At 39.9% G+C, this 118,398-nt stretch overlaps 3 protein-coding genes and 1 pseudogene across 7 annotated transcripts in view; 3 read left to right on the top strand and 1 right to left on the bottom strand.

Moving 5' to 3' along the window:
* The window catches only part of PNN (pinin, desmosome associated protein), an 8,633-nt gene extending 3,111 nt beyond the window's left edge, over positions 1-5,522 (top strand). Inside the window, exons 6-9 of the mRNA XM_075193168.1 lie at positions 802-877; positions 2,204-2,359; positions 2,443-2,581; positions 3,399-5,522. Of these exons, the coding sequence (XP_075049269.1) occupies positions 802-877; positions 2,204-2,359; positions 2,443-2,581; positions 3,399-4,681 (1,654 nt within the window). The 3' untranslated portion in view covers positions 4,682-5,522. The remainder of the gene's footprint in view (positions 1-801; positions 878-2,203; positions 2,360-2,442; positions 2,582-3,398) is intronic.
* Positions 5,523-15,910: 10,388 nt separating this feature from the next.
* Positions 15,911-35,055, top strand: DNAL1 (dynein axonemal light chain 1). 3 transcript variants are annotated; one of them, XM_075191850.1, is made up of 8 exons: positions 15,911-15,995; positions 17,695-17,733; positions 18,467-18,576; positions 22,045-22,100; positions 24,208-24,263; positions 27,801-27,927; positions 29,574-29,714; positions 34,065-35,055. In XM_075191850.1, the coding sequence occupies exons 1-8, from the start codon at positions 15,993-15,995 to the stop codon at positions 34,109-34,111; spliced, it is 579 nt and encodes a 192-aa protein (XP_075047951.1). In that variant the 5' UTR covers positions 15,911-15,992; the 3' UTR covers positions 34,112-35,055. The 3 variants fall into 3 exon arrangements, with proteins under 3 accessions (XP_075047951.1, XP_075047952.1, XP_075047950.1); XM_075191851.1 differs by lacking the exon at positions 15,911-15,995 and adding an exon at positions 16,015-16,033; XM_075191849.1 differs by lacking the exon at positions 15,911-15,995 and adding an exon at positions 16,074-16,273.
* Positions 35,056-41,328: 6,273 nt separating this feature from the next.
* On the bottom strand, positions 41,329-116,764 carry MIDEAS (mitotic deacetylase associated SANT domain protein). Of its 3 annotated transcripts, none has more exons than XM_075192476.1 (13): positions 116,439-116,764; positions 68,247-69,805; positions 61,751-62,029; positions 60,820-61,159; positions 58,651-58,717; positions 54,301-54,428; positions 53,271-53,374; positions 52,008-52,083; positions 50,162-50,250; positions 48,502-48,654; positions 46,570-46,764; positions 45,272-45,450; positions 41,329-43,832 (listed from the first exon to the last, which is right to left on the bottom strand). In XM_075192476.1, the coding sequence occupies exons 2-13, from the start codon at positions 69,645-69,647 to the stop codon at positions 43,601-43,603; spliced, it is 3,243 nt and encodes a 1,080-aa protein (XP_075048577.1). In that variant the 5' UTR covers positions 69,648-69,805; positions 116,439-116,764; the 3' UTR covers positions 41,329-43,600. The 3 variants fall into 3 exon arrangements, with proteins under 3 accessions (XP_075048577.1, XP_075048579.1, XP_075048580.1); XM_075192478.1 differs by lacking the exon at positions 116,439-116,764 and adding an exon at positions 90,884-91,202; XM_075192479.1 differs by lacking the exon at positions 116,439-116,764 and adding an exon at positions 83,682-83,705.
* Positions 48,948-49,066, top strand: LOC142109460 (5S ribosomal RNA; annotated as a pseudogene).
* Positions 116,765-118,398: the final 1,634 nt, after the last annotated feature.

Here is a 118,398-nt window from a genome sequence, read left to right as displayed (position 1 = left end):
TTCACTAAATATTTTTCCATTAAATTTGTTTGACTAGATTCTGTAATCAAAATCATTGTGTTTAAACGCGGATGTAATAACAAATGTAACTTTCTTTTTTTTGTTTCTGTATTTTATGTAGTTTATAAAATCACCCCCTTAAATCATCATACCCTTTGGCTTATTTCCTGACTGAGCTGCTGTCACTTATTTCTATTGGCAGTTCTCCTCTTGTGATTCTAGCAGCCCTTTACATAGTACAAAGTACAGACCACCTCTCCCGTTTTGTTTAATGTGTCTATTGAGGAAGTAATAAACATATAGCTTGTGCATCAGATTTGAAACAAAATGTTATCAAAAAACTAAAACGGAAGGGCCGGGGGAGTCCTCGGGGCATGTGTTGTCTTCGAGACCACCTCTCCCATTTTAGTGTTCCTTTTTCTATTCTATACTGCTCTATCATTGTATTAGCGAGGTATTGCAATAATGGGGCTTTGTGTTTAAGTTTTATTTGGCTTTTAACACCCTCCCCGTAATGACAGTTGATGATGAATGCTTTTCTGCATCCAAATTTCATTAGCATTGATGCAGTATGTATAGTGTATCAGTATTTGTGTAATGGTGTGCCATTATAGATCTGCTTTATACGCTGTCTTTTTAGAAAGACCAAGGTCCACACTAAATGTATCAGACCATGGGTATGTATTCCTTCTTGCATTAGAGGCAAAACTATCAACACTTCTCTATTTTGTATGCATTGTTTATTATGTCACTAAAACGTATTGATCAACACTTTTTTTTTTTTTTTCCCCTTCACTGTAGAAATCGGCGAATATTTGGTCTGTTGATGGGTACCCTTCAGAAGTTTAAGCAGGAATCAAATGTTGCTACAGAAAGAGTAAGTTATTTAAAATATCTAATGCCTGAGTTTTCATTATATACACCATGGGCAGCACAGTGGCTTAGTGGTTAGCACTTCTGCCTCACAGCACTGGGGTCATGAGTTCGATTCCCGGCCATGGCCTTATCTGTGTGGAGTTTGTATGTTCTTCCTGTGTTTGCGTGGGTTTGCTCCCACATTCCAAAAACATACTGGTAGGTTAATTGGCTGCTATTAAATTGCCCTTAGTCTCTCAGTCTTTATTTGTATGTTAGGGGATTTAGATTGTAAGCTCCAATAGGGGAAGGACTGATGTGAATGAGTTCTCTGTATGGCGCTGCAGAATTAGTGGCGCTATATAAATAAACAGATGATTATGATACTTGGGAAATGCCTAAAATAGGGGCACATTAGACATGTTGCTCTTAAAGGCACACTATTCCTTTATTTTTGCTTTGTATTTGGCAAGTGGAAATATTCTAATACAATTTGCTCTTCCAAACATGTAGCTTCTGTAAATGTGCTATGAAGTCTGCTTTCAGTATTTATCAGACCCTTCATTATTCAGGCCTCTGTCTGGAGGGTAAATGTTTACAGTGACATTATTCAAGATATCTTTGTTCTTTGGTTGGCCCCAAAAATGTTTAATCTAAAAATTAAATTTATAAGCATTTGTAAAGAAAAGCATTCCGGTTTTAATGTAAATTGTGCATCAAAGGCAGTGAATGGGGTTAAGGAAAGTTCATCATGCAGTTATCCTTCCCTTCAGTAGTTTACTTCAAGTTTAAATGATAATTCTATATCCAGAGTTAAACCTGTTTCAAAAAGTCACCCATCGTTCAGGCTGTACGGTGGGGCTCTACATGTATTGCTGCTTTATTCATGGGTTGACGAGAGTGAGGAGAATGCTGGGGTATATGTAGCACTCTCCTTGCCCCTGCAATACAGTGTGTTTATTTCACAAGTTGTCCATTAACGGCACACTGCCAGTGCAAGCGTGCATGAGCAAACAGCGGTGGGCGTGCGCAAGAAGGACGCTTGCAATGCCGAGTAACCCTACCACTGCAGTGCCTGCGGCAGCTTGTGTTACAAGTCGCTTGATAGGTTCAAGTACACATTCTACCACATTATATGGTAATTTAGTCCCTGTTCTATCGGCTCTGTCCCATTAAGTTCTAATATGTTTTTAATGTGATTAGAACGCACTGTTTACTCTTTATCGATGTATTGTTACTATGAACCATAATGTCATGATGACATGGTTAATTGTATGTTCATATTTTCTGCTGTCGCAAAGGTGTTCCATTACAATGATTACTACAACCAGAAATATTTATCTTTCAGCTAAAGAGAAGACAAGAAATTGAACAGAAGCTTGAAGTGCAGGCAGAAGAAGAGAAGAAACAGGTGGAAAATGAGCGTCGAGAATTATTTGAGGAAAGACGTTCCAAACAGACAGAGCTGCGACTGTTGGAGCAGAAAGTTGAGCTGGCACACTTGGTAAGTAGCTAGCTCTGTCTAAACTTGTAAAATGTAACTTAGGCCATATGGCATTTCTAATATATTGTCTCTCTCCATTTTAGCAAGAAGAGTGGAATGAACACAATGTCAAAATTATCAAGTATATAAGAACCAAAACAAAACCCCACCTGTTTTACATACCTGGCAGGTTGAGCCCACCAACTCAAAAGTTATTAGATGACTCGCAAAAAAAGATGAATGGTAAGTGATATGTTTATTCAGCATTTTCTACAGGTCTCACAAGATGCATAGTTATAAATGTCAGTTTCTATTTAGATGCAATCCCTTATTTCCACACTAGTATACTAAAACAAGGATTTCAGGTTTGGTCTTGTTGGCCTTGCACTCTTTTAAGCATAAATGTTGATCAGTAATTAGGAACTAACACTCTGCAATCTGGATTGAAGACCAAAAACTAATCTAAAGTGTGGCTGCCAATGCTCTAGAATAAAGATGTCAATTTACGCAGATTTTCTCTAGAACAACCAGTGATGGCCGCATTTAGCATTTGGGGTCATTCCAATGGTGCAATTATGCCCTATAGCAAAACCATTTTAGCACTGCAGAGAGGACAAAATGAAAATGTGCAGGCAGACTTGGAGTTGGGAGCTTAACACGTCCTAGCTAAATGCCAAATTGCAGTGTAAAACTAAAAGTACCCAGTATTTGTGTGCAATAAGTAGTATTTATTTTTTTTTCTCCATGCAAAAAGATTGCATTTCCATCCCTTGCATTGCATCAAGGTCTTATCCAGATGCAAATTTGCACCATTTAGCAGGATTTTGTCCTAACCCTAACTGAGGCTTAGAGTTCTATATGCAAATCTTAGAGGCCCAGCTTGTTGTGAGCTTGTAACAACTGTGACTGTTATCTTTCATGCTTCATATTTTCTAGATGTGTATTGGCTCACCGTGAGAAGTCTGGTTTCTTTGTTTACATTTTACCTGAATATATAAGTAATTTATTTTTTTTTTAATTGTAAACCACTAGTTTATCTAACTTTACTTTTTCGTTTCAGCCATATTTGAAAGTAGACGTGTTGAATTTGCTGAACAATTAAATAAAATGGAAGTTAGGCCTAGGCGCCATTCCATGAAAGACAGAGATCAAGAAAAGAAGCACGACGATGAAAATGAAGAACAGAAGGAGGATCGAGAAGATGGTAAGGTGGCTCGGCATGAGAGAGAGGAGGAGACAGGTAACCTGCCTAATGACATAGAGATGGAGGACACCTTTGAGGAAGAGAAAGATGTGAGTGTTAGTTTAACAGACCTAGAAATAGTACAGGAGAGCAGACTTATAGAAGATGTTGAAGACTCTAAGGCTGAGGAAAAGATTGAGGAAGAGGGTAGAGTTGAGGTGGAGGAACCCCAGGTTAGTAAGTGGGAAGAACAGGAAGCAGAGGTTGAGGAGGATGTAAAGGAAGAGGGAGAAAGTAAAGATAATTTGGATGAGGATCAGCAGCAGGCAATGGATACCAGTCAGCTTAGTGTCTTGGAATTGGTAGAGGACCTTAACCATAGTAGGGAGGTGGAGAGTGAGGAGAGAGCTGATGAGTCTGAAAATAAACTTAACGATGAGGCAGACATGGATAAAAAAAGTGAACCAGAACCTGACACAGAAACTGATTCCACAGAAAGGCTAGAAAAGGAAAGATTGACGGAACTAATGTTCCATCCACCAACTAATTACGAGCCTCAGACAAGGCTGGAAACACACTATCGTGTGGAAGAGGAGCAGGTGAGGGAAAAAGAGGAAGCTGTAGTAGTAGCTGTAAATTCTTCAGAGCCCCAAATAGAGCAGGTCCAGATTACATCCTCAGAACATCCAGTAAAAATGAGCAAGAGTAGAGGAAGAGCGAAGAACAAAGTGGGGAAGAGCAGAAGCCGTAGTAGTAGTAGTAGCAGTAGTTCTAGCAGTAGTTCAAGCTCAAGCAGTAGTGGAAGTAGTTCTAGCAGCAGCAGTTCAAGCAGTAGCAGCAGTAGTAGTGGGAGCAGCAGCAGAGACAGCAGTAGCAGCAGTAGTAGTAGCAGTGAAAGTCGAAGCCGGAGTAGAGGTAGAGGGCATGTCCGAGATGAAAAACGCAGGAGAAGTGTGGAGCGAAAGCGAAGAGAGGTGTCGGGCGTAGAAAGGAGTCACAAGTCTTCAAAAGTCAGTAGCAGAGACTCCAAAGCATCAAAGGACAAAGGCTCATCAAGGTCTGACCGGAAGAGAACCATTTCGGAAGGTAGCCGGTCAGGCAAAAGACCATCAAGAAATGAGCGAGATCGTAAATCAGACAGGAAAGATAAAAGGCGTTGAGAAATAAATTGTCTATGGACTGTAGAGAAACATGGTGCTGCCTTAACAATAGTGTGGTACTAATTGTTTTGGAAAGCACAATTATTATTTTTTATTTTCATTTTTGCATAATTTTCTAACTTGGTGGTTTAACAGAGATGTAAGCTCAATGATCTTCAAATAAAACCATAAAGGATTTTTTCCCTTATCTTTGCCTCGTTTATTTGCTAGCCTGTTCTTTAATATAGCCATCCCATATTCATTTTTTTTGGAGAAAAAGAACTTGTTAAAGTATCCGTTTAAAAAAGTACAGTTTTAAACCCCAGTTGAAGTAACATTTCTGCATAAAGTATTAGCTATAAATACAAGTTCTAGCATTTTGGCTGTATCCTTACATTTTGCTGGTTTAAATTTCTAAACGAAAGCCATCCTTTTACTAGATACCTCTTCTGAAATGCTGTAGTATTCAATCCTTCTCGTAATAGAGTACAGTTTAAATTTATTTCATAAATATTTCCCTTTAGCCACAATTATTTTAAATGTTTGCATATAAAATAATCTAAATATTGAGCATGTGCTCAATATCTGATTCTCTTCTTCATGTCTCACATTCTGTAAATACTGTGTTACTGGATTTGGTTTGAGCAGCATCTCGGGGTGACACTGTACCTACTACCAAAAAAAACAGTGAAAGGTGTATGTACAGATCTCATGTTAGTAAAGCCTGTTTGGAATATGGTAAATCGGTCTCAAGTCCTTGGTATAGCCAAATTATTTTGTCAGCATTGTATGTTTCAAATTTTGTAAGACCAATTACAACTGTTGAGCTGTTATGTGCAAATAAATCATTTTTTGACTAGCATTGGGCTATTTCCATCTGTTATCAGAGACATGCTTGGTAAAGTGTTAATTTAACTAGTATGGATGTTAAAATGTACAATAATGCAACCATTACACTATGGAGATTTGAATTTCCTCTACATTTGCACTTTGAAATATTGAAATTTGTGTAACTGCAATGGAGACTATTAGTCTATACACTACTTATGCAATAGACTTCAGGTGAAATACATATAGTGTAATATACACTGGTCAGCCATGACTAATAACACTGACAAGTGAAGTGGATAACATTGATTATCTTGTTACAATGGGGTGGGATATATTAGGCATGAAGTGAAGTCAGTTCTTGAAGTTGATGTGTTGGAAGCAGGAAAAATGGGCAATCATAAGGATCTGAGCAACTTTGACAAGGGCCAAATTGTGATGTCTAGATAACTGAGTCAGAGCATCTCCAAAATAGCAAGATTTATGTGGCCCACATCCCTGGGATGTCTGTGGGCACATCCCAGGGATGTGCCCACAGACACATCCCTGTATGCAGTGGTTAGTACCTACCAAATGTGGTTCAATGAAGGACAAATGGTGAACCAGCGACAGTGTCGTAGGTGCCCAAGGCTCACTTATGCACGTGAGGGGCGAAGGCTAGCCCATCTGATCCAATCCCACAGAAGAACTACTGTAGCACAAATTGCTTAAAAAGTTAATGCGAACTATGATAGAAAGGTGTCAGAACACAGTGCATCACAGCTTGCTGCGTATGGGGCAGCGTAGACAGACTGGTCAGAGTTCCCATGCTGACCCCTGTCCTCCACTAAAAAAGCCTACAATGGGAAAGTGCGCACCAGAACTGGACCATGGCGCAATGGAAGATAGTGGCCTGGTCTGATGAATTATGTTTTCTTTTACATTATGTGGACGACCGGTTGTGCATTTGTCGTTTACCTGGGTAAGAGATGGCACCATGATGCACTATGGGAAGAAGGCCAGCCAGCAGAGGTCGTGTGATCCTCTGGGCAATGTTCTGCTGTGAAACCTTGGGTCTTGGCATTCATGTGAAAGTTACTTTGACACATGCCACCTACCTAAACGTTTCATACAAAGTACACCTCTTCATGGCAACAGCATTCACTTGTACCAGTGGCCTCTTTCAGCAGGATAATTCGTTCTGCCACGCTGCATTGTTGAGGAACATGGTAAAGCGTTCCAGGTGTTGACTTGGCCTCTGAATTCCCCAGATCTCAATACGATCAAGCATCCGAGAGATGTGCTGGAAAAACAAGTCCGAGCCATGGAGGCCCTGCCTCGCAACTTACAGGACTTTAAGCAGGCCTGTCCAGCCTGTCGCCCTCCAGATGTTGTTAAACTACAAGTCCCAGCATGCCCTTCCAGCTATCAACTGGTTGTCTACCGGCAAAGCCTTCTGGGGCTTGTAGTTTAACACCATCTGGAGGGCCGCAGGTTGGACAGGCCTGACTTAAAGGATCTGCTGGTAACTTGTTGGTGCTGATATCGCAAGACGCCTTATAAGGTGATGTGGAGTCCATTCCTCGAAGGAACAGCTGTTTTAGCGGCACGAGTGTGACCTACACCAATATTAGGCAGGTGGTTTTAATGGTTTAGCTGTTTGGTATATCTTAATGAGGTGGCCAACTACCACCTATAGACTAGCTTGTATGAGTTTTGTCTTCTATATAGACATATATGGATCTTTTGGCTGTTATCTACCTAATTCAGTTCTGTTGGGTTGTTAGATCTCCCCCATTTCATCTTGTGTGTATTTTTCAGTGGTTTGCTATGGAGCAGATAAAAGAAATTAGACATTTTAACATTTTGTTCCTGGCAAGGCAGAAGGTTCCCAATGGTGAGTAATGACTTGGTGTACACATGGTCACTATTGTATTATATAAATGCTTAATTTGCAGATATTTATAAAATCTGCTTGGTAGGATCTGGAAGAGATCCTGAATACCACCAAACTCTGGAAAGCACCTCAGTGATGCAATGTCTGTTACAAATTGTTTCAGATGTAAATCTCAATGGGCGGAAGTTGGAGTCAGAACAGTGTTTGCAGAGAGTGAAATCATTTATATAGTGCCGCTAATGCCGCAGCGCTGTCCAGACAATTCGCATCAGCCCCTGCCCCAATAGAGAATTAGTCTAAATTCCCTAACATGCACACAGACTAGGGTCAAATTGATAGCAGCTAATTGACCTATTAGTACGTTTTTGGTTGTGTGAGGAAACCCACGCAAACGTTAGAACATACAAACTCCACACAGATAAGGTCATGGTTGGGAATCAAATTCATGACCCCAGCGCTGTGAGGCAGAAATGCTAAACACAAAGGCATTATACTGCCCATAAATCCTAGCAGATCCACCTGTATGTTAACCCATAGTATGGGAATGCGCTGTGTACAGCCTGAATTATTATGATAATAATGTGTACAAGGAAAGCCTAAATCACCATCTCTTGTATTTCTGAAGGACATGGAAGCTTATGCTGGGTCTTTGATCTGACAAAACAAATCTGGATATATTTTTTTGAGTTCATTCAACTGTGAAGGTGTCCGCATTGGGAGCATCTGGAAGAAGTATAGAAGTCTTGGAAAAGGAGTTTATTTGAACTGCTGTGATTCTTAAATAGATATAATTTGTCCTAGCCTGATAATCATTTCAAATGTGACCTTGTTTTTTGGCAAGTGTAGCAGTGACAGTATCTGTAAATTTTAAGATATTTAATTTTCAACTCAATAATGTAGTCTTCATCAGCATATCCTCTTCTGTTTCTCAATGTCTCTTGATTTGTTATAACCCCAGTCCCTGAAATAGACACAAGGCTGGGCTATGGCTAAACAGTGATTGGAAAACACTTATTTCGTGAAACATAACAAATGAACACTAATGAGCCTCTCCTTACTTACCATATTTCTTAGTTTCCAAGGTGAGCCACATCTGCACTTAGCTGCTTATCCTTCAGGGAATTCTGAGGCCCCCAAAACATGCTTAAAAAACCCCAGATAGGGAGCCAATGAAGGGATTTAAACAGAGAAGTAGTGGAAGAAGAGCAATTGGAGAAAGATGAGCCTAGCCACAGCATTGTGGATTAATACATAGGCCCCTAAGAACTAAGGACAATGTCAAATAATACATAAGTTAAAAATAGAATTCTTTAAATATAATACATTTTATCAAATTATATTTAAACTTGCAAAACAGAATCTTGATGATTGTCTTCTTTTAATAGTCTACAACAGGTTGCCATTTTACTATATAGCCACAAATTACACCCCATGCCACCGTATAGCAGTAACCTATAATCTACACATGTCACAAATACACTCACTGGTCAGATATTGCTAAACTCTAGAATCCATTTCCTACTGCTGCAGGTCAAGCACCAATTAATCTGGTAGGAATCAACATTCATAGTATCACTGCTTATAGAGCTTAGGTTGTGCTTTCTAGTTAACTGAATTTACTGGATATCAATAAAGGAATTACAACTTTTGTATTGTATCCAACAGCAACACTAATTTTGCTTCTGATTAGTATTTGACACTTCTGTGTAATTTATTCTTGCTGTTGAAGGAGCTCATTGTGTGGTGAATTCCCCTAATGTATGATCAAACTGTGCCACATGGTGAAACCTTCTGAGCTAGCAGGGAATAAACAATCATGACATATGCAATGTATGGCAGTTGTAATGGTATGACTTTAATCCTATAATTACAATACAGACACTACAATCATTTTCAAAACAATCTTTGTTTTGAAAATGACCTTTTCCAACTAATCTAATCAGATCATCATGGATTTGGCATTTGTATTTGATTGAATTTGTCACCCACACACGTGTCAATTTGTTAACCATTCCATAAAAGATGATTGGATTGAAAGATTAGACTGTAACATGTATGGCCAGCTTTACCAGATTACCACCAATTTGTTATTCACTTCACCCAGTTTGATTTAGAAATTATTGTTATTAGTTTTTCTACTGCCTTAGCATTGAAATGGTTGTATATGGTTGGCATGGGATGTAGTACATATGCCGAACATTAGGTTGTATATTGGTGCAGCACAGTGGCCTAGTGGTTAGCACCTCTGCCCCACAGCACTGGGGTCATGAGTTTGATTCCCTACCATGCCCTTATCTGTGAGGAGTTTTTATGTTCTCCTTGTGTTTGCTTGGGTTTCCTCTGGGTGCTCTGGTTTCCTCCCACACTCCAAAAACATACTGTCTGTCTGTGTGTGAGCGTTTGTCTATATTAGGGAATGTAGACTGTAAGCTCCAATGGGGGCAGGGACTGATGTGAATGAGTACAGCGCTGCGGAATTAGTGGCGCTATATAAATAAATGATGATATATTGATGTTGACAGTTGAATCTTTTAATATTTGCTTACCCATTATTTCAGACATGTTCAATCTTTACATTTTCACTGTAGCACATATGTGTATAGTTTACCATAGCATGCATACTGTGTACAGAGTCGCCCAGCAATAAGTACAGTGCTCTTTATACCAATGCCACCCGTGACAAGTAAATTTTCACAAAAAAAATGTATTAAGCTACATTATCCCAAAACCAGAACCTATATTGTCTTTCAAATCTATTAACACTTCAATTATCACAATATATGTAACCCCCTGTCACTGTGTGTGGTTCTGGGGTGTCTGGGCAGGTAATGCACTGCCTTACTTGTGCTTTCCTCTGCCCTGGCTAGCTCTTGGATGGGGGCATACATGAGCAGATGGGCTCGACAAATGCAGGATTTACAGCAATGTCTGTTAAGTGGGGATACAAATGTTCTTGCGTGGTGGGGCAGTGCAATAGTTGTCACAGTAAGTTGGGTGCCAGACAATCTCTATATTTTGAAGTGTACTCTTTATTTACTCCCCATTGAGCCTCCTGTCTGTTTGCCCTCTCTTTAGGATGTAAGCTCTCACGTGCAGGGCCCTCTTCCCTCCAGTCTCTCTACCTATTCTTCTGTTCCATCGTTAATGTGTATTCTATGTTTGGAGCTTTGAAGTCCTGGTATTTTTTGTTTATTGTTCTGTATGGTTCTACCCTGTACGGTCCACTCTATGTATTCTGTACAGTGCTGCGGAAACCATGTGGCACCCTATAGATAAAGATTAATAATAATTATGGATTGAAGGTCGGAAAAGTGAGAGACAGGAAGTGCAGTGAGAAGCAGGTTACAATTGTCGAGACGAGAAATGATGAGTGAATGGACCAGTCAAGGATAACTCCAAGGCAGCGGGCTTGAGTGATAGGAGAAAGAGTTATGTTGTCAACCAAGAGGGAGATATTGGGGGGGGGATAGCAACATTGGCAGGAGGAAAGATGATCGCATTTGGAGATGTTGAGTTTGATGAAGTGCTGAGACATCCAAGTAGTTACAGCCAAAAGGAAGCTAGATACTTGGGTTAGGAAGGTGGAAATGAGGTCAGGGCAGGAAAGATAGATTTGCTTGGGGACTGGGAGAGTAAGAATGTCCAAGGGTCTTTAGGAATTAATAATTTTGATATTGTGTTGATAATAGAATATACTTTATTCCAGAAGGGAATAATGCATGGGCAAGTCCACCAACTGTGCAAATAAGTTCCGCTGTGGCCATAATTCCGCCAACAATACGGATTGGAAGTTGGGAACTTTTTGTATAATTTTTCAGGGTTGTAATTCCATCGGTAATAAATCTTATAAGTGGTTTATTTTATCTTTGTTGAAAGAGAGGAAATGTCTTTCCTGACCTCTTCCCAGCAAGCCAAGGGCAACCTCTAATTAGATTATAGATCATAAAAATCATCCCTTAACTCGTTGGAGATTTCAGATAAAGTTGGTCAAATGGGGTTAGGTCTCTAATGGTATGAGTTGGAGGAAGAGATGAAAGGAAATGTCTAACCTGAAAAAAGTCAAAGAACAGGGGTCTGAAAGGGGTAAATTTTCGATAGATGTCATCTGGTGATGCCCAGTTGTTTTGTACTTTAAGATCGTGGACCACTCTTATGCTGGCTTGCATTCAAAGTTTCAACTGAGGGGTTGAGAATCCCAGGAGAGGGGGTTATCCCAAATTGGAATGATGGGGGAGACTGTAGTAGACAGTCTAGATTTCAGATTGTACATGTCCCAGACCAGTAAACAAAATTTAAACAAGGGGGGTGAATTTTTTTGGGACAGTCTGTGCATTTTAGGTATTCCGCAGATAGAGGCAAGAAAATTTGATCTGCTAAGTTTTTAGATTCAATATCTACCCATGCTATAGTGTTGGGTGGGACAAATGTTGGGTGGCCTTGGCTTAGATGAGAAGCTAAATAATGCAGTCTGGCATCTGGAAAGCTTCTTTCACCCCTGTTCCTTGACTTCTTGTGTATAGACTTCTGGGGGCTTATCATTTCAGAAAAGTTTAAGAAAAGCAGGTTACAATTCTTTAAATATCAGACTTAGAACTCTAACCTGCACTATCTGAAATAAGTACAGTAGCGTTGGGGATTAGGTTCAACTTTAGTGCGATTAATGTATTTTCTCCAGATAATAAGATCTGATTTGATTTTGACAATTAGTTGAGGAAACTTTTTCTGATATAAGTGTTCATAAGAGGAAGTAATAAATATTCCCAGATATTGTATGTTATGTTACTGCCAATGAATGTTTGCTTTTAATATGCGGTGGGGTATGCATCAACGTGGCCTCTGATTTGGAAACGTTAGTCTTGTAGCTAGAAAGGCCATAGTATACACCTCTATCAAATCATATAGGACAGGGATATTGGGAATGGGTGAGAGACAGGAGAATATCATCCACAAACAATGAAATTGTAAACTGCTGGTCACTCACCTGCACCCCCTAAGTCAACAGAGCTTCTGACCAATGCTGCAAGACTTCTATTGCCAAGGCGAAGACCAAAGGTGACAAGGACCAACCTTGCCTTGTCACATTAGAATGTATCAGATCGCATGCTAATGACCATTACCATAGCAGTAGGAAAGGCACAGAGAACTGGAACATAATTTTCCAAGATATTCTAATCAAATGCCTTCTCTGCAAACAGGAATGGAATAACCGCTGGTGTTTTCATCCTGTTAATAATCTGTATGATGTCTATAGCTCTCCTTGTGTTTTCTCCTGCCGAACAAATCCTACTTGGCCATAATGACTCAGTTCTGGGAGGACTCTATTTAAGTGGTTAGCCAGGATCTTAGTGTAAAGCAGGGGTTCCTAAACTTTTTCAGTATGCGGCACTCTTAGGGTCTCCGTAATTTTTTCAAGGCACCCCTCCAAAATAATTACTGAGCAGTCCCGTTTTATGAGCAGTTGGGTCAAAATAACTTTAAGTATTTAGGTCAGGACAATAAATACTTAGTAAGTTGCTTGCAAAAATAATAAAAATAAATCCAAGGGAAAATAATATTTTTATATATTCTTTCAAATTATATTTCTGTCAAAGAACAATTTACAGCTATCATTAAGAGGAATAAGATCAAACAAAATAAAACAACAATATGTACAAAAATCATCACACTGTGCCCCTTCATGAACACACTGTCCTTTCACTCTCACACTGTGCCCCCTCACCATTACACCGTGCTCCTTCACGATCACACTGTGCTCCTTCATGCTCACACTGCCCCTTCACTATTATACTGCGCCTTCCTTCTATTTATTGCCCCTTCATCGCTGTTTCCTATCACTATTTCCCCTGTTCCTTTACTTACCTTACTTGGCCTTCTTTCTTTTTTATCTTCTGTATTCAGGCTCCTCTCTGCGCCACTACTCACTGAATATGTCAGTCGTGATGACGTCACGCCTGACATTCAATGAGAAGGGAACAGGGAGGAGGATGCTGAATCCCAGGGCACCGCCGGATTGGTATTTTGTGCCCTGGCCGTGGCACCCCAGGGAGTCATGGTGCTCACTTTGGGAACCGCTGGTGTAAAGTTTAATGACAGTGTTGAGCAATGAGATGGGTCTATAACTCCCAGAATCATGCGGGTCCTTTCCATCCTTATGTATAACCACTATCCTGGCTTCCAACATGGATTTGGGGAAAGAGTATTCTTGAAGCACAGCGCTAACCATGGAGTGAAAGTGAAGGACCAAAATGTCTGCAGTTTTTTTTTTTATAGTAGGCTCCAGAGAAGCCCTCTGGGCCTAGGGACTTAGCTGTTTTTTGATCTTTAATAACTTGATCTCTTCCACAGAGATTTCATCATTAAGTTGTTGGGCGAGACCTGCTTTATTGAGGAAAAAGTATTAATGATGTTTTCTGAGGGTGCAGTTCTTGTTTGGGAGTTTCATTCTAAGTTGAATAGCTTGGTATGATATGAATTAAATTCTTGTCTGATCACTATATGATTATAATAAAGTTCACCTTTGGAGTTTCTAACTGCCAATATGTTATTTTGAGAGTTTTTGGCCCTTAGCCTGGAAGCCAGAATCTTGTCCGCCTTCTCCCCTTTTTCATAGAAGACTTAGTTTAGACATTTTAACATTTTGGATGTTTGTTCGGCGAGAAGGAGGTTCAGTTATTTCCTAACCCTACTAAGATTCTCGAGAATTGTTGGGTCTAGAGATTATGTTTAATTTTACTTTTTAACATTTGTCATGAAGTGAATTATATGAAGGAGGAGGTTTCTTTTCTTTTCTTGTCTCTCGTTAATTCTGTTTATTTTTTGTTGATTGTACGGCACTGCTGATTCTGTGGCACCATATAAATAAATTATATGTGCCCTTAGAACTCACTTCTTTCAACCTTTTCTGCCCTCCTTTCGTCTTTGCCTTGGCTTTAACCTCCTCCCCCTCACTCGGTACCACCCTATTTGTGTCTTCCTTTTCCCTTTAGGATGTAAACTCTCACAAGCAGGGCCCTCTTACTTCATGTTCTCTTACTATTCCATCACCCTCTGAAGCTACATCCTTAGCCTTGATTTATTTAGTAGACCTGACCTACCAATTTCCAGTCCTACTACTCGTTGAACATTACCATCACTCTAACTCACTGTCCCGTAAATAACTTGATCTGCATTACTATCACGATTCTAGTGGATTCTCTTTTGCCAACCTGACTTAGCATTGGCAGTAACAGAGGCGTGGAATCTAACAATCCCACTTTTTTTTCACCAGGAACCCCCACAAGGAGGTTGGTTTGCCGGTCACGGCCCTCTGTGTTGCCTCCAGGCATGATGAGCTGGTATCAAATTGCAACAAGAGTCTAGTCAACGTAGCCGAGACTGGTACACAAACGGTTTGCAGAATGCCAAATCAGAAAATGAAAGAAATGTCAGAACAGGCCGGGTTAGCAACAATCAGGAGAATAACAATACCAAACGACAGACAGAAGAGATGTCAAGAACGGTCCGGGTCAGAATTCACAGGGATAAGCCACAAGAAGTACAGGACCGCTGAAGTAAAGGTTTGGAGCCTTATACTCTGGCACAGTCCTGTGCACAACGCAGGTTTAAATAGCTGAGCTGATGAAATAGGGCAGCACACAAGACCACAGGTTTGGAGCTCTTAAAGGTCTATGTGCCTTCTGTTGTACAGAGTAGGATTGTGGCATCGGGTTCTGCACCTGGAGCGGAGGGAAGAGTAGAGGGAGTGTGCTGGATAGAGGTTAGAAAACTAACAGCTGGACTCCGACTTATCAGTCTTTAATTTGTTTAATCAGTATGACTGGTCTTTGTATTCTTTTGTTTTTCATGTATTATGTAATGCGTTATGGATTGTTGCTGTCTATTGTATACTACTGTAAATGTCTTGTAGGGTGCTGCGGACCTTTTGTAGAAGCATATACAAGATAATAATAATAATTATATAATTTTGATGACCATGACCCTTGTTTTAAGCCATTTCTTTAAAATTTTACCATGACTGGGCCCCTTTCTTGGACACTTATGAAACTAGACGGTCCTTAACCACATCTCATTTTTTCTGTCCAGGGAAAAATTTCTGGTTGATGACATGTATATTTCATAGTTGGCATCTGGACATGTGCCCAGTAAGGCAAGGGAACTATAGAAAAAGAGCTTCCCTACATTTTCAGGAGGAGGAATGAGGCTTGTACCTTATGTGAATTTAAGTAAACATTGATGTAATCAGCCCTCTGAGTTATTGGTTACCTGGTCATGATACTAAAAGCTACTTAGAATTGCATAAATCCTCTCAGAAACAGAAAGTTCTAGGTAGTAGTAATTTTTATGTATTTTTAAATAATAAAAATACATAAAATATAAAAAAAAAACATTATATACAATAGGGAATCTTTCATTGTCTGACAACTGAGTTGAATTATGTAGTGTTAGTGTAGTTGGTTGCTAACAACAATATTTAAATCCAGCTGGCCATATTTTGGTTGACTCTTTCCGGTATCTATTGTCCCCTACTCTATGGTTACTTCCGGTTGGCGGTGCTCACAGAGCAGCGCGCATGCGCTGTTAGGTCGTCCGTCTCCTAGCAACCAGAAGAGCGACCGTAGCAACTGAAACATGGTAGGAGCCGGTGACGCCGGTGCTGCTCCGTTGTGTCGGTAAAATGTCTGCGTGAGGAGGAATGGCGGAAAGCTGGGGCTTATATATAGCGCAGATAGCTCGGACATTGATGGGGGTCGGCTCTGGGAGAGGAGGCTGTATACAAGAGACTTTAACTTCATCTTACCATATTAAGGCTTGCTGGCAGCGCAGGGTTATGTATCATGTGTGGTTTGTCTCGAATCTTGTACTACAGGAAACTACATACTATTGCAATGAGCAAAATATTAAATGATCAGGTAATTGCATGTGTTGTTTGGTGTGCATAAGTGTACATGACACTTATGCACATGTGACATAAGACAGTGTCATTAAATAATACTTATTTGCAGTCTAATTTTCGTGTCAAACACTTGTATTTGTCTAATTAGGATGCTGCACCTAATACACTGTCAATGCAATTAAGCACAAAATTACATGGGGCAAATTATTCTTGTAAGACATCAGATATATTATAAAAATATTTTGAGCTATATGTTAATCCACAGCATATTATAGAGGTATCTTAGCTTCTATAGTGTCTCTGTTCTTATTTGAGAGTTTTGAGGCCAAACCTGCTTCGTATATATACATTATTGTGATTTGGAACTGTTTAGTTGTCAAAATTTCATTTATAAGTATAAATCAAAAGTCACTCGTTTCATAATATCTTGTTGTGACCATTTTGTTAGGTCCATTCTTTGTGAATGGACTGGCTGGTGAATTCAGTAGGACCACTTACCTACTTTGCCATCTACATTGTTGGAGGTTTGATGATCCTCCTTCAGACTGTTTTTACCTTGAACGTATGTATGCATTGAATAATTGGGAAAATTTAGACTGTGTTTGTCGAGACAAACTAAATATATTTCCATCTTTTTTTCCCTATCTGTTTTTTTTACATTTTTTTTATTTTTATTTGAGAATAAACAGACTGGTTCAGACACACTTTATAATACAGTCTGTATATTGCATTTGGAGTTCAGATCTGTATGATTGTATATCATCGGTGATCCGTATTTTAAAAGTAACATATCAGTGCACTGATCAGGAGATTAAATTAACATTCAGAGTTTATTATTGTTTTGTAATACTCACTGTATAGTGTTTTGTGCAATAAATGTTTTATTATATTATCTCCATTTCACAGATTTAATTTCTTGAGTGAATGCCATTCTCCGCACTATGCTTTCCTTGACTTTGTTTCCATTAATCAGGATCTCGCAAATCTTTCACAGCTGCGACTGTTTCATTTACCGGATACGTTCTAGATACATAGTTTATCAGCGCTGATATTTGTTTTTGTTATACATTCCAGTGTAGCTGATACTTTTATGGGGTTGATGTTCGGCTTCATCATTACATATAGAACTGTCTTGAAACAGTCATAGCCGCTGGGGGACATCCCTATGCATGTGTCTAGGCCATGATTGATGTCCCCTGGCACGCCCGCCCCTGGCTCTTAAGGAGCATGATGCCATGAAACATGTACCGTGTAAGGGACTGAATACATTTTCTTGCATTTTTGTTAAGACAATAGTTCAGTGTTATTATGAAGACTGGTATAAAGAGGGAGCACTGTTTTTTAAATGGCAAACTAAAAGGCCTCTCTACAGCTGTGTATTTGAAAAAGAAGTTGAAATAAAATATTGTCAGCCTGATTTTCCTTTTCTTGTTTTAGGCCAAATCAACAACTATTAAAGATGCTTTAGCCAAATGGGTAAGTTTCAATCCCTTTTTTAAAAAAAAGCTAAGCTATTTTATATGCACTTTACTCACAATAAGTATAGGATGAATGGCGGTTGTCCTGGCTGTAGACTATCAATAGACTGTGGTAGTACACTCACTTGATATTACAAAGCAAAAGTGTTTTAAAAAAATAAATAATCTTAAGTATAGGAATAACGGTCATTTTATAGAAGTTCAAAAATGCATCTCCTGCAGTGCAAATTTAATTTACTTCTGTTTTTGCACAAATGTGCCCAGTATTATGCAGGTGAAAATAGTGGCTTTGTAGGTGTGCAAAATGTTGATGATATGAAGTGGGCAGATTGGTTTGCTTCCTGCTGAGCGTAAGCTGGACACTTGGACCCAAGTCATAATTAATTTTTCTTTTTATTAATAATTTAAATTTTTTATTTACTTCCAATTAGGGTTAAACAATATCACAAGGAACAAAACTACTTTATTAGTTTGGTAGTACATAGTACTGTAGATTTTCAAAACAAGGAATGACAAGGATCCTCTCTGAATGGCCTGGTCCATTGGTTTAGAACCCAGACTTGCTCTTCTTTTGAATTGGAAATCCTATTTTGAGCCTGCACTCATCTGACACCTCTTGAGTAGAATTAAAATAGTTGTTTGCACTCAGCAATCACAAGTAAAAGCAGTTTAAAATATTGCAAATTTCCTCAGTCACATATTAATACATGCATGTGTTGCCCTGTGTTTAGGAAGAAAAGTCTGGACAGAAAGCAGCTGAAGCTAAGGAAGTTAAGCTGTATGCGCAGATCCCACCCATTGAAAAGATGGATGCGTCTCTGTCCACATTGGTAAACTGCGAGTAAGTAATGGAAAGCCAACTCTTCCATTTTCCATTTATGGCTAAAACTCTTCGGAAACCTGTAAAGAGATGTTTTTTCAAATAGTTTGGCTTGGGTTTTGCTGACTAAGGACAAAGAATATTTAACTTAACTAAGGGAAAGGAACCCCGGAATTCATTTTCACATTACCAAATGATGTTTTGCTGATCACCACTTTAAAATGGCTGCAGGAAAAGATGTGAGCAGGAGTACCACTAAGAAGTCACGGTCTCAAAGATTGTGGCACAGTCAACCGGGGCTGTGAGCCAAACCACTGAGCCTTGGACAAAACAGCAGCATAGAGGGACCTTCAGGGCCCTGAGATTTTTTTCACCTTGCCTAAGAATGCTCCTTTAAGGCTGCAACATCCTGCAAAATAGGCAAAAGGTTTCTGTGGCTGATATACACTGGTGCACAAAGCGCAACTACCCAAAAGTTTGGAAGAGGCTGCTTGTGGCCGGGTTCCCGAGTTCTGGTCATTGCACGACTTCTGGTCCGGGTATTTACTCTCTCGGCACTGGAGTCCATTTAAAGATGGCCGCCGCACACAAGTTAAATTACCAGTGCTGAGTGCCGTGTGGCTAGCGTGAATGTTTAAAATTGTATTTAATAAAGAGTAGTCTGAAATGTGCGCTGCAGCGCTGAGTGAGAAATACCTGGCACCGCAGCAGCAAAATGGTTAAATCCCATCCGAGGAGAGTAAAACATGTTATGAGTATAGTTCAGTGTACAGTGCCGAACAGGTAAAAATGTGTGAATGTTTACTGTGTATTTGCTAAAAAGTACACTTACCGTCCATGGTGGTCTAGCTTGCAGTGGCTGCCGGAGGGCTTGGCAGAGCAGCCTCCTGGATTCAAAGAGTCCAGGAGGTTGTGTAGCACTCTCTGAGGGTTCCAGCAGACTGAGCCTTGTCCTGGAGCTCAGAGGGCGGCAGGCCAGGGGCTGCTACCCCGAGATCTGGTCGCTCTCCCTCTGGTACTATTTTCGGCCAGGGGGATTATTTTAGGCTGGAGATTTATCTTTTAAATCATAGACTTTCTGACACCAGGAAGAAAGGAGGCTGAGCCCCCCTCTTTCTGGCAGCTCTTGGACAGGGGGTGGGTGGGGGGATTTGGGAGTACAATCCCCCCTGCCACACGCTGCAGTGTTAAAGTGTTAACCTCTCCAGGCTGATTCTTATGCAGGCTGCTAAAGGGACATGAGGCTGGATTACATCCTGCCAAGTTAGGGCTGCAAAACTGTATAAAATGGTTTCCATCTGGAACTTCTGGAGATGACTAGTACCTCAAACTAGTATGTAACTGTCCTTGTAAGGACTACTTGAGATAATAAAACATTACTGCTTGAAGATCCTGCCTTGACCCCTACTTACCTGCTGTAATTCCTGTGACCTACAGATTAGACCACTCTTATCCATTATCCGACTATTCTGATGTTGGGACCCAGCATCTAATACCAACGTTCTGACTGCTACCCAGCAGCTCTGGCCAGTGTGATAGGCCAGGGGGAACCATCCACAGCAACCCTGATCTGAAAGCAAGAGATCAGGGGTACCAGTTCAGATGCCCAGCAAGGGGGAACACTATCGGCAAGAGTTACCCAAAAGAGGGACACGGTTCTTGGTGCCTTTGAAGAAGCCCAGTGGTGGAAGCAGGCCCCTCCTACTGCATTTAGAGGGGCGCAATTGGGATAAAGAAAGGGGCCCGTGGCAAGGCAAGCCCAACCGGTCCCCAGCAGCACGACATTGTGGCATAGAGGAAGTCCATCTTGTCACACTGCTCATCAGTCACTCCTAAATAGCATGCATGAAAAGCAAGATATGTACAATTTCTAACCGCCCGTCAACCTTTAAAGCTGTCTACCTTGGCATGTTTTGCTTCTGCAGATTCTCTTGTAAATTTCAATCAGTCTAAAATACTTTAAGGTTTCACCAAACAGAGTTAAAAATGACCTATTTACTGCACATGGGCAATACATCGTCATATGATAGTACTCATCTCTTCTTGCCTCTTCTGTCTATTAATAAACCAGTGCTTTTTGTCAATCCTGATGTCTGTGTTCTCACTGTATAGTTTGAGCTATGATTTTGTCATCATGCCCCTCTATACACAAGTTGGAGAGTAGTCCAAGTGTCTATAGAAGAAGGCGAGCCGAATTGCAGTTCAATCAAAACCTTGCTGCATTGCTTTCGCACAGCAAGGGGCAGTGAAAACACAGTGCCAGGAGGGTGAAATGGCATCTGCGTTTGAACAGCCGCTCCCTGCGCTCGGCCAATGACCGCCGCCTCTCCTCCACTCTGATCACCTCTTCCCATTCCAGAATCCAGGACTTTTCCCGTGCAGCCCCCCTTCACTGGAATGACCTCCCTCGCTCCATCCGCCTCTCTCCTACTCTGTGCTCCTTCAAACGTGCACTCAAAACTCACCTCTTTCTCAAAGCCTACCAACTATCCACTTAACCCCCATCTCCTCCACTCATTCTCCCCTCTCTCCCATTCCCTCAACTGGCTCCTCTTGTGCCTGGTCTGTTTAACCCTCCCTTAGGATGTAAGCTCGCTTGAGCAGGGCCCTCTTCCCTCCTGTCTCCTTACCTGTTCTTCTGCTCCGTGTCTATTGCATCTGCCTGCCTGGAGTTTCTGAAGTATTGGTACTTTTGTTTATTGTTCTGTACTATTATACCCTGTATAGTCTACTGTTTGTACTATGTGCGGCGCTGCGGAAACCTTGTGGCGCCTAACAAATAAATGATGATGATAATAATAATAATAACAGATGGCAGAGGCAACATGGGGGGGAGTATTATCAATTTACTACTCTGTGTGCAGAAACCATTAACTGTGTAGGGACAGATCGCCCAGGCCAGAGTATTAGTAGTAATTTGTTTTATTGACACACCAGGTAATGCAGCATTTGATGTAAGAAATGGAATGAATTAAAGGAGAACTCCATTTTCAGAGCATTCTATCTTCCATATAAGCTCTGGTCTGTGTACAAAGTACAATTATATCTACACAGCAGATCTGTTGTATCTAAATACATCTGCTTGGCAGATACACTTCTCTGAAGGTGTAGTTTCCCTTTTGTAATTGTTTCACACTAATTTAGAATTTCCACTACTAAAAAACTACCGAAATAAAGAAATCCATAAAATGCTGTGAACTAGTAAGAAATTTCTTAAGTAAAGAAAGCAATCCCTACCTTCCGCCTAGTACCATGTCCTTAATTGTCATAGAGAAATGAGAATTGCAACTCTGAAACAAGGCATTGTTGACAGAGACGTCTAAATTTCACTTTCAGACCTGAGTGCCTGTAAAATTCAATGAAGATCGATGAAGCATTGACTGCAACATACGTTTTAGAATACGTATAGAAACTGCTGATACCGCCTATAAATTGTTAACCTGTTTGTTTATAAAGCTCCTACATATCTATTTATTTTTCTTTTCTAAGGAAGCTATCCCTTTCCACCAACTGCATTGAAAAAATAGCCAACTTGAATGGATTGAGTAAGTACATTTTCTCTCCAAACAATATATTCCCGATTTATTTTTTATTTTTTTAGCACCTATAAGTGAGAGAGCTTGTACTAGTGTCATATGCATATTGCCATCTTAAGTATAGCTCAGCTTTCATCTAACAACATTTATTCATAAGTAAACTGATATACAGGGTGATTCAAAAGTCGCAGTACACCCTTTTTTTTCAAAAACTCTACAGGAAATTGGGAAACCTGAATACTCCAGTAAGGTATGGGTGACGTGGTCTATTTTTTACGGTATGTACCAAACATGGGCGCCATCTTGAAATCGGCCAATCGGCCCAATTCCAGTAGAGTTTTTGAAATTAAAGGGTGTACTGCGACTTTTGAATCACCCTGTATAAAGAGATACAATACACTATTTATATGTGTTTTTAAACAAAACTATTGTTCAGTAAATCATAGATTTGGTTTCTTTCATCAACTAGAAAAGTGCTTATGTTTAGTTATCATTCAAATGTGTTGTCAGCATTGTGGAGTAATTATTTAGCACATATATAGATCTTCAAGTATTCAAAGAGGTCAATGCAGAAATTGATATGTTGCCCATAGCAACCAATTCTATTAGAACTGTCATTTTTGTAGCAAACATCTGATTGGGTGTAATGGGATACATTTGTACAGTTGTCATAATTGCCTCCAATTATATTTTCATAAACTATTTTGTTTATATTCTTTGCTGTTTGGGTCTTTCTTAAGCAAATGTAGCCATGCTGTTCCTTTTTCCCTCTTTTCTTGTCACATGATTTTCTGCAGTCACTGGTTAGCAGGCTTTCACAATAAAGGCTATGCTCACATCTATGTGCTAAAAAAAATATTGTAAAAAACACATTTAGAGAAATTAATGGAAAATGTGTCCTAAAGGCTTCTTTACTCTAGGACTTTGCCTGAACTAGACTTAGAGATAATCAATTTCTATGATAACCCCTGTTCACACTAATGACCATCTCATTGGGAACACTTAAAAAATAAATAAATAAATAAACAAGAAGCTTTTCTTACACAGTGGTCCTTAATGTAAACAGCAGAGTTGCACTGGCACCTAAGGGATTAATGATCCTTATTCCAACACATCTCACCTGCTCGCACAACATATGGTCAGAAAGGACCACCATGCTGGGAACGGATATTGTGAACAGGGGTGACAGGGTGTCCATATAAATTGATGATCCTTAAGTGAACTTTACAAACTTCAGAGGGTCAGTATTCCCTGACTGTGCTGCTTGTAAAATGTAGTGTGAGCGAGCTCTAAAGTATTAAACTGTATAACTGATATAAAAGTGTGATTGTGAATTGGGGATTATAACAAAATGTTTTTTGTTTGATTTCCAGGGAGCTTAGAGCAGTGTATAGAAATGTAAACGTATAGAGCATGTAATCTAATTCTTAACAACAGAGACTTAAGAAGTCATCTGCAAAGTTGGCCATAATTACTGGTTGTCTGCATTCAACCAATGTGTGTGTTTTTGTGTCGTTTTCTGATAGCATCAAATGGCTTAGTTGTTAGAGGAAGGCAGTTGTCTTTATTGTACATGAAAATGGGATGACTGTAGGGCGTTACTAGGCTTGAGACACGGGCATTACTTGTGCTTTGTGCATATGTCTTTCAAATTCAGAGCACTGTTATGGGACAAAGTTGTAGACATGTTGGAGAGGTTTTCCTATAGGAAAGCTGCTGCAATCACTCAGTCTACCTAAATCTTCTTAATCCTCCAGTTATTTAGTAAATGATACAAACAGTGTACCTGTCATAGAAATTGAGAACTAGATATGACCTTATAACTGCTCGTTACAGTGGTAAACATGTTTGGCTTTGCAAAGTATAGAGTGCCTGCATCTTGGAATAGTTTTGTGTGTCTTGGGAGGACGTATTGTGTTGTGTGACCTTATGCTGTGTTATGTAAATGACCTTGACAGTGTATCTATGTATTATAAGACATGACAGCAATACTGGTTCTTAACTTAAATTTATGAGAACATATCCATTGGAAGAAAACATGTTTTCTAAGAGTATGATCATTAAATTCAAAAAGAAAAGGTCACACCGACATAAAGTGAAATACTTTTTCTTTCAGAGAATCTCCGAATATTGTCTTTAGGAAGGAATAACATAAAGAATTTAAATGGATTGGTAAGTCTATTTTTGTTTTCAATTTCATCCTCTTCTTGCATCAAATGTTTCACTGTTCTTGACATAACAATCCTGCTAAACCTTAGCTCTTAGCTGGCCTTATAGGGGAATAGATTCACGGTAAGGACTCTTCTACAAGACAAATTCTAATGGAATTTCATAGTTTATTTGCACCTTTTGTCATATATTGAAGTAAATGTTCTGTTGTGGGAGATGCTAGCTTTTAAACCAACAATGCTCATACCATTGTTGAACAGTTAACGCACCATTTCTAAATAGTAACATTTTGATAACATCAATGCAAAATAAAATCCATGGTACATATCCTCATCATCACCATTTATTTATATAGCGCCACTGATTCCGCAGCGCTGCACAGAGAACTCATTCACATCAGTCCCTGCCCCATTTGAGCTTACAGTCTAAATCCCCTAACATATACACACACAGACAGAGAGAGAGAGAGACTAGGGTCAATTTCGATAGCAGCCAATTAACCTACTAGTATGTTGTTGGAGAACATATTTGTTTTACCATGTTACCCTGTGCCTTTTTTATGGGCTTCTTCACCACTGTCACTGCAGGGGGTCTTTATAGATTCCGGTCTTCAGGGCAAATTTCACATAGGTTACAGCAGGACTAACTTTTATATTGCTTATTCTGCGCATGTATATTTTACGGATATTTTTTTCATGTCTATTTTGATCAGTTATGTTTTATATGTGTTTTCATGTGAGTTATCTGAATATTTTGGTTTACTTTTTTAACCTTAATAAGAGAGCAAATGTTTAATTCGATTTTGTATTGTTAGTAATGCAAGAGCATGTTTGACTTTAAATAACATAGCCTAATATGTCATTACATCCAGGATTGAGCTTGAGTATATAAGCGCTTGGTAACAGTAGATGAAGAGCTCTGCGGTAGAGCTGATCTAGGTCTTGTAAGATCTGGGGCTTCTTTCTGTTTTCTCTTTCACTCAAGCCTGTAAGTTGCTGTAATAGAGACGTAGTGCCTAATCCCTTATATGTGAGACAGATTCCTCACTGGTTCAATGAAGTTCATAGTCACTTGGTGCAAATAAGAATTGTAATCATGCATCCGCCTGTTGACGTTGTCCATCTAAGAGTAGGATGGTGCCGCCATTAAACCTACTTAAAGTATTGAGTGTCTTAGTTACTTTGCTTAAAGGAGACTGCCCCCACATAAAACCAGATTAGTCTCATTAATACATCAAATAAAGATTTCTCTGACATCAAATAAAAAAGAAAAAAGATATCACAGTGCAGACAGAGGGGCGTTCCAAGTCCTTGCAGCTCATCATGTGTCATGTGACTGTGGTTGCTATAGTAGTCCAGTATCTTAAATCATTAATAGCAGCCTGAAGTAAACAAAAAAAAAAAAAACAAGGGTAAATGACAACATTATTTTTAGATTCTGCCATAGTGATTTATGTCAAAACAGATTTTTGTATGGGCTTTTAAGGAGCTACAAAAAAAATATATTATATTTTTTAAATGTATTTATTTGTAATGTGACTATATTGTGATAAAGGTAGTTTTTTGCCACACCTCTCCTGCATATAGGAACAAGTGAGGTTAAATTCTTAGAGACTAAAACTCCTAGGTTGAACATAGACACAGGGAGTACAGGATCTAACGAGGTAATTAGACCAAAGGGAGGACTTAATTGTATTTAAACATGTATTGTTCCATTGTGCAGTGCGACCAATGCCAGCTAATTGGCTGGTGACTAGACAAGAAGACTGTGTCTAGCTAATATTAGGTTCACTTGGTGCCAACCTGACTAAAGAAAGCTGTGTTATTTGTGATATGAACAATAAAAAAAAACAACAGTTATCCAAGTAAGAAGTGGTTGTGTCTGTCATCTAGTGGGTGTCAGTATCACAATATTTATTGTTCCTAAAGCCTCTGTTTTAAGCAAAGTGCTTGTCCTGGCTTATCCTACTCATTCTGATAGTACCCCAAATTCTTTTAGCTCTTTCTCCTGACTTTTGATTTACTACAAGTCTTCCCCTACTTTAGTTTAGTTTAAACATACTGGCACTTGATGTGAGGCTCAAGGTGTGGATCATTGACTCCACTGCTTCTGTTTTGTGATTACATTTGTTGCGTAAGTGGGAGAAAGATCCTGCTTGCTTAACAAATATGCAGTCAGTGGCGGATCCAGGGGGGGGCGATCGCCCCCCCTAGCAGACACTTGCTGCCGACGGCTGCACACTATGTGCAGGTCCGTCCAGCCATGACAGGCAGGGACAGTGTGCTGCCCGGCTGCTCTGACTGTGTTTAAAACACAATCAGAGCAGCCGGGCAGCACACTGCCCCTGCCGGTCACGGCTGGACGGACCTGCACATAGTGTGCAGCCGTCAGCAGCCTAAGATGTTAGAAAGGGGTGGGGCCTAAATCGCCCCCCCCTATCTCGCCCCGGGTACAGCATTTTTCTAGATCCGCCCCTGTATGCAGTGTGCTTACATGTTGGGCTGTGCTAGAAAGTCCTTCACCTGTGTATGATTATTGTATAGAGTATATGTTACACCAAGAAGACTACTTAAAATGGGAAAGAGAAACAATTCTGACTGTCCTAAATTTGGGAATATGATCAGAAAATGATAACTCCCGGAATATGTATATTTGGACTATCCCTAGAAGTCTCACTGGGGTTAATTCTCTATTTCGATATGTATTCAGTTTGTTGGCATTAGCCAAGGTCATTATAACTAGAACATGGATGGCAGGAGAAATCCTTGTTTTCAGTAATGCTTTTGTCATTGACACTGAAGGGCATGAACGATTTGTTTACTCTAGCAGGAACTCCTATCCAAAAATATATTAAAACGTGGTTGAAATGGACAAGATCACGGTATGCATTACAGTCCTTACTGGATGAGACACTGTGATTGACCAACCAGGCAACCAGTCCATGCTGTGCTAATGCTTAGTTCATATTACGCTGCTTTAGTTAACTGCCAAAAGCATCTTACTGGTATCATGTATACATTATATATAATGTGGAGGGGCCTTCATTAGCTTTAATCACTTTAACAATATATCTGAATTGGTCATCATTATCCTTATTCTTAAATACACACTGAACTCAAGAGGACTATGTTTAGGAACTGTACAATAACCTTTTGCACATTCATATATTATACCATTGTATGTTTTGTATGTTCTAAACCTATAATAAAATTCTGTAATAGAATAATTGATTTAAATAAGTGAAATGGTAAACACTAAAATCCATCTGTTGATTTCCTTTTATCCACTGCCTCAACAGCCTCTAGGGAATTACACTACAACATCCATTTTTTATTTTACGTGTTCTATAAATGAGCTGAGGAGATCTCTTTATCCAATTATGCAATCACATCAATACATATTTCGTAATGATACACAGATACTGATTTTACTACATATTATATAACATTATCAAACCACATTTTACTACACTATTCTTACAAGTGTATTTACTTGCTTAGATTAACTCCCTTCATACATTAACATATTGTTCTTCTCCAGGAAGCAGTTGGTGAAACCCTAGAAGAGCTGTGGATCTCATACAATTTAATTGAGAAGTTGAGAGGAATGCATGTAATGAAGAAGTTAAAAGTTCTATATATGTCCAACAATGCGGTGAAAGACTGGGGTAAGTACACTCTCACTTACCTCTGTTTTGTTCTACGCTAAGCAAGAAAATTGATTGCATGGTCATGATTTATAGAACTGTGATTCCTGTAATTAATTGGATTGGATATGAAATGTTGACAGTCATAATGTCTACAAGTCCATAATGTCGACTTGTAAAATATGTACAGGGTTGTAATGTCGTGCCTCCTCTCCCCCAAACAGCTTAACCAACCCTAGTGCTGCCAGCCTAGGCTGATACTAGCAAAATCGTGGGGTTCCCCTGCCATAGCAGTGCAGAGGACTGGCCTTCCTAGGGAGATCGGGTCCGCAAACAAAAATGTGGACCCCCCTTCTCCCCATGTTTAACCTGCCCCGTGCTGAAAGCGCTGAGGCTTTTTCCACAACCTGGGGGCAGTGGGTGTGGGGTAATATTACTTGATTAAGTGTATAAATCAGTTTTGTCCCTGGTGCACTATAGGTCCCAGCATGCCCAGGCTGCCATTAAGTGTTTGGGTATGCTGATGCTTGTAGTACTACAAGAACCAGCTTACCCATAGCTGCCAGGGCATGCTGGCACTTGGGGAACCACAAGTGCCAGCATGCCCTGACACTCATTCAGTGCTTGAGTTCAAGCCTTATAAAATCCCCATGTTATATATATGACTGATCCGCCGGTTAGAATTCATATGCGGTGGAAGCTCTTAGGAGTGAGTATTGCGTCGCATGTGAGGGTTTTTTATTTAGCTAAGCCAAGGATCTATGGATTTATTACAGATGAAGAGCCTGGATCGAGCTGAGAAATAAAGACGGTGAATGAGAGATGTTTTGGGCTGTTTATTTTTTCTTATACAGTTATTTTTTCACTTGTGTCTGTGTTATATCTAAGGAGGAGTCCCCGTCCCAGATTGGCAAAGTCTAGTGCTGGTAATAGTAAAATAGACCCCGCGCTTTCTGTCCTCCACCCGCCCAAGTTTGCTAGTACCATCTGAAGATGGCAGCACTAGGGTTGGTTAAGCTGTTTGGGGCAAGGGGAGGTGCGCACAATGTTTTTTATTTACATGTTTTGCCGTTTTTAATGTTTTCATCTATTATTATATTGAATGTGTAGACATTGTCACTTTCAACATTGTAACAATGTCAACATTATGGTGTATATATTACGACTGTCAACATCTTGACTACATCCCAATTAATTAGAGGATTTTATGCCACCACATACCAATTAAAAGAACCCCAGGAGTGTTTTGATGTTTGGTTATATAAAATGCCTGTGTGTGTTTTTTTTATAGGTGACTAAATAATATATTCAAAACATTTCAGTGTCACATTAGGTACTAAATATATTTATTTGCTTTTCTCCCCACCCCACTTGGGTGTTGCCCATCCATGCTACTTACCTTGGCTTATGAAGGTTGGGTGCACATCTTAGTCTGCTCAGGCTTGGAGTGTGGCGCTTGTTTGTGACATCAGAGAGAGATTTTGAAAATGTGCTAGATCTCACCTTCCAATAATATGACTTTACATTGAAAATAAAGACTTTTAGATGTGCATAGTTACTGATCACTTGTATCAGGTTATGCCACTGTTATTGGCATGAATAATATAACTTTTCTTTTCTTTATGACTTACATGAAGGAATTACAGATTGCTTTTTGTTACTTTCAGCTGAGTTTGGGAAGCTGGCTGAGCTGCCATGCCTAGAGGATCTTGTGTTTGTGGGAAACCCTCTGGAGGAAAAGCAAACAGTAGAGGGAAATTGGGTAGAGGAGGCAACAAAACGTCTTCCTAAACTGAAGAAACTGGATGGTGAGTGTGTTACTACCACAAGGGGCATTGGTATTCATTGCAGTAGAAAACATCAGAACTTGCATGTCTGTAACAGCAGCTGAGGGACACAGACCATGAGGTTTAGCATCCTCTGTCTATTTTAATCTAAAAATTTGCCAAGGTGCGTATACAGGGGTGTCCTCTGTCAACCTGACACATTCTTCCATAGTAAACTAAATTGCTTGCTTAGTCTAAGGTTGCTGTGCCTTCAGCCACCCTCCCCACTCCAGTTACTGTACTGCTGGTATTAAGGGGAACATTTTTATTTTGCTATATCTGTGAGCTGCAGTAATAGGGAAATGGTGCCTGTACCTCACTCCAGTGAATTGCCCATAGCACTGTAGCCATGATAAGGGTGAAGCATTATTATTATTTATTAGCGCCAGACACAGAAGGACTTAGCAAATCGATGAGATAATACACATAAGTAGCATTGATGAGTGTGAGTAATGCTATGGGGACTCACAGAGTGCAGCAAAATACATGACAGGGTGTACAAGGGAGTCAGACTGTAGACAGACATGGGACAGTAGGTAGAGAGGACCCTGCCCGCGAGAGCTTACATTCTGGAGGGAGGGGTGGTAGAGAAAGTAGGACCAGGTGGGAGAAATTGGAGATGGCAGGCGAAGAAAGAGGTGGTAATAGATAAGGGGAGCCTGAAAATGAGTTTTAAGTGAGCTTTTGTAGGTTGGATGAGAGTCGAGGGAAGCGGGGTAAGGAGTTTCAAAGAATGGGGGCAGCACGGCACACGTCTTGGAGGCGAGCATGGGAAAGGTAATGAGAGGTGAATTGAGGGGGAAGGAAGTGGTCGGGTAGGTATGTACCACAAGACAAGGTCAGAAATGTAAGGGAGAGAAGTGTCTGTAAGGGCTTTGTATGTGAGAGTAAGGAGCTTGAACTGAATTCTGAAATTGATGGGGAACGAATGTAGGGATTTACTCAGAGGAGTAGTAGAAGAGGTGTGACAGGAGAGGAAGATGAGCCTAGCCGCAGCATTCTGTATGGATTGAAGTTCAAAAAAGTGAGCGTCAGAAAGGCCAGTGAGAAGGAGGTTGCCTTAGTCTAGACAGAAATGATGAGTGAATGGACCAGAGTTTTGGTTGCTTCCTGAGAGAGGAAGGAACAGATTTTCGTGATGTTACGGAGGAAGAAGTTGCAGGATTTGGTGAGGGACTGGATATGAGCGGTAAAGATAAGGGCAGAATCAAGTATGCCTCCAAGGCAGCAGGCTTAGGTGACAGGGGAGAGCGTTGTATTGTCAGCCGAGAGGGAGATATTGGGAAGGACAACACCATTAGCGGGAGGAAAGATGATGAGCTCGGATTTGGAGATGTTGAGTTTGAGGAAGCGCTGTGACATCCAGGTAGTTACAGCCGAGAGACAGCCAGATACTTGGGTTTGGAAGGCAGGAGAGAGGTCAGGGGAGGAAAGATAGATTTGCATGTCATCAGCATAGAGGTGGTTTTGGAGGCCAAATGATTGAATAAGTTCACCGAGAGAGGTGGTGCAGAGAAAGAAGAGCAGAAGGCCAAGGACAGAGCCTTGGGGGACTCCAATAGTAAGTGGAAGAGGGGGAAGGAAGATTCAGAAGCAAAGAGAGCTAAGAGTGGCGAGAGAGGTAGGAGGCAAAGCAGGAGAGAACCGTTTTGCAAAGACCTAGGGAGTGAAAGGGGGTGAGGAGAAAAGAATGATCGACAGTGTCAAAAGCAGCAGAGAGATTGAGTACGAGAAGGAAGAAGTGACCTTTGGACTTAGCTGTAAGTAAGTTGTTTGTTACTTTAGCGAGGGCAGTTTCAGTTGAGTGGAGAGGGTCAAAAAGAGAGTGGGAGCAGAGAAAGTGAGTCAGAAGAATGAAGACAAGTCGTTCGACAATTTTAGAAGCAAAGGGAAGCAGAGATACGGGGCGATAGTTGGAGAGAGAGGATGGGTCAAGGGAGGGTTTCTTGAGAATAGGGGAGATGAGTGCATGCTTGAAGGCCGAGGGTAAGATATCCGCAGAGAGAGGCAGGTTAAAGAGGTGAGCAAGGTGACAACAGGCATTGGAAGAGAGAGAGCGGAGGAACTTGGAGGGGACAGGATCGAGTGGACAGGTTGTAGAAAAAGAGGAGGAGAGAAGAGAGCGGATCTCAGACACAGTTACAGGAGGGTAGGAGCCAATGGTGGCAGAGTGAGTGATAGAGAGGACAGTTGAGGAGAGAGGAGTCTGGTGAGAGCAGATATCAATATGGATAGAGTCTTTTGAAGTAGGTGGCCAAGTCAAGAGTGGTGATGGAGGAGGTGGGGGAGGACACATTAAAGAATCAATAGTAACTAAGAGGCATTGGGGTTTATTTGACAGGGAGGAGATTAGGGATCTGAAATAGATTTGTTTAGCAAGAGAGAGGGCAAAGGAGTAGGAGGAAAGGATGAATTTAAAGTGGATGAAATCAGCAATGGAGCAGGTTTTCCTCCATTGGCTTTCAGAGGAGCGGAGCACTTTTGGAGCAGATGAGTAAGAGGGAAGTGCCAGGGGTTGGGGTTTAGATTGACGGAGACAGAGTGGGATGGCTGGGGCTGCAGTGTCAAGGAGTGAAGAGTTGTAAAGAGTGACCGCAGCATTGGGACATAATAGGGAGGAAATGGGAGCGAGGAGGGATTCGAAGGAAGATGCAAAGATGATGGGGAAAATGCTGTGGATAGAATGCTGCATGTGAGTGACTTTGGGTGGGAGAGGGGGGGCAAGTGATAAAGAGAGGGTAAAGGAAAGGAGATTATGGTCAGAGTGTCAAGACAGAATCGGACATGTCACTGGGATAGTAGTACACTATATAATTCTATTTACAACTATAGAAATAAGCAGATGGAGATCTACCATGGGCAGCACGGTGGCTAAGTGGTTAGCACTTCTGCCTCACAGCACTGGGGTCATGAGTTTAATTCCCAACCATGGCCTTATCTGTGAGGAGTTTTTAATGTTCTCCTCGTGTTTGCGTGGGTTTCCTCCAGGTGCTCTGGTTTCCTCCCACACTCCAAAAACATACTGGTAGGTTAATTGGCTGCTAACGAATTGACCCTAGTCAGTGTGAGTGTGTGTTAGGGAATTTAGACTGTAAGCACCAATGGGGCAGGGACTGATGTGAGTTCTCTGTACAGCGCTGCAGAATTAGTGGCGCTATATAAAAAAATTATGATGATGGGTGTTGGAAGTTGTCCATTGGAAGAGACCATAGAAAGAAGTGAGAATTAGAAAGATTAGAAGAGAGGAGATGCGAGATTATCAAGAAATTGGAAGTAAGGGCCAGGGGTACGGTAGATGACAGCAATACAAAGGTGGAGAGGGGAGAAGAGACGGATTGAAGGCGAGGAAGGGGAAGGGGACACTGAAGGTGTAGCCAGGAGACAGCCTATAGAGGGGAGAGCCTTGGGCATGTAGTTTGGAGTAATGATGTGGGGGAGTGGGTGGAAGTGTTCAATGGAGAGGAATAAGGCACAGGTGATGTAGTAACTGAGTTCTTGCAGAGTCATGAAATAGGAGAGTGAGCAAATCAGTTCAAACTCCGTTTCAACTCTTCATACTTGTGATGGCAGACAAAGCATTGAGTAGACTTGAAAGTACAAAGATGAGATTGAAGTCAGAAACAGCTGTAGCAGTGGGAGGATGTGGCTGAGAAAATAGTACAGCAGGCTGTTTTATCTGTCAGTTTATAACCCTGCAACATCCCCTGCTTAAATAAACTTTCATGAGCTGAGAAGGAAATAAGATCAGTCAAAACAGACTTCTAGTGGTATGATGCATGCAGCCAGGGAGAGATGGAAACATCAGGAGTAAGATATGAAGTTTTAATGGAATACTGACTGTTGTCCTTGTGTAGCTGTGGTAATGGGTAGAATGTTCTTCTCCTGTTTAACTCTGGTATAACTCTGAATTATGCTATTTAAATCTTAATACACTTGTAACTACCCACACCAGCTATGCAGCCATTCTACAATGATTATATATGGTTAACACATGGGATCAGTGTCTTCAATAAAACTCCCCCAGCAAAGACTAGCAATAAAAGTTGTAAGCAAACAAGCAGAGAAAGGACAGCGTACCATGGAATAAGAAATATAAATGTACTTAATACAGCTTTGTCACTGGTGCAGCTAAGGTAGGACTAAATACCAGGCTACATTGCTCAGAGGGATCAGCAGTGGGATGCTATCTGTCATGTGACAGACATTTGTTAATGCCTACATTCCAATGCCACTATATCAGGGCCAATATTTGTAGCATCTGTTTTTTGAACTCCTGGGGGGCAGGTTCATGTAAATTAGTCTTAACCTTCCCTTTCCATTCTTATTTCTCAGGAAATCCAGTCATTAAGCAAGAAGACGAGGAGGGAGAAGAAGCCTAAGCTTTTGGCGTGTCTTTGTCCTTTTAAATTATTTAAACCGTTTTAGGAAACAAAAATACTTTTTATAAATGTTCTTTGTATATAAATAATGTTTTGAAGCTGGTTTCCTTTTGTATATGTTAAAGTATCTTTGTGGATCAAAACATAATTGTAATGTAAGTATCAACTCTACATCTGTTTTCTTTATTTGCACAAAATGGAGAATGATTAAGGCGTTTCTCAGCTTCTCTGAGACCGAGCACAAGTTAACAGTATCATTTTACTATTAAAGGGTGTTGCAACACGTTGTAGAATTTATCCATTCCTTAGAGTGTTCTTGTCACCTACACACAGAGGAGGCAGCCACTTTGTGTCCTGAGCCAGTATTATCCATGCTGATTGAATAGGGAACTAGAATCCTGCATTCTCGGCAATATTTGTTCAGCCAACAAAGTTGCTGCCACCTCGTGGAGTCCGTGACTAATACACTTTAAATATATGTTCAAAGTGCACAAATAATTTTATATATGCTGTATACGTATATAAAGTGATATAGAATACTTTATAAAAGAGATCACAAAGGTTATTTTTTATGCTTATGTTGATACAGAAACTTTAAAAAAAGAAAGCATTCCCAGTCACGTGAGAGATGATGACACCAGTTTGTCATGTTAAGGTCTTTCCGCATGCAGTGGATAATACGGTTAAGTTGTTGGCCAAGACTTGCACTCGTTTTGTAAATTTGTCGTCTTCTTGAGCAGGTATATTTGTGCTATTGGGGGAAATAACGTCTGTCTGGAGGTGTCGTTCAAAGTTCAGTATATCTCCTCTCAACTGCATCATCCGGTCATTAAATACCCTTCAACTTTTTACACTTAGGTTACATTTTTCATGAAATGATCAGCAATGTGAAAATTGAGACTGTACGTGTGTTCAATAAAAGTTAAAATATTGAGTATTATAAATGCAACCAGACTGTTCCTTTGTTCCCTTCAAGTGTGTGTGTGTGTTTCTGCCTGTTCCAGCACTGGAAGCAGAGTGGGCTGACTAAAATACCAGGGTAAAGAGTATGTAGTAGGAATCATATTACTAAAAGGTTATCAAAATCTCATATTTAGTAGGGCACGTTGACTGTGTACATCAGTGTTTCCCTAACCTAGCCCTCAGGGCCCCCCCAACAGTGCTTGTTTAACATCTCCTTGCTGGAGCACAGGTGTATTCATTACTGACTGACACATTGTAACAGATCCACAGGTGGTCCTAATGATCTCAGGTATGACCTGGAAAACCTGCACTGTGGGTCCCTGAGGGCTGGGTTTGGGAAACACTGGGTAAGTAAACATAAGTAGATTTTATTTCTTCTTACTCTGGGACACATAACCACGTGTCTCTCTCTATGTACGGCGCCTGTTCCAGGTTGAATGAGGTTCTTTTGGTTACAAAGTTAATGACTCATGACTGCAAAAGTTACTGAAAAGTTTATCTTTGTTTTTACAACAAGCATAATATAAAAGTGAAAGTAATTAATACTTAGCTTCCAATATTAAATCCCATATGTTCAGGTAACAGTCCATTTCCAGGACCCCTCCTTTCACACAAAAGCTAGAAAAACAGCATCAACTCTGGCACCTTTCATCATACAGGTCCAGTCTGAGACAGGGTCTCTCTGTTCTCTGAGTATAAAAGCTGGAATGCAGCCAAAGGATCTTGGATTCAACTTTCATTTAAGGGTATCAAGATGATTTTCAAACTCTCTATTGGTACACTACTGATAAGATACATTCTTTGCACATGTGTAGAAAGCAGCTGAGACAGCTCCCTGGCAAAATATGTGGAGACATCTTGGCCCAGCCTTTGATCCTATAAGCATTTTACAATACACACAGAAAAGTATGAAAACAACAAAAAGGAGCTCAGTGGCCACTTTGATAAACCTGTCACAGTCAAGAGGACCCTTTATGGCGCTTTATAAATAAAAGATAATCTCTAATCAAGGAAACACAGCTAAGACTACACAACAGAAAGAGGATCATTTACAAAGTCCAACTTTATTTTGCAGATAGTTACTTATAAATACCAAGGGTGGATACGCCAGTGGTACGACTGGCATGACAACACTCACAGTTCTGGACACTGCCACCTTTCAGGATAGCGCAGAGCAGAATGTAAAAGGATTTTTTAAATCTATGTGGCTGCCGGAGCCTCCCTTTAGACCCATGGCCTTGGTTGCCAGAGCCATGGAATCTTGGGCAGACCAACTGGAAAAGGGATTACAGGACTCGAACTTGGACTTGTTCCACCTTTCTTTGCACCTGAAAGAGGCTTCAGGTTACCTGTATGAGGTGATTCAAAATGCAGCCTCAATGTCATCTTCCGTGCCTGCTTCTGCAGTGACAGCTAGAAGAACTCTTTTTGGCTTCTAATCTAAAAGATCCCTTGAGGAGCTTCCTTATTCTGGCTTTGTACTTTTTCAACCCAGAGTTAGAAAGCATAATTTGTCAGGCTACGGATGGTAAAAGTACATTCCTTCCTGTCAATGTGCCTAAACCTTGGACATAGAGGTTCAGGTCTTTCCGCCAGCCCTTTCGGGCAGCTTCTCCGCTAGAGGTCAGGCGAGCAGGGGCAGTCCTTCTAGATCCAGAGATCCCTCCCAAAGAGGAAGGTCTTCATTGACCAACAGCCATCCCGCTAGACCTCCAGAAAAACCGGCAGCCTGACTCACACCCTCCTCTTCTCACGGCCGCAAGGGGACTTGCGCAACCTCCTTTTCCCTCCCTAGAAGACAGGCGATGCTACAGTGCGTAGTTTCTCTTCTTTCATCGGGAGTCCCAGCAATTCAGAAACGCAGGGGTTCTACTCAAACCTGTTTTTGGTCCTCAAGTCAGATGGCTTATTGCAACCCATGTTGAACCTAAAGACTCTACATCTGCAGAGTGGACAGATTTCGGATGGAGTCACTTCGTTCAGTTATAAATGGGTTGGAAGAGGGAGAAGTCCTGGCATCTATAGACATTCGGGATGCCTACCTTCCCATCCCCATATGGTCAGGTCACCAACCATTGCTCAGCTTCACGGTGGGAGCTGCCCATTATTAGTTCAGGGTGCTCTCCTTTGGCCTCTACAAGGCGCCCAGACTATTCACAAAAATCATGGCAGTTATGGCTGCTCACCTTCGGTCCATGGGGGTGAGGATAGTGCCCTACCTGAACAATATGCTGATCAAAGCCCCCAGAGATCAGCTTCTGCAGTGCCACCTGGCCCTCACCATCAGGATTTTGGTTTTTCGGTTTAAACAAGGTGGGATTCCAGTTATACTGGTTGCTTCCAGTTGACCATGCGGTATATGGTACGCAGACATTCTCTTCATAGCTGTGGGCCAGGAGACTCTTCCGCCCCTTCGCGACAACCTCCTCCTTCAGGGCACTTTTCAGCATCAGGACCTGCCTCAGCTGGCTTTACCGGCGTGGATGAAGTCAGCTTCTGGCGGTCCAAGGGATTCTTCCCTATGGTTGTGAACACCCTATCACAGGATCTAACGTACCTACATTAAGTGGTGTAAAGGACAGGTCCGTCACAAAGGTATTGCCCACTTGCCACAGCTGCTGGCCTTTCTCCAAGATGGTCTGGATACCGGGCTCCGCTTGGTATCCTTGAAAGTTCAAGTCTTGTCTCTAACCATATACTTCCGAAAGTGTCTGGCGGACATGCTCCAGAACCCATACTTTGAATCTCTACTGTCAACAGACCTTAGGTTCTTGATATAGACGGTTGCGTTTCTGTTGGCCATTACGTCTGCTCGACGAGTGTCAGAGCTTGGGGCCCTTTCCTGCAGAGAAGCATTCCTCATCTTCCAGATAGGGCGGTGCTCCGTACTATACCCTCCTTCCAACAAAAGGTGGTTTCAGGATTCCACATCAAGCAGAATTGTGGTCCCGGTGTTCCAGGACGAACACTTGGGTTCCACTTTAGAGTATCTGGACATGGCCAAAGCTTTACGTGTTTATGTCCAGCAGACTTCACTCATTCGCTGTACAGACTCATTTTTTCGTCCTGTTTGATCCCCATAAACAGGATTGACCAGCTTCCAAGCAAACCATTGCCAGGTGGCTTACTTTTACAGTAAAACAAGCATACATCATCAGTGCCAACAGGACTGTGCCTACTAGCATTGCCGCGCATTCCGCAGTTGGTGGGGCTTCTGGGGCTGCACATAATGGGGCCACTGTGGACCAGCTCTGCTGGGTAGTCACCTGGCTCTCGGTCCACACTTTTAACAAATGTTATCAGTTCAACGTTTTTGCGTCCACATTGTCAGGGTATGCCTGCAGCCTTTGCATGCTGCTTTGCATTGACAGCTCCTGCCTTTTGGACCTTGGACTTGTTTATGTTATGTTTATCTGGCAGTACCTCTGTTCACCAGAGGTGCTGCTAATGTACCTTTTTCCTTTGTTATTAGTGTGTCACTAATTATCTCCTGCACCTGGGTGTTCCCTACTTATACCTGCCTCTCCCTCGCCTGTGCTGGTCATTGTTGTTTTGTTGCCTTCCCCTTTGGTTTGTCTCCTCACTGATTGTGTGGAAAGCATCGGTGACATGTCAGAGATGAACGGATGCTACATGGACTCTGCAAAGTTTCTGTTGAAACCCAGTTGTAGTGCAATGAGAGACATCTTTATGTGTACATGACCTTAAAACTGATATCCTGCACATGTAGCTCAATTAGTAAAACTAGCTGGATCATTATTTTGTTTCCTAGGATGATCACATTTTATTATATTCTGGTTTTAAAAGAATTAGGGATTATTAATTGGGATTACTATCTATAATCACAAGATATAATAAAGCTCACTTACCTTTTATATAAAAATCATTTTTAGCTCTACACATTGGTAAAGATATTATTTAAACACCCTATGTTTTCATAATTGCCACTGACCCACCGCAAAGATGACTGACCCTTTTAAAACGCCACTTACAAATTCATACAGTAGCCTATATACTCTTCTTGTGTGTCTAAGATTGATATCACAGAAGCATGCTTATACACTGGTCCGGTCCCATAGTGAGCTACCTTGGGATGGGTCACCTGCATTTGTTTTCCTTTTAAAATGTTTCTAATAGGCTGCTGAATCGTGTCTCACCCATCAACACCAACCCAGACTTATATTTGCCATCCAGTACTATAGTATGTTCTCCACCGTACTTGTACATCCAAACATTTCTGACTCATGGAAAAAAGGGTCTCACTGAATGTTAACGGGTTTTTCAGATGCAGAGGGAAGACAGACTTATTGTCAGACGCCGTCCCCGCTTCTCCTCTCTTGCCGGGAACAGACGCCGCTCTCCATCTCCGGTGAGCACCGTTCCTAGGCAACGGGACGCTTCCTCTGGCCAGGTCCTGGCTGCATGCGCGGCCGTTGCTACGGCAATGGGACGTGCTCCCCGATTCCCTGTCCACCAATGATAACACACCTACCACTATAAAAGGGAGACTCTGACACCATTAGGGTGTCAGAGTAACTAGGTCTCCCTATACTCCAACACTTCTGTGTACCAAACCGGCTTGTCCTGACTTCGCTTTGGATTCTCCTCTGGTCTGTTTCGTGCTTCCTGGTTTAGACCCCTGGCCTTCTGGCTTTGCTTTATCTACTCCATGGTACCTCGCTTGCCCACATGGATACAACTTCTGCCTGTAAGATTGCAATTGTTCACCACTCACCTCGCTGGTAGCTTCCTGGGAGGGCCGCGACCTGCACGCCACTTGCGGTGAAACCCAAACTCCCTTGCGGGGGTCCCTGGTGAAGACCAGTGGTGTGTTAGACTCCGCGCCTCCCTGTGTAGCAGCGCTAATACCTGCAGGTGACCTTCAGCTTGAAACATTCCGTGACACTTATACATTCTTAGACTGGTATTTGGATATGTCATGCAATATATTTTACAGTCAACAGGTAGGATTCATATTTAGGAGCAAGAGATACCATTTTTTGTGAGATGGATGTAGCAAGAATCCTGTTTATTTTGCATGAAATATAAAGTAAAATTTAAAAATAATTTTGAATGGTTAAGATTGCAGGAGAAACGGATTACATGCATTGTGCTAATTCAGCCAATTCAAAGTTATGTATTTAGAAAAGATGACATTAGTTAATGCAGTCTTTGGGGTTGACTAGTTTTAAATATTCAAATATAGGAAAAATCCCAAGCGCTGCGCCAACGGAGTTCCCTGTGCACGGGACAACACAGTCGGAGCGAGCTCTCGCTGCAGACACCAGAATGGATATCGTAAGGACCCATTGGACTCTGACTTAACCTCCCAAACTGTAAGTTTACACAAGAGTGTTTACCATTTGGGAATAAAGCCACAGACTTAGAACTTATAGACATTATTATATATATTTTAACAAAACCAAGCACCAATCAATGATAAGGAATACTTTTACTTCTATCAACGTGCACTATAGATTTTGTTGTGCAGGTCTATTTAGAAACCAAAGCACGAAGTGCATTATTTTATTTTACAATACATTCCAAGAGTGTTAGACTATTTTTAAAGTGGTGGAGCGCCAGGGAAATAATCTTGTGTTAAATATTCAAATAACCTGCTGAATTTACAATTTTGAAGAAGTCTGAGTAGAAACGTCAAGGATTCTCTAATATCTACAGAGCACAAAACAACAGCCCGCTTCCCCTCTCCTGTTCCTTACCGCGTATACAAGCATTGGGAAGAGGAGGGGTTGGTCCCTGGCCGGTGTAACACCCTATCCTGCTGCCCGGCATCACTGATTGGCAGAGAGCTGTGGTGACATCACTACTCTGCACATGTTCACTGCCTATGAATGAGCCAGAGCAGCAGCAGCAACGTGTGTGACAGCAGGGCCAGCTCAACCTGCTGAAGAAAAAAATATTGGGGGGTATAGGCAGGGATAGGAAAGGATTACAAATGATGGTGGTGCGATAAATAAGATAGATAGATGTAAGCCTGCCTTACATAACTGGGAAGCCACCCACACACATATTAAATGCCCTGACCATTGATCATACTGGGGGTTGGCTAGTGTCCCATGTTCTAAACATGTTATAGTTAGTGTATTGAAGATCATCTCTTAGCGCTACAGTGCCCATAACATTACTGTTTGGGAGTTGGCAAATATGAAGTGATTTTTAATTGAAGGACATTTGTACCCAACTGAAGAACACACTTGAATTTGTTAAAGTCTACAGAAGACAAAATACTCTGATTATGGTGATAATTAACAGACCTTTTATAATAGCCATAAAAAAATAATTATTAATATAACAAATATATTGTATTCAAGTAGCACACAGTATACAGGTTTGTAATCCAACATTCTTCAATGCACTCGACAAAATACATTTCTAAGAGATGTCCCTTAATGTGTTTTCATTCATACACCCCAAATGAAAATAAGCTGATTTGCAAACATTGTTATTCACAGTTCTGCTGACATCTGGTTGTAAATGAAGATTTATCTTAGCACTAAGGGTGGGGATGTGAGGGTTCATTCCAGACCTTCAGTTAGACACAACTTTTATTCCAGTTTAAGACAGCAGAAATGTTTTCAACAATAATTTGCTAATTATCTTATTACCAGTTGTGGGGATTTACATTTTGGGTGGAGATCCCTTTTTAACCTTTTATTTTCCTACTTATCGGTTGTAGGTCACTGGCAGTACAAATATTACATTACAGAGTAGTTAAATCTGCACGTTTGAACATGTTACAAAATATATGATGTAATGAGGAAACCTTCATTGTTTGTATTCGGTAGCAGGGAGAGCCTAACAAACCTACATTAATATTTTACCTCTAGATCTTGCCAGCAATCAGACTACAGAGAAATAGGACATTGCATCCACTGGTTGGAAACTTGGGGGCTGAATAGTGTAATATTAGGATTTTACATATGCCGTTTACCAATGGCGTGATTATTTTAGCATGGAGGATAGCACATTCTGTCTTATAGTAGCTGTATAAAGTGGGGCCCTAAATGTCAGATTCCCTAATCCCGATAAACTGGAAACTTCTAAACGTAGGTACAGCACGAGCATTATTGTAAACTTATTTTATTTTGTAACTGCATTTGGCACCCAAATCATATATAGACTGTCCCATTTACCATTTAAATATAAAAGCCCTTGTGCAGAACAGCAGACATGGGAGAAAGGTATGATTATTAGTATCACATATGCCGTGTGAAAATGTCCGAGCTTCTCTCGTGTATGTACAAATTATCCAGTGAAGGGAACATTGCTTTATGCTACAACAAAAAACAAAAAGTCAAATGGAAACGTCTGACTTCACAGATATATTATGAACATTTCATACTCTCTATTGCTTTGAACAGCTATAAAGCTTCTATAATTATTAGAATACTGTGTTTTATAGTCCGTCATTACCATCTATTACATCTTCGGGTCATGCATTTATAATGAGAAGACATTTAAAAAGAAAAAAAGAATACAAAAGAAATGAGGCAGTGAACATTAAGACAGGGTATCAGTCACTCTCTCCAAAACTATTAACATATTCAGATTGTCTGTTAAGCATATAAAGATTATTATTTTTACAAAACAAAGTATATGTAAGGTGTTTTACATATAGTCTATATACATTTGTTATTGTCTTTTTCCCTATTGTAGACAATTTTTTTTTAAAAATGTACAAAAAAAATAAAATAAAAATAATTACGACTTGTATGCAAGTCTGTGCTAGGAAGTGAATAGTTTCACACGATTATTCATTTTTTTTTTTACCAATAGTAATCTCTCAACATCACAAGATTATTTTCATCTCGCTGTATTAAAGAGCACATCACCTGCACTTTGTGGAGACAGACATAATATGGACATGAAAATGCCATCAGGAACTAGTGGCCTTTTTGGAGCATTTTATGACCAGTATAGATGAGTTTGTAGGCAATGGATGGGGTGCATTATTATGGCTACATTATGAAGGTTCCCACCTTGTGCGACAAGTGCCCTTTAAACTGCGGATGAAAATGATAGTTCCATTGGACAATCTTCAGTACTGCGTTCTTGCTGACCTCCAAGGTCTACAGTCCATGCAGGTCACCAACAACAAGAGTGCTAAATATTGGCAAATCTGTAGTATCGCACTCATGATTTGGTGCACAAATCCAGTGTACACGGTGATATTAAACCGAGCAAGGTCCACAAAATAGATGTTCGTTTTCGTTGGCATAAATTGTCCTTTTTGCGGCTTTCAAAGGAAAGGCGACAAGTGCTGTCTTTATGTAGGTTGTCTTTACAGGCACGTGTGTAGGATAAAAATACTTCTTTTCTCAAAAACACGATTCATTATAGATTTGTTTTCCCAATAAATAGTTAATTTAAAAAGATAAAAAGTTCCAAGTCTATTTTAAATCGTCAAATTTGATCCTTGCAGAAACTGTGAACGTTGGGGAAAAAAAAAAAAAAGGAGGGAATGGAGCGAGGGTCCAGCCTCACTGCAGCAGCTGAGTGCTCTACTTATATCTCTCCATCATCTGAACTGTCACAGCTCTCGCTGCTGCTGCTGCTACTACTACTGTCACTGCTGCTCCCGCTGTCACTGCTCTCCATCTGACGGGATCTGGCATGTAATGCGGCTCGTGCTGCTGCCGCCGCCGCTGCCTCGCTTTGTCTCTGAGCCGCTGCTTTCTTCTCCTGTTCCGCGTGGCTCTTCATGTGCGCGCTGCGACTTTTCACTTTGAGGAAGACCCTGGAGGGAAAAAAACAAAAAACAAAGTTTACTCTTAAATATTTTTGTTTTACTAAAATAAATGTATGGAAGAATCTCTAAGCTTTTATTTTCTAATTAAATCTGATGTTGTGACAATTCAGTATTACATTAGTAAATAAAATAAATGACAACATGGAGCTGTCAGTTCTACTCTGCAGTTAAACTTTATCAGCCCACCCATTGCAAAGCCTATTTCATGGTTTGTTTTCCTGTAGTTATATATTGTATTATTTTGTGGACTTTTTGTTGCTTTTGCATTTTTTTTTTTTTTTTAAAATACTTTGTTTACAATTTGAGCATATACAAATTACAAAATGCAAAATAAAACTTCACAAAAATATACCAATTGCACATAACATGGAGTAAACAAAAAAAAGTATGATTATAGAATTCAAACAGCCTTATGCACTGCTACAAATAACTCCAGGGTGTAAATGTATGATCCTCCGATTTTTTCAACTCGCCGGCAAGCTTGCCTTTACAAGCCATCGCCGCTTTAAATTTTACCTGCAAAGTCGCCGATTTCCGGCGAGTTGAAAAAAATCGGAGGATCATACATTTACCCCCAAGTCTGTAATTGAATTAACAGCACAGACGGATGGCCCATTCTCCGGCAGATTAGGTTGTGTAGTGATCTCTACGTGGGGAATAGTATCTCAGCCTCCATAACATGGTACACTGATCACATTTAAGCTTTTTACCTACTAACCACGGACAGACGAGAGGAGTTAAATACTCCTAACTGGGACCGCATTTTCTTTTGAAGGAACCATATGAAGTTCCTAATTAACAGGGTACAGACCAGGACATCTTCAGTACAGTAAGTTCAAAAGAAAGTATTAAATATACAACTATGGACTCTCTCCCCATCACTTAGTTCAGAGGTGTCCAAACTCAAAGCTCAGGACTTCTTTAATCATGCACTGGTGAACTAATCTATTTGGCTGGGTCAGTAGTTAGCGCACCTGTTTCTACAGACGGAAATCCTGAAAACATGAACTGTCGGTAGCCCTTGAGGACTGAGTTTGGACACCTCAAACTTAAACAGTTATTCACTTTCTTTTATTGAAGTGATTTTATTATTGTACTTACATTTTATGTTATTATTCAGTGTATCTGCATTTAACCCTATTACATCGCATATTTTAAATGTATTGAACTGTGAGCCAATAATATTGATTTTTCACAACAGCATTTGTATTGTTTTATGTGTTTTTTTATCATTGCATTTCAATTTACTTTATTGATATGACTAATAAATGACACACAATGATTGCACTATAGAGTTTTTCACAAACAATTTCTCTCTAGCTTGAGCCTGTTAAACACCTCTGAGAAATGCAGACACAAACTTTTCTTTTATTGAGCACCTTATTGTGAAAGGCATGCTCCAATGGGGGCACTGGTTGGTTACCTACCTGCCACATTTTTTACATGGGAAAGTGCCCTCTTGTTCAGGAGGCTTGTTTTGCACCTCTGTTTTTTGTGTGTCGTCTGGGGGAACTTTAGCCCGTGATCGCCGCCCCCTCGGCTTGGAATTCTTATCGGGCATCGACGTGTCGGGATCTTGGCTTCTTAAGATCAGTGTGTCATTTGGCTGAAGAAAAACACAGAAGTTAGTCATGCGGACAAAGACAGATAGGCTCCAAATTTAGACTAAAATGAAAAAAATAAATAAAAAAAAATAGACAATACTAATATTTTAAAATACTGTGTTTTATCTTTTAATAACTAACTATGCAGCCAGTACACTTTAATTTGTATTTAATCTGGCTTTTATTATATATAGGTATAGGATCTATTATCTGGAATGCTTGGGACCTGGGATAAGGGATTTTTATGTAATCTGGGGCATCATGCCTAATCTCTACTAAAAGCCATTAAAAAGCCACCCCCATCTTTTCCCACAATGCCGTTGATGTTCTGATCATTAAACTGTTTTGCAGAGCTCCTTATAGTTACTGTAGGAGGAGGCACCTGGTGAGCCTGTCTTTGTGTGTGACAAAACTCACAGAATTACAGCAATCATTGTCTTTTTTTCCTGCTACTGTGCCTGATTCTCACTAATCTGACCTATATAGATGCCAACCACATACATGGATTGGTCGCTGCCTGTCTGAGATGGTACTGCAGGCCCCTGTACCCTTAACATGTATGCAGTATAAAGTAGGTGCATTGCCATTCTAAAGGTCAGATTCAATTGTCCGCAATATTCCTAAGAACATTGCAGACGCGCTTTTTTTTGTGTGTTGTGCTTTATGGCCTGTCCCCCAGTATATGTTCAGAAAAAAAAAAGTTACATGTGAGCACAAAGTTTTCTGCGACACATTTATAGGGAGACACAGGTTTAATGGTAGATGCAAAAGTGTTCCATATGGGAAGTCCTGCAATTCTCTTTGTCTGACCCATAAGTCCTGGCGCTCCTGCACACCTAGTATCTGCATTAGTTTCACAGCTACCCTTTAAGACAATGGCGCCTTGGATAGTGGTCATCTTCTATCTGCAATTCCCAATACTAATCCGATTCATTTTAAATGGATTATCATCAAGCATCAGGCTTATGTTCAGGCCACACAACGCTGTGATATAATGCTTAATGGCCAATGTAAAACCTAGTGGCATCATAAGACATCCTGAGACCTCGCAGCAAAGTATATTCTGCCTGTGCCAGAGATTCATCAATAACGTGTCTATTGAAGCGCTCTGCGGTTCTCACCATTTCACTGGCCTGTAGGGTTTGTGTGACCTTTGCCTGGGAAAGCACCTTCCTCTTCTCATCATCATCTTCTTTTTCCAGTTTCACTTGCACTCTATTCTCCTCCGTCTTCTTGTCCATTTCAGGATCTTCTGTGGTGCCCTCTTTTGGCGACTCTTTTCGGGGCGGGATAGGCGGTGCAAGTCGCTGTGAGCTCTTTAATAGAAGAGTTATTATTAAAGCCAACTGAAAATACTGCAGATGGAATGTCAGTTCCCTGTAATCTGCCATCTCCTCAGTGTAGAGTAGGACAGTGGTATTAGGACTGATAGGAGTATCTAGATGCATCATTTATCACCTGTACCAGTGCAGGGGCTCCTGGACCCGCACTTTTTGGCTGCCCAAAATTCCAAACTGCTAAGACTGGCAACACAATGATACCCTCCAGTGTGCAAGGACCACCAGTCTTCTAGCCAGCATATACAAAACACTTATACTTGGAAAATTCTTATTTAACCAGAATTACACCAGTTCATAAACACAATTTGACAGATCTTTAAAACAAATATGATACATTCACAATTAACCAATAATCCAGATTCAGTTCAGTGTACTGCTGCATTCTGGGAATGAAGGAAGTGAAATTGCACTCTAGTTAGCAAACATGAGCCTGATGGGCCCAGACAGTACTACATGTGTGTCACTATAGTATTATTGTTTTGATGCGAATAATTGAAAGTTTAATTATTACTTTAACTCTTCAGAGCCACAGGTCCAATAAAATCTTCTATCAATTGTTACAACATGAACAGACGTTAGCACATGCAGTATCCAAATGTGCCAAGCTAATGCCGTTTTGCACAGGTTGGTGATGACAGGATGATACTGGCATTTCTCTGCTAAATATTTCTCGGGCATTAGCTGCTGAGCAATTACAGGAGTTACAGCTATTAACACCAGCTTGGCATTGACTTAAAAGCAACATGTGAGAGAGAGAGCAGATGTGAAATAAGAGCCTCTCCTACACAGGCTAATCTGGCCGACACTCCCCTCTCTCCTCTACGCTCCACATACAACAGCTGACATTTAAGGTCCCTGCCCCGCTGGAAGACGGCCAGAACACTTACTACACTTAATAGACTGAATATTTGGGTGTCTCTGATTCCTAGAACATCACGTGCCCCTGCACTGTTCAATCAAGCAAAGGGTTAAGACAGCCGTTAACGATAGGGTCATTACAACTCTACCGCTGGGGTAAGAGGTTATTATATATGAAGTGTTCTAATGAGCCCACGCTTATTACTACATGACATGTACAATACATGTGCTTAGTGTGGACACTCTTCTCCTACTGGGATTAATACCATAGTCATTCTTCGCCTTTTCCCTGGGAACAAGATTAAATATTTATAGATACGCCACTATTCCTGTGCTTTCTAAGTCTTCATTGAGTTCCTCTTTGTGTATACAATTTAAATGCAAAGATCATCATCATCATCATTTATTTATTTATATAGCGCCACTAATTCCGCATCGCTGTACAGAGAACTCATTCACATCGGTCACTGCCCCATTGGAGCTTACAGTCTAAATTCCCTAATATACACACACTCTCACACACACAGACAGACAGAGAGAGAGACTAGGGTCAATTTTTGATAGCAGCCAATTAACCTAGCAGTATGTTTTTGGAGTGTGGGAGGAAACCGGAGCACCCGGAGGAAACCCACGCAAACACAGGGAGAACATACAAACTCCACACAGATAAGGTTATGGTCGGGAATTGAACTCATGACCCCTGTGCTGTAAGGCAGAAGAATGACTGCCTGCTGATCCTGTGGCCAGTTATTAGCAGATGGTGACAAGGCGTTAAAGCAGTTAATATATCTTTATTGATGCAGCTCTCCATTGGGAAAAAAAATGATCTTTACAAGATATGGACTTTACAAATACCTTTATGTCAATCTCAGAGTCTTCTCTGGGGTTTTTCTCGTCTGCTGCGGCTTCAACATCACCGAAGATTAACATTCCATTGCGACCTATCTTCACCTGCTTCTTGTAGGTGTAGTAAAACTCCACACATTGAGACACCGATTTTGTTTTAATCTAGAATCAGCAGCAAGGGAAAGGGGGTTAGTACACCTGTATATAACGTTTGCACAGCAGTCAAGTTTAAATAGCTGGATCAAAACTTCGCTCTCTTATTTCCATGAGGAAACCACAAGTTACTGTGGGATAATTTGGAGGAACAAGCGCTCGTGCTCATTGTCTTTTTTTCGTGGAATAAGAGAGATACGCTTTGATCCAGCTATTTAAACTTGACTGCTGTGCCCTATTAAGATCAACTACTTATGCTATGGACATCTGACTGAGGCTTTCATCATATACCTTTTATTACCACCTACAGCCACACCACCCTGAACAATCCCTATCTCGTCTGATCTTGGAAGCTTATCAGGGCTGGGCCTGGTTAGTACTTGGATGGGAGACCACCTGGTAATACCAGGTGCTGTAGACCAAGGAAAGAATATAGCTAACCGCTGCCTCCCTTGGAGGTGAGCTCGGAGGATACGTCACTCACAGAGCTGGGTAATAAGACGGCTGTCTTAGTATAATTCTAAATAGGAGACAATCTGTGGACTGCTAATTCCGCCTGGTCGGCTCACGCGTTCAACTGTACGAGGGACTTATAGTTCCACAATTATTGGAAGCTATCGTTTTGTCCATGAGTTATAAATTGTTATACAGCACAGATTAAGAGTTAATCTCTATTGGACTGTTGATAAAGTTAAAGAAACCTCTTTACTATCCCTGGTTTACTGCTGTAATAGACTATTTTATCTCATGTGCACCATTGAGTTTTACAATCAGAGACGGTTATATTTAATACCTACTTTTATTTTTCTCTTGTGTATTTGAGTTCTGAATTCTATTACTGCTTGTTCCTCCATTATCCTAGGAGTTATCCATAATTTGATTTATGGTTATACATGATTGTTTTTTTAATAAAATGTTTTACTAGAATATTGTGTTGGTGGTTATATAATTGTCGAGGAGAATATATATTTTTTGCGCTTTTATTCTCTAGTTTATTTATTTTCCAATAAGATTGATTACACAACAATCTCTATAAGAAGCTGCATAAGTTCTTCTCCCCGGTAATATAATGGTGGCCACAAATTTTACATATTTTATATGATTTATGATACTATTATAAGGTTTAATTTTTGGTTGATTTAAATCAGCGCCCAGGGATATCTTCCTTTGTGTGGATATAGTATTGCTATAGTTTTTATTGAGTTGTAGAATTTATATTGATATTACTGGTCCTTTAAGAGAGTAAAAATAAAATATTTGTGAATGTGCTGGACAGCCTTCCAGAATACTACGATCATAAAACTTTGACACATATAACTTTTGGAAAGGATCTGTTAATCCAGCAGGATCTAAAGTTACAGAGAGCACTGGCAGCCTGGTCTCATGATAGCATATAATTAATGTGCTGTTTAATAATCCAGATTAATGGACTTCAAGCTGTCCAAGGTTAAAAAACAAAAAACAAAACTAACAACATAAATTATCTAGTGGAACGGACGTCCAAAATAATACATACCAATTTCTGAACCAGCAGAAAATCTTTCTTGTAGATGGCCATTCCCTTGTTGAAAAGTCTCTTCTCATTAAGAGACCATTTGTCTGACCCTGAAAAAGAAAGGGAGGATGTCTATATACGAGAATCTAAATGTTATGGGGACATACGGTCTATAGAACTTTACAAACAAGACATGGCTCATAAGAATTATCCAATACATTGTTTTTACAATTTTAAAATAAAACTTATCACCTACAGTTTCAAAATATATATCCCAGGAACTCTGTATATAAGCCCACTTCCTAGGGATGCTAACATACTTGTACTTATGAATGCTCTATTTTTCCAGCAAGGAAAAAATGGCATTCCTGTATCAAGGGGGAATGGAAATAGACACATCTGCTGAGATAATATGCAGCCCTTGCTGAAAACCACAGAAGACAGCCACATGTACATTACGTTGCAGGAGGGAGTGTATGAGATATTTGAATGAAATCGGACAACTTTAATATGGACACTTACATGTGGATAAACATGACATTTATGACCATGGGGCATTACCCTATAGAACACTAGGCTACAATAATATCCACTGTTTTAGCCTCACAAATGTATTGACTTACAAATAATCTAATAGAACTCAAGTATTACATCCAGCAAAATAAATAATTGAAATGCTCATAACAAATGTACATCTCATATAATATTATAAAAAAAAAAAAAAAAATTAAAGCTCTTCCTTCTGAACAGAACACAGGCAGCATGCTTGGACACATTACTAGTACAGAGGATAACACTGTTGGTGCTCATACAAACTAACCAGCTGTCATGTTTGTAGCAAAGGTAAAGCAATCACCTGATTGGTTGCTATGGGCAAGAGCACGGTTTTACTTAAATGCCCCACAATGTCTGAGTGATGCTCTGGGAGCGGCGAGCTGAAATTCCGCGAGTAATTACCGTATTAACGCTAAGATTTTTTGAGCGCTCGTTTAAGAGCGTTAACGCTAACAATTGAATACCCCCCTATGACTGATATCTCAAGCTAAATGGCAACTACTCATGTTTTAATATTTTTAGTGGACAGTTTTGGAAAAGAAAGTAAAAATAAACATTAGTTACGGACATATTGGGCCTGATTCATCTTGGAATGCAATTTGTGTTTTGTAAAATGGAACGTAAATTGCACGCATGTACACAAGTATTCAAGTATGAGCGGATCTCAAGAAATGTTTCCATTTGGATATGGGTATAAGTATGTCCTGGTTATACAGTACTTGCCGTATGGATACAGACAGAACAGACTGCAGGATACGCACAATGCATATGTGCGATATAAACTATATATTACATGCATTAACAACTCTGGTATTGTACATAAAATGCATTATTACAGTTTATCTTACTTGCAAACACTTGTGTCAGTCATCACTATCAGCCAGCACTTACAACTTACACCTGCCCAGGAGCTGGTGCAAGTGATACGGTTAGAAAACATGTACCTAAGAGATGACCAGATCTTGATTCGCACAAACGCGTGGGAGCTCAACTTCCGCAAACCCTACATTGCCTACGTGAGACAGCCCCTTCCCTCCCGTTACGCCCTTCAAGCCGGAAGTGTCATTTGCGTTTGGACATAAATGGCATGCAGTTGTGTTCATTGATGTAAAGTCCGTTTCTAAGCATGCGCATAGCAATTTCAAGTAAGATGCGGCACACAACGGGACTTGCGTCTGAAGATAAATCAGGCAGAGTATGTTTTTCCCTTTAATAATTTTGATAAAAGAATGTAGCAAGAGATCCTGTTATCTCGGTAAGGGACATACGGTTCAGTTCTAAATAAAACTGGAGTCAAATTATTAGTCCTTACCGGAGTAATGGTAGTTTGCCAACGGATGGCCTCTGTGTCGTTTAGGTTTTATCAATAGCAGCTTAGCGAGAGTAGCCTGGTCACAATAAGTAAAAGAACACACATTTAATACAATAATTTCACATTGTCATTTTAGGCAATATAAAACAACAATCCTGCTCATCTGAATGGCTGCTGTAATAATGAATGGTCCATAAGCCATTAGAGCAAAAATGCATATTTCATTATACCAAATAAAATACCATGAATAATTATTTGCCAGGAAAACAGGAATTGCCAATGTCAGGAGGCAATTCATACGAAAAATATTATACTACAAACATTCCCAGGGCTTCAGACTAATAACACTATTCTATAAAAGAGGAGGGAAGGAAATGTTGCCTTAACCCGCCTTAGAATGGTCTCTCTCTGCATTCCATATTATATAACATTATATTGCCATTCCCCACCCCCAGGGGGCGAGACTCCGCTCAGCTGCCTATCAATGCAGGTAGCCCAGTGACTCAGCCCAAGGTAGGTATGGGAATGGCCTGGGGGGCAAATGCCCCACTGCCCCTTCCCATCCACCCTTATGTTAATGAGTAACAAGTAGGCGTGATTTAGAGAACCACAACAAAACATCACATCCACAGATTACTTATAATGTATTTACTTTTAATGAGTTGTTTGCGACAGATTAGCACTCCCTATTAACCCATTCAGTGCCACTGATATAGGATTTACACTAATGCCTGTGTCAGGTCTTAGGACGCCATCTCTGTATATCTTATGCCACATGGCACTCGCTCCTCCAGAGTTCTAAGCTGCGGACTCCTGGCCACTGAACCTCCGATCTCTAATTAGACACATGGGGAAAGTGATCTCACAGAGATAAATATCTCCATGTATAATAATGACACGCTGGTTACATACAGGAAGCGCCGCTAACATAACCACCTCAGTACACTTAGAGGGAGATTCAATTCAGCGCAATGTGTCTCCGGAATGGCCACGGAGGCACATTGTGTCGATGTTATGGCTAGAATCTCCATTCATTTATTCCTACAGTATTATCTGGTGATATGCGCAGCCGGACATCGTGTTGATGTCCGTGCGGGACATCACCAGCAGTTGAATTTTCCCCCTAATGTTAGAGATCTCCATAGTATCTAGGCCTGAAGTTTAGGTTAAAAAGGAACAATAAAGCAGTATAAAAAATAAAGTTACAAAAAACCCCCGAACATACACATATTGAACTGGGACTATAACGGGGGACACACTTACCAGCATGTTCCCCTTTGACTCATGAAGATAATGAAGTGCCAGCTCTTGATTGGTGCCTCCACCTGGCATGATGCTGGAACACGCTGCCGTCAGCAACTCTTCCACTGTCATCCACAAACAAAGAGAGATCATCATCATCATCATCGTTAGTTTATATACAGAGTTACGAACACTTTTACCATTCTAAAAACTAACCTGCATTTTTATCAACACTTTATACACAATGAAAATCCTCACTGCTAACTTATGTATGTGGCACTGAGGAAAGATGTAAAGTCTATTTTTATTTGCCCCACAAATCCATATCATTTCACAAATGTGTGTGGATCCTCCTTCTTAAAGTGAAACTGTGGAACCCACTGTTCTATGTAGGGTCTAAACCTATTCCTTATAGATATACGTACTTCTCAGAAGACCTGGCGACATATATATTCTTTCTATCACTGTTGTTTTGCTGCATAGTACCTCGTGCACTAGGCTGTGGAGGTTGGAGGGAGCCCCAGGCCTCAGGTTGTCTTGCACAAGGCCAATATATAGTAAAGCAAAAAAATCTCACTATAGGACCTGGAGATGGGTCTGTTTTAATTCTTGCAAATTATAAATCCACTATAAGCCTAGAAAGAATGAAGTTAAGGCCCAGAGAAGATGTACTTTGTGACACCAGTAGAGCCGCCCGCTTGACCAAACCATTCCAGCAACTATATCTAAGTGTATAACTAAATCAAATGCTTTGCATCATGCAGAGACATTTAAAGGACTACACCTATAATAAAAGTTGAACATGGATTACACACGTCTTGTAAAACTTACAAATATATGTTTCAAATATCTAATGCTTTGTCAAAACTTGATGGTTGGCACTGTTTGTAGATTTGTTGTGTAGCTTATGATAGGTTACTGTTCTCTGTTATCAGTTATTACAGACTTGGAGAGGTCCATCCTCTTTGTCATGTGGACTTAATACAGCAGAAGTCTTATGCAAAGGAATATTTTAGATTAGTGATCTATGAAACAAGTGCTGCTTGCTCACCTTGCTTGTTCTCCAAATCCTCCAATGGAAAATAGACCAAATCAGCTTTGTGTTTATCAACAAATGCCAAACTCCTGTCCCTGAGATCAGGAATTTCCGCTTGGAAACGTGGTCCAATGTTAATACGTCTGTAGGCAGGAAAAATAAGACAAGACAAGGCTCAATTTAATGCAGAACACAGAAAGAAATTAACTCATTAGATCACCACCAGCCAGATGTGTAGTAGATTCTTCCAAGTACATTGCACAATGAATTGTTGCAATGTTCCATATTATGCTAAGTAGTGGAATCTGGAGCATGACCTCAGTTTTAGTATGTACTCTTATCCTATGTGATAATACAGGAAAGTCAATATAACATGTAGGGACATTAATCTTTCATTATCATCAGTTTATCCATCCCTTAAATCAGTCTTTAGCAAATTGTGACCGTCCAGCTGTTGTTGAATTAGAATCCCAGCAGGACCTGCTGGTCACATCACAGAGAAAATATATCCTATTGAATATCCATGAAAACATATAGGATAATACATTCTGCATAGAGAATTTATTTTTTGTGCATATTTGCTGATATAGCTGCAAGTGGGAGATGGATCCAGCAATAGAAGTGATAATATACATGCCAGAAAACAAAGCATCTCTGAGACATGGAAGTCTTACGTTGCTCCATATTTGCCAGCATTAAATAATAACAAATACATTTCCAGGTTCACTTTGCGGCTGAATCTAAGCATATCACGCAGAGTACTGTCTCCATATACCCTGGAGCAATACAGTCCCCATCATCACGTTTGTTGGTTTTGGTTATAATGTAATTATTATTTAGACATTAAATATGTGCATTTTTTTTTTATAGCTGGAATCCTTCCATCAAGGAAGTTCCAAACCACCCCTCAAAAATATTCTGCTGTATGATGACCTGTCATATGGTCATAAACTCTGACACAATAACCTGCTGTCTGCTGCTATACTTGCTGGGGGGAGCAATGTTCCTACTAAAGGTATGCAGCATTTTTATGGCACCTACACAAGTGTCCCCACACTATAGCGATAGTAGAAGCAATGGATGCATTCCGCTGTCCAAGTCTGCATTTGTTCCCAGTACTGAATGACAGAGAATTAAGATTAGAACACCCTCCCGGCTCCTCCATATGACATACATGCTGTCTGAAGGACGGGGTTATCCTACACTATGACCACCTCTATGCATTCAGATGAGCACTTGTAATGCTTACACCTGAAACCTCCAAAGTGCACGAATGGGATACATAGAACTGGCATGGGACTGGCAGTGGGAGTGCAGGACAGGTCCTATGCCACTCGGGGCAGGGGTAATCTTTTCATTGTATGACTGGTACAGGAAGATAACCTGTGCATTATAGAGATGGCAACTGAGGAGGATCATGGAGTAATATAATATATGGCAATAAGGGGATTTCTCGGTGCAATATATAATTACTAATATGGTAGTTGCTATTGAGCAATATATGACTTACAATAAGCCTTATCTGGAAATTGGGGATAAGCAATCTGTACGCAGAAATTATCTGGTGAATCATATTTCTAAACTAAGTATATACCTCTAATTTAGCCTAGGATTATAGCTATAAAAGTAGGCTAAAGATATGAGGATTCACAGCATAATAAATGTGTACAGAGGGTAAAACTTGCTAGGTATGATGATAGTGAGCTGCTGGATAGGAGAGTAGCGATGTTAGGTATGATGTGCTATGTGATGCTGTCCGCTATGTGTGTGTATTGTTTAAAAAAAAAATTACCCACACTAATTTGAATAGCCACACCCACTTCCATTTGTTTTCCCCATGTGGGGGAAACAAATTGATATTGACAATTTGCAAAGTGTCATTATTTATATTTTAGGTATGATGCTCTAAATTACAGAAACACGCCTTATCCAAAATTTACCATGTCCTAAACATTAATGATAATAGAACCTTTACTCCTCTTCAATCAATGTGAATATGAACTATGTTGCTAATCAAAAAGAAAAATACAAAATTAAATAAATGTCCCCTGCAAGGCTAGGCTGAGTGTCCTGTACAGAGAGCAGAGGTCTGCACAGCGTCTGTCTGCTTCCAACAGTTACAGATATATGTTACTGCAGCTAGTACTATAGAGTATTATAGTACCACAGATGAAACGCTGACTATCTCCTCAGGTATATTTTTCGTTCTTTATGTCCCACTGTGTAACTAGAAGAAGGAGGGATTTGTCACATTCTGGTACCCATGAACGGATCCAAAAGTATCCCAGCACTATGGTGACAGTAGAGGCAATGGGTGCAAGGGGACAAAAAAAATTATTCATGTGAATGGAGTTTTCTATTTGCTCTGTGCAAAATGCACTGTACGCTACATGACAAAATTGCTTAAGTCTTTCTAATAGTTATAATTATATAATAATACTATCAAAAAGGACTGCTAAATGATGTGTTGCCTTATAAAAAATAGATCTAAATTCAATTCACATAACATTAAAAAGGACATGGTATTTGTTGCCAAGCTTGGATAGTTTTCGAAACGTTACTGCTGCACATGTAATATATTACATATAGTCTTGACTGCCGTCTAATTAAATTATACGGTACGAAAAATGTTGAATTCTGTTATGGTAAATCATATATTTCTGAATGTAAGGATATAGTTTAGATTTTAGCCATATATTTAGGAATTATTGGTCCTATATGATAACAAAATAATCTACTGAATATAAAACGGTCTAGTACTATGCAACTACATTTGTATGAAAAAGGTTGGGTACCCTTGGTTAAATAATATATTTCACAGAATCTCTAAGTATAAATAAATTGTTACCAAGGTAAACACAACATATTTCTACACAATAACTAACTATACCTTGAATTTAATAGACTGATAACAAATAAAGCATGTGTAAATGTTTGGGCACCCTGTTAGTCGATTAAAGATTTTATTTTTTCAGGCCTCAAAACTTAATTCAAGAGTTAATTAAATACTCTGACCCTTCCAACCACTCAGGATGTTGGGTCTACTCTTAACGATGGGCTCTTGTAAGCAGCTGACTTAGGGCTTAAAAATAAAGACAATTGACTTTTACAAACCAAGGGAAAGCTATAAAAGGAAGTCTAAACGATTCCAGGTTAAAATTTCCACCGTTAGAAACATCATTAAGAAATGGAAGACGAGGGGAACTGTTAAAATCAAGGCAAGACCCAGAACAATCTATGTCGACCTACAGAAAGATTTAATGGACACCAGAGCACATAAATGATCTTTGTGGAATTTTTGTCAAGTGGAATATTTTTTTCCTACAACCTCATCAATAAAGTCAACATCTGAAGTCTGCAAAATAATATTTATAGCCCAACACTTTTTGTAACAAAGTGCTGTGGACTCCTGAAATAATAATTTAGCTTTTTGGCCATAATCACAAAAGAGTAGTTTGTAGAAAAACAGGTGGAACTTCAGAACTACTGTGAAATATTAAGCATGGTTTGTATTCTGCTTTGGGACTGTGTTGCAGCCAGTAGCACAGGAAACATTGTACCAAAGGAATGAAGAATGGATTCAGCTAAATATCAACAAATCCTAGGAACTAATATCCCAGAGTCAGCGAGGATATTGAAGCTGAAAAGAGCTTAGTTATATCAGGAAAGCTATGATCCAAAAATACATACAAAATTCAACTATGACAGAAATGAAATATTAAGATTTTGGAATGTCATAGTCCCCAGACTCAAATATTATTGAAAACCTATGGGCAGTCCTGAGTCATGCAGTATATGTAAGAAGGCATAAGAGTATTTATGAGCTAGAGCAATTCTTAAATCAAGAGACTCTTAGGTGGCAACAGGGAACTCTAGTAGTAGATTTCTGCCAAAGGGGGTGTTACTAAGTATTGATTTCCAGAGAGCCCAGACATGTACATTAAAATGCAGATATATTGACATATGAATCATGTCCATGTTGTTTTAACTTCTTTTCACTTGGAGATGCAGTGAAACATGCAATTTGACCAGGGGTGCTCAAATGTATATGCCTTTATGAGATATAGGGCTATATTTACTAAGCTGTGTGTTTGAAAAAGTGGGGATATTGCCTATAGCAACCAATCAGATTTTAGCAGTCATTTTGTAGAAAGTACTAAATAAATGAAAACTAGAATCTGATTGGCTGCTATAGGCAACATCCCCACTTTTTCAAACCCGCAGCTTAGTAAATCTAGCCCATAGAGTTGTGTGCAAAAGAATCCCTTTTATGACTCCGATTACTCATAAATCAGCACTAGCATACCAGGGCAAAGAGACAATGTTTTTAATAGGGAACAGAACAAGAATTCTCTATAGACTTACGGTTCAATGCTAACTGGAGTTGCTTCTCCCATTACTGTGAGCAAAGGAGGCATGTCATCTCCACTATCTGCAAACAAAATAGAATTATCATACCACAGACAAAGGTGCTCAATACAATTTCCAGGAAATCATTCAGCTAAACAAATAAGCAAAGACACAACTTTACAATGATAATGATTAATGGCATCAATCAAGAGTCAGTACATTATATTTGTTTATACACTAATTGGGGCAGATATAATAAATGGATCTGTCACCAGAAAAACAAAATAATTATTGTTTAATGAGAAAATGTTAATTATATTTGCTTTTGCTCTTTTTCTTTCCTTTATTCCTTCCTATGACAGTATTACTGATGTTATAGCCACAAGGACAAAATTGTGATTGAAAATTAACTATATATTAAATCTTGTATCATGGTTCAATAACTGACATTAATTGTTAAATCTTACAGATACTGTCAGTAAATTGTTTTTGATATTGGAGGGTTAAAGACCCTATTGCCTTCCAATTATTAATGGAAATGCTGTACATACAGAGGCAGCTTATAAACAGGGCAGGGGGGCACTGGTCCCCCACCTGGGTCTACCACAATTACTTAAAGGGCTGCTAAACTCCTGCGAGCTGCCTCTGATACCCGATATGGTTATGTCCAGGCCAGCCATACTTAGATCTGCATTGCAGTTACTTCTATCTCAGCAATGTCTGCCTATTGGAAGATACAGCAATTAAACTGAATTAATTGTATGTAAACTTTACGTTAGTGATGTTTCTTCTAATAGGCAGGCTTTACTGCAAACATGAGTGGCTTACATCCAATAAGGAGCATCCCAGTCCTGCCAAAATCACATTGTCATGGTGTAACAAGGTAAATGTGTCAGCATTAAGTGGAGCACAGCTAAGAATGGAGACTCATTATTGGTTATAATGCACACATGCCCATTTCTATGGGTGGGCCCCAGCCTATGCCCCGGTCGAAAGGACGGAGTCATGACCATCAGTGTACTTTTGGTTGAATATCCAACAGGCAGTTTGCAATAATCTACAGTATTCTGCTGCAGACAGCAGAGTTAGACAGTAAGGGACATTCAGTGATCGGCCAGTGGATATGAAGTACATAATGTGCATGACAGGGGGCCCCCTGTAACAGACAGTGAGGAGCAGAGCAAAGTCAGTATTACTGGTCATTTTTGGTCACACGCAAAAGGTGCCAAGAATAAGAGAGTACCTGGAAATTGAATAAAAATGTGCACAGGTGTGAATCTGGAAGAGCCCTCTACTGTGTTCATATGTTATAAATATATATTCATTGGCCAAATCGTATTAAATATATTCCATCATAGGCAGAAAGAGACAAGCACTGGTAGCTCTGCGCAAAGTATCAATGGACTTAACAATAAGTAAAACATAGTCAAATGTATTTTAAGAACAAAATGCAGAGGTCCTTATAAATCAGAAATTGTCCTGACATGGCAATATTAGTGTACCCATGACGGTACAAGTAAACCATTTTTGGACTTTGCAGCTTAATTACACTCTAAGGATCTGCTTCTCCTGTACCCTTCCTGTTCACAGAAATGTGGTAACGTAACTATGGCAGTAAAATATTGATGGTTTGTAAATATGTATAAACCTGTCTGTTTAGTTGTTTTACTAGGTTTGACTTGTTGTGTTTAAGAATAACAAGTTGTTCCCTATTTTATGAACCTAGATAAACAATCAGTCAATGCATTTATTCCTTGGAAAACCATTGGACAGTTATTGATTAGTGCATGTAAGAGGAAGAGAGGACACAATTCATGTAGTATAAGAAAGAAACATTAAATCCATCTTATGGAACATCAGAATATTGTTAGTGAAGGTAACCCTAGAAATAGGGATACACTATATTTAAAAACCAAATGGATACAGAGGTGGCATGAAGTTTGCCCAGTCCATAAAGCACCTGGCTTTGGTTTTTTTTAGCTACGTACATTGTAACAGTCATAGGATCCTATTCCCACTGTTTCTAAATGTACTTGTGCTAGTATGAATTATGGGGGGGAGGGGGGTAAAACATTACAAGTCATAGATAACCAAGGGTGTCCTGGAAACAAAGCCCTTGGAGACAAACTGACCGTCCAAGTCAACATTTTATCTTGTGAAAATAGAAATAAGAAAAGAGCTTACTAGATCTCAGCAGGGTTCTTGTGCTGCTTTTCGGGGTGATTGGTGGGGGCATTGAATGCGTGCTGGCAGACAAGATGGCATTGAAGTAGAGTCCAGACCCCTCCCGCACTGGGCTGAGGATAGGGGGCGGCGTGTAAGGAGGCAACTCAAAGTTTCTGTCGCTGAGGTCAGGAACGCGTACAGGTGAGCGCAGGTGGCTCTGGTAAGGAGTTATACTGGAATACACTGGGACAACAAATGTGCCAGGTTTGGGAGGGATAAACAGTGGTTCAGGTCTTGGTCTTTGCTTAGGCTTCCGGGACGGAGTTTCCCCTTCCGACAACGACGAGGTTTCACTGGCCTGCAGAGTTTTTGAAAACAAAAGTTGTCAAAATATATAAACACACCATAAACAAAAAGTAAATACTTTAAATTTATTAAAGGGGTTGTACAATAAAAACACAAAACAATACATACATAGTGCCAGTTGGCAGTAAATAAACAAATAGTATAACTTTCCAGAGGGTGTATGTACTCCTATGCTGTATTTACAGGTTTAGCTACAATTTGACTTTCTGCCCAACTGTACACAACTTGAACTGTATCATCCAAACTGTGTACAGATGGGCAGGACATCAAATCATAGTTCATCTTGCAGCTACTAACTGTGCTGGCTTCTGCAAAGCAACCTCAGAAAACTGCCAAGAGTGTAAAGACCGCCAGACATGTAAACGATTTTTCCGTTCTGCGTACAACCCCAGCCAAAAACCGAGGGTACTGCTTCTGATAAATCCTCTTGCCCTCCCCCCCAAACAAATAACATTTACGATTTAAGTTAAGACCAGAGCCCTCTTAAGATACTAGATGTTGCATTACTTTGTGTTCCTATATATTTGGTAAAGACAGTTCCACCTCCCATGTAGAGCCCTATAGAGTATTTAATGAATCTCACCGGCACTGAAGGTTCAGAGATCGATGTCTGTCCAGCTCTGTGTCGTGTGACTATCACAGACTGCATAGGTGCAGAGGGCTCCCTTTCCGGGGCTACTGTCTTTTGGATCCTTTCTTCATCTCCCCTTTCTCGCCCAGTATCCATTTTAACTGGTACCGATACCGGCATAACCAGCGGTTTCATGTCTCCTTCCGTTCTGGACTTCTTAGGAGAGGGAGCGCCCACAAAATCCACGTTGCTTTTTGAGGTCTCCTTCTTATCCCTTAATGCGTCACTATCCTGAGACACCAAAAAAACAACCAAATTAGCTGAATAAATTTTCATTACACCAACTGATAGATCTGTATATATTCTGACCTAATTAATTATAAACAGAATAAACTGAATTAAGACAAATACTACCAATGTCAGTAAACTCAATACTACAATCTGTAGTATGGGGAAAGTAGAGGATAGGGTCTTCTTATTGAAAACTGATTTTTACACTCTTTTAGCCACAAACTGTCCCTTGTGTGTGCCTGATGAATAAATGTGCCCATTAGAAACAATATCACAACTATAATAATATCAGTTTGACCATTACACTTATAATAGCATTTAAAGTGTATATCATTAGCTGTCAGTCACATCTACTGATATAGCGCCACTAATTCCGCAGCGCTGTACAGAGAACTCACTCACATCAGTCCCTGCCCCATTGAAGGTCACAGTCTAATTTCCCTAACACACACACAGACCAAGAGAGACGGAGAGAGACTAAGGTCAATTTTATAGCAGCCAATTAACCTACTAGTATGTTTTTTGATTGTGGGAGGAAAATCGGGCCACCCAGAGGAAACCCACGCAAACACATAGGACATACAAACAACACACAGAAGATGTGTTTAAGTATGTCCTTTGTAAGTATGTAGTAAGTTGTGGTTTCTGTCAGTTTCTATATTAAGAAAGCAACAAAAAGTTCACCCTCTGTATTATAAAGCTTAAGACCCTCTCTTAGTAAATTTTAAATGTATGGAGGTATAAGATCGTCGCCTATAATAATATAATTTGACAAGCTAAGGCAACAACCAATTGAAGATATGCAGACACCAACACAAAGATGTCCCAAGCACTTCCAAACATCAAATGCTGCCTAACACCTACCTACCACTCTCACAGTACAGATTCACAGATCAGTAAGGTGTGTACTGGCGCTATATACAGATGGGTAGAATGGTGGCTTAGTGGTTAGCACTTCTGCCTCACAGCACTGGGTTCATGAGTTCAATTCCTGACCATGGCCTTATCTGTGTGAAGTTTGTATGTTCTCCCCGTGTTTGCGTGGGTTTCCTCTGGGCGCTAGTCTGTGTGTGTGTGTTAGGGAATTTAGACTGTATGCTCCAATGTGGCAGGGACTGATGTGAGTGAGTTCTCTGTACAGCGCTGCGGAATTAGTGGTACTATATAAATAAATGATGATGATGATGTATAGCATGTTTTCAAATCTCTAAAAAAATAGATCGTTCTTATAATATCATTAATTATCTTCAACTGAGACAGTTCACATAGTGTTACTATAACTCAGAACAGAATGTCCTTATAATATGAAACTGTGTTGCCCATTTCCTAGGTTGTGTCCGCACTTACTCAGCCAGGCTGCCTTGGATTTTCTTTCCTTCATAGTAATTTTTTTTTTAATAAACATTTTATTGAATTTTACAGGTAAAAACAGAAAGTGGGAAGTTGAAATTGTATGAGTAACAGAGCAATTTATAACTTCCAAATAAAATAGGGATCATATTCCAAACAGTATATAAAGGCATGGGGGGGGCTAGAAAAAGAAGAGACAAAAGAGAAGGAGGAGAGGAGAGGGGGAGAAGGAGGAGAAGGAGAGAAGGAGGAGAGGAGAGGGAGAGAAGGAGGAGAGGAGAGGGAGAGAAGGAGGAGAGGAGAGGGAGAGAAGGAGGAGAGGAGAGAGAGAGAAGGAGGAGAGAAGGAGGAGAGGAGAGGGAGAGGAGGAGGAGAGGAGAGGGAGAGAAGGAGGAGAGGAGAGGGAGAGAAGGAGGAGAGGGAGAGAGGGGCCACTAGCTAACAAATTGAAAGAGTCTGAGTGAGTAATGTATTGATCCATGAGAGAGAGTGAGAGCTATAAGGCCTTAGAGAGCCAAAGGAGAAGCTCCATGGTAGTCAGTCCAAGGACTCCAGACCTTATTAAAAAGGGATGGGGGTGTGACGAAGAATACTTGTAATGTATTAACTGCGGTTATCTCCCACCATGTGCACTCAAAGAATTAAAAAATAAATTTTACCCTATAAATACTTTTACCAACCACACAGTACCCCTAGGGACTAGGGAGTTAGGCCTTATGCTAAAAATGCAGGCCCTCACCCTAGAACAAATCCAAACGATTCCATAACAAAATTCAAAAAAGCTTCAGGATTGGTTCTGTAGATAAAACGGGCAGAAAGAAATGCCAGAATCACAGCTGAAAACCAGATGAAACCCCATGCACCCATGGCTGGGCAAGTGTGGACACAAACTGGGAAAGAGAGAACACGGACTCACATACAAGGACATTCTATACAGAGTAAAAGGAACGTTATATGAAGTGGCTCAGCTGAAGATAACTAACAATAAATAATAAATAACTATATTGGTGAAAAATAATATTTTAGAAGTGTAAAAACGTGGTATACAGCTGTAAATAGCACCAGCATATGAATCCCATTTATCTGTATAGAATAAAACATATCAGACTTGGGAATTCCGTGGTTTGCCAGCTGTCATGGAGACGCTGACAGGCAGTGCATGCTGGGAATATGTTCTACCAATCGGTTTGTTCATCTCTGTAAAAAAACACTTTACATTAAGACAATAAATGGAACCCTAAAAGGTTATTGAGATGAAGTGGAGTGATTTACATCCTAGCCAACATGTAGGCACTGCAAATTGACATCCATCGTTTCCAAACACGCTGGAATATGCAGTGGCTGTATACATGGATATCATGTTTTAAGTGCACCTGCTGACGCCTCACAGTGGCATCAGCCATGTTGTGGGCTCAACTTACTGTCATGAGGAAACAGACTCAATGGTATCAAACGTTTTAGTGAACGGAGGGGCTGCATTAACAGTATTGCTCCACCCCCTAAAATGTCTGCCTGCAACAGTGTATAGGCGATGTGTACACTTTAGGTAAAAACTCTACTGTGTCTTGTGAAAACATTTTTTCCTCAATGAAACAAAATCAACCTGATAGTTACTACTACCTAATAAAAGCAAATATACTCACAAAGAAGATTTTCTTAAGCCTATTATTATTATCATCATCATCTTTTATTTATACAGTGCAACATCTCACAGCGTTGTACAATCAGGAAAAACACCACATCAATAACAAAAAGAAACAGGAGGCGAGAGAACAGATTATTTTGCTAAATATTTATAAATAATAAATAAAACAACAATAAACCATGCTTATAAATAGGGCATTCGTTCCCGTTACAGCAAAGCATACTCCCTATTCAATGGCAGCCAAACAAATGAAACAAAGATTTGCACAGTTATATCTCAGCGAGCTCTTAATTTGCCTATAAATGGATAACACTGTTAACTAATCATCTTAAACAGAAAACATTGTTTACTCCAAGGTATTTCCCTGTAGATGGCAAGAACGCCAGTAGGAGATTACTTTATTAGATACATTATTCATGTTTGTTCTGGGAGGGAGCCAGGAAGATGCGAGAACACATCCCTTTCAGGTCTTCCTTGCTACCCTGGAGTTTCATTTTGCCATGTATTTATAGTAACCCAGAGATTCAGTCTCACTCTCACATTCTAAGACAGCCAGCAATGTAACACCAGAGCCCTAGGTCTCACAGACTTAACAGAGAAGATGTGTATCTAATATTAGTATCCTGACACTAGTTTATGGTCACAGTGACCCCAAGACCAGACACGTAGGCAGGCAGTCATTTTACCTAAAAGTAATCTCACCCATACCTATAGATAATGAATCCTTTTTTTCCCTTTATTCAAGAACACTGTGCAATAATCAAAGATGTGCAGTAACCCATAGCAACCATTGTACCTTCAAGCCAACTAGTTTAGTTCTAGAAACTAAAGTGAATATCTAACTGGTTGCTGTGTCTTACTGCACGTGCATCTTACTTTAATAAAATAAGCCACCATGGTTTATAACCATTTCTGGTAACACTCATGTACTTAAGCCATTCATCATTCACACACTTATGATGCATCAACCCTAGTACTGTGGCGCAATGTTTTCACTCAAGAAACATATGAAGCTATTTGGTTGTATGGTGGACTAAACCTATATTACAAACGCATCTTGCCCATAATCGTGGTATTCTCAATGCCACAACCACACGGTTTTAAAACACACAATAAAAATGTTTAAAGTACTTTAGGGAATCCCTGGTCATCAATTGCACATTCATACTTTCTTCCTGACATAGCACACTCTGCACACAACTCATGGAATTCATTAAACCTATGCTTAGATCATCTACATTTTATGGCATACCTGGCCCAGCTATCACCTACCGCTGCTACACAGAATCCTTTATACAAAGAATTATATTGTTGCTCTAACAATTTTTTTCTTTGACTAGTTCAGCCAACGGAATGTATTCTCTCTAAAATATTTGTGACCATTTTTAAAGCCATTATATTTAGCACTATGCGGGAGATACTTGTATTGAATGTTTTTCCATATACAGTATACATCCCATAGCAACTGAATGAAAGGCGACTCAGAGCATGTTTCATTTATAAAGGACAATGTTACCAAGACTGAAGATCCCTGTTACAGAAATATAGTAAAAGTGCACGAAACAATATGTTTTCATAGAATTGAAATTAATTCAGCTCTTGTTTTCAGATACCAGACAAAACAAACTGTAGTGCTACAAGTAATGAGTAAGAGATGAAACAACATTGTGCAGGAACATTAAAACAGCAGAGATGAACTTTGCACTATTTAAAGCAAAATGGGTCACGCTGGGTGTGGGAATTGAATTTTGGGCCATAGAGCAAATATATAAAGTGACACCCATACAGTGTGTATCCTACAATACACGCAAGCACATTTTTTATAAGGCATAGGGTATGTTCTCCTGTGTGGTTTTATTAACTACTTATGTCCATTACCCATCTGGTGTTTGTAAAAACTATATACACCCATATCCTGTGCAATGGAAGAACAACCTACTGAGCGTTCAGCGTTTTGTCTGTTTGCCCATATATACTCATTAAACAACCTCTTTTCATTTGTGTCTCTTTTCACTTTACATATTTTCAAAGTGATCTACTGTGGACTAATTTACACAATCAGTAAAAGCAAAATGCACCAACACTAAAGTTCCCACATCATACAACCAACTTACTAGGTGGCATTATTCATTTCACAGATATTCAGCATGTAATTATAACAACACAGTTTGCCATGGTTTTATCACATCTTAAGACATGAATTGATGAGCACTAACTCTCCAGCTATGTTACTGTGTGAGAGGCAACTACTTTACCATACCACATGATTTAGTCATTAGTCTGAAAAAGAATGGCATACACATAAATCAAATTCAAATAGCTTCACATGTGTTGCAGTCGGCTGCACAGCAGCTCTGTGCTTAACCTCCCACGTAATCTCACAAATATAAAAAAAAAACTTAACATTTGAAAGGGCAGTCACACTAAGAACAGGATAGTTTGGGGCAGTGATGGCTAACCTATGACACTCCAGGTGTTGTGAAACTACAAGCCCTAGCATGCTTTGCCAGTAGATAACTAGCTGATAGCTGGCAGAGCATGCTGGGACTTGTAGTTTCTCAACACCTGTAGTGTCACAGGTTACCCATCACTGGTTTAGAAGATCTACTGAATACCATCTCAGGTCAGCTTCTGGACCAAGCAAACACAGAATATGGGGAACAACTGTCCTGGCACTATCTCCAGTAACAAGCATGACACTAAACAAAAACACAAGGATACACAGTTACTCCAATCTGAGAACTAACCACAAGGCAGCACGTGCAGCACTAAAGCCTCCTCTAGAACCAGTAGAGGAAGACCGCTCAGTTAAAATAAATGGTGACGGTTGGTTGCCAGCAGCTAACTGCTTTAGGATTTCTACAGTGACTGGTTCACGTTTTGTGTGTCCGCCTTCTTCAGTTTCTCCTTGTTCCAACCATCCTACACCACCGGCAACTGCACAGAAATGTCAGACTCGAACGATTGCTGCCTAACAACAGCTACATGCACTTTCCCCACCAGCAACAATTGTTATTCTGCTACCTTATGTATTATGTGTTCCCCACACCTCTTAGATTGTAAGCCCATTGGGGCAGGGTCATCTTTACCTTTTTGTCCATGTTATTGTGTGTAATTTGACCTATTGTGCATAATGTTGCACAATAGGTCAGTGCTTTAGGAATCAAAAATAAAAAACAACGTGTGCTATATTTTTATATGCAGGCTTTGAAACCTACTTACCTTAGTGTTTTCCAAGTTTGGCATTTCTGCTGCCTTCTGGGCGAGGGTAAACAAATTGGCTTCCTGCGATATGCGCCGCCTTCGCCGGGTCATCTGGATGACCGTGACAGCTCCAGCTCCGGCGGGCTGACTTGGCCTCACGGAGTTTTGTTCAGCAGCTGTCTGGACCTCTCTTGCTCTACCATTTTGAGGTAGCGGTGCTTGATCTGAATTGTGGTGATTGCCGTACTGATTTTCCTGACCAGGTGGTATCTGTGAATGTCTTGGAATAGGTTGGTAACCCCGCTTGTACCGCTCTTGGGCATCTAACTGATGCTGCACTGCCTGCTCATATTGGTGATGTGTGTATGGGTTATTAGACTGTTCAGCATCTGAGGGAGGCAAATTTGGTAGTCCTTCTTTGGAAATTCTACGAGACCTGCGTGGTAAGGGGATTTGAGCTTTGGGCAAAACAGCCTGCTGATTCTGCTCTGCAAGAGCTTTCATATATTCCTCAGATGTAGGAACACGTTGTGGTTGATTTAATACATGCATCTTTTGTTGAGCGACTGCATGAGGTTGGCTCATTTGAATAGCTTGCTGCATGCCATAGGCTGCCTGCTGCTGTTGCTGTGTTGGGTAGAAGTTCTCAAAAAGTTGCATCTTCGGAAGAGCCGTTTGCTGTTTCTGTTGAGCTGCATAAGAAGCATTTGATTGAGCATCTGGAAAAACATGGAATAGTTCTTGTAAAGATGGTTTCTGACCCTGATGACCAAATGCCATTTGGAAAGACTGCAAAGAAAGATGAGGATTCTGCTGCTGTTGTTGCTGCTGTTGTTGGTGCTGCTGCTGCTGCTGCTGTTGGTGCTGTTGCTGAGCTTGCAAAATGGAGTTTAAATGAGCCTGTTGACGTGCTAGCGTGTGCTGCTCTAGTTGTGTCTTTTGAGACATCATTTGTTGAAGGGCGTCTCCATACATGTCTAGTTGAGACACCCCAACCCCCTTATCTTGGTTTCTCTTGATTGGCTCATGATGGTTGTAGTAAGAAGGCATCATCGAAACAGCATAACCAGGTGCATTTCTCTGCCACATACCAGAATGCTGAGCTTGCCACGTGGCATCACTCCTTTCACTTACATTCCACTTTGCAGTAATTGGCTGCTGGTTTAACCTCATGGAGTCAGGTCTCTCTTGAGCATACATGACTGTGTTCAGCATATTGTTTGGTGCAACAGAGAAAGTGTCTGACTTGGGAAACTCGGAAGCCTGGGAGATTGGCATACGAGCCACAGTCCCATAAAACTGTTGCTCTTTCAACTGTTGGTCTTTGTTTGGCACAGGATGACCCTGTGATTCGTTGAAAAATGTAATCTTTTTTCCTGTTCTTTTATTTGAAGCCTTCTGCTGAGGCTGCAGATTCATTGTAATCAAAACACATAAAAATCAGGAGATTTCTCCAAAGTCAATTAGATAAAAAAAAAACGTAAGAGTTGAAGAATCCCCGTGAGCCTTATGAATGTATATATCTTTCTTTAAAGCATGATGCACTCCGTTTCCTCACCAATCTCGATAAATAGTATCTGTAAAACAGAAGGGGATTATGAATCACCATGAATTGCTTGTGGTCAAAACACATTTGTCCATACATTTTTAATGGCAAGCTATATAAAAAAAAAAAAACAATCAATCATTTATCTAGACAGGGGCAACTAAAATTCCTTAGAAAAACCACATACCAAACTTAAAAAATGACAAATATCTCCAAATGGGAAAGAATTACTTTGCATTATTTTATAAGACAATCAAATAGGAAGCAGCCTCAGATATAGCTCCACCAGGCAATGTTCGTTGGGCCTACCTCTCCTTGATCCCCCAACACCAGAGAGCTCTGTAGCCCCAATCTTCACACCATTCCATTCTTTGTTTAATAAAAGAGGTGTATAACCAGTAATTAGTAATCAGGAGTTTTGGGCTTTTTTATGATGGCAAAGCAAGTATATCACCAGCTCCCGGAACCAGAGACAGTGACAGAAATATATCAAATATGGACAACAATTAAAAAAATATATGGAAATATATTGGGAACTTAAAGAGCAGTTAATCACCCCAGTAACTGTGCCTATGCAAAAGCCTTTGTGAGCCGTCTGATAGGAAATCAAGATGGTTTTGGTAAAGGACTTCCTCAGCCAGAGACAGAAAATACAAATTTTAACTAAAAAAAAAATATATTATTATTATTATTATTATTATTATTATTAATAATAAGGTGAACTTAAATAGGGGCAGAGCACCTTACTGTACTAAATCTTCCAGGATGTCCTCGGTTTTGAAGTGGGCAGAGATAGAACAAGCTGTAGCCAATCAGGTGATCAGAATGTTCACAGTAGCAAGAGTTGAGGGTGCTGATCCTGTACGAGACATTGATCTGTCCACTAGTTTGTTTGAATAATTGAAAACAAGGCTGCATGTATCAGCAGTAGTGTCATAATGTGGGGAGGGTAATGGAGCCAATCAGGAAGCACAGATTCAGAGTTAGCAGAAGGAGCAGGGTCCTCCAACAGCACATTGATTACCAGTGATGCAAACTGAAGATTGTGGTGTCAGAAGCAGCTCTTTAGCAGTTGGATTTCATACATTCAGCTTGTAATGTTTATAAAAAAAATTCCTGTAGAATCTTGTTGAATTTTATGTAAAAATATTCTGCTTATTGCTGCTGTGCCTTCTGCATTCTCCAATATTATATTTAGATATAAGGGATAAACGTACAAGACTTACATTTGCAGAAATATTTTTTAATATCAGTTGCATGAGTAAAGTGGCAAATATTTTATGGATTTATTTTTTATGGTTTAGAAAAATACCATTGCTTGCAAATAAAAAAAACTGAATCTTTAAGCTCGCCTGCATTGCATCATCAGCTGAAACAAGATCCTGTCTCTCAGCCTACTGTGGGGTGTCCAATTTCAATCAGTCTCTTGAATAATATATATCACTTGATCAGTCTGTTTTTCCCCACAATTGAACAACAATTTGCTAAAGTTTCACAAGATATGTAAATGCTTCTGAATATCCCTCATATACCATGTAAAAGAGAAGGAATTAATAGAATAATATGATCTATAACCAAAATAACATTGCTGCAACTGGATACAAATAATAAAAAATAGAAACAGTAAAAAAGAATAACAAAAAATTAGACTTTATATCGGCTCAGATATAAACTGTGTATAAAAAAAAGGTTTACAGACAGTGAGTCATACTTTGGTCACTCCCTTTTAAAAGGTCTTTAAACCAATACATGAGGCCGTCCGAGCCTTACCCTGTGGCCCCCAGCTTCTTCCTGCTTTATTGTCAGAATTGTTTGTTACAGCTTGTAACACTTGTTTAAAATATCTGCCGAGAACAGTCTTTGATTAAATGTATTGCTTTAAATAATTAGTAAGATTAAGGGTAATGTGTGGCTCTTTTGAAGGTTAAAGTGCATCAGGTTGCCCATCAATGCTTTAAACATTCAGATTGATTTAATAGCTTGTCCAATCCCTCATGCAACATTTACTACAAACTTTGCTGTCTCTTTATATCTTCCTTATAGGCTATCTTAGTCATGACTTTAAATAACCAGGCGTATTTTCTTTGGCCTTTGATATGAGGCAACTCTGTTTTTTTCTGTACATTAGCTATAACTGTGTCAATATAACAGCTGTAAAATCCCATAGCAATAAAAAAATAAACTACTCTGCCTGATAATCTAAATGCATGGCTAAAAGGCACAGAGAGAAGTTAGAATAATCTATTAAATAGTTGCAGGAAGCATGTAGAATCAGATAAATTAAAGTCACCTAAAGGTGGGCAACCCTTCAAGAGAGAAACACCTCTGTTTATTTAGCTGAGCTGTAGGCTCTAGCTTTGTATGTTGTAAAGTGCACCAGTCAAAATGGGCTGGGAGGCATTGTGTGTGCTCTGTGTCTCCGCAATGTCACCAGTTTCCATTGAACTGGCTCCACCCCAATTAATATTGGTTTTGTCCACAAAATTGGTGCCTCCACTCTGAGTAGCCAAACGGTACACTGTCATGGTAGGTTCACATGGACATGGTCACTACAAACTGCATGTCCTTCAAACAATGGTAAAATATGGAGTAATTCACAGGAACAACTTTAACAGCTAGATCAAAATACAACTGGGTGCATCCAAACAATATTCCTTTCCTTATCATTATACAAATTATTCAGCAGAATGACATTATAACTGCAACCTGTCATTATTATATGTGGGCAGGGTCTGTATTTTGCAACATAATTAAATACAGTGATTGACAAGGTAGACCATACAGCATATGAATAGCACACCATATTTTAAGAAATGCTTGCAGCATGACTGCATTACAGTTCATTGGGATGCACACTATCAGTCTCTAAACAACAACTACAGACACAATGTGTACACTTCTGCTAGCTGCAAGAAAGCAATACAACATGTGCCTTTTATACATATCAACCGCAAAATAGCAGAACATTGCATTTCTAAGAACAAATAAAGAACGGTCATCCAAAGAGGGTTAAAGAGCAAGAAAGCCCCTTTCCACATAGAGACAGGAGATGTATCCAGCCTTTGGGGAGTTGGCAAATAAGTACGGTATATACTCTGAGGAATTTCAAGCAATGCAGTAAGAGGGCCCAGCTCGCAAGCTTACAGTGAGGGTGTGTGTCTGAATGGGTGTTGCCTTATATGACACAATCCTCTTAGCAAATAACCATTAAACTAGGTTCCTAATTAAAATTCTAATCTCATCTGATTCAATTCAGAACTCATTTCTGGGTCACACATGTGATACACTGCCATTAATCCACATGAATAGGATACTTATCCATTTCATCATTCATTTAGTTCATTGTTAGTTTGACAATAGGCTTTATGTATAAGTAGGTGCACAATACATTGCAGATAAAACATAAAATAAAAAATTGGGATGAGGGAGGGCATTCAAACCTAAATTATAATACTTACCCAATGAGAGCTATCCAAAATTGTCTGGCGAATTTATGATTATGCGGAGATTTTAGAAATTAGCTACTATCCAGAAATCCACACATACCATCACATTGCACTTTTAGCTATTAACATTATCTTCACCTTGAGTGCATTGTTTAGTTTATCTTACAAAAGCTAATTAAGAGAACATTTTGTACAGATCAGAATTACCCAGTTTCTATGGAGACCTCCCAAAATGTATTAAACGCTTGCGGGTGCACAGACAGATCCTGTTTTAAGAATAAAAAAAAAAAACACAAAAGATGCATCAATTATTGATAATGAAGTAAAGTGATGAGATAATTACTGTTAACATCATGTCAACAAGAGATCACCCAGCACGTGCTGACACAGAGTCACATCCTTTAATTATAATACATAGTGCTTGGACTTTAGGACTTGCCTTTGCAGAAAACTTCTGCAAACCGACGCCCTCTTTATACAACAAGGTAAGCCGGTTTTGGCAGCACGATGTGCAATTCCCTGTTAAGGGGCGAGGCCCACATACTAAAGTGGGTCACCATGCTTAGTCACATCCTTCACCCGTTGCTCTGAATCCCCAGATAGCTGGCTCTTCAGAAAGGCTGTATTCATTACCAACTATTAATAAAACAAGCCTGTATTTGTCAATCAACATGAGCGGAGCATAAACACAGAACAGACACTAGAAGAGAAAGATTTAAGCCAGGGGTGTCCAACCTTTTAGCTTCCCTGGGCCACATTGGAAGACGACGAGTTGGTTTGGGCCGCACATAAAATACACTAACACTAACGATAGCTGATCATCGAAAAAACCATAGAAAACATAGTTAACATATTAAAACTTACTTGGAAATGAAGTTAGTAAGAGTTAGGAAACCTGTTGCAGAATCATGATTAAAGCAGTAGTCCCATTTCCAGCTACAATTTAACTTGCCTGCATCTGCCCCTTAGTGGGGTTCGGGGAATTAAATGCTAAAAACTTTTTTTCCTCTCTTTCTGCACCCATGAATCATTTTTTTTATTGACCAGTTTGAAATGGTCACTGATATAGGTAGCATCAGGAGGACTAATAGAAATCTACAGAGATTTAAAGATAGGGTGGGAAAAATGGCTCATGGAGCAGCCTCCGATGAGGAGGGTAACAGTGGGTGACATTTTCACCCTACTCAGCACTGCACATTTAAAATATTAAAAATACAATTATCTCTTAATATTTATATTAGATACATACAGAGAACACAGCTAGTTTATAATTGAATGGTGCAGAAAGTCCAAATTCAGAGTAACAACAATAAGATACTGGATAATCTTTCACTGCTGCTGATCGCGCGGGTAACTCCTCTGTGCTACGCGCATTGGATGTCGGGTGTGATGACGTCACCCCCGACATTCACTGCGAGCGCCACACGGAGGAGGAGACCAGGGAGGGAGCCGGAGCGCCAGCTGACGTGACCGCAAGGTAAAAAATTTTTTGCAGGATTTTTTTTTTTTTCCAGCGCTGCCCCCTTGCCACAACCAAAACTCCTGCTAGGCCACATTTACAGGCATGCTGGGCCGCATGCGGCCCGCGGGCCACGGGTTGGACAACCATGATTTAAGCCATTAGTGTAGCTGAATAGTGTTTCTGCTCCCTCGTTGTGCGGAAGCTGTATTTCTTCACTCTGTATATACTATCCATGTCCAATTTTGTTTTCTGTGTGTATATATTTCACAAAACAAAAAAAGGAAGCTCTCAAAAAAAATAAAAATGGTTGTTCAACTGAAGGAAACTTTCAGACACAAGGCAGAATCCACAGGATAGGCACTAGAAACAAGTTTTACATTAGTATATTATTATACGTATGCAAGTTCCATTTGATCATCGAACAGGAATTTCAAACTGGCATCTCTGAAAGAAGATTCTGTCGGAATCAATGGTGCTATAAAGTATTAATCACTAAGAAGAGTTCCAGCAGGTGAAAGTTCTCTGCATCAAGAACACCTTAGTCAAAACCTTCTGCTCATTCATACTGTGACTGCCCAATGCAGACTTTCTAGGAAGGAAAATATGCAGACATAAGTAACTGTCCAAATTAAAGAATATATTGTTTGCATTGCAAAAAAAGTAACTGGACACTACTGAATATACTAACAGGCCACATGATGTAAAATACATATCATCGTAAAAAAGGACTCCTATTAGCGGTCACAAAAATAAAAGTAAATACTCATTCACCTTCAGAGAACACGATACACATGATACTCTATTTATATATGTAGTGCAGTTGGTTGTTGGCCATTATGCTCCATCATCAGGCAAATGCTGCAGAAAGTGACTGGCTGCAGTGTTCTGGGTTTACTGACACAGTAGAAATATATCTCCCACCACATCATAAAACGTACCTGAAATACTGTACATCACCTTCTGGCAGGTTATTAGTTGCTCTTTGGTACAAACCAATTTGCTTTGGCAGTGCTTTAAAGCATGTGTCAGCACCCATGAAAAAGATCCTGAAGTTTCTATGATGGTCAACCAAGATCAACTACAATGAGGCAAACTTTCAAGATGTAGACAGTCGGCTGCTATACTTCAAAACACACTAACACTTCTAGTTTGTCTTTATCTAAAGTAAATATTAAGATACTAATATATAATGACTTTCCTAGTTAATTAAATATTTCTAGATGCTAGGACAATTATTATAAGTCATACTGTACAGTTTATGTTCCATAATCCCCTTATTTACACCAAACACTCACCCTCTTCAATTTTATGGTAGGACAGCACTAGAAATAATTCACTGAGAATCCTATTTTTCTATACATTTATGCAGCATACATGTTCTCTTGCATTCACTAAGGGTCGTTGTGTGGTGGCCGTCTACTACGCATAAAGATCAATTATCTGTTTGTATTCCGCATACAGCAAATATCATCTACAAGCAGGATGCTGCAGGAACATGGTGTGAGCAATGAGGAAGGCAATCCAAAAGCTACACAACAGAGAAATGTATCAACAATACATGAGCTATAAACAAGGACATAATACTGGTGACGTGGAAAAGATATTGCAGCAATAGAAATCTGTTTACAGTTGGAAATCAAGGCAAGAGGAAGATGAGAGGGGAAGTGTTGGGCAAATGAAAGCAAGCTACGAAAGCTTCTATTCAGGCACATCGCGCCCTATGTAGCCCTTCCAAGGCTAATGTAGGAGTTGCCTCCACATGAGAACTCCTACCAGGAAATGATGTAACTCTAGAAACCCACCAGGATTATAGGCCAACATACAGATCCATTAATCAGCAATGATTTATGTAAGACATATCTGGTTTGTATTCCTAGCTGTGTATGTTTGTTTATGTACAAATGAAAGTGAGAGAGGAAGTAGATAAAGTGAAAGAAGACAGTGGCTATCAAATTAACCCTCACTGCCAGCCAAGACCAAGGGCTAGATTTACTAAGCTGCGGGTTTGAAAAAGAGGGGATGTTGCCTATAGCAACCAATCAGATTCGAGCTGTCATTTTGTAGAAGGTGCCAAAATAAATGAAAGCTAGAATCTGATTGGTTGCTATAGGCAACATCTCCTCTTTTTCAAACCCGCAGTTTAGTAAATCTAGCCCCAAATCTCTGCAATTAGATGGGTGCAGTGACCAGCACTGGAAAAATAATTATCTAGCTGCTCACTTTTTAAACATATCTAGTAGCCATCTTTGTAGAATTCAGGGAATTCATTCATTCAACATGTGCACAAGTATTACAGCAAAGAGTTTGAGGTTCTAAATGCTGCTTTTTTTTTTCCAGTTTACAGACACAGCTTAGTCATGTGACTAAAAAAAAATGCTAAGTCAGTAAATTTTCACACGATTAGTATGCAAAAAATATTCTCAAAAGCTTGAAAACCTGACTTACTAGCGAGTAGGATGACCAATAAAAAAAAATATCTATTACTACTACTAAATTATTTATAATACACCAACACATTGCTGTACAGACAACTTATTACTTTACATAATTCCCTGCCCCACGAAGCTTACAATCTAATTTCCCTTACCTTACACACACTAAGTCCAGTTTCATGGGAAGCCTTAACCTTAACCCATTTTTTTCAGGGCTGTAGGAGGAAAATAGAGGAATAGGAGGAAACTTCACAAGCATAAGAAAATCTATGGTCAGAATTAATCTAAGGGCCCAGCTCTGTAATGCAGCAATGCTAACCACTGCACCACCCATTAGTGTTCAACTAGTTGTTGAGAATTGACTATCAATAAACATAGATAGAAGAAAAGTGCTGTAGCCCACAGCAACCAATCAGATTAGCTTTCATTAATTTGACTACATTACTATGGTAGAAGCTAATGTCTACGAGTTACAGAACATCATTTCTCTTTATCATCATGGGCTAATTTAACAACATGATGCAAAGTAAAGAGCAGCTCTGTTCTGACAACTACAGAACACTTAATGGTTTTTCAACAAAGTATCTATAGGAATTAGTACATCTGTGCTACACAACAAGAGGTGAACAACAAATAGCGTCTATGACCTAAACCCAATTTAACACATGAATATGCCAAGATGCTTTATAATAACAAGAGATGCCCTATATAGCTTGTCATCGGATAGCTCAATAAAGGTGTTTGAAGAGCCAGCATTTCCTATGTAAATGAGTGCAATGACTGGTTAAAATACTGATGCAGCCAGGCAGTAAGTTGCTGTAAATCACAGGAAGCTGCTGTTGACCTCACTTTCCAGGTAGTGGGCAGATGAAAGTTTTCCCCCCACACGTCCCCACGTGTTTGTGTGAGAGCAGGTTCAGCTAATTTCCCTTCAACAAACAAACCACATTATGTCAGGCCGACCTATGCACACAAGAAGTGGGGGCCAAACCTCTGTAAGGTAGAAGCAGAGCTCATTCTTACAAGCCCAGCAGAGCACTGAGACCTCTCTTCTATCATCTTCATCATGTATACAAAAAAGCCATAAAAGGAAAACACACAAATACATTTTTTTATTTTATATAAACTGAACTTTATACGATTTCGAAACCATAACTTTGCTTATACTTCCTGTATTGTGACAATGGCTATCTATCTACATTACAAACTTAGTAAGATTGCAGTTTTTGCCTGTGGCAATAGATTGTCTCACTTAGAAGCCCACTAGCCCCTAAAAAGCTTTAGATTAACCAAATTAAATACAAATCAGATTACTTTAAAAAAAAAAAAAAAAAAAAAAAAAATGACTATAATCCCAACACATCCATGCTGAACACAAACAAAATGTGTTTTTGTGTGTGTTGTTTTTCTACTGCATTTGTTCATCAATGGAAACTTATCGAAATTACAACAGATCTTGAAATCGCACTTTCAGCCATTGTGTAGAATTCTGCAATATTCTAATAATGATCTGCAGAGTTAGGAGGCTACATGGCCTCTGTATCATGTCTATGTTTTTATACATTCAACTCTGCAAGCGTTGTTCTTTAACAGCAATAAGTCTTCTGGTTATCAGTTGTTGAACTACAGATCTCAGCTGTTGAATTATAACTCTCTCCATTCTCTATGGACATAATAAATTCTACTTTTATGTATAAGAAAACTAACCTAGTGAGAACAAAGAAATGCTTATGCTTATAACAGCACAGTAACACTTGTTAGGGAACACAGTTCACAAAGAGTGAAGCTGGGGATAAACAATACAGTAATTTCATGCAATTATCTTGCAGTTCACAAGAGAAACAACCTTTTGGTCATATATTACATTCGCGTGTAGGCTCCCACAATCACACACAAGCACATCGTATCTTTTGACTTGGTTTTCTAAACTTCGTAAAAATCACAATCAATGATGGAACAATGTAGGGCAAATATGGAAGTGTGCACGCACTCACAACCAGCAGTCTAGAGTGTGCAGAGTCACGAGCCTCTCAGCAGATGGTTATGACAGATGAAGAGCACAAATCTGAAGGTAAATCGTGTAGGTGTAGACATAAATCTGCATGTTCATCGGGACTTTCAGTCGTAGGTAAAACAGTTACAGAAATCACATCTGCAGTAATTTTCTTTAGTGTGTACCCAGCTTAACTCGTGTTTTCAACGTACGGTTCCACAATCTGTTGTTCTGCAGAGACAGTGAAGACTCTGCACTTTAAAGGAAAGCTGAAAATTAGAGCCAGTTGGGAGGTTGTCAATGCCAATAAACCTGGATCAGTTAAAGTAACATTTTCTTTACTTAAAACGAAGCAACGTATTTGGTTAAACGATTTCAATAAGAAGGTGCAACCATTTCATTATGTCTCTACTTGTTACAGCTGAATCTGTGTTCTAATTTAGGCATAGGCGTTCCAACTATGAGGAGAGGCGATCTTGGACACTTTAGAGCACATTTCCAAAGTAGTTTAGTCAGCATTAACTGAATGTGAACAAAGACCAAGACGGACTATATTAATATCTGTATACAGAGGGTAAGAGAGGCCACAGATCAGGTCATCAGTGAGTCATCCAAACTGACAATACTGCAAGCTTCTCCACAAGTCATACAAACCTGTCCAGAATAGGACTAGATAAATACTTTCAAATACATCACACAATGTCAAGTTTAAAAAATAACCTTAAAAGTCAGGAAGTGGAGTTAAAATAAACCAGCATTGTGTACATTTTGATATCTCACTACGTATGTTTCTCAGCAATATCACACCGGATGCATACGATACAATCAGGTTCAATGGGGAGCATTTTTACAAAAAGTGAGTTCTGTTTAAGATCATAGGTTTCAATACTCATATGATGATATCAAAGCTATATATTAGCCTACTTTATGTAATATATATATATATATATATATATATATATATATATATATATATATATATATATATATATATATATATATATATATATATATTTCAATGTTACTTCAACCCTACTATAACTCCTCAAACGTTTCTCCATCCTAAATGGGCTTCTTAATACAATTACTATCCCATCTCCTTTCATAATCAAATACCAATAAAGTGGGTCGAATACAGATGTAAGGGATCAGACAATTAACAAAAGAATCCTTAAAAAATGATGATGGGATGCGCCACCTCTACAGGAGACACTGCCACAGCTTGCAGTCACTGAGTGACCAGCTATAGGGAGACACAGGAAGGATACATGCAAATGTGAATTATTCGCAAGACACAGGGGACTGAAAGCCAACCAGTCATATTTGTGATGATTCTGCCCTTTTTATTCACATACTCCCTCATCTTCATTCTGTTACCACGTATCTGATCCCAACTAGCCAACATGCATTACTCTATAGAAATATATAGATACTTTGCGCTTCCCAAAAAAGAATGGATGCAGCCAGGGGATTAGATAGAAGGGGATTGGTCCCAACCCCTAGAGTACAAATGTCAAAAGGTTCCCCGGCGCTGAAAAAATGGGGGGGGGGGGGGGAAACCAAAAGGAGGATGGGGATGGAAAAATTAAATTAAAATAAAAATAAAATAAAAAATAAAAAATATTAAAAAGGAGTAAGACAGAGAATGAGTGAAGCAAATTAACCATCCGGTAAACTTGTAATTTATTAGAGGTGGAAACAACTAATCTATTAGATCAGTTCCAGCATAGCTGGATTCTTAAGGTCATAAAAATGGTAACACACATATATGTACATATAAATAGGGACATGAGTATATGACAACAGTCTTTCCCTCCTGGTGTTCAAGCCAGCCGGCTAAAACACTGCCGTGAGTGTAAGCCCACAAAAAAAAAGAGCTAAAACTGTGGTTTGCCCTGCAGGAAAAACTTTATGAAGGTACTTTATAGTAAACCTGGATAACTATATGCAAATGCTGCTCCTGTTTCTCATCGGCAGCGAGTGTATCCAACAAACAGTACCAATGTGTATTGACAACAGTATACTCTCCTGGTGTTCAGGCCAGCCGGCTAAAACACTACCGTGAGTGTCAACACACAAAAAGAGAGTTAAAATGTAGTATGCCCAACTGAAAAGGCTATTGAAAAGTACTTTGTAGTATAACCTGGATAACTATATGTATATGCTGCTCCTGTTTCTTATCGGCAGCGGATGTATCCAATATACTAACAGTACCAATATATTTAATAAAGTCTCGTATAAAGCTTGAACAGCTAGACCACAAAGGGGATCAAGAGGTCACTAATATGATAAAGATCTATCAAACCCTTGAATCGCATCTCCGTGGGTCAATGTGGCAAAACATATCATATACCGTGAGCCGGAAATGAAGACTGCACGCTGTAAGTAAAAGTCTTCACAAAAACTTTAATTTTTCCATCCCCATCCTCCTTTTGGTTCTCCCCCCCCCCCCCCCCCCATTTTTTCAACGCCGGGGAACCTTTTGCAACATGCATTACTCTGTCTATTAGTCCTATTATGACGTGTTCAGTCTTCGTTCACACAAGATACTTTTATCAGAAATGTCGTTCACACCTATCGGATGTATACACATTAATAAAAGAATGAAAGGTACATCAAAGATAGATAAAAAATAAAGAGTCAATAGTGGTGTTGCCAGCATTGAATTCTAAAACTTTAATACTGTAGAATGCATTTTAGAATGCAGCATGACCTATTTGTCCTGCATTAATGTGTGCTACCTGTACAATACCTTGTATTGGTAATAGTGCAATATATGAGAAGTGCTTGGAAGACACATCAGTAATTCTTACCCATTTGTGGAAGCAGCCATTTTTTGCTGGGCTGAGCCACACTCAGTCTGCCAATTCACAAGGAACTAGCTGAACTGACCAGATAAATGTTGTTTTAGCCCACAAAATGGCGGTCTGCTCGAGCTCCACTTTAAGATTTGTTCAGACAAACGCATTTGAAAAATTTGGTTATGCTGCGTGGAAATTCAGAAAAAGACAGTACAGTAAAACAGAATTAGTGGCTGTCCACGTGTCTCTACCGCAGCTTGCTTGAGCAGCAGAGGCACCGTGACTGGTGCCTGCATGACTTTCAGAGAGGTTTGCACAAGTTGTGTTCTCTATTGAACGTGGCATGAGCACATTCTGCAAAGACACTTGTGTGAGTGATCGCTAAAGGTGACGAGAAGCTCACCTTACAGCACAAAACCCAAAAAGCTCCAATTGTTTATTATAATACAATCCAACAATGCACGCAGCTGAAGGCTTTGTGCTCTTGAAAACTGGAACGGAACTTTTGTAAATGAATATTTACAATTGTTACTCACAAGGACTCGGTTGCACCAAACCACCGCTCACGTGTGAATATGCATCTGTATGGAAAATTTAGCTTTATTTGGCTTGTTATTGACAAGATAAAATGTTGTTGACAGCCTAAGACTTATGAAAATGTCCCTAAAGCAAATACCACAACGGTACTATGAAGTGTATGGCTTATGGGGGTAGAGTACAGCTCAATATTTAGAGATCAAGGGCTAGATTTACTAAGCTGCGGGTTTGAAAAAGTGGGGATGTTGCCTATAGCAACCAATCAGATTCTAGCTGTCATTTATTTAGTGCTTTCTACAAAATGACAGCAAGAAGCTGATTGGTTGCTATAGGCAACATCCCCACTTTTTCAAACCCGCAGCTTAGTAAATCTAGCCCCAAGTCTTTTTGTTTGCAAGAATATTTTTGGAAGCTGAAAGCACTCAGCAGGATGACCATGATAAAAGCAAAGTTACGTTACTAATTGAGGCATATGATAGAAGCGCCTGTGACAAACTGGGTCTCTCTCGCTGCCTGTTGTACAAGCCCCAGATGGTCATCATGTTGGTGTTTTAAATATTTTTAAGAAATAAATCACAAACAATGTAAAGCAAATCATTTGCTGCCACATGGAAGGGATATAGGAGAGGGAATCCGCTCTCTAAAACGTTTGGGTTAGGAAAGTCTAAATAATAATGATTAAAAAAAGAAAATGCAAAGATAGCTTATTTTAACCATAGCTCTAAAAATGTCACTATACATGATTTAGTGCTACAATAAAACAATAATTTAAAATTTGCAATATGTGGAATATAACATTGTGGATGGAGTGTTTGTCAAACGAGTGATTTATGCAGAACACATATTTTGACATAAAATGATACTTAATTTATGAATATGCAAAGGGTCATATACCGGTCACTTTATATAACACACAGCATAATGCTTAACTAAAATCTATTGTGCTTCAGTCTCATGCACTCCCCTGATTAGGTCACTAGCTGTTTATACACATTTAAAAGTGAGCTGTCATAATGATCTATTACTTTATTAACATCAAAATCAGGCCATATATCATAGACAGTTGCAATAAAAATAAAAAGATAATTCCGCCAAAATTAAAAAATTAATTTGGAGTAAGGTGAGAACAATAAACAGGAAAATCCAGGTTTCAAAACACCTTCAGTTAGCTGGAAGTGTAAATGTGATCTGTTAAACCCAATTGTGGCCCACTGTCCTGATGACATGTCCATTTACCTCAGACAGCAGCATACACATTGCAGGCTGGTTGTTTGTTCTACTAGTCCTATTCACACATCCCTCAGTGTAAAGAAGGTTTGAACTACTGTAGGCACTGTAAGCCTGCGTAAATTCACTGGAAAATCAGGAGTGCATTGTAAATTGTCTGTTTACACTACTTGATTCTCTGTTCAAAGGAAGAAAAGAAGGTTGTAAATAGATGTGCAATATACATTATGACTAAATTATCATTCTACTGGCAGAAAATATAAACTGGTAGAGAATGGGAGATTGGGAAGTCTCATATTCTGGCATTATACTGCACACATGGAGCGGACAAGTAGTAAGTTAGTGTAAGGAACTTTGCTTTATACCAGCATAAGAATCACTGGCCCAGTGATTGCACGATAAACCTCCAATCAGCCAACATCTGATATCGTGTGAGTGTGTATAGTGACACAATGATCTAAAGTCGTCCCAAAGTACCCGATCATCGTTTCATTTGGTTGGTCGTGCGGTTTAATATTTTCCGCCCAATCACCAACTAATCATGTAGTATGTATGCACATATAGTAGTTAATATAAATATTGTATATTCATATATCAATATAGTGTGTGGGGGGGCCGGTTGAAATGATAGATTAAGAATTCTTACCAGGATAACTGTGTCTGAAAACTAAAAAAGCTTTTCATCAACAGGATGAGATTCCATATTAGCAATACATTAAACACCTCAAATATGCATAGTTATGTTAGGTGAGCTCTTCAATCCATTATTAGAAGCTGATGTTAACACTGACTTACAGGTGAAGAATCTGCTGGTAATGCAGAACACGCGAGTCCCTAGTTAACACCATGTATTTCAAGTTCTTCACAGCAGCAAATGTGGGTATGTGGCAGGAAGTAAATGTATTAATTGGAAAGTAATATCCTACCACAGGCAGCAGGATGTCTGAAAATATCTAGTGGCGTTAAGGATGTCATATGGCTATCCCCAAAAAATAAACCAAAATCAGAAAGAGAAAAAAAAATCAGCAAACAGCGATTCAAAGGATGAAGACTTGTCCAAGAACATGTACCAGTAAAGTTGTCAAAATAAACTGCAAAAACAATAGATCCTGCATCAGTGTGTTAACATAGTGGCCTTTACCTCGTGTGAGAAGCAAAAACAATACAAGTCAACTTTATTAGTTCAATCAACATTCATGACAATGCACAAACAGAGGAGGCAGCCATTGTATGTGACAACATGCCTCATTGAGGTCACTATTTTAATAAGCTAGAGGTTCCAATCTATTATTACCATCATATTTTATTTTTATAAAGGGCTGTGCATTGAGGGTATTATAACAAGAAACAAATGTACATACACGGACATAAAACCGAAAAGGTAAAGAGGGCCCTTCCCAAATGAGCTTACAATCCAAGGCTGGGGACAGACTGGAGCATTTTCGCCCAATAACTGGGCAAATCAGCCAACATACAACCGTTCGGTTGGAAGTCGGTGTATTAGGTGGTTAGGTGTATAGTGACACAATGGTCGAAAGTTGTGCCAAAGTGTCGATTGTCGCCTCATTTGGTCGGTTGCACTGTTTATTATTTTACGACCAATCAGCTAACAATCACGTAGTGTGTATACACTCATGCTCACACATTCCATTGTGTTTACAGAGTCGGGCTCTTTTCAGCCGATGCTAGGAATGAATGTCCTGGTGAATAAATGTAGAGAGTGCTGTAGAAGGAATAATTAATTTGCTCGTTCTGAGACAAAATGTTTTGTTTCAGAGTCACAGAAGCTAACAACATTCGTTAGGACATGTTAGGACTATATCAAGGTGGTTTTAATCAGTGTGACAAGAATGAATGAATGAATGGATGAATATTGTGCTGTCATTCTCTGAAGACTAGAGGACCAGATGAAGAGCACAGATCTGAAGGTAAATCTTGTCAGTGTGCATGGATAATTCACCAGACTGATCGGACCTTCAGTCGTTGGTACAATCGTTTGAGATAACACGTCAGTCAGAAAATTCTTCAGTGTACACAAAGCCTAAGAGATGTGGGGATCAATTCATACATAAGATAGAGGAATTACAGCTGTAGCTGCTGCTGTATGTTGCTAAGATAAGTCAGCAGTATTAGCAACAGCCAATAATAAAGCAGCCATTGGCGACTGGCATTTCTGTGTAGCTACCGGTGGTGTGGTATGGTTGGATTGAGGAGAGACCAATCACTATGGGTGCATCCCACAAATGGCTATCTCCACTATACGTATGTAAGTAACAGGTGACCTCTAAAATCATGCAACATTTGTAATACAAGTACAGTAGCTGGTATTGAGCTTATAGTTATTGCATATATCATTTTAGCAATATAAAGGCTATCATGCATAATTCAGAAGTCAGATTTATCTCTTTAGAATTATACAGCACAGTAATAGATGATTTTTTTCCAATTATTTAAGTCCCAAACAGAATGATTTTTGCCAATAAAGTACATATGCATTTCTACTGTTTCAAGTCACATTCTAATCTGCCGTTTATGATTCAATACTTATCTCACATCAACAACGACACTACTGAACAAGGTTTCAACACACATGAAATGCCCAAGGGATGCTTTAACCGTACAATTCTGCCATAACACATTTCAGTGCTAATATAATATTGGAAACAGGCCCCACTGATAAACGCCACTTGCAAGTTTTATCCCAGCTAGAAAGGCCACACAACATTAATATATTGGATTTCCTTAAGCAGAAGTGATAAAGGTCTGAAGGAAGGTGCAATTAAAAGAACATGATAACCATGAGTCTAATAAACTGAGAATCATCTGTGTGGATTCCCAGTATAACATGACATGTATTAAGCAAATCCGCCCACACGCTAGTGCTGACAAGCACACAGCACATGCCTGCAAACACACCCGTTATCTGTGGAATGTTTTCCGCACCAGAGCATGCACACCAGAGACAGAAAAACAAGCAGCCACTTCTAAACTGGAAGCTCTGCAAGGCTGCAACTACTATTACAGCTTATGGGAAGTAACAACTTGTATGTCTATGCATATATCACTATTCACATCAATGATTGACAGTTTTGTTGTTTTGGGTTTTTTTTTTGGCTTTTTCTTTACAGCCACTTACTTCAGCTGTTGTTTTCTTAAAGCTGTGCAGCTGCTGAGCACAAACAATACAGTCCAGGGGTAGACAACCTATCGCTTGAACTGCTGCAGGAATCAGATTCTGAATCAGACGACAGTAAGAGAAGCAGTCGTGATTTTGATATGTGGATCTCACTTTGAAAGAGCAGCACATTTCAGAAAGTCTCTTCGCAATTATACATACAAAAAAAATAAAAAATTAGCCAACAATGGTTTTAATCCACCAGCATCAATTACAGAAGGAACATTATTCTATTTTCCTACCCTTTATTTATACAGCGTTGACAAATTATGCAGTGCTTTGCAGTGAATATTTAATCATTTGCATCAGTCTCTTCCTCATTGGAGCTTACAGTTTAAATTATCTATCATGCAAGTACACACACCACTTTCTTTTGTCAGAATCCGATTGACCTACCAGTATGGTTTTGGAATGCGGAAGGAAAGCGGAGTACCCGGAGAAAACCCCCACACACACGCACATAGGGAGAACATGTAAACTCTGCAATGATACTGCCCTCGCAGAACTGTCAAGCAGCAATGCTAACCACAGTGCCACAGTAAATACTATGTTGAAATGATGGGGCCCATACGATGATAATGCTGTAAGAAAAATATGAAAAGTATTAGGGAGCCAGGACAAAATTGGATTGCATCTGAAATCAGGGAGAGGATAAACGTTCTCTCTTGCCTTGGGCAAAACCTGGGTCTGTGCAATTGCAGCACTCACAGGATTTTTTACAATGGAAAAAAGATTACATTTTATTGCAAAGAGCTTAGAACAATGGTACACAGGTGAACTAATTAACAAAGGTCACACAGAAGAGAAATCACTGGCCGAAGGGAACTACTTTCCATGAACCTAACCATATAAGCTAGTTCTACTCTGCAAAAAAAAAAAAAAAGCTTTGAATTAGGGCAGCACGTGACGGGTTTAATGCGGCTCTCCCAAACAATACCGTCATAGTATTGTACTTTATAATGCACACTGCTACGGTTCTGCATAGTACAGGGAATGGATTCAAAGATTGCATGGCAAAGCAGCTTTTGCCTGCACAATACCAGTCATAGTGCACGCCACAGCTGTTTTGCTCAGAGACCAAGCAGAAAACGTTAATCCGGTCAAGATAAGGAACTCAGATTGAAACAACAGGAAGTAGAACCCTTGCAAGCATATTATCTCTTCAGTATTAATGGAAAGGTATGACTGACCGCTACTATAATAATGTTGAATGTACATATGTGCAATTTTCCTATCCAAACCAGGCTTTCCTTCTTTAAACCAATTAAATGTTACTACGTGGATCCTTTGCTCAGCCTGATAAGAGAGGACACTAGCTCACGTTCAGCTGCACAAAAAAGTATAAATACAAAAAAAACCAATTCAAGTATAAATGAATTCTTATCCTTTGCATATGTTTGTTACAAGAAGCCTTTTCATATTGAATAAACATGTAGGTTGGATATAGAGGATCATTAAAACGAAAAACGTACTATTTTGCAATTACATGGAACATAGTGAAACCAGCTTCTAAAGCTTTTTGTTAAAATAAAGAGATAAATCAAAATCCATGTAACATCAATTCTACAGGGACAGCAAAGAGCATTACAACAAACACTTCTGGTTCTTCCAGCTGAATTTCAGTTGTTGTTAGAAATAATAAAATAAAACTAACAGTGTAAGCTTTTTCACAAGAGGACTTTTGACTGATCTCTCTAAAATCAGCAGGTTGCAAATGGGAAATCTCTACAACTATGCTGCAGCAATTTCTGTATCTAGGAAACTCTCTCGTGCTAGAGATGATATTTAGACTTTTTTTGAGGAAGTTTGCAATTAAGATATATTTTCTTTATTTCTTTTTTTAGTTCAGTGTTTGTAAAGCGCCACAACTGTGTAAACAGAACATGCTGTTGCAAAGAGCTGACAATTGCAAGTATGCAGCGGTTCCTCCCACTCACATTAGTTTCTGTTCCGGGCGTTTTGTGACCTAATATCAGCAACTGTCAGAGCCACTCCTTGCTCAGCCTCTCTTCCCAGACATGTTTTACTGGATTAGAGTGAGCTGGGAAGACTGACTAGAGCATATTTTCCTGGAATAGGCAGCTGCATGCTGCGAGCCAAGAATCCCAGTAAGCACAGAGAAAAGCAGGGGGGACATGCTCCAGCATACCCACACTCACCCAGGCCAAAGATTCCGGACAGTTCGGTTATACTGGAGTCTGTCTGATTTCCTAAGAAATCTGCACAAATACATTCCATTGACTTGTCTACAGTATTAGTGAGCATGCATAGCAAAACATATCTGTAATCAAAACATAGTGTTTCAACAATTAAATAAGGAAACATACATGTAACAAAGTATATCCAGCACGGATTGGTGCAAAACAAAGTCCATAACTGCAATCATTTAGAAATGCATGTCATGTTGCTTTCAAAAGAGGAAGCTACTATTGAATATTACAGGAAATTGCAAAGTCAGGGCACAGCGAGTGCAAGTGTTATAATGCAGCCACTCATATTCTCTCTCCTAAAATGACTGTAATCTGCTGGCTCTGTTTCCCATGCACACTGTCCGATTGAAGACATTGGCCTCGTTGCACACACGTGGAAATTTAAAACTGAATCATTACTTGTATTTAGAGAACAGTGAAGGCATTAGCTTCTTAAATACAATAAATTAAAAACAAGTTGTGCTGGGGAAAACCGAACTGGGGCTTTTTCACTCTGTTTTTTTTTTATAAACTCCTGCTATTTTTTTTTCTACCATTGCAAGCAGCTTTATATAATGCCCATTAGTAAGTAAACAAGTTATTTGCAAGAGAATTTGCATAAGCAATACATAGGTCAGCAAACAAAGTGACAATGCAATGTTTAAACATGTCTTGACAAGAGAAAATATTACACTGTAAAGATTGTGAACATGAAACCACCCTTGTCATACATTGGGCACTGGTTTCTTTAAGGCCTTACACATACAGGCATTATTTTACAGAATTTAACATGCATTCTAAAAGTACTGAAGGCGGTATGACACTGCCAGAGCGATAAATAACTGAAGCCAAATGGACCTGCACAAACAAACTTTCTGACAAGCATTCGTTTCAAGTCAATGTTGACATTGTCTGCAGCGGTCAGCCTTGGGCACGCATTAAAAATACAACAGAGTTCTATATTAATTCTCATTTAGCTCTTGCCAGGATGTATATGACCATGCTGAACTCTGCAGGGAGGCTTTGAGATGCGTTGCTTAGCACATTATTAAGGACTTAGAATGCATCTTAAATGCAAGCACTAATTAATGACACTAGGCAGCAGTCTGCAGACACCACAATAGAGGAGGTGTCATTTATTGCTAAGTGTGCAAGGCCCCTAACATTGGAAAGGACGGTCAGAGGGACAGAGCACAAAGGTCAATGTCAGTCACTAACCAAACTGCAGGCTGAACATACTGCACAGCACAATACAGTAACCCAGAAAACAGAAAGTAAAGCATTACAGCTTGCTAACAGCTAGTCCATTTCACCAGTGCACATGCAATAACTTCTACATCTTATTTTATTCCAGTTACTTCCTAATTAGATTGCAAATTCAATAGAGTCAATTGTATCTGTTGCCAATTTAAATCAGTGCATTGAAATTATTATTTCCTTAGTGCAACAGAAACAATAATAAATATAAAATAAATGACATATCAAAAAAAAAAAATTGAAAGTTTGAATCGCTATATATGGACGGGGTGCTAAATGAACTTACAATGGGAGCACTTAATAGCGATATTATCAAAACTACAGATTTTAGTTCTGTATAAACATTAGAACCTAGATTCCTAGACCCTTCTGGCCATTGCATCCGGCTTTCATTCAGGACTGCAAAACTATTCAAAGTTACCAATTCTAAACAATTAGCAGCAAGGTTTATGCTACAAAATAGGTCAGGAAGCAGGAAATAAATACAGTGTATACAGTATAACACCTCCATATAGAAACGTATAAATGCACAGGACTCAACTCTGCCCCTCTACTTCATGCACGCTTCCTCCAGCCCTCCCATAACTCACCAAGTTCCAGCAAACAGAGGCACAGCAGAGCTGAACATATCCACTCTCTTGTAAATGGGGAAGTACGCAATGCAAAGTGTCAGTCCAGCAGCATCCGTGCAGGATCGGGGCTTATCTGTGCAAGTCTTGCAGTGAACCAGTCCAGCCCGTGCTCAGGAGCAGAATAAGGGGTCCGCCCCACATCTAGGAAACCAGCTCCAGCTAAAAGGCGGCTGTGTTTTCCCTGGTCTTGCTATGCAAAAGCAGTAGCTGGGTGCAGAGTGGAATGACTGCATGGCTCTGAGTCATCAGCTGAGCTCACTGCTTGCAACAACAACACACACGCACAAAATCCCCAGCAGTGAGAGTGCGAGAGGGAGGGAGCCACTGGGCTGTACAATTACACAACACGCAGGGAACCCTCCCCTCTTACTGTAAAGCGATTTACACCATATTGCACCCTGCAAACATCATTTCCTTGTCTTCATTATAGTGCTGCGCATCTATCTCCACTTTCTTTTCTCTTTAACCTTATTCCATCATGCTCTTTAAAGAGTTCTTTCCTGTAATGTAGGATACTAGAATACAGTTGGTAAATAATCATCATTAGTTTATAGAAGCAATGCATTACCTTCTAGTATAAGAAGCACTGGAAAATACCTTAATGAAATCTAGCTGGACTCATCCAATAAATTTAAGAGCATAAAATCTGATGTCAGAAAAGTATCTTCAGATCCATCTACTCTGCAGTGCAGGGCCGGACTGGGACTGAAAATCAGCCCTGGCATTTCAAGCATACAGGCCCATCTCTGTTGATGAGCATGAAAAAACTGTGTGCCGCTGCTGCGCAGCGGTGCCGCCAAGGGCGTGGCCACATTATGTTGGGGGCGTGGTCAACATGGGGCATTGATACATACATTATAATAAAACATTACATTTATCAGGCCCTCCCTATCATGCCATCCCCCCACCCCAGAAACACATTACAACACCCCCAGTCCACTGTACTTATCTATGCTTCTGATGCTGTTGACATCCATCAGAGTGGGAACGTCCTGTTGAGTGAGCAGGGAAACTCTTAGTCTCACAAGATTAATAAATCTCATGGGACTTAGAGCTCCTCGGCTTGCTCTGCAGGCTGTGTCCTATCCAGGGACTGGGAGTAGCTATCCGCTCCCTCCTGCTACCCAGAGCTGGATTTAGGCTCAGGGGGCCCTAGGCACTTAAGACAGGGCGCTCCTATGATGTAATATGGTTATTAGACACATTTTCAACAAATAGAGAGGCAATACTGTGAGCACTACTGTTAGGTGCACACAGTTCTGCCTTCACAAGCAGTACAATGTGAAGTAGGACATACCTCCCAACTGTCCTTGTAGTCAGACCAAATCCTGACTAAGCGGGACAGTCACCCACCAAATTCAGGACAGTTGGCAGACTGTCCTGCTCTCTCTTACCTGTCTTGTCATTGTCACCACTTGTGGCTGCTGGTGTCTTTAGATAAGTTGCTGCTTGTCTGGATCCTGGAATGTTGGGGGCCCTATTTGGAAAAAAAAATGGGTACATGAAAGTTAGAAAACTCCAAACAGCACCGGTGTTAACTCAATATAGCACCCACGTTATAAAATTAGGCCTCACTCCAGCCCCAACATTAAAATAATAATATTCCCATTTAATAAATAAATCTATTTGCCTCCCTCCAAACAACCTCAGCAAGAAATTAAATAGCATTTATGTTTAATAAAAATAACCATTTCCCACAACCATCCCAGGCAGTAAATAATTCATAATCACATTTAATAAAAAGACCTCATTTTCCCCAAATAGCCCCACATTCACTTAATAGCACACATTATAGTCATATACTGTCCCCCACACACATTGGCCATTTTTATTTTCCCCCTCCTACAGCCATTGCCCCCCCATGCAGACATTTTCAATCACCCCCTCTTCCCCCCGCAGACAATTTCAATCACCCCTCTTCCCCCTGCAGACATTTTCAATCACTCCCTCTTCCCCCTGCAGACATTTTCAATCACCCCCTCTTCCCCCTGCAGACATTTTCACTCACCCCCTCTTCCCCCTGCACACATATTCGGTTCCTCCCCCCCCCCCCCTGCACACATATGCCGATTTTCTGCCCCCCCTCCCTCCACACATACATATGCCGTTTTCCTGCCCCCCCCCCCCTCCACACATACATATGCCATTTTTCTGCCCCCCCCTCCCTCCACACATACATATGCCCTTTTTCTGCCCCCCTCCCTGCACACATACATATGCCGTTTTTCTGCCCCCCCACCACACATACATATGCCGTTTTTCTGCCCCCCCCTTCCTGCACACATATGCCGTTTTTCTGCCGCCCCCTCCCTACACTTACCTCAGCACTGAGAGCAGCCTCCACTGCAGCTAGTCCTATGCGGCCGGGAACTTGAAGCGCGGGAGCCGGGCTGGCTGCACACCAAAAAAAAAAAAAAATGTATTTAATCGGGGGATCGCAGGGAGCCGGACCAGCCCACATTGCCATCGGCCCTTCTGGCATTTGCCAGAAGTGCCAGATGGCCAGTCCGGCCCTGCTGCAGTGTATAATGCTCGTTTATTTTAATTTGGATTTCTTGTTGGGGAATGGTTGAGAGTGCTATTTTCTATGTCTTGCACAATAGTACTATGCTTGTTTTGTGTACTGTATTAATCCCCAGCACATCTGTTAGGAGTCTACCCTATGGATCTGTCGACCTTTGCTCCCGCCAGTTTTATAAATGGTCTCCTAGAAATTCACTGCATCTTCAGCATCTTTCTTGATGAGATGTCTTATGCAGGGCATGCACCATTTTAGGAGTCATTTTGTATTTTTTTAATGCCTTTTTGGCGATAAAGTACTGTGTGCAGTTCTGGAGGTCCTATGTGAGGTCCTGCTAATGACCTATAAAATGACCATATAGTAGACTTGTGTGACTGGCAGTTATGCCCGCCTCAACCAGGTGGGGCGGAAATGGGGCGAGTACAGTAAAGCTGCGTTTATGCTAATGTGGCCCATCCAAACCTGCAGAATCACGCATATACGTCTGTTAGGAGCATATCTATTGCACCTACCGTACACACTGATGATGACGACTTATCGCAATCCAGGCATTAATAAAATGATTCCTTTAATGTCACTACTATTGACGTGAGACTCACATGACAGACTGGTCAAAAGTTGGTCAATGGCATTACAAGTACTACCCTTAGTTCTTTTAATACTCTAGATGTATACCATCTGGACCCATGACTTCTCTATTTGTCATTTTGAATAACACTTTCAATTAACCCTTCTTCTGTAATTAATATATTTTTGCTTCGGTGACCCCTTCGAACTTTGAATTTTCACCAATAAATACACAGCAAAAATAGCTATTTGGATAGTCTCCAACTTTTATCATATACAGCCCATTCAGTTTGTAGCCTCACTGTTCCTCCCTTTGTTTCCTTTTTTGTTTTTTTATTTTCATGAATTTAACCAAACAAAGATTTGTCATCTTTCACTGACTGTACAATCTTTTCCGGTTTGTGCCTTAGCATGTTTTGTGTGTTCAGTATCTATTAGACTAGCTTTATATGCTTTTTTTTAGTCTTAGATTGTTTTTTTGTCTTTATTTTTTTATGTGCAGTTTACTTAGCATTTGTAAGACCTGCCACCTCCTTGGAAAATCATATTGGCCTTCTATTCTTTTTGCATTTTACTGACGTGTTTATAAACACAATTAGTTTGCCTTTAATAATGAATATTTTTAGTTAATTTCACAGTTCCTGCACATCATCTATGAATTTACACCCTGTCAGTTTCACATAAATTATTTCTGTTTTTCTAAAATCTAAAACATTTGTTTTGGAGCAGTTCAGCTTTACTGTTGCCCATATATTAAATCACACTGACCATTGGTCATTAGACCCAGAGTTCTTTCCCACAGCCACATTTATACTAGGCCACCATGTATGAGAAGTAAATCTAGGATTGCTTCATTGCGTGTTGGTTCCCTAACTAATTGCATGACGGATTTTCCCAGTGTACAACTCGGAATGTCACTACTCCTGGCCGATTTACCAATTGGCAGACCCCTGTCCACGTCAATCTGCCATAATTATCACATCACCTATTGTTGACATCTCAGCGATTTCCCCTGTTAATAATGTGTCCAATTCCTCATTCTGTCCCGCTGTTCTGTAAATTGTTCCTATTCAGAAAATCCTCTCTCTCGTCAGTCTATAGGTCAGTGATGGCTAACCTGTGACACTCCAGGTGTTGTGAAACTACAAGCCCCAGCATGCTTTGCCAGTAGATAACTAAAAACCTATCAGCAGTACCCTATATAAAAGTTTCCGTTTATTTATTTCTTTAAATATAAAGCAATTCCACCTCTCATTTTCTTCTCTGTCTCTTATAAGCAGAGTATAATCAGAAACTATAGTATCTATTTATTCGCTTTGTCCTATACGTCAAAAGTGTATCCTCCAGGGACAATATCACTGGCAATAATTCAACAAACGGTATTGCAAGGGGAAGCTGATTTATGAAATATTGCTACACTACTATACCTGTTATGTTAACGCTACCACTGGAAAATATATATTTTCTGTGGCAGTAAATATAACTTTTATATTATATCTTTTTTTAGATTTAAAAATGCTTGTGGTTTTTTTTTTATTGCTCTGGGTATTTTTCACTGAGGGAGCCCAGCATCACACAACAAACATAGCAATAAAACAATGGTAAATCACAAGAACAAGTAACTTTTTATTATAAAAAAAAAAATTATACTTATAGCCACAATAAACATTACGATGATGAATAAAAGTCCTCTGTCCCAGTCATGGTTATCATGGAACGAGGACTCAAAAATAGTACGAGACATAAACTATCCCCCGACATGGTTGCAATCAGATCAGGGAGCTTATTTGCTACTGCAAGAATTTAATAGGATTTTTCTTAACCTGCCATGATTACCAATACAATTATCATCATCTTTAAAAGGAGCATTTTTTTAGCTGTCCCCTTAACTAGTATAAATAAGCAATAATTAAATGTCTGAAACTCCTCACTAAGAACCTCTGGGCCCCTGGTTTTGAGCAGTCTTATCCACCCATCATTATCTTTTCTCCTTGCACCATTTGTTTAACCAAGTGTTAGAGTGTCTGATGCGAAGCACCTCATCATCATTACTTATTTATATAGCGCCACTGATTCCGCAGCGCTGTACAGAGAACTTATTCACATCAGTCCCTGCCCCATTGGAGCTTACAGTCTAAATTTCCTAACACACACACACACACACACACACACTAGGGTCAATTTGTTAGCAGTCAATTAACCTACCAGTATGTTTTTGGCGTGTGGGAGGAAACCGGAGCACCCGGAGGAAACCCAGGCAAACACGGGGAGAACATACAAACTCCTCACAGATAAGGCCATGGTTGGGAATTGAACTCATGACCCCAGTTACATTTCTCCATCTTATGGACAGAGGGGTGGACTAAGAGCCCTTTTACACGTGGAAATAAATGCACATACTTCCAAACTACACATTTTTACGCACATGTGAAAGGCTCTCCGCGATAGTGTTACAAATGTAATCTAGTAACCTTACTGTGCAAGTATAGGAACTACATACAGATTAGACAATCTTATATCTCCAGGATGCTGCACGATATACAAATACCAAACAGCCATTGAGCTGCCCTAATGCAGGCATGCTTACAATAATCAAAAAATCTGTTTCCAAACTTCTGATATTTCTTCAACTATTCACTTCTGTTCTCTTCGCCCTTCTATAGCATCCTTTCTTTTTTAATTAATTACAGTAAAAGATCAGAGCTACACAACCTGTAGCCCTCCAACGGTTGTGTAACTAAAAGTGCCATGTCCAATGTCAATGAGTGTGTGAGCTCAAAAACGACCATTAGCATGAAGAACATCTGATTGGGACTGGTGGAAAATCCTGTTCACAACTGACCTCGCTCTACACTGTGTGCAGTCCTTGGCCAACCTCAAATACTGGACTGTACAAGTGCCTGAGTGGCCACAAACTGGTATAGCCACACTGGGCACAGATACAATTGCTTAGGTCTGTTTTTCTCCAACAGTTTCCCACATCCTGCAGCCAGCCCTAAAGGCCAACAATTACTGATGTAAGCAAAGCACAGTTTGCTATATTGCTTAAGTAACATTTTAAAAGATAACTATATATTTTTACACTTTTATTACTGCAACAAATGTTCATACATAACAGACCTTTAGTTGTTATCTCTAACTTTTCTACTTGACTTGTGAGACTTCGATGTGGCCCCTTTGTGTATATGTCCTTGGTCTGCAGGCCCTACATCTGGAGCAGTTACTACAATCAGACCTCACCGTGCAACTGTACCAAAGATACATTAAAGATGTCAATCAGATGTTTATTTGGTGTTATTTTTGGGCTCATTACAAACTTGGCCTAATGGGCTGCATATTGTTGCTGCACATTGTTTTAGGCTTAATGGGCTGCATATTGCATACTGTAATATGCAGCTCATTAGACCTAAAATAAACTAATTGTTATATAGGCAGTGTGTATGGGCTCCCTTATTAGCAGATAGTATGGTTCATAGCTCATAGATTCTGCTGTAGATGTTTTAAAAAGCACAATATACTACCAAGTGAGACTGACTGCTGTGCAGGGCTCCAAGACACAATAGATGGGAGCAAACTTTCATCTCTCTCTCTATGATATATATATATATATATATATATATACACACACATATATATACTGTGCCCTCTGACCAACAGATAAGAGCTTACACTCTAATCCGTTCCCTGGCTGTCCTGTGTTGAACCCAGCGTCTCTGTGTCAACGCTCTGCCAGTTACCCAGCAGTCCTGATCCATAGTAAGCGGAAGGAGGTACCAGTCAGCCCACAGCAAAGAGGCGCTGCAGCAGCTATACCAGCCAAGTAACTGGGTCTAGGAGTCATTGAAAGAGCCTAGTGGTGGCAGACAATTTTCCTACAACTGTTGAGCAGTTGGCATTCGCAGTCGGCGAGTGTCTGGTGGCAAGGTGACACCAGCAGGAGTGGTCAGTAACAGTCAGCTACTGACAGACCGGGTGATGAAGTAAGCCCATCCGGTCACAGGGAATATTAAAAAATGAAACAAAAGCAAACAGATTGTTCTTGTTCTTGCTCTCAGGCACTGTGGAACAATAGGTCCCATCATGCCCTGAAGGACAGCTAGAGAGGCACAAGTTGCCTACATCTGTTGTGTAGAGGCTAGCAGGGCATTGTCAGACATATAGTGCCACAGCAGCGGGAGAGCCACAGACTGCCTGCACATGCTACATAGCAATACATGTGAGGCTGATCAGCTGCTACCAGTCACGATTGGAGTTTAAAGGACAAATATGTAAACTAAAAGTGTCTCCTTCAAACCTCGAGCACAGAAACATGTTGGGGCACGTACACAAAGTGGAGGAACTAAAAGAAGGAAATATAACATCAGCTTGTGTACCTCTGCATTTATATAGAATTCATTTTAGGATTTTCTTCTGAGATTTACAGGAGTTTTTAGTGCTGCCTATACTTGGACTACTATATAAACAGCATGCACAGTACTGCAGCCAGGGGCACTTTAAGACACTAGTCAGCCCCTAATCATCTTTTACAAAACACAAGAAGAGACTGTATCCCAAAAGCAGACGGTAGCAAGTTTTCCTGTGAGCAAAAATCTTTCCACTGGTACAAATTAGTCTGTGTGAGGGGTTTTTACATTTATGGAATTTGAGGAGAAAAACAGATATATTTTCAGAGTGAACCAAGTTTATAGTTAGGTTGGCATTAGACTTTGGGCTAGGTCTAAAACTTGATTTAAGCTCAGATTTAGGATTTGGGTTGAAGCAAGCATCAATATTTAGATTATAAGGAGAGTTTTGTATTTATTTTTTATCTTAAACTTTTTTACTTTATGTAACACCCCCTCTGATGTTGTTATTGAGGCCTCCCTGTGGTTCGGCAATAGGATCCAGAGGAGACACACCAGGCTGGTATAAGGGGATCTGAACCTGTGATAGAGAGTGTCAGCCAGGGACCCGGGACAGAGGGGAGGAGGTCCTGGGAGCTGGTCCATCCCCTGCTGCCTATAGGGGCCATAGTACATCACAGACAGAATACTAGTGACATGGGGCAGATTTCAGGGATAAATTACCTCAGAATGTCACAGGATGATGGAAGGGAGAGACAGCAGGTTTTGGACGGTTGAGAAATATCACGCCCCGCAGAGGAGGGGAGAGAGCCATCACGCCCCGCAGAGGAGGGGAGAGAGCCATCACGCCCCGCAGAGGAGGGGAGAGAGCCATCACGCCCCGCAGAGGAGGGGAGAGAGCCATCACGCCCCGCAGAGGAGGGGAGAGAGCCATCACGCCCCGCAGAGGAGGGGAGAGAGCCATCACGCCCCGCAGAGGAGGGGAGAGAGCCATCACGCCCCGCAGAGGAGGGGAGAGAGCCATCACGCCCCGCAGAGGAGGGGAGAGAGCCATCACGCCCCGCAGAGGAGGGGAGAGAGCCATCACGCCCCGCAGAGGAGGGGAGAGAGCCATCACGCCCCGCAGAGGAGAGAGATAACATCCCTGCAGAGGAAGGGTGAGTGAACACTGCTGTGAGAGAGATGAGGGTGAGCTAGAGAGTCACCATTTTGTATGTGACTGCACCATTATTATTCTGTCCATGTAGCCCTTAAGAACTGTGCAGGAGACGACAGGAGATGCATATTGGAACTGTACATATTTATTTTATCACTGCAACAGTTTATGAATGTGCTGGAGTGAAGAAGGCGTGTAAATAAAGAGTTTACTTTGCAATATAGAGATGGTTTGTTGCCCAAATTATTGAGGCATCAGATTGCACTGCACCCCAAGTTACATCACCTGTGTCCCAACATCTCCACAGAGACTGTGTAAAAATAACCTGCATGTGCGGGGACCCTCTGGTCATCTACATCCACACCAGGAGCTAGCCAGGGCAGAGAAGGAGGTGCACTGCCTAAACTGTACACCTCAACACTACACACAGTGACAGGGGGTTACATTTATATTTAATTTGAAAGATGAGACTCTCTCCTTTGAAACAAGGTATATAATGTCTTGAAAGGACACCAGGGGGCTGAGATAGGAGCTCTCCAATCCTGACAATCATTAACTGTAATGCTGAGCCCATGGGTAATTCCCCCTTTGTTGAAACAACCCTATAAGCAGCCAAAGAGCTGTCAAACTGTTACATACAACCACTGCTTTTAGGTTAGGAATATAGCAGGTATTTTGCTGTGCCCCGAGTGTGCAGGTAATGTTACTGTCACCAGAACAGGCAATAACAAGCCACAAAGAGACTCACGGAGATGTAGCCTTCTCTGCCACCTCATTTTCTTCTAATGAAAAGTTATTTCTAAAACAAAATTTGCTCCATTATGCAAAAATAGTTTTTTGCCCTTTGAACATCTGTAAGTTTCAATACCTATAAACCCATAAGGTATCCGATATGGTGTGTAGTCTGAAACTAGTTTAACATGGTATTTCTTTCTGCAGTGATGCAAATTCATATGCTTCTACATAGCCTCCTACTGTGTCCTACAACAGCCTGAGAAACGAATGCTGAGGATATCAACCGCATAAGCCAGCAAGACACAAAGGAAGATTAATCAGTGGCAAATCACCAGTTGTTAACACAGGACCAGAGAGGAGGGCTGTGCCACCGAACATAATTACAAATTTGGGTAACTTTCTTTCATGATTGCTAATTGCAGCACAAACTTTATATGGAGCTCTGATAAAACCGTTTCTGTAAGATTAGTAATATATTAGAGCATAAGACAACGAAAAAATGATGGCAACTTCCATCTGCAGGATTACCTGTGTTACCAGTACTGGTTCTTCCACCGTGTCGCAATGACTACATACACAGGTCTTCAGCGGACATCTGCCGCCTGAATTACTGGCATGTACAAAAATGGGCAGCACGGTGGCTAAGTGGTTAGCACTTCTGCCTTACAGCACTGGGGTCATGAGTTCAATTCCCGACCATGGCCTTATTTGTGTGGAGTTTGCATGTTCTCCCCGTGTTTGCGTGGGTTTCCTCCAGGTGCTACGGTTTCCTCCCACAATCCAAAAACATACTGGTAGGTTAATTGGCTGCTAACGTGTGTGTGTGTGTGTGTGTGTGTGTGTGTGTGTGTTTGTTAGGGAATTTAGACTGTAAGCCCCAATGGGGCAGGGACTGATGTGAGTGAGTTCTCTGTACATCGCTGCGGAATTAGTGGCGCTATATAAATAAATGATGATGGTTAGCTCACTCTTGAACAATGCACTCATTCTGTAGCAACATTGTCGCCAAACTTGCCAATATTTGCTACCAGCTTTATTATTGGCCCTGTGATCATTAGTTACTAGAATACCTGGCACTGAGATTCAAAACAGGATCTCCAACAAGTCTCTCTAAGGCCGCTTACCCACTGGTATCAAATTACAATAGTGTTTTTAAGCTCTAGTAAAAGCACCCATTGATTCCAATGACCCCATATCCACCAGCATTTGTACTAGCAGTTGGAGGTGTTTGAATTGCAGCAATGTTTTTTTAGATGCTCTCATGTGATGTCACTGATGTTTATAGTGACACCGATGGGTAGCCAGCCTTATGTGGTCATCACCCTACACTATGCAATACCGCCTCTTCTGTGGGGTTCATTATGTTTACAAATAACGTGAATGAAACTTGGATTTTTAAAGGGATAAAAGCACTGTACTACTGGAACTAGAAGACAAAATAAATGGTAAGAACGTAAGTGTTGCCCATATACCTGGACGTATTGTCCATAGCAGGTCTTTACAATAAATGCTCTTACACTGCCATTTTCTATATCTTGTTATCCACGGAATGACTCTGCAGTAAAAATAAAAAAATAAAATGTTAAAAAAAATATATTTCTCAATACTAAATGCATTTTCTCATGTCTAACAATCTGCCTATTGATGTTGTTGAAAAGTGTCCATACACCGCCGGCAGGCTGAGATCTGACCCAGCTTGTAGCAAGAGAAATTTTAACTAGTTTTTTTACATTTTTTTTTTCTCCCTATCACACAACCTCAAGGACACGAAGCTTTATGAGCCTAAAAGATGTTGCAAGGTTCCACACACTTTTTTTTTTCTTCTTTATTTTTGTTTTATAAATAACATTCTTGGCACTGTTCATCGTCCAAGTATTTAGACATTTGTAAAATACATGTTTTTTATATTTTGTTGCACATTCTTATTGACCTTACAATTGATAATAATAATAATAAAATAATAGTTATTACTACTACATCACTTAACAAATCCCAGTGCGTCTAAAAGCCAGTGGGACTAAGACATTACTGCAGGCACCTACATTTTGGGAAGAATTTTGGCCCAATGAATGCAGGTATTCCAATGCAAATTAAAATATATTATTTATATCAATAGATACAACAGAAAGGAAAACAAACTTACTTATTTCACAGAAATAAGATAAGGAAAATGTGCAGAATCCATTCATAAAAGTAATAATATGCCAATTGCTTATTTTTCTTATGGATTTATTTTACAAAATTTGAACACACATTCAAAATAGTTTTTGAGGTTCAGATTTAGTAACCATTTAAATAACCGACCACTGTGCTTTCTGCCCAAGGCCAGCTGAACAAAGTATGTGGTTTAAAGCAACATTAAACAAGATTGATTATAAACGCTACGGAATATGTTGGCACTATTTAAATAAATGTGGATGATGATGATGGATTATAACAAGATTTGCAAAGACTGTTATTCAGGTTTCTGAAATCTTCTGGTTGTACAAAATGTACAAATGATGGGCTTTTCTGCAGTACTAAAGGTTAACTCATTTTCATACTACAGCAATGAGAACAAGGTTTCAGCAAAGAAACAGTTTCCTTGCAGTGAATAGATAAGGATGGGGGGGGATGCCAGAGCACAGATTATTTCAAACTGACTTGATACATGTCAGCTCATATCTGTGGGTCACAAATAGATTATATACATCAAAGTAGTTTATAATCTAACAAAATGCAATAGAGAAGTTAATGATTTGCAAATCAACTCATTCTCAACTAGGAGATAGGAGTTAAAAAGAAAAGCAAAAATTGTACTGTTCCCTTTTCAATGTTTTCCTCCCGTTAAACCACATAACGAATAATCAAAAAAGATCTGGCCTGATAAACAGTTCGATAGGCTGAAGAGGACATACTATTAGGCAGCTAGTATCAAGGTGCGTCTAAAAAAATGTATTCTTCAGCTTGTATGTCTAGTATATAAAGCAGAGTATAAACACACGTGGTGACTTGCAGAGTCATTGGGACGATATGAAGATTGGATTCCTTTCTATTCACCAGTTGTTACATAATGAACACATGATATCCTCCATGGTACAGCTGTGCGCTCCGCATTGTCATCCTGCCAGCTAGATTGCTACAACAAACACAATGAGATCTCTGTTCAGTTTATTAAGTAGCTCTTTTTAAACTCAGAATTTATGAGCAGTAAACACCCAGTTCTTCTGCTAGGAAATTACAAGTAAAGTTTGTCAAGAGCACAAATTTTTATAACCTCTTCACTCGCACCCTGTCCAAAAAAAGAAAGATGAATATTTACTATATTTGAGTCTGTGGCTTTCTAGCTTTGGGTGTCATCTATTAAGCTGAGGGCAACTTTGTTGATACAATCTATTGCCTAAAATCAGATTAAGGCAAAGTGTGTTATTATTTTACATTTTTATTTATATCATCATCATTTATTTATTTATATAGCGCCACTAATTCCGCAGCGCTGTACAGAGAACTCATTCACATCATCTCTGCCCCATTGGAGATTACAGTCTAAATTCCTTAACACTCACACACACACAGACAGACTAGGGTCAATTTGTTAGCAGCCAATTAACCTACCAGTATGTTTTTGGAGTGTGGGAGGAAACCGGAGCACCCGGAGGAAACCCACGCAAACATGGGGAGAACATACAAACTCTTCACATATAAGGCCATAGTAAGGAATTGAACTCATGACCCCAGTGCTGTAAGGCAGAAGTGCTAATCACTTAGCCACTGAGTTGCCATATTATTCTAGATACTCAATGCTGGACTGTACAATCAGTTTATATGGTTTACACATACTGATACCAACTATAGGAAGTCGCTTTAATCTGAGCCAACAATCTAGAGAATGATGAAGTGATTTTCATCTTTGAAAAATGTTACAGGATAATCTGTAAATGACATTTGAATTACATTTGAACGGATTTTGCCAAGATTTGCACTGATTTTGAAAATATGCTCATACTTTATCCATTAACTTTCCTAGTTCAGTTTTAGAGAAGTCAATGATTTAACATCACTGTGTAAATGAAGATGATCACATGGCAGCTTACTTGAGCCTGCCGGGGGAGGTGGGCGTGATGGGGGGGGCGGGGCTCCAAAATTCGCAGCATTTTGGACCCGCCTTAGTGATGTAATGATGCAAACGCAGCATTTTACAGCAGGGGGTGGGGCCAAACAACACGATTACCGGTGAATCGCAGCATCTTGGACCTAATTCTGCCCACTTCCTAGTGAAGTGGGCAGAGTTGAGGGAGATTGCCACACTCTCCCGGGAGTCCGTGAGACTCCCGCGAAATGCGGGAGTCTCCCGGACATTCCGGGAGAGTTGACAAGTATGCATGGAAGGAGTATTAGTAGGTGTGCCAAACATCAGAAAGCTTGGACACCCCTGACGTAAGCTCTCGTCATGATATATCTGCCTGTGCACTTGCCTTGAACATAAAAGTATAATTGCACAGGAGCTATTTTAATGCACCTGTGTGGAGTTCTCTTTTCTGTCTGTTGTATAAAAGAGAGAAGCCGATGCATTAGGAATCATTGATCCCTATGAGAAATCCCTTGTGCATAAAGGCGAGAATCAGTGATCTCTCCCAGAACGCAGCACAATATTTAAATTAAAACCATCAGTGTGCTGTAGCCCCAAACACTAAAGCTGGGTACACACTACACGTTTTTCGTCCAATAATCGTCTCAAACAGCCGACATACGACCGCTCGTTCAAAAGTCTGGTCAGTGTGTGCAGTGACACGATGGTCGAAAGTCTGCCCAAATGGACGATTATCGCCTTATTTGGTTGGTCGTACCGTTTAATATTTTCGTTCCAATCTCGTTTCTGCTGTGTAGTGTGTATAAACTTCCGACCGATCCACAACAGTGAGTACGAAATTACAGTCATTGCTCACGACAACATGACTGTAAAAAGTCGCTAAAGGGACGTCCGCTCTTCCCTTTATCGTCCTAAACAAGGCTAGTGTGTATGCAGTCCATGGACCGAGCGATCGGACCATCGGTCGCATGTAAAATCGCTCGGCATAAAAAGTTGGTCGAAATTTCTGTAGTGTGTACCCAGCTTAACACAATGCTGTAAATACTATTTATAGTGGTGTATTGAAGTGTAAGAAAACATACAAGCAAACAAACGACAAAATAAACATTTAATCATATGCTTTCAACATAAGTACACAGTGACATCGGCAATGTGAATTCCTCAAAAGAAATGTCAAATCAGGAAAATTTAGGAAAACAATTAACTGATTTCTGTGTATGTTTTTAATATGTTAATAAAATTGGTAATGTTCTTTAAAGTCTAACGTAGCCACTGTGTGTAGGTTATAGGTCTATTGTTGCAGTAAAACGGGGTTTGTCTTGTAAAACAATGTGCTTCCATTTCCTCCTCTGCTACCTGGTTTTATATTTGGCCATAAAGATCTCTCTAGGATGAACAAGCATTTTTCATTTCCTGTATTCACACTTATTTTTTTTATAGTTTAGTAACCAATATTTTTTATTTAATCTAGAAATACAGCTGTAAGATTAATCCTTCACAGTTGGTTGAGGTTGTTCATTAAACTACAACTGCTACTTAGGGTTGGTGAAAATGGAAACTCCCGTTGAAAATATCTACACTTCTTTGTGCTTGTAAACAGAATTTAATGGACATTCCATAGGTTTTCTGCAACCTATTGATGGCTGTTAAAATGCATTCACAAAGTTTTATTAGACAGTGAGTACGAAATTACAGTCATTGCTCACGACAACATGACTGTAAAAAGTCGCTAAAGGGACGTCCGCTCTTCCCTTTATCGTACTAAACAAGGCTAGTGTGTATGCAGTCCATGGACCGAGCGATCGGAACATCAATCGCATGTAAAATCCACTTCTTTGTGCTTGTAAACAGAATTTAATGGAAATTCCATAGGTTTTCTGCAACCTATTGATGGCTGTTAAAATGCATTCCCAAAGTTTTATTAGACTATTAAACTATAGTGTGTTATTTACGCTACCTCTCCTTAATTTTGCAAAAATTGTAAATTTGTACCAAGATCTGGCTATCATGAAACTATGCCCTTCTTTCAGTATTGCCATTACAGTGAGCCGTAAGACATCCCCGTGAGAAAAAACAAATATAATTTGGGGTAAAACTCAAACACACTTGTAACAAACTGCTTATTGCTTATAGGCTGGCTTAAAACAAAAATTATAATGTTAATATCTTGATTTAGCTCCCATCTCTGTCACCTGCTGGCAAGCCCTTCCCCTTATGCTAGTGACATGTTCTGCAAAAGAGAGGAAGTAGTACAATTCTACGGACACTCTAGTGATTGAAGAATAGAGACACTAATTGGCTAATTAAAACAAGTTTGTTTCATAAACTACATTATAGAAATCATTACTTGACATTTTAAAGATATAGGGCCTGATTCATTAAGGCACGAAAAACGAACGAACATAATTCAGGCATACGCACGTTCATATTCAACTACATTTATCAGGATGTTACTAATGTCTACTGTACATAAAAGCCATTTATTAAGATGTTATGAATGTCTATGGTGCATTATTACAGTAGCCCCTGACTGCAAGCACATGTTCTGCATTTACACAGGCCGTAGAGCTGGTACAAGTGATACGACAGAAAAGCATGTACCTTAGAGATGCCCAAAGCTTGAATCGGACGCTGCTACATGCGCTTGGCACGTCCTTACTGTACAATGACTCTGTGCATGCTCCCATTTCCCTCCATGTTCCGCCTATGAAATCGTAAGCTGTTGTAAGTGTCTTTTGCTTTTGCTCTCAAACATAAATTGGATGGTCTTGCGTTCACTGCCATATAGTCTATTTCTGGGCATGCGCAGTGAGATTTTACGCATTTATACCTCTCTGCATTAATTAATCCTTAATTAATCAGGCCCATAATCTGGGCTTCCAAGCAGCAGTGGGAAATTATTTCTGTATTTCTCTATATCCAGTTGTTAACAGCAGTTCTGGAACTAGTAATTTTTTCTAGCATAACTCCAAACTTTGTTCTGATGCACACAAAAAGAGGCGTGTTTACAAACAAGTTAGAGGCGTGGCATGTCCTTGGGGTGTGTCTAGTGCTAGGCCAGTGGATCCCAAACTTCCTCAGTTCAAGGCTCCCTTAGAGTCTTTATAATTTTTTCAAAGCACCCCTAAGTAAAAATAATAACCAAGTAGTCCCCCACCTTGCTCACCACAGGTCCTGGCCGCGGCACCCCAGGGAGCTGTGACTTACAATTTGGGAACCACTGTGCTAGGCTATACCCAACAACCCTCCCCTAAAGAGACCCTTGAATTGCTCCATGCCCTGGTGGCAGGTGAGTGGGACATACCTTCCAACATTCCTGACAGTCGGACACAAGTCAATTGGAGGGACTGTCCTGCTTACACCAGGACAATTGGGAGGTATGTTCTAGGCAGAACATAAAATACAATGTATATTATTATATATCTGTAAATACATACGTGGATTAGTGAAATGTTTTGTTGCTTTCCAAATAAGTTACTAAATTAATAATCAGCAAATTATTAGTACAAAAATGAAAGAGGGGTCCAGTTGCTCTCAAAAAACAATGAAATATGAAGATGTGGATGGTACAGGTGTATATCTCGAAACAGTTAATTCCCACAAAAAAAATATAATTGCAACCCTGTTAAGCAAACAATCCTTCACTCTTATGGGGCCCCTTGCCCACTGCTGCCAAAATACATATCAGTATTATGTAAAGCTAGTAACAGCATGTATGAAACAGAAATGGGATGGAACCCATTTGTACAAATTACCCCATACCCACTAGCATCTGTGCTTGCAGCCGGGAGTGTTTGCATTTACTGTCCTCTCTTGATGCCCGTCTAAACACAAGTGCAGTGTTACCTGTATTTAACGCAATGCTAGTGGGTACCCAGTCTTACACTGTAACTTACTGTATATCGGCATCAGAATATATTTGTGCTTTCACCAGCTGTCTCCATGATCCCATATCATGATCAGAATGAAAACAAAAGATCTTCTTACAAAATACAAGTGTATGCATGGTTTGCCCAACATAATCTGTTTTTTAACATCAACAAAAAAGAAAGTGTAAACAAACAATGACCAACATAAATTATACTTTGTCATACACCTCTTTTCTTATTATTATTATCTTCAAGTAAGGAAATTTCTTTCACTTAATTAGAAATGAACAGTAAATATATGAATGTAAGCTAATCTACATATTTGCTTTCTCCTTGAATGAAAACTACCATAATGATCACTTTTGCACAACCTCTCAATATTTCGAGGAAATAGAAAAAAAATATATATGGTCAGGATAAATTACAGGCTGACATATGGTTGTGAGCTATGACTACTAATCACATGCTGCCTTATCCAACGTGAAAGCAATGATATGCAGCCATAATTAGGCACAGAATGTACCCTCTGCCATATTTCAAATAGACTAGCCACCATCAACAGTATCAAAGATATTTAAATTCAAGGGCACTATACAACATTAAGCTAGGTAGAAAAAATAAAGTGAATTCCACCATAGAGTAGTCTTCTGGTTACACTATCTCCACCAGATTGAGCTGTCTGGACATATTGCAAAATGTCAAAGTGATTATTAATTATTTATATAGCGACAGTATATTTCAAAACAATTGGGATCAAACACAGTAATAAAACAAGACTGGGTATTACAGACAGAGAGGTAAGAGGGCCCTGCTTGCAAGATTACAATCTATAGTAATATATGTATTGCATAGTTCACTTAAATTACAGTTTGTATCTTCTAAAGTCAAATGAACTTACTGCTCAATTAAGCCTATTCCCTCCACCCACTTATTTTCTTGTTAGTACCCCCATTCTGTCCCCATATCATTAGTCTACAAAATACAAATAAAAAAAAATCTACCATTAATGTATCAGTTACATACCTTTTAAACTTTCCTAAACTCAAAATCAAGAACCTCACCCTTGTAACACCCCCCCCCCCAATCCAATCCCCCATTTACCTGTGACCACACTCCAGATACAATTTTAAAAAAAATATTTGAAATGCAAACTTATGTTTGTCCTCCAAAAATACGGGTGTGCTGGGGGTACGGACTCGGGAGACTTCCTTGACGTGAACAGTTTAACCTGCACATTGTTAGTATAAAATACATAAACAAAAAAGCTCTACTTTTGAATTTAAAAACACAGGCAGATATATTACTTTGAAAACAACAGGCACAATACAAAGTGAGTAGCCGAGTGCCGGAGGACTTTTTCCTTTTGTATGTTTTAGTTACACCCTAACAACCAACACACTGTATGTAGAACAAAAGATTGCTATAGGAGTGAAAAACACCGTATTCAGAAACGATAGTCATTATCAGTAACACATATCCATGGTCAGGGTGATTTTCGGGAGGTCCTGCTTTTCCTGTTGAACAGGGATTGATGATTTATATCTGTCATAGTGAATGACAGCTCAGAAATCACCACTGAAACTTAGCCTTGTGTCATGGCTTACTCATACCCTTCTACATGACCCCTGTCACCCAATACAGAATGCTCTGTTACCAAGATTCCCACTTCATTTATTGTTGCATTTACCTGGGCAGAACTTATTAAATGACATTTATTATCACCCCTCTCATCAGTTAATTATTTTAGCCCAGGTAAATGCAATGATAAATTAAGCGGGATGGATGGGTGCAGGCATTATGTTTTGGGTCACCCAATACATAATGCCTGCACCCAATTTGGGTGGAAGGGGTTATGGGCTGACAAGAGTAGCACTCACTTCAAATAAGTCTGCTCAGTATTCATTTTACTTAACGCCAGATTACTCTGCACTGCTGCTTGCAAAACAAGTCTACATTATTGATTCTAAAACAAATGACAAGCTTAGCTAGATTGTTTTCAATGAGAGCACACAATTGCTTCACCCTCTGCAGTGACACACAAACATAGCTATAGACTAAAGACACCATGACAAGAAACTTCAGTTCAAAGGACAGAGAGGAACTTGGCGGCCTGCCCATGGGTTGGGCTGTGAGCCTAACTATTTGCAATGCAAATCAGCAAGAGTGTCCTGCAAAAAGCAATCTTGCACAATAACCCCAGTACTCAAAACTCATTCTATTAATGCCAAACTATGTAAAGCAACTCTAATTATACGCCGACACAGGGCTACACATCTGTTACATTTTATCAAAGGGTGTCCGATACAATCTCCATTCTGGAGATTAACCCAGGTCCGTATAACAATAGAAAAAAAACAATAGAAAAAAAATATTATTTGATTCAGAGAACCTCCATCCCAGATAAAGTGTAACGTGCCGTATGCCCCTCTATATACCATCACCTGACATCACTGCTGATGCAACACAGAGAAACTATTCTCCTGTGTGCACTGAACCAGATACAATCATGCAGTTCCTCCACCACTAATATCCAGGCCCCATGCATAATATATTAAGCATGTGCAGAAAATCTAATTTGTCAATCAACAGTGTCATCCTGCTCACCTCTAATCACACACTTGATTATCCTGCAACTTATTCGGTAATTGCACTGAACCATACAAAATAGAAAGGTGTGTAACCTCACTACTCTATCTAAGGAGCATTCCTGCTTTTCTGACATTTTGTAAAAGAGTAAGTAGAGAATTTACTTTCTTGCAGTCCTTTAGTGACATGCTTATAAGACCAGATTAAAGTGTACCTATCATTTATGTACAGTACAGGCAGTCCCTGCGGGATCCCAGAACATGGACACTTGGGGCTAGATTTACTAAACTGCGGGTTTGAAAAATTGGAGAGGTTGACTATAGCAACCAATCAGATTCTCGCTGTCATTTAGTACATTCTACAAAATGACAGCTAGAATATGATTGGTTGCTATAGGCAACCTCTCTACTTTTTCAAACCAACAGTTTAGTAATTATACCCCTTAGAGTCACAGCTTCAAAAGAATTTATGTAAGTAACAGATACACTTTAAATGCCATGATAAAATGCTCCTATATGCCTAACTTTAAAATGGGTTTGACACAATCCAAAAGTCCATTAAAAACACTTCTTGCTAATTTAAATTATTTTACTGATATTGGAAACCTGCAACGTAAATAAACAGAATAAAAACTACATAATTACATCTTACAAGTGTTGCAGCTATTGTTTGTCTCTGAATTGTTAGCAAGTGCTAGAAACTTGGATTCCAAATCAGAAAATGTTAGTAAGGCAAATCTGCATACAAGATACACAGATGCGCATTTCCATAGTAACTCATTTCTGTACTGTTACCATGTACAATACTGAATATCCATATATGTCTTCTCTACAACAGAAACCCAACAATATGACTAAGAAATTAAAACACATTAAACTTAATATTGCTTAAATTTAACATACCACGTACTTTATGTTGCTTCGCTCTTCTTGATGAAAAAATGCACTGATAACCTGATTTAATATATAAATAAATAGAGCATTTATACTTAACTAAATATGTCCACCATTATACTGATGGTGCATCAATTCAGATGTCCTTCTCTAACAAAACAAGCAGATAGTGACGGACAGCTTGGAAGACTTGCTGTGCAGAAATGTAGTGTGTGGATCGATGGATTCATACACAAGGACAGGGCCAGATATGTCACAGCATCTTCAATAGGTCACAGCATTCTCAAATTTTGGACTTGCATCAGATCATGGGCGGATCTAGAAAAAAATTCTACCCCGGGCAATTTAGGCCCCGCCCCCTTTCTGCCATCTAAAGCTGCCGGCGGCTGCACACTAAGTGCAGGTCCGTTCGGCAGTGACAATGTGCTGCCTGGCTGCTGTGATTGTGTTTAAAACACAATAAGATAGTGTGCAGTCGCCGGCAGCAAGCCCCTGCTAGGGGGGCGATTGCCCCGATCGCCCCCCCCCCCCCCTGGATCCGCCACTGCATCAGATCCTCCCATTCTCGGTTACAGGACTTTTTCCGGGCTGCACCCACTTTGTGAAATTCCCTCCCTTGCACAGTAAGACTTTCCTCTAGTATTCAAACCTTCTCTGAAAACCCACCTCTTCAGACAAGGTTATGATATTCCTCAACCACCATCTTAATCTCCCTAGGTTACTCTATTACCATCCTCTACACTGCTAGCGCAAGACAACAACCCTCTGACCAACATTGCCACACACACAGCCCACTCAATACTTTTACCTTTGCATTCTAGCTGGTCTATTGTGCAATATGATGTAGCACGTGCCCTTGTGTTTCTAACTCCCATTGTCCTATAGATTGTAAGCTTGCGAGCAGGGTTCTCTTACCTCTCTGTCTGTATGTATTACCCAGTATTGTCTTATCAATGTTTGCTCCCAATTGTAAAGCACTACGGAATTTGCTGGCGCTATATAAATAAATGAGGATGATGATCCCACAGAACGCTGTCCTAAAGAAGTGAGAGGAGCTTCAGCAGTCTGTAGTAGAGCAGTTAGGCAACACGTTGCTTTTTAACAGAGCTTCAGTGCGCCTGCAGGTTACCTGCAAACCTTTATTTTCATGGTACATATCCCAAAATTTCAGTTTGGGGGTTTAGCAGCCTTTAAAAACAATCAATGTGACAGCTACTCATATCGATAAATATAAATATGCACAATATAAGCAAGGAGGGCTGACAAATTTCAGCCTGGGGGGCAAGACTCGACTCAGTAGCCTAATTTATGGGTAAAAAATGTAGGTGGCCCAGTGATCCAGCCCAAAATAGCCCATTATGGGACCGGACCGGGGGACGGACGCCCCCCAGCCCAACCTGCCCCTGAATAGAAGGTCATCTGTGCTGAATAAATGGCGATTGTGTTCTTTATCGAACATCTATTGATATAATAAAATAAAAGAACTACTATTTAAAACAAGATTTGTTCTTTCTATAATGGGGGCTAACTCCTTTAGTTCCAGGGATTATAACCACAAGCGGCCTAGACAATGTGCTGCCATTAATCAGAATATTGGCCCTAATTAACTCTAGTTGCAACAGTAAACTAGAAAAATATTACAGCTGTTCCTGGAATAAGTTCTACCTACAATGAGTAGAGTGGTTCCTCGTGGGCAGACTACAGAACTTTACATTTACTATTCAAATATAATAAATAAGTGATTTGAGATCTGCAAAGACAACACATTCTGTCAGGTTTGTCTACAACTTCTATAATGCTGAATAAATCTGAGAATTTTTTTGTCCAATACAACCAGTTTGCAACTGAATCACACAATAATCACCGCATATGGAGGTAATGAACGACTAAGAAAACATCTCTTTCCACAATGTCCTCAAAATTGTTGAGAAATTGACCAGCATTTTAGTAAATTTCCGCAGGCCCATGAGAAAACATTGTGTTTGTGTACAACCAGCAATTATAGAACTTGCTGGTTGTGCACAAACACAATGTGATCATCATCATCATCTATTTATATAGCGCCACTGATTCTGCAGCGCTGTACAGAGAACTCATTTCACATCAGTCCCTGCCCCATTGGAGCTAACACACACACACAGACAGACAGACTAGGGTCAATTTTGTTAGCAGCCAATTAACCTACTAGTATGTTTTTGGAGCGTGGGAGGAAACTGGAGCACCCGGAGTAAACCCACGCAAACACGGGGAGAACATACAAACTCCACACAGATAAGACCGTGATCGGGATTTGAACTCATGACCCCAGTGCTGTGAGGCAGAAGTGCTAACCACTTTGTGATAAAACTTAGCGCTCACACCTACAACTTGCATGTAACCAGCGAGTTTAATACACGTGCGCGCACCGGTCCCCTATGCCACTAGCCTTACATGGAATGTTACTTATTTATTTTTGAGGTAGATGTGGCATTATAGTTTAAATGGAAACTCTCCAATCATATGCCTAATTCTCCACTGTATCACTATATATTTGTCACTACATGCACTTCTTTATCTCTTCTCTGGAACAGAAGAGTGGATCCTTCAAACCTAGGATTCACACATAGGTACCAACTCTCCGTAATATTTGGGACAGCTCCAAATTTGAAAGATTTGTCCTTATTTGTCAGTTTTGACAAACTGTACAATAAAATCAATCTTTTTCTTCTTTATTCTAGGCTTTATAAATAATTATTGAAAAAATGTGTTTAAAATCCAAAAAGTGCGTTTATAATCAAATTCGGTAGTTAGAATATGATTTGGATTTTAGGAGTCTTAGGCCGACAAGTATCGCAAATAAATTGCTTAAGGTGCATTGAAAATCTTTTTAGTTCGAATCATTTCACAATGTTGGCAGCTATGAAGCATATAAATCACATTACTGAAGTCTACCGTCATATGTAATATTTGAGGTCTAGAACATGATTGTGTCACTTTGCCTTTCTGTGGTACAGTGCAATACTGTTAAAAAGAGGAACAAGGGCAGAGTGACCTACAGCATATTGTTCATAATGTAAAGAGATATAAAATAAAAAATGTGCACATATTACAGGCATCCTCCTGAAGTCCCTCTTTGGAAAGTAATCCAGTTATTGCTAGTTAGAGGTGCATCTGAGAACTTTCATTTTCCATTAGAAGAGAGAACAGAATATTCTGCTTTCCACAAGTTTTCACAGTGGCTGCAAAGCCCTTACTGCACCCATTTCTGTAATGATTTAGCAGTATTCCATGCTGCCTACATACAAGGGTATGCCAATAATAAGGCAGCTGTCTTTTGCAGCATGTTTTTGGGTGCATAAACAAATAAAATGTGATTTAAAAAATTGCAATTGCTTATTGCAAAAGTCTAAATTAGTGACATTTTGACTATTTTTGGGACATTGAGCAGCCAAGGTACCGTGCAAAATCCACTTTGGTGACGTCACATGTCTCAATTTGCGAATGCCCACCTAGATTTCCAGCAATACGCATATGTTTTGCGGAACAAAATGGCAAGAGTACTGCAGAGCAAGGACATCTATTTATACAGAGGTGTGCAAAAAGAAAAAACAGACTTGCAGAGCAAAATGATTAAAATTAGATAAGAGTATAGAGATGACATAGATTTAGTGGCATTACTTGCTTAGCTGAGGGGCACACAGCAATTTTGCACCTTCCAGTTGTATGTGAGTGGAGATGCACTTAAAGTAAAGGCTTCAAACACCTAAATGTGCTACAAGTAATAAAGTCCCCAGATTTTTAGTATTAATTTCAGCTATAAATGAGGCTAAAAAAAAAAAAAAAAGCAGAAGTTGGGGAAAAATTAAAAAGTTTAGTTTAATGAAAGGGGTGGTTCTAAATTAGCAGGAGGTTGGACTTGAGGTGATATTTACACTTTTGCATAGTGCTCTCTTCAGATTTTTCAACCTTCCCACCAACACAGGCCGGACAATATAAGTCAGTGGTCAGGGAGCAGGGGTAAATTACCCCAAATAGGGTAAAAATGAAATTCCTGGGGGTAATGCTGCCGATTCACAGGCTGTCAGTTGGATTGTAGACCCCTTTAAATGTGAAATTGCCAGAAGAGCCTCAAGGGTTAGCAGAGGCACTTCTTGAGCTTCGATGCAATAATGAAGCACTGTATTGCATTTGAAAACAAAGCAGATCTGTCATATTTTTGGATGTTAACAGCTGCAAAGACATTCAAAACTGCACACGAGGAGGCAGTCAAAAAGTTGCTGCCTTTTGCAACAACCTTATTTTCCACTCTAACGAACATAAAAACAAAGCAGAGAAATCGATTGGACGCTGATGACTGTATCCAAATTTCTCTGACATCAAAATGCCCCAATATCGATGCTCTCGTATCAAAAATGAAGAAACATTATTTCTCCAAAACCTGAAGTTTTGAAGTTGAAGCTTTCAAAGAAATTTTTACTATATTAAATAAAATTTTGAATTCCAAAAATTAATAATATATGATTTCCTTCCTTTCAAATCAGGGGGGTAACGCCAGCGTATCTAAATATATTTTGGGGTAAAAGGTAAAAAAGTTCCCTGACTCCTGATATAGGTGCACCAGAGGAAAACTAAAGAGATTTGCAGCGCAGGTCATGAATGAGGGCCAATGTTTTGGCATGGGAAAATTACAACTTCACAACAGATACTTTCAAATGCATCTAGTGCAGGAAATGACCACAATTACACAGTTTGACAATGAATTCATAGCAGAACAGTATAAAAGTAATACACAGACCTTTATGAGACGTGCAGCTTCCAGAGTAAAACGCATGCTGGCTTTAACTTTCAGATGACAGACACTGCTGGTCTCTCTGAGCTATTGTACGCCTGCTTAGTGCGGTCTATGAGCAGCTGCCCCTGTCAGTCGCAGACACTCCAGTACAGTGACTACAAAATCACTTCAGAAATGTGCAGAAGAAAACCCACAACAAAGCAGATAGTCTGCGGAGATCGGGGTCCACACCCTGGGCTGCAGCTTTGCGAGGTCTGAAGAAGTAAACAACTCCAAGTCCATAAAAAAAAAACTTGTTTTCTGTGTTGTTTAACTCCATAAGGTCGTCACTTCCTCATGTTCTGTGCTCGCCTCCTCCCTCCTCCTCCTCTAGTAAAATGAAAGCACAGGAATTCGTGTGTGCTGCAGAAGCTGCCCTGACTTGCTGTGTGTTGCAGGAGCTATAAGGATGACCCCCTGGTTACTGCTGCAGGGTGAATACATAGCTGGATATCACCATGTTTTATTGCAACTTCTCTTCAAAATATTTGACGTTTATAGGTTAAGAATTTTTTAAGTGGCCTATGTGGCATTGGCTTATTAAGCAATAAATAAAACAATGTAATTTATTTACTAAGTGCAACAAGCTACAGCATGGCGTATTCTGTTTATTGTTTAGATCAGTGATAGGCAACCAGATACACTTCAGGGGCCACATATTATAAAGGCCACATATTACCCTTAATCTCAGCAATAAATTCATCATCATCATCATTTATTTATATAGCACCACTAATTCTACAGCGCTGTACTCATCCACATCAGTCCCTGCCCCATTGGAGCTTACCGTCTAAATTCCCTAATATAGACACACACTCACGTCAATTTTTGATAGCAGCCAATCAACCTACCAGTATGTTTTTGGAGTGTGGGTGGAAATCAGAGCACCCGGAGGAAACCCACGCAAACACGGGGAGAACATACAAACTCCACACAGATAAGGCCATGGTTGGGAATCGAACTCATGACCCCAATGCTGCGACGCACAAGTGCTAACCACTAGGCTACTGTGCTGCCATAATCAAAGAATCAAAGAAAGATATACTTATCTGTAATAACATATCATCATCATCATAATCATCATTTATTTATATAGCGCCACCATATTTGGTAGCGCTTTACAATTGGGGACAAACATAGTAAACTAATAAACTGGGTAAAACAGACAAAGAGGTGAGAGGGCTCTGCTCGCAAGCTTTCAATCTATGGGACAATGGGAGTTTGACACATGAGGTCTACATTTTGCATTTCGGCCCAGCCAGACTGCAAAGGTAAAAGTGACTCATAAGCTAAATGAACCTGTCACACAACAATGCTGGTCAAGGGGTAGTTGTCTTGTGTGAAATTGTGTAACGGGTGGTAATAGGGTAATGTAGTGAGGTTAAGCAATTTAATGTAAGATAAACAAATGTTTCAAGCTATCACAAACAATCTGACATCAAAGGAGGAAGAAGCTGGAGTCTATCTGTAGGCCATCAGTGGTCTAATTTACACAGCTAATGACCGAGGTTGCTAAGGATTACATCACATTTGCAATTTGTTAATGAATAACCAGCATTCTTTTTTTAAAAAAAACAAATACTTTTTATATTTAAGCTGGGTACACACTAAAATTTCTCCCAATTAAATATCTGTGACGATTTTACCAATGACTGAAAGTCCCGATTAGCATGCCGATTCATATATACACACTATAGAGCTTTTATATTATTTCCCTTCAGATCTGTGCTTTTCATCTGTCATAACCATCGGCTGAAAAGATTGTGGGCTAGATTTACTAAGCTGCGGGTTTGAAAAAGTGGGGATGTTGCCTATAGCAACCAATCAGATTCTAGCTGTCATTTTGTAGAAAGTACTAAATAAATGAAAGCTAGAATCTGATTGGTTGCTATAGGCAACATCCCCACTTTTTCAAACCCGCAGC

This window comes from Mixophyes fleayi, chromosome 12 (assembly GCF_038048845.1).
Source record: "Mixophyes fleayi isolate aMixFle1 chromosome 12, aMixFle1.hap1, whole genome shotgun sequence".
Taxonomy (NCBI): domain Eukaryota; kingdom Metazoa; phylum Chordata; class Amphibia; order Anura; family Limnodynastidae; genus Mixophyes; species Mixophyes fleayi.
The sequence above is the reverse complement of the archived record's forward strand: the minus strand, read 5'-3'. Positions and strand labels throughout refer to the sequence as shown.

Excerpts from the sequence above, each read along its gene's own strand:
- DNAL1 (XM_075191849.1), top strand. The coding sequence starts at position 16,199 with ATGTGTGGTTTGTCTCGAATCTTGTACTACAGGAAACTACATACTATT. Across the intron at positions 18,577-22,044 it reads TCCACATTGGTAAACTGCGA|GAAGCTATCCCTTTCCACCA; the intron begins GTAAGTAATGGA and ends TTCTTTTCTAAG. Across the intron at positions 27,928-29,573 it reads CAATGCGGTGAAAGACTGGG|CTGAGTTTGGGAAGCTGGCT; the intron begins GTAAGTACACTC and ends TGTTACTTTCAG.
- MIDEAS (XM_075192476.1), bottom strand. The coding sequence starts at position 69,647 with ATGAATCTGCAGCCTCAGCAGAAGGCTTCAAATAAAAGAACAGGAAAA. Across the intron at positions 58,718-60,819 it reads AAGAACCCTGCTGAGATCTA|ATAGTGGAGATGACATGCCT; the intron begins GTAAGCTCTTTT and ends TTTTGTTTGCAG. Across the intron at positions 53,375-54,300 it reads GGATTTGGAGAACAAGCAAG|TGGAAGAGTTGCTGACGGCA; the intron begins GTGAGCAAGCAG and ends TGTGGATGACAG.